This window comes from Scomber scombrus, chromosome 22 (assembly GCF_963691925.1).
Source record: "Scomber scombrus chromosome 22, fScoSco1.1, whole genome shotgun sequence".
NCBI classification, from domain to species: Eukaryota; Metazoa; Chordata; class Actinopteri; order Scombriformes; family Scombridae; genus Scomber; species Scomber scombrus.
In genome coordinates, this window is record NC_084991.1 from 17,108,317 (window position 1) to 17,252,495 (window position 144,179).

General features: G+C 39.0%; 6 protein-coding genes across 9 annotated transcripts; 2 read left to right on the forward strand and 4 right to left on the reverse strand.

Annotated features, from left to right (window-relative positions):
• Positions 1-2,093: 2,093 nt before the first annotated feature.
• fam3c (FAM3 metabolism regulating signaling molecule C) lies at positions 2,094-11,420 on the reverse strand. Of its 3 annotated transcripts, none has more exons than XM_062443812.1 (10): positions 11,341-11,420; positions 10,783-10,841; positions 10,199-10,303; positions 9,931-9,957; positions 9,455-9,575; positions 8,523-8,581; positions 8,169-8,219; positions 7,988-8,072; positions 7,765-7,891; positions 2,094-5,965 (listed from the first exon to the last, which is right to left on the reverse strand). In XM_062443812.1, the coding sequence occupies exons 2-10, from the start codon at positions 10,796-10,798 to the stop codon at positions 5,876-5,878; spliced, it is 681 nt and encodes a 226-aa protein (XP_062299796.1). In that variant the 5' UTR covers positions 10,799-10,841; positions 11,341-11,420; the 3' UTR covers positions 2,094-5,875. The 3 variants fall into 3 exon arrangements, with proteins under 3 accessions (XP_062299796.1, XP_062299793.1, XP_062299794.1); XM_062443809.1 differs by having other exon boundaries at positions 9,455-9,578; XM_062443810.1 differs by having other exon boundaries at positions 9,455-9,578; positions 10,783-10,836; positions 11,341-11,403.
• Positions 11,421-12,621: 1,201 nt separating this feature from the next.
• On the reverse strand, positions 12,622-23,295 carry si:dkey-159a18.1 (sortilin). The gene is made up of 21 exons (XM_062443655.1): positions 22,979-23,295; positions 22,599-22,661; positions 22,161-22,237; positions 21,954-22,050; positions 21,065-21,232; positions 20,737-20,810; positions 20,417-20,463; positions 19,200-19,336; positions 18,832-18,915; positions 17,985-18,045; positions 16,232-16,384; positions 15,679-15,776; positions 15,476-15,575; positions 15,198-15,372; positions 14,846-15,039; positions 13,995-14,187; positions 13,692-13,808; positions 13,470-13,611; positions 13,267-13,373; positions 13,067-13,184; positions 12,622-12,947 (listed from the first exon to the last, which is right to left on the reverse strand). Exons 1-21 carry the CDS (start codon positions 23,249-23,251, stop codon positions 12,933-12,935), a joined length of 2,493 nt encoding a protein of 830 aa, XP_062299639.1. The 5' UTR covers positions 23,252-23,295; the 3' UTR covers positions 12,622-12,932.
• Positions 23,296-37,365: 14,070 nt separating this feature from the next.
• Positions 37,366-51,826, forward strand: impdh1b (IMP (inosine 5'-monophosphate) dehydrogenase 1b). 2 transcript variants are annotated; one of them, XM_062443615.1, is made up of 16 exons: positions 37,366-37,482; positions 39,699-39,797; positions 39,971-40,048; positions 44,017-44,065; positions 45,707-45,808; positions 45,927-46,001; positions 46,129-46,335; positions 46,440-46,527; positions 46,629-46,828; positions 47,106-47,196; positions 47,399-47,494; positions 48,092-48,235; positions 48,416-48,560; positions 48,666-48,809; positions 48,924-49,007; positions 49,586-51,826. In XM_062443615.1, exons 2-16 carry the CDS (start codon positions 39,700-39,702, stop codon positions 49,605-49,607), a joined length of 1,623 nt encoding a protein of 540 aa, XP_062299599.1. In that variant the 5' UTR covers positions 37,366-37,482; position 39,699; the 3' UTR covers positions 49,608-51,826. The 2 variants fall into 2 exon arrangements, with proteins under 2 accessions (XP_062299599.1, XP_062299601.1); XM_062443617.1 differs by lacking the exon at positions 39,971-40,048 and having other exon boundaries at positions 37,471-37,594.
• Positions 51,827-51,855: 29 nt separating this feature from the next.
• Positions 51,856-66,716, reverse strand: prrt4b (proline rich transmembrane protein 4b). The gene is made up of 3 exons (XM_062443556.1): positions 65,594-66,716; positions 59,988-60,128; positions 51,856-54,703 (listed from the first exon to the last, which is right to left on the reverse strand). The coding sequence occupies exons 1-3, from the start codon at positions 66,639-66,641 to the stop codon at positions 52,632-52,634; spliced, it is 3,261 nt and encodes a 1,086-aa protein (XP_062299540.1). The 5' UTR covers positions 66,642-66,716; the 3' UTR covers positions 51,856-52,631.
• Positions 66,717-85,126: 18,410 nt separating this feature from the next.
• Positions 85,127-89,500, forward strand: LOC134004655 (uncharacterized). The gene is made up of 3 exons (XM_062444004.1): positions 85,127-85,255; positions 85,458-86,107; positions 88,779-89,500. Exons 1-3 carry the CDS (start codon positions 85,230-85,232, stop codon positions 89,138-89,140), a joined length of 1,038 nt encoding a protein of 345 aa, XP_062299988.1. The 5' UTR covers positions 85,127-85,229; the 3' UTR covers positions 89,141-89,500.
• Positions 89,501-92,234: 2,734 nt separating this feature from the next.
• On the reverse strand, positions 92,235-92,812 carry LOC134004697 (leptin-B-like). Its single transcript, XM_062444063.1, has 2 exons — positions 92,657-92,812; positions 92,235-92,555 (listed from the first exon to the last, which is right to left on the reverse strand). Exons 1-2 carry the CDS (start codon positions 92,810-92,812, stop codon positions 92,235-92,237), a joined length of 477 nt encoding a protein of 158 aa, XP_062300047.1.
• Between the last annotated feature and the right edge of the window lie 51,367 nt (positions 92,813-144,179).

A 144,179-nucleotide genomic window follows, 5' to 3' on the forward strand; every position in this document is an offset into this window, starting at 1 on the left:
TCCAGAAAGCCTTTATGTGCTTTGATGTACACTCCTTGCAAGCTGACGTAAGTAGGAATACTGAAAAATAGTGCAGAACCACTGCATATCAATATTGCAAAAGGCTTAAAGGGACATGACCCAAATGTTAACAAAAATAGTGAAAAGTAAAACACAAATATGTATTTTGTTTTCAAGAAAACAGCAACTAAGACTGAACAACGATTAAAGTTATAAAAAAAAAAAAAAAAAAAAAAAAGATATTAATTGACAAAACAATCTGACATCAAGGTTCATTCAGTTACTTTTCTGTTCTGAGTTTTTGATCATATAAGACATACATATATCCATAATGGTTTGACTGTTGAGCTTCAAAGTCTATTTCTGGTTTCTGGTGCTTCTAAACCATTCACTTTTGTAAACCACGATAAAGACAGGATTTTCTTTGGAAACTTTTTTTCATGGACGGTAGATGCTCATCTCATTGTAGTTTATTTTCATCCCAAGCACCATTTCTTTAATACTTTATATTTATATTTTAATCACAATATCATACAGCCTGAATGCATTATGCAGTCACATATATAGTTTGTTGCTTGAAAAGATAATATTCACATCCTTGGTTTTAGCTTTTACACAACATGACAATAGTGACTTTTTACAATGCTTCAAATGATCTGAATAATTACAACACAACTTTGCAAAGCACTGTTTTGGTTTGGTTGTGTCTATTTTTCACCAGTAGTAATTTGATCCACCTCAACTTCCTGAGCTCAACGTAGCAGAAAAAGTCAGAATGATGACTGAATGAGACCTTTGTTTCACAGACAAGACCAGAGGGACTGTGCGTGTTTTTGTCTATGAGCCATGTTAGCCATTAGTATGGGTGAAAAGATTAGTGCTCTTTCAGTGCTGAGCATGTCATTAGTGTAAAAACCTTATTAAGTTTTCAGAACTTAGGAAAAAGACTTTCATTGTCACAATAACAACAATAACAAGAAGTACAACTTAAAGTATACTTTAAACATGTTCTGCCATGCAAAAAATATTTTCTTGTCCTCTGTCTGATTCTCTTTAAATCATTCAGTCTGTCTCATTGTGTGTGACCAATGTGTAGAAATAAAGGGACGTGTGAAAAGATCCATATGATCGGCTATCGATCCAGCTGAGTGTCTGTGGCCAGCATTGTGTTTATCTGTCTGCTGAGGTCAGCAGGAAGTTCCCACAGATCCACAGAGTGTAAACACAGCTGTCTGGATCAGTGTGTGTGTGTGTGTGTGTGTGTGTGTGTGTGTGTGTGTGTGTGTGTGTGTGTGTGTGTGTGTGTGTGTGTGTGTGTGTGCGTGTGCGTGTGTGTGTTGGGGAGGCAATTATAGGATTGGAGCTGGGGCGGAAAGCAAGGGCAGTGAGGTCACTTCTGAAATTGAGGGGGAAGGGGGTTCAAGAATGGGGGTTGAGGAACCTGAAAGAAACAGTTCGGGTATAAAAGTTTGAAGGAGTCAGAGGGTTAATGTGCGAAGCTGGAAGTAAACAACAGGGCTGGGCTCTATTTGGGGTTCGGCATCAGATAAGGGACAGATGAGGGGAGTCGTTACAGCCTACAGACAATATAGGAACGCGCAAATAACAGTTTGTAAAGCAGCAGAGGCACTTATCAGACGAATGAAAATCACTGACATGTGGGTGTAAAGTGACCAAAAACGTAACTTTCTCCGGTGAAGGGAAATATTTACATTAAAGGAGCACTCCAGAGATTTAGTATAAAGTTGGGGGACTCACAAGAAACATGCTTAAACATGCAGTAACTCGGTGGCATTGTAAACAAGCCACATATAACCCTTGAAGTTTATATGGTTAACAGTTCCTTATTTACACATCCAGCAGATACAGAGCAACTTTAACATTCAGTTGTTTTTTGGGCTACTTGGTATACGTAAGTCCTATCTCCTTTTAGCTTTTTTTTTTTGTATCTCCACAAACTTTTACTTGCCCCATATGCGGCCCTATAGCTGTTAAATGCTCCACTATGTTCACCAACTACTTGCTGTCTTTGTCTTTCTGAAATTTTGTGCTATGCTGGTTGCTTTGTTTTTGTGTGGCTGAAAACAGCTGCAGGCTGTGGCTAAAAAACACCCGTAAAACCCAGACAATGAGTTAAAAGATGCTAGATACTATGGAGGGGAGTGGGACTACAGAGTCAGGTGATAATTCTCTGTGGATTCAAGTAAACCCCTTTCACACAAGTAGTTATGTGGAATATAAGAATATTGATCATCGCTGCTTAAAAAACAAAAAAAATCAATGCAGCAGAGAACAAGGTATCCTGACTTGCGGCCCCTATGGTGTGGGCAAAGCTCCAAAAATCCTGAATCCTATAATGCCAATAATGCAACTTGACAGCAATTTTTTAGACCCTACCTGCCTTGTACACATTTCAAACTACACATCATCAATCTAATGCCACAGCCTTTCTGTTATAAATATGTAGCCTCCAAGCCCAAACACTAAAGTTTATTTTGTCAGATTTAAGAGCCACAAAAGACATTATAAGACTTTTTGCACTGGCTGGTTCGTGTTCAGTATGATGAATAAACTGATGTTGCTGTATAAAGCTAGTGAAGTAGGAAGCAGCAATATGCTCAGTGCTGCCACTGCTGGCCATAAACTATATTGCAAAAATACTGCTATATGAGCATAGATTGTTGTAATACAGCTTCTGGACACCAGAGGTTGTGATGTGCATGATATATGATAGATTTCAGTTATCTGAATTATGTACATTACTTTGAGTTCAGAGACAGATAAAGTGCCTCTTTTGTATTAAACACTAAAGACATGGTCATTAATAAGTGTTTACATTCACTATGAGAGACACAGTCAGCTTGCTGTGTAATTAAAGCCGTGAAAGTGTGTTTTAGTTACAGAATTAGTAGAAAAAAGGTTGATAGAAAATGCATTTTCAACAAAGGCTTCATGATAAATAAGGGAGCGAAGAGTTGTTTTGAAGCTTGTTTCGGAGCAAACAGAAGCATGAGAATGATTTGGTCAGCAGGTCAAAGGCCTGAGTTCAGAGGTCAGGGGTCACAATGGGGCAATGAGAAAAGTTGAGCTCTTCAGAGTTTCTTTGAGAGGCATGCACCTTTGTTTGGTGGACAGATTTATTTTGGGAAGCATGCAGAGGGGGAGAAAGAAAAAACTCAGAAAGAAAAAAAAGAGACTTTGGATGTTGTTCTATGCAAAAAATCATTTCGTGAGAGCATGATATCCTCATAGTCCTGTGTTTATAGAGCTTTGCCCCAAGGCTCCCAGGAGATATCTCATCATTAGAGGTTTATACCATGGGATACATTCTATGTTCATACATAATGCATCATATAGCGTGTCTTATATAAGGCGAGCTGGAGACGGTTCACTCCTACACCTCATCACTCAGTGCAGAAACATGGGAGCTCAGAGGAGGCTCAGCCTACACGAACACCGACGAACATACACTTTTGAAGGTATCACGCACACAAGCACATACATCTTGAACTGCATGAAGATAAACAACAGCACATTGATATGCGAAGCTCACATAACAGGTCACATGGAGAAAAGAAAATATACCATAGATACTGGAGCTGCTGTCAAACAAATGCTCCCCCTTACATAAACACACATGGGATATAAAATGTCAAAGGGATGGCATGCATGGAACTCAGATAATATCAGACGAAGAGCACCACAGTGATTTTTTCATTTACTGAGAATAAGGAATAGCTCTGTGTTGAGGGGGTTGAGGGGAACTCAGAAGGTCACTGCACTGGCAGAGGGACAAACCTTGAGGAGTCATGTGCAAAACATAAAAGCTTGAGTCAGTGTATACACAAATGCGTGTGAGAGTGTTTACAAGAGTGACTAATAGAAGAAAATTATAGTGAAAGTACATGTCAGAATGGTTGAAATACCATGCTGTTTGAGAGCGCAGATAGAGAGAGGCTGAGGTGTCACAATGTCAATATACTATGAGTAGGAAGATGGAAAACTTAGGTCAAGGTAATCCTTTTACAGAATCTACAGCAGCACACCAGTGAAAAAACATACATACTGTATACACACAGAAACACAACAAAAGCCAAATGTTCAAACACAGTATTAAATACACACACAAGCCACAAATCTCACACATTGACTCTCTCTTCATGCCAGCAACCATTTTGAGAATTGTTCTTGAATCTCTTGTTTGTTTTGTGCAATGGGTAAAAATCAATTTTAACCTAATTCTTTTTTTCTTCAAAACAGGTCTCACTTATGCTAATTACTGCTGATAAAATCTCAGACAAAGCACAACAGGATGATTATGGTCAAAAGTAGAATGACACAGGCCACTTATAGTAATATATTACTAAAGCACAGCTATGAAGGCAACTTATACTGAAGATGCTACAAACCACAGGACACACAGGCCGACTTACATGAGGCAATACTGCCACCTGCCTGTCAGATCAAAAACAGTAATTCTGTAACAGCAGCGGTTGCCACAAATGATACTTTTCCTGCACAATAATGTTGCGCACCTAAAGAGACAATATAAATAGAGAATATAAAAACAACCAGAATGAGAAGGGTTAATATGATCCAGGGTGCAGATTGTGTTTGACATCTCTACGAAATACTCCTTGAAATGTGAATGATGATCTATGGTCTACAGCTATTTTTTCTGTTGCACAAATTGTGTTAGTTTATGATATGAAATATAAAGAAATAAGAAACTTACAACTTTAACTTCAACATATCAAAACACATAATATCTAATGATAATATTTAGAAGGCTATTTTATAATCAGACCATATTAATGACTTCACTGTTTAGATTTTCTGCCTCCCTTTTTAAGTAGAAGAGCAATATAGTTACTGCTATTTAAGGACTTCTACAGAAATTCACATGTGGTTAATATAAAATCTTAAATCTAGATGAGTGGATAACACAAGTGTGTACATATTAGTGGGTTTTCTTTCAGTTAATCAGCTACAACAGTCTGAAGTGAGGGAACAAACAGCCTATTCTTTGTTTTAAAGTGGTTGCTAGATGGCAAGGTTAACATAGTAATGATTAACATCGAGGTTGAGACTGATGCTGAATGCTGAGTGAACACAATGATGTTAATAAGTATCAGCAGTGAATAAACTTAAAATAAATAAGCGCTTTCCACTGCTACATGTAACAAGTCTTTTAATCCAGACACACGCACACATACACACACATTTCTAACAACACAATTTATTTTAAGAAATTATATTATCATTCATTAAATAGGATCTTTCAAATCTAGACCCTCATCTAAACAAGTATTTACACGTTTCACAGTGAATTTGGTTCATTTGGTTAAAGAATAATGCAAAGAAATATATTCAGACCCTGTTAATAATAATCTTCTCAAAATAAATGGAACTCTGAATGGAACAAACAGAAACACAAGGTCATGTTGATTAAAAAAAATTAAAAATAAAACAAAAGTGGGAAAAGGACAATGGGATTAAGGCAGGGTACAGGAGGCGATGCAGATCTGGTACAGGACCAAAAGTCTTGGCTATGACATGTATGTCCATCTACATAATCCATATCATATAACTATGTAACGGTATCCAAAAAGGAGGGGAAGTGCAATGTCCAAACTTCACTTTACTGCTCAGGGCAGACTAAAGAAACGGCGGTGACAATGTTATGCTGGTGGGCATATTTGAATAAAAGGCTTGGAGATGAGAACTGGACAAAGAACTTTCTCAGCCCAAACAAGTGCAACAGTAACAGTAACAAGTCTCATGAGGACAGGAATGTCAGGAGGACGAGGAGGATGAGGTGGACGGGCGGGACGAGAAGTGATGGGGGAGTCGACAATTACAGCAACAGCTCCGATCAGTCCTGTCTCTGGGGAACGCAGCCTTCCATCTCCAGCACCTCGGGCCATCCTTCAAATTTGTTGGTGTCTGCACTGTTCTTTATATGCTGAGGAAGTGAACACAACAAACACACACCCACATTTAATATGAAATCAGATAACATTCCTTTTTAATCTAAAACAATGGATACAGTATCCTGGTCGGACAAGCCCAAGAGGCAGGGCGCGACCTTTTTGTAAATTTTGCAGATGAAACGTTTATGATAGAAATAGATTATACTTCCCAAAAACTACCTTGAACAAAGTTGGGCTGTTTATTGCTATGACAAGATAGCACAGGTATACACAGAGGTTAAATTAGGTTATATCGTATTATGATATGAGACTAGATAGTGTCTTAGATTTATGATATTGTAAAATGGTAATTGGTTGTCTTCCTGTTTTTAAAGTCTGCACAAAAAGTTAAATAATATAATTTTCTGAACTCACCAGACTGTTCTAGCTGTTCTATTATTTGCTTTGCCTTAATCATGATATCCACACTACTGAGGATTATTTATCAAAAATCTCATTGTGTAATTAACATTTTAGAAAGTGTCAAAAGTCATCCCTACAATATTGTCGCAGTATCAATATTGAGCTATTTGGTCAAAAATATTGTGATATTAGATTCTGTCCATATCGCCCAGCCCTAGCTTAAAGATTACACAAAACACAAGGAAGTGATCACTGACTATGGGTAAGCAGAAAAGGGTGAACACACCGCACTCCTCATGAATAAAGATGCAGTGGAAAAGGTCACATGTTTGGAGATACAGAGGCGCTCACCTGGATCACCAACAACTCTGTGATAGTAGGGGAATCCCAGCAGCACGTCTACTATTGAGGATATTAAAGAGAACTACTCTCACCCAAAAACTGCTTGTGAACTTTTATCATGGTGCTATTGAGAGCATGCTGACATACGGCATGACAGTGTGGTATGCCAACTGTAATCAGGCCGACAGAAAATCTCTCCAGTAGATAGTGAACACGGCACAGGATATCATCGAGACCCAACTACCGGACTTGGACTAAATCTACACCTCACAATGCTGCAGTGGGCTCACAGTACCATTAAACATCCATCCCACCTTTTCAACCTTTTGCTGTCTGGAAGGAGATATAGAAACATGTCAGCTCTAACTTCTAGGAGGAAAAACAGTTTCTTTCCCAGAGCTGTGGCACCACTAAACAATGCTGTGTCAACCTTTATCCACTCACCCCCAAGGTGCAATAACTGGAGTGAGCCCAGTACTTTAATATACTTTTTAGTGCACTACACGTACCCCCAGTGTGTAATAACTGGAGCACAAGCCCAGTACTTTAATATACCTTGTACTTCATGTATTTTATGTACCAGTCTAATGTCTTGAATCAATGTTTATCTGCCCTTTTATTACTTTATTTTATTTTGTTACACGTGTACTTAGAGGGTTCTTCTTTTTCATTGTCTTAAACAATGACAATAAAGCTCTATCTATCTATCTATCTATCTATCTATCTATCTATCTATCTATCTATCTATCTATCTATCTATCTATCTATCTATCTTATTACAAATGAATCAAAAGGAAGAGAGTTGTTTTTGTGATTTGCTAAAATGGCATCAACTACACCATAATTCCTTTGAGTTGACCAAACAGATTAGATGTAAACGCTTTCAGGCAATTTTCTCAATTAATCAATTAGTTGTTTATTCTATAAAATGTCAGAAAACATTAAAATCTTATAATCAAGTATGAACTTTCAATTTAAATGTTCACATTTGTATAAAGACATGGAGACTGTTGTTGCTGATGTTTTCCTCATCACTTGGTAAATATGGTATAACAGATATAAACATGGGACTTTATGGTCATATTACCTGCTCAAATGGACTCTTGGTCTTGATGCCTTTGCCACCTACAAAGATCCAGTTATCCCGGAAACCCAGATTACTGATAGCTGTGCTACCCAAATCAGCAATTAGCTTCCTGGCTTCATCATTGAGTCTACAGAACAAAAAGATGATAAGATATCATTTTATGGCCACACCGACAACAACTGAAGCAAATTCAGAGATGACTCCACTGTGAGAATGTCCTTACTTTGTCGAGGGATCATCAAATGAGGCCATCATCACGACTGTCCCCTCTTCAATTTCATTCAGGAATTTAATTAAAGGAGCCACCTCTACAGGGTGATACAGTAAGTCATTACACATGGGTTACACATGGTTAACACTGTGTTTCTTAATTAAAAACAAAGAGGCTTCTGAAGTATACCCACCTCCTGCCCACATATCATAGAATTGTGTCCTGTTAAGTTCCCCTGTTCTCCCTGTGGGGGAAAAGATTGTTATTGTTGGTTTATTATAGATTTACCACTAGGAATGACTCATGTTGGTTTTGATTTATGATAGGAACAAACCTGTTTTACAGATAATGAAATAATATGATATAAAATGTCACTTTGGAGTAGAGCCAAAATGTGTCTGCTATGCAAAGCCTTATCCTTTTTCTAGACTGATCCATTCATTGTGACAGTAGTGTAACAATGCTGCAGTATTGTGTTACTATCAGCAGCTGCTCCATTGTGGATTTATTTCAATTTAAAGTGTTGAACCCTAATGGATGAAGTTACCATTAACCAGGGCGATGTTGATTCCTCTCCCAACATTGTTCTTCACACCGCTCATTAGTCTAAAAGGAAGCAAAGGTAACAATGAGAGTGGAGCCTGTATGGATACTTTGATATGTAAAAGCACAAGGATTAGAGAGAAGGACACTCCCTCCCAATGATGTAAAACAGCTGGCAAATAATAGACATCAAAGTCAAAAGTTCCTGGACTTGGATGGAGGTGTTCCGTCATTTTCCCACTTTTATCAAATGTTTCTACAGCCAAGAGTACTGACACAGGAGATTACTGTTTAAACAATTAGGAAATGTGTCATAATGTCGAACAAATAAGCTAGTTTTGCAACTACTGATTATTCTCATTAGAGATACGACTTTCAATAGTAAAACTAACTGAGATTATTTTTCTAATGAAACAATTTAAAAAACAGAGCTGCAGTGATGAATAAATTAGTCCATCAACAGAAAATTATGCAGCAATTATGTCGATAAACTAATCATTTTAGTCACTTTTAAAGGAAAAACACTAAAAAGTTGCTGGTTGCAGCTTCTCAAATGTGAGGAAGTTTCATTTTTTATGCGTCATACATGACATTAAACTGAATTTCTTTGGGTTTTGAACTGTTGATCGGTTAAAACGAAACCTTTCAAGACCTCACCATGGACTGAAGGAAATAATTTAACAACACTTTTCTTATTTTCAGACATTTTATAGAGACAGATGAATCACTAAAAGGAAATAATCAATAGTTACAGCCCTAGTCAAAAATTGTCTATAATAAACATGTTTACATGACAGGTGGGTGTAGTAACATCATGTTTTGCTAAATTGTGTCCCCTTTACTGGATACAGTTAGGTCTACTGTAAAACAGTGAGCCCAAAACATTAAACAGTATAAGAAGTGTTTCTTTAGGTTTGAAGATGTCACTTTTCTTACAGTTTGTCCTCCAAGCAGATTCTGGGTCCCACCACACTGGCTGCTCCACTCGTCATCTTGAAGGCAAAGTGTCCAACAGGACATGCCTTGGAAAGGCCACACTTGTGCCTGACTGGCTTAGCTGCTGTGAAGAGAAAACTCAATTTACACATCAAGGCAAAGGTAGCACGATCTGGTAAAATCTAGCCTAACCACATACGCCAAAACACACACAGACAGGTGCAGACACAAAACAAAAAGCTACTGTTTAATTTAAACTCAAACATCAAATTCCAGGCTAGTTTAGATTAACACACACCACTTGCTGTCCACTGCTTTTCTATTACTCTAGCTGCATATTACTAAAAACAAGCTTGTTATTACCATTCAAGTGTTATCTTGTATTGACAGATAAAAAAAAAGGGAGCGGCATCAAAATAGATCAGTCATTGAGAAAACACAATGAGATTAAATATTAGTAAATTGACCGTACTTACAGTCTTCATTCTCTGGCACTGATTTAGCTACAAAGAAAAACAAAAAACAGGGTGTTAAGTTTCTGTAATGTGAACGCAACCTTCAGGCCCCAAAAAGGCAAGTGTATGTGTCATTACCACAAAATACCCTTTAACTTATAAAATACTCAATACAAAGAGATGTCTTGTTTCCTCCTTTACAAGCCATATTGTTTCATTTCCTTTTTACAGCTGCTAAAAAGTATCCTCTGAGGCTGTAATGTATGAGTTTCATCTTGATAGTACTCACCAATCACATTGCTAAGTTTAAAATCCATGTTTATCTCCAGCAGCTGGAAAGCCAAAAAGACAGCCAGGAGGAAGGCAAAGATGAGTGCAGCTAACTTCAAGATACCTGAAAAAGTAGAAAATGAAAGAAATAAATTTATGAAAGTGAACAGGCCAGTTCAACCATATGAAATAATGCAGTCATTAATACCCTTTGAATTACAAACCCAACCAACACTGCATTTCTGGGGCCATTACGATACCAATATATCAACCTATAATGTTATATATACAAAAAATGACACTGTAAACTGTAAACTTCAATGGGAATTTAGTATGTGTATGTTAAACTTGAATTAGGAAAAAATGATTAAATATACATAAAATGCGTGTGTGTGTGAGTGAGTGTGAGTTCAGGAGGAGTTGATATAGGACGGCATAAACACCGATACATCTGTGATAGGCCAATATCAGCCGATAATATCGCTTGACGATATCGTCAGGCACTAATTTGGATTATATTAAACAACACATAAAGATTCCTCATGATCTTACAAATTATTAACACTTAACCTAAATGCAACACTATAGCAATGACACACTTACCACCAGCCCTGACCATCTTGGCGAGCCCCCTGCCACTTCTCCACTGCTAACAACCTGCACTGATCAAACACACGACACATTTTTATGAGTTTACAATTGATGTATATGTGTGTGTCTGCAGATAGTAGAGGTATGGTGCACAGTGGCTAAGGCGGCGTAAGTGAGGATGAGCTTAGTTAACTTGAGCTTTAACTTTGTCACAGCTACTTGCCCACTAGCTACCAGCTGAGAGTTTGTCGGATGTTTTAAAAAATTAACGTCACTGTAGCTTAATTGAATGAGTTATTACACGGCATTACGCCACATGATGCATTTGCACAACGTAAGATGAGTGTATGCGGTGCACAGCTTGGAAGCTACACTTTCTATATTTAGAGTTTAATGTAATAAAATTAACGCTATGTTGTTTTGTCTGCTGCGTTAACACCCTCTTCTCTGCCAAAGGCTTTGCTAACTGACACCGACATAACAACTCAAGCAAAAGCAAAGCGATAAATGCTAATATTTGTGTGTAGCATTAAAATAAATCCCCCGGATACATTTTCATACCTTGCTTACCTGTTAAACGATATCTACAAATCCTTGTGGTGGCGTAAAGTGGCTTAAAATGTTAGTGACACGAGTAATGACAGAAGAACTGATTAATGGAGGAACACACAGCGAGAGGTGCCACTCTGTCGAAGAAACCCAGGACGGACTAGCGGGCAGGCCTTTGGTTTAGTTTAGTCTAATTTAGTTTAGCTTAGTTATTTATACAAATGTAATTATTTTGTGAGCCTGTCTATTAGAGATGGGAAAAACACTTATGCTACAGGTTCAAATGGTTTTATTATAACAGGTCGAATGTACTTTGGATAGTTCTGTCATTATTATTGTTTTTCCCTCAGGGTTCATTAACTATATTTACCATTATTATCATACATTATGGTAGACCACTCTACTATGTATTAATATTTCCTGTTGTAATTTACGTTATCCACTGAAATGTGTAAGTTAGCAGGGGGTTTGAACACTTGCAGGGCATTGTATCTCAAATTCTCATTAGGAGCTGAGCCCCCCTAAAGGTCTGGTCCTGTTGTAAGGGAAAAGATGAGTTGTTCATGAATGTATGGTCACATTTCCTGGATTATTTACCAGCGGACTTGAAAAACTTCTAACTGGAAGGCTCCTGTCTGAGTGGAAGACCTCTCATAATTTATGAGAGGTCATGAGTCATAACCCCAATCATGGGACACACATGACATGGACGTGGACCATGGACGTGGACCTTTCATTTTTTTCTTTATTATTGTTATTTAATATTACTCAAGTATTGTCAAAATGTATTATTATGATTATAAGTTTTATTATTTGTATTTTTTATTTTTTATTGTTTATTTTTATTATGTATTTATTTTCCTTTGATGTGCTGTACAGCTGTCTGGGGCGGGGGCATTGTATGTTGTTCTGTTTGTTTAAACTCAATAAAGAAGAATCTTAAAAAAAAAAAAAAAAAAGACAGCAAAATGTTTTTTTTTAATAAACAACAACATTTTGAAACGTAATAACAGGAGATGGTTGTGTAATCAAAGTACTGTGCAGATTTTCTTTTGAGAGTGAGATATCTGTCAACTCTATCTATCTTTGTCCCTGACATTCTGCTTCCTACTCTTTCTTCTTCTGCTGCTCAATTTGAAGCAGATGAGAGACGTTACAGCGCCACCAGTGACATCTGATGGACAAAAGCTTCAAAGCAAAGGTTTATTGTTGTTTAATCTGTCAGGGAATATTTTAAAAACTGAACGTGCATAAATAATAGGCGACAGTATTTGTTTATTTATTTATTTTACAAATGCACATTTTCAGGATGGTCATGTTTTTTTTCACATTAAACAGAAGTAAAAATGTGATGCGAAACAATAAAATCAAGGAAGAATTCACTGCCTTACTCTATTAAAATAAAAATAAAAAACTGTACAAATCAAAAACTGAACAAATTAATGCAATCAAATGAAGTTAGTTCAATAAATAAAGACATTTAACCATTTCATGCATGTCATTCAAAACCACATAACCTGACATGGAGGGTCCTCCCATTAAAATATAAGGTCCAAAAAACATGACTGGCAGCCTTTTCAGCACAGTTCTGGTTTCAATCTAAAGTGTGTGGGTCATCCAATAAGATCCTGTCAAAAAAAGACACAAAAGTGTCATGCGTACATGTGGAAATCACACCATGTGAAAGATTTTATAAACTACAATACAAAAGAAGTTATAATATGATCTGAATACAAATTACTCTTACATCGTCTGAGTCCTGCAGACAGGCCGTGCCATTGCTGCTGGTGCCGCTTTCGAGATCAGCTGTCATGCAGTTGTCATCATCCTGAATCTGGAGGTTGGAGAAACGATACACCGGTGTCCTGCAGAGGGCAACATGAAACAATGGTCAGCTCATATGGTGCAAAAAGTTGTACATTTATTACAGGTGTGTGTCTAGCTCACCTGTCTCTATAAACTGTTCTTCTGACAGCAAAGACAGCAGAAACGATAGCTATCAGGACGATGACTCCAGCTCCTGCACATACCAGTATCAACACCAGCCTCTCTCGCTGGAAAATACATACAGCAGCTATTACATTCCTAAGACCTTGAGCATGAACAATTGAAGGTAAAGACACACAGATTAGACTGGCAAACTAATTTACCGGTGTGTCAAAGTGGACTGGAGACTTAGATCTGGCAGGTGGACCAGGACTGGGTTTAACACCACAGGGTCTGATGACTGTCTGTTCTGCCAGCTGTGGAGTGAATCCCCCCTCACACCTATCACTTGGGACTTTACGGTATCTACAAGAGAGTGAGAAGTGTGAGAGCATGTACAGGATGTACGGTATGTCTGTTCATTTTAAAAAAGAAGTGACCATTACCCTGTTGTCAGAAGCTCATCCTCCTCTCCGTTCAGACAGATCTCCAAGGTTTTATTTGCAGTGCTGGGTTGTCTCACACACTCTGAAGTGTTCACGTGACGATAATAACCATAGTCACTGTTGAGAAGGACAGAAAAGGGAATCTTATCGATGCTATCTTAGTTGCAAAGACAAAAACATGTCTCCATGCAAGTTTGTGCTCTGAATAATCTGATGTTAAGAGGCCAGGTTTTACAGTTTCAGATGGTATCTGTGCAGTTCACAAACAAAAGCATGTCACAAACAACTAACCATAACACTAACCATATATAATCCTCTCTGGTGCACAGACAGGGGCTTTGTTTCTTCCTCACCACATAGCCGCGACCATTTCTGCATACAGATTGTTTCTTTAGCCTCCTGTAAGTCTCCTTGACACCCAGGACACAGTCGTCTGTCTCCGAGTCTCTTCCATCTGTTGAGTGGGCCAACCACTCTTCATAGTCCTGGTCATTACCTGAGGAATCACATGATGACGGATCAGAGTATTCTTTACCTGTCTTTGAACATTTTTATGTAACTCGCTTGTTTAAATTTGATTAAAGCTTAAAGTTATGCATAATTAAGGGCATGGCTGCTAACAGTTTCTGTTCTTCACACAATCTTTCAAGAAGTACCTGACACTAACTCTTCAGCCCTGCTAGGAGGTGATACTAAATCCATGTTCTTAACACTTAACACTGTCAAATTTGTCATTTCACAAAAAGGATCCCTACAACAAACACAAAACAATATCACTTGTAAACCTGCAACATGTACTATCATCAGATTCTGAAGGCAGGTCCCATAACTGATGATAAGAAGCTGGTTAAGAAATTAGTTTTAGGCAAATGAAAGAAGAAAAGTCAAGTAATATATGCAGAGGAGCAAAGAGTCCAAATATGACGTAGTTTGATGAAAGGGATGCCTTTTTGTTGGCTGTCTTATATTTCCAAAGCATGCCATTTTGTAAAAATACAGTAGAAATGAAAAAAGAGGAACATTGCAACAATGTGTTACAAGTTCTTTAGTCATGGGTTGTTAAGATTGTGTAAACCTGTAAATCTGCTGTAAGACTCAACCTCTCTGGAGAAAACTCGCAAGTTAGTAGACAGCATTATAGCATCTTGACTCACACTCTCTGGTAATGAGGCTCTGGAAGTCAATGGTGATGGCCACCCACATGGGCTGGCCATCTTCCTCAGGCCTGAAGCCCCACACACTGACATTCATAGCCTTTGTGGCCGGCTCAGATGCCAGACCTGCGAAGAATAAGGGCTGCTCAGTAAAGTTGTAGGACTTCCAGCAACGGCCCTCATCTGTGGAGAACCTGGTGACAAGAAATGACAGGATATATCAAGTAGTGGATAGCACAGAACAATTTATTTAAAGAACAGTACTGCTCTTAATACTAATCACAGAATTGTCCATATTGCCAATTAATGTAACTGTTTTATTCTGTATGAAGTAAAAATATCTGTTCAGTACTTGATAGTCTTGACTTGTCCTTCACGCTGTGCCTCAACAGCCACAATGAGACCCCCAGAGTCCAAAATGCTGTAGTGGTGAGGACCTCTCAGAGTTCCCCTCCAGTTATAACCCCCATCTGAGGAAACAAACACATCTGGGTTCTGCGACGATGACAGAGAGTCACCCACAGTACCTGGAGGAGAAGAGAGGAGTGGAGAATATGCCATGTGTTTAAATTTTGACCTAATTTGTCCTGTGCAATAAGAGGTCTTGCACTATAAAATGTATATAATTACCATGGGCGATAACCAGACCGATAGCAGTTGGCTCAGATAGAGGAAGCATGGGAATGATGTGGTTGTTGCGACTGTGTTCCCCATGAATATGAAGGTTGCACTGATGAAAAACGCACACATAAAAATGATTTAGTGAACACTGACTAACTTGAAGAATGTAATACTAATGACCAATGCCAATTTTGTCTCTAAATGTGACACACATTTTTTACTTTCTCTCCACATTCTACATTCTCAGGTTTGTTCAGTTGCCTCCACGTCCCTCCTCTATTAAAGGAAATCACAGATCTTATTCGTCCATCTGCAAAAAAAAACAATGTTAAAGCCATGATTCATGTTATCCTTATCCTGTAACTTTAATTAAGTAAAGGGCAAGGTGTCTATTTAGACACATATTATACATATGTTTTTCCTATTGTTAACAAAAATCAATCAATTAGTCCTACTAAGTGTTGTCTATGTAAGTTAAGTCTTACACTATATAGCTATTTCTCTGTGCTACATAGCTCCATTGATGTCCAAAAACATTTAAAAACACATCAGTGAAATGATAAGAAACATTTATAAAGGAGCACCTGGGATTCTTGTCAAAGACCACTTTGGCATGTGCCAGTCCCAATTGTATAGAAAATAAAATAAATAAAATAAAAACGTCAAATACGTCAAATGCATCTGATAAAAATGTGCCAAAACATGTTCAATGTGTGAAAATATTCAAATATATGAATGGCAGAACACACCAGTGGAAAGCCCTACCCTCGTCTAGTTTGTTAGTGAGGTAGACTCCTCTCAGTGAAGTGATGTTGGTGAAATCGCTCTTCCTATGCCCATCAAACAGGTGGCGCTCCAGTGATTTGGAGAACAAAATACCACGGTCATCTGATGTGTACATGGTTCCAAAGTAGGTGTCTGGAATAAAACAAGGTAACAGGAAGAAAGAGGGGAGAATGTTGGTCTCTCGCTGTGTTTTATCATCAATACATCAGTGCTACAATAACTGAAAACTTAGTATAATTTCTGAATTAGCTCACAGTCCAGATGATGATGTCATTTTAGGTTTTTCAAAACTGAGGTTTCATTTCTCTTGCTTTCTGATGCCAAGAGGATGTAGTTACTCATCCAGGTTCCTTTTAAAAAAAATGTTTTTGTTGTTTTCTTACTAAGTGTCAGAGGTTTTATTTGTGATTCGCGTAGAGCTGCAATGATCAGCCGATTCATTGATTTGTTGATCAAGAGAAAATTAATTGCCAACTATTCAAATAAAAAGCATAGTTTTGAGATTTGTTTTTTAATTTTTTTATGTCAAAATTCTCTGATTCAAACTTGTTTATTATTTTCTGCTTTATTAATGTGCTAAAGCACATTAGTAAGAAGTGGAGATGCAAACGTCCATATTCATTTATAGTCAATGGTTGGAATAAAAGAAGACATTTGAGGATGACACATACAGTGATTAAAATTTTTCACCATTCTCGGACATTCTAAAGAGCACTCTACCAATCGATTAATGGGGAAAATAACGCATTATTTGACAATGAAAATAATCATTAATTGCACCTCTACAACTCAAACAAATCAGGCCAATTCACTTGGACAAGTTGTAAAATTGTAGAGTAGAAGTTCTTGATAACCTTTTGTTCACTGTAGTTTTCTCAAATAGAAAGTAGTGATGAATTCTTGATTTTCTTGGTTTTACTGCTACAGCCCTGTATGTGTAGCACTTTAAACTATTTAACTTGGAACAGGCGATGATGCTGTGCTGACCTTTAAAAATCAACATAGCAGTCCATCTTATCCATCTGTTAACTGTATAAGGCTCACACATGTTTTAGGTAAAGTCATGAAGGACAAGCTCAGCTTAGGAAGGTGATGGTTTGAGTGTGTCTGTTTGTGTGTGCATGATTGTGTTACACCCTGATCTTAAAATATGTTTGTCAGCTTTTGCAGTGTAACCTAAATCTCCCTCCCTCTAGCCAACAAAAGATAAAGCCCCTCTACCCCATATCTCCCCTATTTATCTAAGCAGTACAAAAGTCCCATTGCCTTACTTTTACAGGACTAACTGGAGCACCAGTCAGAAAAAAGAAAAGACTATTATAACGTGAGAAGAAACAGAAAAGGACGTTAATGGGAAAGAGAATGGGAATGAGACCATAAAGTGGAGGGAGGAAGAGAAAAGTAGAGAAAGAAGAGAACAAAGAGAAGGCAGCTGTACTTACATGCACAAACACACACTGAGCATGATGGAATGATTTGTCAGCAACACAGAGAACTTGCGAAACCAGTCCAGCCTTTACCGTTGAGCTTTTCCATTACAACAAAGGGGCTGAGGGAGCTATAAATTCAGTCATGTTGTGCTCATAACATGTGGATATTTGTGAATGTGTGTCAAGCATGTTTTTTAAATTAGTTTTTTTGTGTATGTGCGTGCTTGTGTGTGTGTATCCCCTGAGGGGAAAATATAGACTAAGGGAGTGGGATAAACTATTTTTGTGTTTTGGTTTGTTACCTCCTGGATTGTCCACATGCATGAAGAGCATATCCTCATCTCCATCCAGGATGGAGTAAAACTGCAAACACACAAACATATATCAAGTGAGCACATGTGGGTGAGAAAATCTGAATTTGAGATAAAAGGAAAAACTTTGTGATGACTAATTTAATCTTTGCTATAAACCTTGTCTAATCATCGTGAGAGAGAGTACGTACTGTTTGTGCTGTCAGCAAGATGTTGTGGGTGTGAAAGTGTGTTTGTGTGGCTTTAAGTGCGTGGGTGGGTGTTTTGCCAGACCAAATGTGTGTTCAGTTGGTGTTGAAAAAGGAAATGTCGCCATTTAAGTGTCTTAACAAACACGAAATATGTGTTTCTGTAACTGAAGTACTTGGTTGAAGAGTTTAAAGCTTTCCAAACCCCTGAGTCTCACTCAAAATGTGAAATAACCATGTGACAAAGAAGATAATAACATTAACATCTGTATCTTTCCTGTCATAGGACTGAGTATCCTTTGAACATTTTCCATACATGTGTGGGGGTTTGTTTATTGAAGAAAAGTTCTCAACGGTTAAATGTCTAAACACAAATACCTGCAGAGAACTTTGCCAAGATAAAATCGTCTAAAATTGACAGAAATTTGAGTGAAAGAAGAAGCTTTCTCATCAAGAAGTAAGTAATTAAGACAAAGCTTTGTTGCCAGATTTCAGAACTTGACAGTTGTCAGTACTCTACACTAGGTACACATTTCAGTCGCTACCAAAAATGTCATATTATAGATTTCCTAGGCTTAATTTTGTTATTATAACCAATAGACATGATGTCCAAAACTAAAACTACTACAAAAATAATGTCTCTTCCTCACCTGCTCAGTGGAGGCAGAAGGTAGCAGTGCTTTACTGAAGGTGTCTCCTTGGTCCGATGAGAAGTACATGACTCGGGGGGCTCTCTGGGAGCAAAATAATACATCACCTCATGAATACTCAGTCACTAATTTATGAACAGTATAAGCATTGTGTTGCTATTGCATCAAGTTCTCATCTCAAAGTATGAGTGTCATTTTGGTGCAAAATGTCATTTTTATCTTGGGAGCTGTTTTATATGTGTATGTGTGTGTGTGTGTGGGTGTGTGTGTGTGTGTGTGTGTGTGTGTGTGTGGGTGTGTGTGTGTGTGTGTGTGTGTGTGTGTGTGTGTGTGTGTGTGCGAAGAGGACGCTTTGTGTGACATCTCACCATATCTTCCATCACAGAGAAGAAGAGAAAGGTTCCAATGTAGCCAAAACTGTAGATGTCCTCATGGATTGTGGTGAACGTCTTCCCCAAATCCTGCGTCCTCTTCAGCTGTAAATCTCCCCTCTCCTCTGCTTCAACTACAGCGACAACAAGCAAGACTCAGTGACATGAATATTACTGTGCTTCATAGAAAATATATGACACTTAAGTCAAAAAGTACATTGAAAGAACAAAAGATCTTATTTGTATGTTTTTTCTCTGATTTGATTTGATTTCAGCCCGACATCTCGTCTGAAACTAATCTTGATTTCCTGTCTAAGCATCACATTTCTCTTTGTAGCTCTTTGTAGGCTTGCTTGTTCCTGTCCCCACTACTGTTTAAATGGAGACACATTTTTAAAATCACAGGTAACAGCTGTTGGTAGTCTGCTTCATGAAAATGGGTCATCACATGAGCTTGTGGTTAACAAGCCTACTCAGGCTGATCCTTTCCAAAATCAAAGACATGGCTACTGACTTATAGATATTCCTTTTAATCTCACAAACCATTTTTAAAGGGCAAGAATTGGGCATTGGGATAACTATGTATAAAATGGCATGAGGAGCAGCAGCATTTTAAATCAACAAACTACATGGAAAACAAAATCCATTTAAGTAGATCCAGACCACCCTCTGCTCCCCTCTCAGACATACAGGTTTCTGAAAATTAGGAACAGCAATGTCTAATTATTGTTTATTCCATGTGCAATAACAAACTTTACAATTTCATCTCAGTTTCCTACACAGCCTGTCATTTCTCCTATCCTTTCGTTACTTTCCTTGCATTGTGTGTACTTTAATCACACTTTTTAGTGTCTCCTACTGTTTTTTTTATGTTTGTTTGTTAATTGTTTTAATGACGGCTTGCTATAAATAATGTTTCTTAAGAGGGACAAAAAGATACAAAATTAACTGCAAACAACCATGATCATTTTTAATGGTGTTTTGAATAAGATTAAAGTAGGTTAGATTTCATTTTAATGTAGGAGTTTTATGAGATGTGTCTTGCATAACATTCAACAAAGCATTTGACTAGGATTTGAAGAACTTGTTGTACAAAAGCTGTAAATAGCTCGACCAGATTTAAAAAAATAAAAAATAAAAAAAATTGCCTGGTGACAAGTGTCTACTTTTTTAAGGTCTTCTACCTTGAAAATGCATTTTGTGCGGCCTCTCACCTGTGTCTATTTTACTGCAGCTGAAGAACAAATTAATGCCACCCCCCCTAATGGAAAGAAGTTAAAGAGATTACAACAAACATTTCTACATATACAGTTCTCACTTCTTTCTTCTCCAGGAACACAATTTTCTGCATATCATACATTATATAATATTCAAAGAAATGGGCCTCACATTTCAGTAAAATTACGATATGGTGTCATGATGTATTTGCAGAGTCTACAGTTCATTTGTAAAAAAAACAAAAACAAAAAAAAACATCTGGTTTCCTTTAGGCACACTGGGTTTATGTTTGGTTTTGTTTCCTGTGTATTCTCACCATGAGAAAGAATGCACTCCATCATGAACTTTTGTCCACTTGGCGCCAAAGTCCAGAGAAAGCCACAGACTGCCCTGCAAAAAGGAACAGGGGACTGTTTACCTTTACTTTAAGGTGTGTGCTTGGCGTTTGTTTCAGCGCAGGCACATGTTAGGTACGTGCTGTCATGTAAATGCGTATCTGAGTACAATTTGTAGCCCAGAATATTACCCAAGGCAAGGGAGCCTGCTGTGAGAGTCCTTAAAAAGCAGAATAAACAGTCAAAAAGATGTGCAGGGAGTTGAATAATAAAAGAAAAAGAGAAGAAGCGGTCAGCTGTGTGACTCACATCAATGCTGAGGGCCACGAGGTAGTCAGGGTTGAGGAAGTGGTATGTGATTGGTTGAGCTAGGTGGAATGGCAGCTGGATGAATTTAAAGGTCGCGCCGGCATCTGTGGAGGTGAAAATGATCCCTCCTGGATGGTCTACCACTGGTGTGTCTGCTGTCAGAATTACCTGAAATCAATTAAAAATCAAGTTGAGAACACATTAAAATGAATTAAACTAAAAAAACATCAAAATCACAATCAAATTAAGGAATATTTAGATTAAAGAAATGCTGCTAATAAAGGAGCAACATGTGTTTTTGGAGGGAGATTTTGTTTGTATCCATGTGTAACACCTGGTGACAGAAATTAACCTGTATATTTCATATTTTGTAACACTGATTTTGCCCTAAACATTAGTGTCCAAAAGTTTGCAAATATGCATGTCTGAAAGTGGAAATTAAGTAGAAAAAGATTTAAACAGAAAAGAAGGAAGACAAATCTAAATGTTTGTAATTATCATCCTTACGTTCTGCTCAATCTGAGCTGAAATTGAAATGTGCAACAATTATACTAATGAGATAACTAATGAGATTTCATCTCTGCTATATAAGATTTCACTACATGATGCTGGTACTGGTGCGAAAGTATGTTTATATGTATGTCTATGAATAAATGACACTGCGAGGTCAAGCGAAAAAGTGGTTTGACTGCTGAACTGTTGAACAACTGAGCAATATGTACGATGTCTTCACACACTTTTGTGAGGCAACATCACACACTTCTCCTTGTGTAAGAACATGCTGCACAGTTCCCCAGCCATAACTGTAACCGTTCACTTATAACACACACTCATAAAAAAGAAAGCCTGGCGTCTCATCTCGTCTAAGGATGCCAAACCATAAACTTACAGAGCTCCCTGGTCCCACGCTGACTCCAAACTCCTCCTTTATGAAGGTGTTATTGATGCGGTGGGAGATGTCATGGAAGGACTTCCCATAATCCGTACTAATGAGAAAGGAAAGAAACGTTAGGCGTAGATTTTATGAGTCCTGCACAGAGTGGGCTGGATGTGCTGTTAATGTCACACTGCAGTTTCTTTTCAGATACTAACTCACCTTCTGTAAAGTCGTGAGGAGCCTCCATCAAAGAAAGAATCAATCGGAGCACTAATTGTGGACAGCACTAGGATTACCTAGGAAGTGCAACAATGTGGTTAAGCCACCATGTGTGGAATAAGGAACTAAAAGAGTTGTGATGTCAATTGAAGAAACACTTCAGTATTTTTCTGAACATGAAAGTATCTTCAGGAAGAATGTTTAGAAATGAATCTATTTTTTTTTAATCAAAAGCATACTTTAAAAAGCAAATTAAAATCATTTTATGTCTAAAATGTGAAATTGAAATAATGAAATTGCATGCTATGCCTCAAGTCTGAACTTTTCTTTTGGTGTGCATATTTCCGAGTCAGACATTAAATCAAAAGAAACTAGCAGAAACCATATTGTGTGGATGAGGATGATCTGATGGGTGCTGTACTGTACTATGATACTCACTCCTGTACCATCGCCCACCCATGTGAGAATTACATAGGAGCCATCATCACCATTAAAACCTGTCTTTAGTAGAGAGAAAGAGACACACATATGACCACATCAACTATCAAGTCATACGAAAATAATCCCCACCTGTTACCCTACTTTTCATTTCCTTATTATGGTTGAATGGTCTCATAATCAGGCCGAAAGCATGTTTGATGCTATAAATTCAACTTATTTCTAACACAATTACTTTATACTGTTTTATCCTGCATTAGAAAATAAATGTTTCATGTTAAAAGTCACGAATGCAAGATTCAAAAGGTCAGATTGATGTTGTTTGATGGACATTTTCCTGTTAATTCACTATACAATTCACATACTCAAACACACCTCACCTCATGTGTATTGTCATCCAGAACCTTGTGCTCGGATGGGGTCAGGGAGAGCCGGCAGGAGGTGAAGGGGGGACCGTGAGAAGGCTTAAAAGCGCCTGAGGAAGTGCTTGTGTCCCTCCTGGAGCGTGTGCGCACTTGGCCCTGGCTATCATCCTGCTGAGTCCGGCTAAAAGTCACCGTCCTTCTTTCGCTGCTTTTAACATCTCTTCCCAGCACTTCAGAACAGTGAAGAAGGACGCACACCCCACTGAGGACCACAAATCTCCAGATCATATCCAACGCCAAAAAAGTGGAACCACTCTGTAAATATGAGTATCAGTGACCGTGATGCTTGCCGATACTGACTTGGTTATTTGTGCTGCGCTCTAAAGGTAAGTGGGGGTGGGAAGTGCTTGAACGGGTCATTAACATAAAAAGTGCTGTGTGAAGTGGTGCGTCCTTTGCCAACAGGTGTTTCTGCCCGCATCCAGGTGACCGGGGCAGCTGGGAGATCTGCATTTCAAGTCTATTTGATGGAAACGCACCTGTGGCCACCTGCAACCAATGCAAGAGAGGAAAATGTGGTATTCAGGACGGCTTATTTTATTGTGATATAGGCTATTCATAGATGCATACGATGCGTTCAAGTGCAACAAGAATGTAGGATTTACGACCACGAAGAAAACATGCGTAGTGTCGGAAGTTCTCGTAATTTCTGAAAGTAGGAACAGACTTAAATGCAGCATAGCAGAACACTGTTTTTTTCTCTGATTTCATTTGTAGTAGGGGCCAATGAACACAAGAGGACGACATGTTTTACAGTGGTGCAAGCAGGGTGAAAATCCCATTCTCTGGTGCCACAGTGCCCAAGGATTATGCGCTTTTACGCACGAATACAAATACGGTTATTATCACTACAGTAGAGTTTCTGTTTCTTTCAAGGCAATGCCTTAAAGTAAATTGAACATGTATCACATCGTAGTGCTCAACAGATGGTGATATGGATTGTAACAGTGATCAAGCACAACATAAACAGAATTACTTTTACTTTACTTTATATTACTTTACTTTCACAGTTAGTTGGATATAAGTACCATAATAATATGTACTATGTTAGATTGTTTTTAAAGTCACACAAAACATTTTAATTATCTTCCTTACTGTGTAGAGGGGGTGAAGAGAATACCACTTCAAAAGAGACTTGCCTTAGATGTCTGTTTTTGTATTTTTAACTGGAAATAAAGTTTCTTTGTCCTTCATGTTGATACTTTACATTTCTATTTTAATTTTGTCCAGATGTTTAATTTCTGGAACAATACGTAGGATACATAAAAGTACAAAAGAAAAAGACTTAAGTATGCAATTCTATTCTACTGGTTATACGATGTATATAATGTTTAGAGAAAGAAGGAAAACCACAAACATAATAAGAAGATGTCAAATTAGCCAAGAAGTTGAAGTGGGTGAGCATGTCAAAACATTAAAAGGTTTGCCCGTGTGATGACTCAACTTTGATGATGACTATTGCTGTTTGGGAGTATATATGTACAGATCTTACCACTTTCATTTGAAACACCGCTAGTGAATAGGCTTTCAAGTAGCTGACACACTCCCTGGAACTGTTAATTGGGTTAATAATTCAACCAGATGTGTTATAGAATCATCACATCATGATTATTTATTGGTTTTCACAGTGACTCACTGTACTGTAAGAAAGCTGACCGTACAGTCATCATTGCTAAAAGTTACTGATTCAGTTACTGACAAGGATGATTCAGAGTAGATAGTTCAGCTGATTAGGCTGTGTTAAAGATGTGTTTTGCACATGTATTTAAATCATCTGACTGAGGCCCTGTAAGTGCACTTTCCGTTTGCTTTGTTTTAGTCCTGAAAAACTTGTGACCACACCATAAAAAATTAAAAAAAAAAAAAAAAAAAAAGCTAAATGAGACATAAATGTTCCTTATTGGTGAAATTCTGTGATAATTATCTATGGCGTCATTCTGTTGAGCAACCTCACATTAGCACATCCAGCAGTCATTTGATGCATTGTTAATGCTCATAGACCATCCTGTTACACAACCCTTTGACGAGAAAATGATCTCTCTCAAGTTTGAGCTGGAACCGGTGCTGTTGAGAGCTTGTAATACCACTGAGTGTGATATCGCTTGAATCAATACATGCTTGATAGGACTTGATAGGTCCTGCATACCTGCTTCTAAGTACACAGTAATGGTTGGTTTAAGGGATCATGTTTTCAATCCAACCAGACAGAAAAAATAAAACAAGTGACGACTTGGTTACTTGTTTGATGTGAATATTATGCAGTCATATCAGTTATTTTGAGAACATAGGGATTAACGTATCCTTAAATGTGTCTGTGGTTTTTTTTGTTTTGTATGGTGACAATAGAGCACTTTGAGAATAAAGCAAGCCTCTGGTGTACCACCCTTGAATTTGCTAATTCAGTAGTTCTCAAAGTGGGGACCAGGGACCCCCAGGGTCCTTGAGGGACTTCCAGGAAGTCACTCAGAAATATGGAGAATATTTGAATTCCACTATTATTCAATTGACAAGAAATTAGTCAAACGAGATGTATGAGAATGACTAGGTTTCACACTCTTCACTGTTATGACCCTACAGTATAGACCACTGGTTCTCAAAATAGAGTCTGGAGGCCCCCAAGGGTCCTTCAATGGGTTCCGGGGGATCCCAAGCAGAAACAGGAATAATATATTTTCACTAGAATTTCATCTATACACATCAGTTCCTCACAATGAAAGAATGTATGACTTTTTTGGTCACGGGTTTCATGCACTTTCAGTAAAATAACATCTAAAAACAGAACTCTTATCAGATCAAGGACCCTGGAATAAAATCTTATCAAATGAGAATCTGCAATCTAACACACTGAATATGTGGAAAACACAGATGATGGGGACTGTGACGTGCGAGAAAATGTTGGGTAGATTAAACTGTGAAAATGATATGATAAGAGAAAAATGGGAGTTTCGGTAGACAGATGTGTTAATTTGACTGCCTTGCCTACTCACCTGCCTGTCTTATTTTTAGTTAATTTATTTTCAGATTTTGTATTTATTTTTATGACCTCCATTCTGTCTGGTTTGTTAAATGTTCGTTTGTCTGTTGTAATAATGAAAATATAATACAAATTTAGAAAAAAAGAATCTGCAATCTAGGGTAGATTGTGTTATTTTAGGAGATGGAAAATGTTCACTGCAAAAGTTGTGAGTCAGGCAGGAATCCAATAATAACCTTACCAGTAAGCAGACAAACAGTATCTTAGACTTCTTTCAGTTTCCAAGAGGAGGCTGACGTATACTTGTACTCATTACAACACTTTAAAAATGGTTTCATTTATTTTATTAAAAACTCAAAATAAACATACTGACTTAACACAACATTCTCCTTTTTAGTGCAAACCATTGTTCAGTAGTGCCGTTACGTTTGTTGTCAGATTTGTAGTTGTTCTAATACAGGCTAGTTGCTACAGTGTTTAACAGCAGATGGCACACAGTAGAACAAACAGAAGTCTCTCTGCTGTGGGATTATCCGTCCATATCAACAAACTGGCTAGTGCAGAGCTTTTCCAAAAAGTGCAGAATGCATCCAATGAGTTCAACATTACAATGACGTAGATACCCAGCAATGGAATCAGTACAATCTTTACAAAGTCTCACTGTCTGTTGATCCATTGCAAACATACGTGGGATGTTCACCCAGCTGCCATTTTTTCCTCAGATTTGTGACCAAAATACCAAGATAGTTCCCTCAGGAGCCAATGTTTCTAGTCACAGAAGATCCTCTTTCGTGGCCGGGTGATGAGAGCTGCCTCTGTGTCTGGTGGTCCAGCTCCAGGACGTATTGATGATTCTGGACGTACATGAGGCCACCAAAGGAGTCCACTATCCCATAAAGGACTGCAAGGACAGTCAACGCCGTTCCAATCAAATACATCTTGAGCACAGATGTCACCATGGCTCCCGCAGAAAACAATCAACTGTGAAAAAATAAAAATATAGAGTTTTATGACCGTTTATGATCTAAGTCACAAAAGCAAACATACATTTTAGCCAATGAGGTTTGAACAATTATACAATTAACCACATCATTACAAGTTACAGGAATCATAATGTCAGTACAGAGTGCATTTCAATAGGGTAATTAGTAGATAATTAAGTAAAAGGAACTTGTATTTGGAGGGCTTTTATCTGCAGGGAAGCACGAGTTATAACAGGAAGAAGCAAGCATTAGTGGTGCATTTATAGGCTGTTGGAAATGTCCAATTTGCGGTGTTGAGCAATCCGAAGCAGACCCCACTTGGCGTAAGAAATTCAGATTGTCTCATGAGTTCCCATGAAAGTCTTAAAACGATTGTGTTAAAGTGATTCAGTCGGTCTTCATTTGAAGCAAAACATCACATAGCCTACTCTTCCACCGCCGTCGTGAGTAAGTGGGTTTTTTGTCGTTTTGGTATAATTTACGAGGTATTTGAGGTTAGCTGTGCTGGCAACTTCGATTTAAGACTCCTAAAAAACTTAGCTGATGTACCTGAAAGCAGCTGCTAAACAGCGACCGAGCACATGGCTTTAGAAAACGATAAATACCTCACAGAAAGCTTGAATCTCGGCTACACAAGCTGCCTACTTAAAAAAAACACAAGAACACACAAGGCATAAGTAAGTAACGTACCACCACCGGCTCGGCTGATCTTTTCACTTTTTCTCCCCTTTCTTTTTCGTTGCTGTAAAGTCGTTTCCAACAACAAACGCGACAGCTTCTTAGATCCGCTGATATTCTGTCAGAGCACAGTTACACACTGTTGTTTAACCAACTCATCAACCATTTGCAAGGAGCCGGAACAAACACAGCTACTGTCTCTCACTACTTCTTCTTCGTCTGCTGCTGCTGCTGCTGTGAGCGAGTCATACGAAGCGCTGCTGGATGTTTTGTGCGTAAGAGTGACATCACCAATTTCCTGATTCTTCACACTAGTCTAGATGACTTGAGGAAAGTTCAGGGATTTCCATGGGATTTTATCCTCATTTCACATTCAGCTAAAAAGGGGTCTTGTGTGTGTGGTCCTTATAAAACTGCATTAGCCTACTGTCATAATACATAGATGAGGATAATTAAGAAAAAAATGAATGGAAAGAGGTCACTAATACACAGAAACACTGAGGCCATGACTCCCCTAAATGATTTAAAAACTAAATCACAAACAAACAGCAAAGTCTCTCATATGTGTTGCCTAGACCCTATTTGAATTGCCTGCAATTTATTTATTATAAAGGGGGATTAGTTGAAGGAACTCAATGTTGGGATACAGATTTGAACCTTGGCTTACAGGTATATGACATAAAAAGGCCAGATTGAGGAACACACACCCTTTTATTTGTTTTCTCCATAAAGTTGATTTCTTGGAGCCCTTTTCCAAGCCAGGAATTATATTCTCTTGAGGAAATATTGAAACCTTTATTTGACTTTGATTTGGTTGGACTAAAGTCACTCATGCCTGTTGCTTTTAAATTTGTGGCATAAAAAATAAACCCCAGGTTGCTAAAAGAAGAACAAAATTCTCTGAAAATAATATAGAAGATTCACTTTCAGTGTCCTCACTGATAGTGTAGTGCTCACTTAGGTTGACTTTTCTTTTTCATTACAGTTATAGCTTTAGTTTGTATTCAGCTTTTAAAGACAGGAATATTTTCGTCTCACCTTGGACAAAGAGGATTAAGAGCTAGGTGGTAACCTGTGAAATACACGGTTTCACTTCCTTATTTTGGACCTGCCCATAAGACAAAGAGGTCTTTGTTTTTTTAATGATTAGATTAACGTTTGGACATGCCGGGGCAAATGTCACAGCAATCATTACAATTGATATTTGTCAATTTATCCCACTGAGTCACCAAAAAAGGGCACGTGAGCTTAAAGATAGAAATTCACATTCATGGTGCATAAACACCTCCACACACACTTATTTACTTATGTCACTTTTGGGAACATTACATAGACTTGCCATTCATTTTGCGAAAGACTTACCCTAACCATAACAATAACAGCTACATGCCTAAACCTAATTCTAACCCTAACCTTAACTTCTGACCCAAAAATCATAATTTTACCAATTGGAGACACAGCTTTTGTCCACATTTGCACAAGCTGTCCCTAATCAATTTGTCTTAAGTTTGCTGTGTGTCCTTGAAAGCCCCCCCGCCACACACACAGACATGTACATACCTTGATGGGCTCGCTCAGACCTGCTCCTGCCTCATGGGCACCCACACTGTATAAACTTGTCAGAAGACATGTAGACTTCTGTTCGAAAAGAAAGAAGAAAAAAAAAACTCTTGTGGGATTTCCAGTTTATTCTTGTGCCAGAGCGGAGATTCCAGGGGAAATTTCCCAGAGCAGGAGACTGAGTAAATCTAAATAGCAGCACTGTTTCATCTTTTTCATACAACAGTCACTTCCCCTACAGCTTGACATGGTATTTTGAGGAAACAGCCTGGCCCAGATAATCAAAAATACACTTCACTGAGATGATAAGCACTGACGTTTGACTCACTCTAAGATAAACCCATGGTGTGAGTTATGTGAGCATAGTGACACAATCAATACTTATAATAAGACCTGCAATGTCCCTACTTTATGTATCATAACTAGAATACTAAATAGATCACTCATGTTTCTTCCCTTCCAGAGAATTAAGCCTCATGATTTCCTGAACCAAGTTGCGTCAACAGCTTACTTGTCTGGGACTTGAAATAGATACTCTGCACTTTTCAATAACTGTGCTAGAAAGTTATTTTCCCTCGGCAGAAACTGGAGGGCAGCCAATAGTCCGAACTACACATCCAAAAGAACAAATTAAATCCTTTTGCTTTTCATTTCACTGCCAGGACTTATAAAGCTGACTCACCAAGAGAAACAACTGTCTAATTCATTAAGTATACTTAAAACAATACCATGAGCGAGACAGACTGTTTGGCAGAGAGCCCAGTAAAGACAGGCAAACCATAGGACAGAGAGAAAAAAGCACAAGAGAGGAATCAAAGGTAACTCTTTAAATCTTTAGACTAACTCTTTAGACTTTAATTTAGCTGCTGTAAAGAGAGAGACCACACAATTTAAGTTATAACATCTGTGATGAACAACATGAAAACTGAGCAGTCACATAAATCCCTTACTCAGGATGTTATAAAGTAATGACGTTTAATGTAATAAAATTTTGAAACCACTAGAGGGCAGTGCCTAACAGTTTGGAGGTCCTAAAACGGTCTGGCGAGTAGTCTTGCATGAACACAGTTTAGTAGGAGGTCAAATTCAACAGATTACAGAAACACATGAAATATTGATTATATGGTGTCTTAGGTCTGTAATAAAGTTAGATTTTTTTTTTTGCTCAGATAATAATACAGCAAAGCATTATACAGTAACAGAAGAAAAAAGATGATGCTGATCAAATAAATACCTTTTTAAAAATCACACAAGTAGGCTTAGAAATGGATCCCACTGAAAAAAAGAGTAAAACAGAAAAAAACATTTTGATCAATGGGAAAATGAAAAATGGAAACAGTGAAATACTTAATCAGAATATACTGGCATAACAAAGAAAAAATAGAATAACCAAAACTGGACTGTAATATAAGACCAATTTTATTAAGTCATGAACTGATAATGTTCATGTGCATACTTGTATTTATTTATTTTAATTATTATATGACTTGTGAATAAAAGATCAGAAAAAAGAAATATCATATGGTTCAAACCCCGCCTCCATTTTTTTTAAATTGGAAAAGGCTGATGAGTAAAATCAATGGAGTTTCACTTTAAAATTGTAATTCTGTTCTTCCATACTGTAATTCCTGTTCTGCTATGTCTGTCTATTCTGTACAGTACATACATTTTCTGTCGCTCTTTCTGAGTTTTCTTTTGTCCAAATGTTCCTCATCCACATTGAGCCTCTACAGATAGAGGGTCATTTATGTTGTACAGATTGTAAAGCTGTCCGTGATAAATTGTCTCTTGTGTATGAAGCACGTGTTGTCTATCTCCTTTCCAAGTCTTTGTAGCAGGGACCCAGGTCTGCTCCATAACACTTTTCCTCATAAGAAAACTATCTACCTTATATTGTCATTTTGATTTTCCAATAGTTAATTCTATATTCTGTACACACAATATTGATTGCATTTTTCCTCCTTCAGAAATGAGAGTCTAAAGATAGAACGTATTGTGTGACTTTGTGATTTTGAGCTTCATAAAATAATTTGACATGACTTGATTTCACAAATGTGGGATCTTATACTATTTTTCTTCACTTTGTCCCCTCTCTATCTGTACGAGAAGTACTGTAACTCCAAATGTCTAACTCAAAGTGAGATGAGTTGTAGTGCTTTGCTTGAAATGAAGGCCTGACTGTATCAAAGTAATCTAATGAATTAATTACAACTCTACTGTAGATTCACATCATCTGAGAGACGATATGTGCACACACATCCACACACACACTCACAATTTTGTTGGAAATGGCTACCCTTGTGTTAAAACTTATGACTCTGATTTGTTTCAGCCAGTCAATGACTATCCACACTGTGCACATGACGTTCATCATGTTGAACGTAATTGAATGAGGGCCATGCACAATCTGAGGTCATGCCTCCCATGGTCGTCTGCATATGACACCAACCCTTAGTGTCGCAGATTACATGATTTTATGGTATAACAGCAGAAATGATCTATACTCAGAGCAGACAGCAGCATCAACATGGCAATCCATTCATTATACATCAATGTACACCAATCAGCCACAACATTAAAACCACTGACTGGTTAAGTGAATAACACTGATTATGTCCTTACAATGGCACCTGGGTGGGATGTATTAGGCAGAAAGTAAACAGACGCATTGGAAGCAGGAAAGATGGTAAGCATAAGGATTTGAGCAACTTTGACATGGGTGACATTTTGATGGCTAGACAACAGGCCTAAATGGCAGGTCTTGTGGGGTGTTCCCAGTAAACAGTTGTCAGTACCTACCAAAAGTTATCCAAGAAAGGACCACCGATGAACCGGCAACAGGGTCATGGGTCACCAAAGCTTATTGATGCACATGGGGACTGAAGGCTAGCCCATCTAGTCCAATCCTACAGAGGAGCTACTGTGCCACAAATTGCAAAAAGTTAATGCTGATGGGATTCTATGATGGGAACATGAGTGTCAGAACTGGACCAGGGTCTGATGAATCATGTTTCTTTTATATCATGTGGACGGCCAGGTGTCATTTACCTTGGGGTAAGCAGGCAGAGGCAGTGTGATGCTCTGGGCAATATTCTGTTGGGAACTTTGGGTTTATGGCATTCATGTGGATGTTACTTTGACACGTACCACCTACTTAAACACTGTTGCAGACCAAGAACACCTCTTCATGGAAACAGTATTCCCTGATGGCAGTGGCCTCTTTCAGTAGGATAATGCACACTGCAAAAAATGTTCAGGAATGGTTTTAGGAACATGACAAAGACTTTAAGGTGTTGCCTATAGGCCAAATTCCCCAGATCTTAATCTGATCGAACATCTGTGAGATGTGCTGGAAAAACAAGTCCGATCCACCGAGGCCCCACAACTTAAAGGACTTAAAGGATCTGCTGCTAACATCCCTGTGCTAGATACCAGAGGACACCTTCAGAGGTCTCGTGGAGTCCATGCCTCAACCAGTCAGAGCGGTTTTAGCAGCACAAGGGGGACCTATAAAATATTAGGCTGGTTGCTTTAATGTTGTGGCTAATCTGACGTATATTACGTTTAGAATATATTCTTGGTACTAAAAGTCAGTTTCTTGATTTGTTATCTGCATTGTGTGGGTGAGGGGTTTCCGTTAGCATGTGTTTTATATGAGTGGTAAGTGGGGGAACTTACTCGAGCCTCAGAGGATGGGCTAAGAGGATTTTCCATCTTAACGTCTAACCAACTGTCACAAACAGTCAGTCACCTGGAGGTGATCCCTTTGAGAAGAGTGATGGTACAGTGTGTGTGTGTGTGTGTGTCTGTGTGTGTGTGTGTGTGTGTGTGTGTGTGTGTGTGTGTGTGTGTGTGTGTGTGTGTGTGTGTGTGTGTGTGTGTGTGTGTGTGTGTGTGTGTGTGTGTGTGTGTGTGTTTGTGTGTTTGTGTGTGTGTGTAAAAGAGAATCCTTTCCACTGGCTAATCTTTACAAATGTTTCGCACAAAACCAATAAAACAATAGCTGAGAAAAAAGGTACTGTACATTTAATACATTGCATTATACATGGCAGACCATAGGGGACATTCTTTTAAAAACAAAATATTTTTGACACCATTTAGTGTGATTATGTAACACTCCTGACACTTTGGTGCAAGCTTCACTCATCTGTCAAGTACAAGCACATGTTGTGCTAGGCTCTGGGTCTAACCTTGGCCTATGACTTTTTTTTAGGAATTCAAGTGGTTACACCAGAGCTGTTTTTATACAGACTGATTTATACAGCCTCAGGTTTAGTCAGCTACAGACTAGAAACTTAGAGGCCTTCACAAAGCATGAGAAGCGATAAAAAATCATGTGAGTCCTGGTGTGAGGAGCTAAATTTATAATTCAAAAGTAATGAAAAACATCATTCAGTGTGCCAAATACTTCTGAATATGTTATGTGTGCTGTATGTATTTTGTTTTAGTAGAGCCCAATGATGCAAATGAGTGATACGGTGATGATCTTGCTTTTTGTGCTCTAAAAATGCACTGCTCACTTTACAGCGTCTGTCTCTAGTCCTGTTTATTCTAATTCTAAAATCCTCTTTGTGAAACTGACGTGGTGCCACTGATAGAAAGCAGGATTAACCCATACATAGAGAGGGAACAAGACATAGAGAGAGCTTCATGGAGCACTCAACAGGACATCACCACTCACTCCATTCAACGTGTAGAGAAACGCTCAGGGCAATGAATGCTTTATTCCACAAAGAGGTATAGGGCATGTGCTGTGCTCTTCTTCTTTCCATTACCCTTCAACTTCATGACAGAAAATCTCCTCCAACATTTTGAAGACATCAGTACAACAGCCTCTCCACAACAACGACAACGCTCTGCTGCTGACATTATTTCCACGGCAACACCCTCTCAGTGGAAGAATCTCCTAGGTGACGCCCTCTATTGACACGCCTAGAGGTGGCTGGTGCCTTTTTGTGGGCAGGTGCATCCTGTGCAGGGACAGACGGAGTAGCCTAACACAGCTCTTTTTTTCTGTTTTTGCTCTGTGGGAACACCTATGCAGCTCCTAATCTAGTCTGGAAGGCAGCTGCAGAGTAATCGAACAGATGCTGGAAATCAGATAAGACTATTTAGAAACAAATGGAAAGTATGTATTTGTTTTGCAAACTTTAACTCCTTCACTTCAACTAAACTCAGGCTATGAAGTTCATTTAAATTTGGGGTTTCAAGAAATCAGGGTCTTCTGTTTTGGCCCAAATGTAACCTTCAGCTGGTGGATATCTCCACTGCCTCTGTACGTTCTGTTTAAGTGTAAGAAACTGCTGAAAAGCCGCACAGCAAGGCTAAAAGGCAACAACCTCACTGGATCAGAAACTGACCTTGGACCAACAATGGAGGGGCACGGGTATGAGCACTTTGGGGCTGAAGAAGCGAGGGAGAGCCAGCAAGAGGACTATCGAAGAATTGTAGGAGTCGCTCAGCCCCCACGTACCAGTGTTTCATCCCGGGAGGGTGAACATTATGTTCGGCAAACCTCACACGGCCATGGGCATGAAACTGCAGCCCAGCGATACAGCGCCACACGTATCCAGGCTGGTCTAGGCCCAGAAAGGTGAGTTACTGGGTCATCTTTGACAAAAATCAAATGATATTAAGGTGAAATACATTTGTGTGTTTAATTATGTTTACAAAATGTGTCAGAAAATATTTTTGTAGCTATTTCTTATTGCATTTTTTTCATCTTATTTCATATTGCATATCCCAATGCAAATTAATTTCTAGCCAGCAAGTACCAGAGCTCTGCAAGAAATGATGAGTAATGCTTAAAAAAAAAAGACAGATCTAACTTAAAAAGACAGACTAAATAATGCCACAATCATTTCAAATCTCACTCAACAAGGTATAATAATAAAAAAAAAGATGGAATATCAGTTCTCTATCTTTCATGCTGTGTTATTACTTTCACCAGCTGTGCCTTCATAAGACTGCACATGTAAATTAACTTCATGGCATCGGATCAGTTTACACAGTCCACACACACTTGCATTCAGATCAGTTTGCAAATGCTCCCGAGGTTAAATCCCTTGCCTTTGATTACACACTTCACTTTTGGAGTTGTCTGAAGGCCTTGTAGATAATACTTTTGGCTTACAAACAGATGCTAAAACAACAGAAATCTTACATTGACAGGTGCTATTTTTAACTTGGCTCTTTTGCCCCTTGCACCGATGAGTCTGTGATGCACCATCAAGGCAGGGGTGTGCAGCATGCTGCGGGGAGGATAAACAAGGCTGAATCAACTGCTCAGAATAGCTACAGCACATAAAGGAACCACTGACCCATATCTGCAATGACCCACATTTAATTTGACACAAAGTGGGAAATAGATCCCCTCGAGTCACCTTCCCAGACATTTCAAGCAACCCTCACCTAAGATTAATATAGAACAAGAGAGGACTGTAATGCATATTGGGTTACAGGGAAGACCACATGGTTGTTTGTACATGATGTATATACTGTAAAAGACTAAAAACCTCTCTGCAACACAGGATCAGCAAAGAACTCATGCAATACAGCAGCAATGCCTATTGTTTTTCTTGTCTCTTAATGTAGCACATATAATTTATATAATACAAAACATAAACGAAATATTCACAACACCCACACAACTGTAGATTCAGTTTACATATACACACTCCTATGTCACACATACTTGCCAAAGTTTCAAACTGTAAAAAGGTGACACCAAATTCAAAAGACCACTTCCCAAAGATAACTCCATAACCCCAAAACTGAATCATAATCCCTAATTTATGACAGATGAATGTACCGTTTTGTTTATCATGCCATCTTCAGCAGCAATTCAACCTAAAACAACCTATTGGCCATATATTTGTTTTAGGGTTGCCTGTAAAGAAAGTAAAAATTGCTCGTTGTTGTTAAAATCACAAATGTGTAACAAATAATGTACCAATACTTCATTCCATTAAGTAACAAAGCCATTAGTAGTGAAATGTTTTCTGATTCATGGAGCTGTAGATGAGATGATGACAGATACTTGGCATTTTATTGTTGTTATTTTTAGAAAGTAACAGTGATTTTCTATCAGGAGCTTATGCCAACCATTTATGCAGCTGACAGCTTTATGACACGTGTGGCATGCTGATGTTATATCAAGTAATGTCAGTGTACATGTGTGTGCACTGCATGCTGGAAAGACTGCATGTGCGGTTTATTTATACTGTATTCAGGGAGAGTAGGCTACTGCTCAATGAATAACTCTTTACTCATTAGATTTCACAGTAACTAATAAAACACACACTCTCCTCAATGGTGCATAGCCTGAAGATCCTTTCTCTCATACTGGTTGAACTTCTTTTTATTAACTCATGTACTTACACTTAGAAAGCAGCCATGAGGCAGTTTATTGTTAAATCCACTTTTGTAGTCTACAGTATGGTGCATGTATGTAAATAAATATAACCTAAAAGAGAAAGTGAATTTGATCTACATTAAGACTGTATGTTTTTCAACATGTCATCAGACAAGTACTACAGGAATAAGCAAGTTAGAAACGGAAGCAAGCCTACATGCAGCTATCAGTCTGCATGCTTTCTACAACTACTATCATGTGAGTAAAATGTGGTTTGGCGAGCTTTTCAATCCACTTAATCCATTTGAGATGATTTACATGTGACCAAAATTTCAGTCAGTGCCGTCCAAATTCAACATGACTTTTCTCTTAAGGAATATTAGAGCATGGCATTTCAGATTTCAGAAAGTACATCATTTTGCATAGTGAAGGTCAAACATCCAAAGCTGGGTATCAATAAGCAAAACACATTTTGAGATGGAGGAAGAATTATCAAATGAGATTTTTTTTTTAATCATTTACACTATGCTATAGTTTGCTTTTGTCATTAAACTAATAGTGACACTTAAAATAAAACCAAAAACAGTACTATTAGCTGGATACAAAGCAGCGTTTAACCGTCCCTCCTGACACTGACGGTGCAGCAGTAAAGACTTTCACGTGTACCTGTCAATTTCGTTGCACGCTGCAGTAGAGGTACTTCCCTTAATCCACATCAGCAGGATGCGGAGGGTTAAACCCGCCTCTGAGGGGAGAGGGGATGTGACGCTGCAGCTAGTACATAACACCAACACGCACTGTCTGCACACAGCGACAGGCAATCACTTCTGATTCACTTTACTGCCGACACCTACTTTCACATCTTTGGAGCCACGAACGACCGGTCTTTTCTTCTTGTTTGTTCTTCAAGGTAAAAGGGGATTGCTGCATCTATCACCCGCTTTTTTTATAGCCCGACTCCTCTAGACCTACAGCTGGAAAGTTGCTTCTCTTTTGGTCAACGTGGGCATCAGCTCAACAAGGTAGCTAGCTAACGTGACATCATGGAGCAGGAAAATAGGTTGGAGTTATCGCTAGCGAGGAACCTACATAGCTTAAAGCTCCTGCTTAGCCATTTGAGGGAGAACATGCTTTGCCTTAACGTCTCAGACAAACTAATAAAATAATAATTTAAGCTACATTAATCAAGCTGCTAATACAAAATGCTAACGGTTGTCGACATTTCTTTATTCCTAGGATGGCGAAGTCATGACCCGCCCTACTCTGCGTCTGATTGGTTTACCCTGATAATCTTACCCAATCCGAGCCAACCTAACCAACGGTGGAAACGAGTACTAGCCAATCAGAGGCAGAGTAGGGCGGGCTATGACTTCGCCATCATAGGTTAAAAAAAATGTGGCTTAAGGGTTGCTCCCACATGTAGTCTATATGTGTGGTCTTGCCAAAAGTTCATCTGCACCTACCTTTGCTTCACTTAAGTGCGTTATTAATACATTTGCGCCAGCTGTGACAGTTGTATAGTAGCGTTAATTGAGTGTGGTTTAGCTGTCTCTTGATGCCGATGTAAAATTTTAACGACGTAACGTCAAAAATTGTGATGAATTGTTAGCCACGTTTCATACATTGGGTTAACCAGCAAGTTCACGTTATTTGAACGTTAGTATAACTTAGACTTAGCAATGAAGACAACGTGTTCACGTTAAAAGCCTTTTAAAGCAAGTTGCATTGTGCATGGAAAAACGCAATTAGTTGTGTTAAGCAATGCCAAATAACTGTGTAATGTTTAGCGTGGTTTGCATTATATTATAAACCTAAAATGCCGTTAACTACACTCCGGAGGATTTTCTATCTAATTTAACTTGAACGTTATTATTATTAATTTATGCTGCATGCACACACACACACACACATGGTGTTGGCATGACGCCAAACACATTAACACCAAACTCGCTTGGAAACTTTGCTAAATTAGTGTTGTCTCTATTGCCAGTACGGCATTGTATTAAGTAGAAGAATATTTTTACACAATTCATCATATAAAAAGAGTTAATCTTCAATTCGGCATGCATTCAACACTAAAAAAATATCCCTTATTGTCATAAAACGTTTTGGCTTTTTGGTATCGTTATCCCCCCTTAAAATACACGTAGATTTGTTAGACCGTACTGCGCGGTGTAAAAGAAATGGTAGCGTTAAAAAATTTATACATTTAATTTTGGCTTTTGTCGGTCTCCCAAAAAACCCAGTGATGCTCCTAACCAGACGTGGCTCCATCTTTCCCTCTCTCTCCCTGAAGTGTGAGAGATGCGAGGGGCTAACAGATATGACCAGCGTGGATGCTGCGTTGGTGTTTTTTGCTGTCAAAACAGGACAGACAGGTCTGAATAGCTAGTATTGTATTAACTAAAGCTTTGCATAGCTGCTAATGTTTGTTAGCTTACTGGTAATGTAATGTAGGTCACCGGGCCAGTAGACGTCACTGCTCAAATGGAGACAATACGAGATTTAGAGGATGTTATGCTCTTTTTTGTAATATCGTTTCTCGTTAATACGCTATAACGTCGTAAAATAGAAAACGTGTACTAATGATCGATGCAGTGGTTCACTTAGATGTTAGTGGGTCACCCGGCCACATTCAGCCTCTTACACGATCATGCCAGGATTTGCCTGGTTGGTTTTATGTGTTTTTAAATAATAATAAAAAATGCATGCATAGACAGAAAATCTGCTCTCAGTAGGATTTCTATGGTGATGTATTTGCTGTACATAATGTATAATCCTATGTTAATTAATGATCCACCCATGTTGTTGCCGTAGTCACAAAAATCAATGGTGCACAGCATGGTTGCATGTTTTCACAGGATTATTAATGGTTTGTTTTTGCAACGAGAGGAAGAGGTTGTATCTTGCACCTGCCACGCAGGCGCACTGACTTGAGGCAGGCTGGGGGATGTTGATGTTGCTATAGTTTTGTCTTCCTGTGAGAAGGTCACTGAATCGTTGCTTGCAAATAGGATGTTGAGTGTTCTTCCAAAGCATCATTTAACTTGCCGTAGAAACATATCTTCATCTGCATGTTGGGCTGCTCAGGTGATTCAAGTTTCTACTCTCTCTATCATTTGACAGCATGGCGGATTACTTAATCAGCGGTGGTACAGGCTACGTCCCTGAGGATGGACTCTCAGCTCAGCAGCTCTTCTCGATCGGAGACGGCCTAACGTACAAGTAAGTTTCCTACATTACTAACTGATTTTTTCCTTTTCTACACAGTCTCAGTAAAGACATTAAATTAATTCAAAGTGAGGTCTCCTGATTTAAAAACCTCACCTCACCGGGCACTGGTAGGTGACGTGTACGCTCCATTGCTTTGTAATGGCCAACACATTTTGAACCAGCAGATCTGACCAACAGTGCGTTGTCTCCGATGGTCATACGGCTGAAGAGCTATGCTCTAAAGGAGATGGGTTGACTTACAAGTGAGTAAAACAGTCGTCTTCAAACAATTTTGAAACTGTGCTGTTTAAAAATCTCTTTGTCTCTCCAAATAGTGAATTCATAAAGGGGAAGCAAATAATTGTCCTTCTAAAGCTTCTTGATTCATTTAAACAAACCATGCCAAAATCTTAATATGGTGTTACAAAAGTGCATGAGTGCAGATGGCATTAAATAGAGGGCTTGTTGCAATGCTCAACCTGATCTTGGTCATGGGGATGAAATTTGCTTCCAGTGGACATAACTGCATTATTAACTTTAACTAACCATCTGAAGTGCATGACCTGTCTTGTGTGTGCACCATATGTCACAAAACAGCCCATGCACTTTTCTTTCAAACTCTTTGGTCTGATAAAAGCGCTAATCAAGCACTAATAATTTCCCACCTCTTACTTAACTTCACTCACCTCTTGTAAGCATTCTGGTGACAAATGAGGAATGCTCGTCGATTAACTCACCCTGCATTTTGACTTGAATTATGCTTTTTAATTAATCCATTCGAAAACCCTTTCATCCCTCTAATCTTTTATGACTTAACAAAAATCAGAGAAAAATGCCATTTCCTCTCGTCTTGCATTTGTTCCCACATTTGAAAAAACCCATCACACTGCTTTATCTTTTGAATGTGTTTGCCATAGGGCCTAATATCCACTGCAGTCAATGCTTAGAATGCCCTCTCATTGTTCCCTGGTACACCATTAGTTAATGTATTATTGTATAAATATAGATAAATATAGATAATGGTCCATACTGCATGATTGTTTGCACAAGGCCAACAAACATTCAGATTTTAAGTTATTCAAACACAATGAGAAGGTTTTATTTATCAAGTGAAAATCCTCCAATCCCTCGGTCTAATCATCATCACTCCTCCTGCTTTACAGAAGCTAATTAAATAGAAAACGTAACAGTGTTTGACTGTGTCCGCGTGTAATTTAAATAACCTCTCCGCCCTGTAACGAAGCGCATCACGACCGAAGGAAAAGTTGCTCACATGACTGGCAGAATTGCCGTCATGTGAATCGCAGGAGGAATTGAACAATTGGGGGTGGGGGTAGGGGTGGTAGTGGGTGGGTTTAGTTTTAGGATGAAAGATTCAGCCTCAGTCTTTGCAGGCTTTTTGTCCTGTCTGAACCTTTACATCTCATGGCTTACAAATACAGATGACAGCAGCACGATTTGGCTTCTAGACCACCTCCAGTACAGTTTTGATGTTAATCTAAAAGTCACATTTTTACTATTTCTTGCCTGGTAGAAGATAAGAAGTGAAGTCACCAAGCGAAAGTGAAACCAACACACAGGAAGTCAAACAGCTTTGTGAAATGTGCGACTTCCTGAAGTATTGTGACGTTCAATCAGGAGAATGCGAAAATAACATCCTGAGCACGACTGTGAACATGTTATCGCAAACAAATCTACTTTTGAACTCTGTCAGTACTCCTGAAATTACCTCAAAAATAAGAATCCTTTTTTTATTAATGTAGGAAGACGTGAAAGAATTTAAGATTTACAGACCCCCAGGAACTGTATTTGAAGTGTGTAAACGCTGTGATATGCATCCACTTGTTCCCCTCTTGAAATTCCTCTCATGCTTCTTTCTCGGAAGAGCCCCAGGGTGTTGGTTTTTGGTAAATACTGAGTCATACATCATTGCCATTCACACAAAATGAGAACTTATAATTTAAACTACATACTACACAATTATATGCTTTGTAATTCATCTCTTGGCTCTTGGCTCTTGGCTCGTTGGACTTCGGCTCTTACTGTCAGCTGCAGTGGATAGAGAGCATCCAGACTGTCCAGATCTCCTCAACGTTCACAGTGACTTTTAACAACATAAAGTCTGTCTCATCTATTTAAAGTCTGAAGAGCACATTTTGTAGAAAACCCCACACCAACTCCCATTAAATCAAGATAGTAGTCGTGTAAACCACAGTCCATTACCTCTGACGTCAGGCGGGCGTATACTTCAACTTTTCCATTCAATTTTATTTATGTAGCTTTATATAAGGCACTTTTCACATAGAGCAGGTCTAGACTGTACTCTTTATTTACAGAGACTTAACATTCGCCCAATGAGCAAGCACTTGGCGACAGAGTCAACTCCCCTTCAATGGGAAGAAACCTCAAGCAGAACCAGGCTCTAGGTGGGCGGCCATCTGCCTGGGCTGGTTGGGTTGAGAGAAAGAAAGCAGGAGAGAAGAGAGTGAGAGAAAAGAGAGTGAGCCAGGAGCCACGTCTATAACTACGTCTTTCTAATTGTTGTTCCACGTAGGACAGAGCTACTGTACCAAATACATTCCTGCGGCTGCCAGTAGTGTAATATTATTTTGGCACCCAAGCCAAATAAAGTGATGTGACTAAGGCGTACACATGATACCCTCTTTATTAAACTTGCCTGCTTGCTTTCTTTTATTTGGGTGTGGGTATGCAACCGCCCTTGATTCCCTCTTACCCCGAGCCCAAGACAGAGACAGGCAGGCCTCTATACAAGCATGTGAAGACTGATTGTTGCTCTCTTTGTCGTTTGAAACACTGCCGCTTAGCATTAGGCATTTCATCTATATTTTGAAGTGAAATGAAAACCATAATAAGGCATCACCAAGCCAGTGTTTTCTTCAGTAGTCAGTGCTGACCCTGAGTCAGTAGATGCAAGTAGAGGTTTGTGGTTGCTGCTAAATGCTCCCATATGTGTGCAGGACTTCCTGCTTGTCCCCACGTTGATGTGTGTGGGTGTTTTAGACTCTATATTGACAAACAGGACTCCTGAGGCAGTGGAGACAAGCAATCTCTTATTACTTTGACACCCACTCTCATTTAGACTCAATTATATCCACCTGTACTGCTCACCATCTCTACCTGTTTAACTTATTCTGGCCTCGTGGTTTCCCCTCCAGTCCTTTCCGACATCCTCCAGCATACAAAGCTTTCTCTATTCAAATTCATCTTTCCATCTGTCTCATGCCTGTTTTCACACCCATCTGCAAAACGAGAAAATACACACACAGACTTTTGGTTGAAAAACAAACGCGTCATCCCTGTGTTTAGCTCTCGCTCCCCCTCATTTCTTTCTACTTCATTGTTTGTGTATAGACCAAGAGCTGAGCTGAGAGGTCAACTGTAGCTTTTTTATCAAGAACAGGATGCACCCAGCTGCACTCAATGTCTGGACTCAGCCAGTATGCCACTTTGCTATATTCTGGGAACCATGAAGAGACATAAAAGAGTATCAAACAATAGGTTGCAGGCCCTGAAGTGTGGTGGTGTCCTAGTTGAGGATGTTGCACACACAGAGAGAGAAAAAAATAAGTAGAAAATTATCCCAAAGACAATAACGTCATCACATTTGTTTTTGTTTTTGAAAATGTGGCCTCTACGGAGCACCCTGGTAGCCGACTGGTTGCAAGAAGGCATCCCATAATAACTGCAACGTCCCTGGTTTGCCTTCAGCTGGGGACGCTGGTTGCATGTCATCCCCCCACCCACCCCCCTCTCTCACTCTCTCTTCCCTTGTTTTGTGTCTGCTTCTTAACTATCAGCTGTCCATTAAAGACATAAATGCCCAAAAACACATCTTGAAAAAAGTAATCAAGTCATCAAGAGTGATTAAATGTATGACACATTTTTAATTACACACCCTAATAGAGGCATTTGACAGCTGATCACATTCACATCTCTGTTGTTTACCAGTCTTGTTCGATAGCACTCACACATGGTTTGTTTTTTAATTCATCCTGTTTGCCGTGAACCACTCATAACGTAGGAAAACAGTCTCTGCTTTGCTTGGAGATAATTTGCAGAAAGTACTATCATCATTATTGGTGATTCACATGCGCATTAACATGAGAAACTGGTTAGCTTCTGACATTTTTAATTTTTTTTAAGGCAGTGTGGATGCTTTAGAAGTTGCCAGCATTAGCAGCTTACTTTGCATTCTGCTTATGTCTTTCAGTGATTTCCTGATTTTACCTGGCTTCATCGACTTTACCTCAGACGAAGTGGTGAGTATGCATCTCTGTGTGAGGAGTACAAAAAGGGCACGCAAGGTCTGTTATTGTTAGAGGAATTGTCGCAAGTAGCTGTCGAGACTTTTCTTGATATTTCGAAGGACAATTCAACATTTCTTTTTCAGTTTCAGCTTATGGACAAACTCACAGTGACAAATGTGCTGAGTGGCTTTGTCAGCAGACACTTCTTGGCACACCCACTTCCTAAACCATCAGCCTTATTACAGTGGAGAGCTTTTTTGTAATTCTCTTTAAGCGAACCTCTCCACTCCAGACCTCAACTTCATTTTATAATCGCAGCGTATACAAAAGTAACCTTGTTTTTGCTCATTTAAAACCATCCACCTCGTTACTCCCGTCCTGCCGCCTTGCTATTTTTGCCCGACGTGGTCACCCACAGGCTGCTCCGTCACCCTCGTGTTTACATTTATGTCTGGCTCATCGAGCTCTCTCAGCAGATGACGGTAGAGTTAATCTCAGGGCTTTAGATGAAATCCCTCTCTTCTGCTTCATTCATCTCAGAGGGTTTTAATTTAATTGATATCTATAATCTCTCCTCCTTTCCTTTTAGAGTTAAACAGCTCTCATCGCTGTGTCAGATGTGTGTCTGCCTCGCCATGCTGTCATTGGTTATCCACAGAGTCTTGGTCTGCCCTAGATTCTCTCTGGATAGTGAGTCCATTCAAGCTTGAATAAAAATAATGCTTCCACTTTCGGTCTGAGTCACGACTTAGACTTGAGTTCATGTTCAGGCCGTCACTCTGGAGATCAGATATGTCCAATGTCATGTCTAGCTGGCATGCACTCAGTGAGGTGTTAAAAACATGAAGAGGGGCCCACGTGTGCTTTGGGCTCCTGTGGGAAATTCTCCCGGGTCGTGATGTTCCCGACATGCTTTCCAAACTCTCGGTTGAATTTAGCAGGTTAGTGCAGTTGTGCTAACTAAATGGAGAATGGGTGCCAGGGTGATTTGTCTTGACTTCACGGTGAACCCTTGAGAAAAGCAGCAGGTTGCCTCGATAGTTTACGTCTGTGTCAGATAAGTAGTAAAAGCTTGGATACCATAGAGCTCATTTGCTGTTTTTCCCATGTGCAGGGAATGCCATTATTTCACCCTCCCAGCTGCAGATAGCAAAAGTTTGGTGCTAGCTGTTGTGAGAACCCATAAGAAGTGAAAGTGAAATGTGGCTGTCAGAGATACAGTCATATGGCTCATTTCCATACTTCCAGACAGGGTCAGGTTTCTTGCCCTGCAAGATAAGGCACTGTTTTAGATGGATCATGCAATGAATTTAGATCACAGACACTTCAAACCATAGATGAATGCTTAATGATGTGCTTTAAATAAAATCATGAATATTTTAACTTTAAGGGAGGGATTAACAAAACGTATTTATTAATTATATGTATTCATTTATGTTTTTATGACTCTGCTCAAATTGCCCACATGTACCTCCTGTCATTTGGAGTTATGCCCTTTTGTGTAACTGAAACAGATTTAAAGGCATTAACCAATTGTGGACACGACTTTACACTGTATGTATCTTAAGTTTAGTCTGCCCCCTGGTGGATCCTTTTGAAAATGATGGAAGCACACACTCATTAAAATGTGATTCTTTTTTTTGTCTCCTAAAGGACTTGACATCAGCGCTGACCAGGAAGATCACATTGAAAACCCCTCTCATCTCCTCCCCGATGGACACTGTCACAGAGTCAGCCATGGCAATCGCAATGGCGGTAAATAGCTGCTTTGACAAACTCCTGAAATAATGCAAAAGAGCACTGAGTTTCCTTTTTATTGCATAATTCTGAATACAATTCCTTTTTATTTATTTATTTATTTTTTTACTTTTAGCTAATGGGCGGCATTGGCATCATCCACCACAACTGCACACCAGAATTCCAAGCCAATGAGGTCCGCAAGGTTAAGGTAAACTGATTATAGATCATACAAATACAAATAAACAGTTCAAGTAGTTCCTCAAGTAGTTTATGTGAAACTATCTCAGAATTTTACCTCAGTCGTCATGTTGGGGATATTTGTTTTTTGTTTCCAGAGGTTTGAGCAAGGTTTCATCACAGACCCAGTTGTGATGAGTCCACACCACACGGTTGGAGATGTGTTTGAGGCCAAAGTACGACACGGTTTCTCTGGCATTCCTGTCACCGAGACAGGCAAGATGGGCAGCAAGCTGGTGGGCATCGTCACCTCCAGAGACATTGACTTCCTCTCTGAGAAAGATCACGGCAAACCTCTGGAGGAGGTGTGTATTGTAATTTGAAGTTTTTTAAGAAACGGTGTGACTTAACATCAGTTCAGACATTTTGAAAATATTTAACATTTTAATTGTGCTTGTGATCTTTTTAGACTATGACAAAGAGGGAGGAGTTGGTAGTTGCTCCAGCTGGTGTTACTCTGAAAGAAGCCAACGATATTCTGCAGCGCAGCAAAAAAGGTGAAAGGAAGCTTTTTTTTTTTATGTAGCTCATGTACCTGATGTGATGTTTTCTTTTTTTTGCCATTTAATAACCTGACGTTCACTTTCTCTGTAAACAGGCAAGCTTCCTATCGTAAATGACAACGACGAGCTGGTAGCCATTATTGCCAGGACAGATCTGAAGAAGAACAGGGACTATCCTCTGGCCTCCAAAGACTCTCGCAAACAGCTGCTATGTGGCGCTGCCATCGGCACCAGGGAGGACGACAAATACAGACTGGACCTGCTCGTACAGGCTGGAGTGGATGTTGTCGTATTGGTGGGTGTTGATGCTTGAAAGCAGCTAATGTGCCTCTAATCATTAGTCCCAGTCTATTATGAATGTTAGATATTTGTGGGAGCACATGATGTTTAAAAACATATAAAACTTTCTGATTAGTTCCTCTGAGTAATTAGCGATGTCTGCGAGATCAACAGCGGGAATGTACTGTAAATTGAATGTAAACATTAGTGTGAAGAAAATAATATTTGAAAATAGTCCTCATAATAGTCAATCTTATTTTAACAATATGCATACTTACTTTTTGCATTTCTAGGACTCGTCACAAGGCAACTCGGTCTATCAAATCAACATGATAAATTATATTAAACAGAAGTATCAAGACTTGCAAGTGGCGGGAGGAAATGGTGAGTTTGCTGAAAAGAAAACACTTCTGCTATAAATACATGAGTAGAAAGAAAACTCTTGGTGAAAGCACTTTGATTTTGTACACAAACAGTAGCACTCCCATCTGTTTTGGCAGCTTTCCCTTTTAATACATTTTAAATCAAATATCTTAGTTTGCACACTTTTCCAGACTATTCTTTCATTCTCTTCCCGTATCTGCAGTGGTCACAGCAGCCCAGGCCAAGAATCTGATCGATGCTGGCGTGGATGCTCTGAGAGTCGGCATGGGCTGTGGCTCCATCTGCATCACACAAGAAGGTACTCACCCTTATTATTCAGTGCCATCTTCTCAGCACAGTAACACATTATCAGAGTCCTGGAGATGCATAATGTAATTTAATTTGACATAAATGGTTAAAGTATAGCATTATACTAATATAAAATAAAATGTTGTGATTATATATAACTGCTAGCTGTGGATTTAAATACATTGAAAAGAAAAGAATACAGCAAGAGACATACATAATCAGCTGTAGCACATCAATCCTTGCTGTACCTGTTCTTTATCTGGCTATGAGCTACAATAGAAAGAAAAGGCTATCTGTTGCCAACGGTAACAAGTACCCCGAGACCACTCCTAGTTGTCATGGTGATCTGCCAAGGCCCCGATCTGAGTTGCTATGGGGACCGGCCTTTCGTGCTCAGACTGGGTCACATTCACCAACAAGAATAGAAGAGACATGTTGCAACCAGAGGACATGAACCCAAAATGTCTCCGTCAGACAAGCCAGTGAATTCATGCAGCCTTGTATTTTGGCACGTAACTTCTGTACCTCTCAAGTTCTGATCTGTCTTACCTGATTTGTTTCCACCACAGTCATGCTAAATATGTTTGTTTTGGGTTTTTTTTTCTAGTTATGGCATGCGGGAGGCCTCAGGGGACCTCAGTGTACAAGGTAGCAGAGTACGCCAGACGTTTTGGTGTGCCAGTCATTGCTGACGGTGGCATTCAGACTGTAGGCCATGTGGTGAAAGCTCTGTCGCTCGGAGCATCGACTGGTGAGATTTCAAAGATTGTGAAACACAGAATGTTGCAACATTGTGAAAGGAAGGCCTCATCTAATTCCTCATATTTCACGAGGCTCATTCATTTCATACCAACAGTTTGTCTCAGCACTGATGAGGTCAAGTTGTGTAATCGAGAACACAAAGTTAATTCTCTCTCTTCTCCCACCCTAGTTATGATGGGCTCGTTGCTAGCGGCAACCACTGAGGCTCCAGGAGAGTACTTCTTCTCAGATGGTGTGCGGCTGAAAAAGTACCGTGGTATGGGCTCCCTGGACGCTATGGAGAAGAGCACCAGCAGCCAGAAACGCTATTTTAGGTGCGTGGGAAGTCAAAAGTAGTAAAAGCCAAATTCCAAGTGCCGCTATTACAAAACTGTGATATACCATTGGAGGAATAATGACTCGGTAATGATTTTCCACAGCGAGGGCGACAAGGTGAAGGTAGCCCAGGGCGTGTCCGGGTCAGTCCAGGACAAGGGCTCGATCCATAAGTTTGTACCTTACCTGATAGCTGGTATTCAACATGGCTGCCAGGACATTGGGGCAAAGAGTCTCTCTGTCCTCCGGTGAGTAGTTTAGGTTTGTTGTTTATAATGTGTAAATGACTCAATATTATACACATGCCAACAGTTATGTGTATTATATTTAACATGTTGTTTTTTAATGTATATCTCTCACAGTTCTATGATGTACTCTGGAGAGCTAAAGTTTGAGAAGCGCACCATGTCTGCACAGGTGGAGGGAGGAGTTCATGGACTCCACTCGTAAGTAGAAAAACAAACTTTGTCCCATTAAACAATAAATGTTCATATTTATCATAGCACGAGTGTATACATGCACACATCAGAGGAGTATCTACACTGATCATTAACACATTTATTAATGCAGCAGTTGTAAAATCTGAAGTTAGACTGAATATTTCCTCTACTGCAGGTAACATGAATAGGAACTCTGAATTGCTCATAGACTCATACGCAATTTTAACGTTGCGTTGCTAAGAAAAACAGCTTGACTCCAATATTACTTCTTGTCAGGTGTTGACATTAGCCAAGCACTGCAGTGGATAAAGCAGCGTCATTTTTATAAGTAGCTTGGCCAGCGGCAACAGTATGATCTTTTTCTAGCTTATACAAAGAGGATACATTTTCATTCTCGCCTGGTGTTACTCAAGTTTTGGCTCTTAAGTTCTTAAATGTTTCCTGCCAAGTAAACTCAGATAACGTAGTGTTAACTGGATGCAAGTATTGAATTAAAGTACTGCAGTTAGTGTAGTTACAGCAGCAATATTTGTTTATATTAAATCAAATGCTGAGGTGTCTTTTCATTTTATTCATTTCAACAGTTACGAGAAACGGCTCTACTGAACGGGTGACTTGAGTGTAAATCAGCGCAGCGCATGTGACATACCCAATCTACCAGTGACCAAATGGTAAATCGCCACTTCTGCTAAAAAAAACTGACCACCGACAACACCACCCTTGCCCTCCCCCCGCGTAGTATCCTCCGTTGCTCTCTCTCTCTGATCCCAACCAGTTGCTTTGGGGGAGGAAAGAGACATCGTAGCTAAGTGAGAATCTTCAAACTGACACCCCGCTCTCTGATCACCTGGGATTTTGTACTCAAGAAGTGGCGCATCAGGGTTTTCAGAATGACATACACACCTGTATCTTGAGTATGCAGCTGATCCCAATTTTTTATTTTTTTTTTGTGTGTGTGTGTATGTTGATAGTAGTGAGAGAATGGACTGCGTGCGTGTCTGATGAATTAAGGGTAGTGTGTGTCTGAGTGTGCGATATAGTTTAAAATATGTGTTGGGACAAACAAAGTGAAGGTGAACTGTCTTTTGTTTTGTTTTTTTGTCCTATAAATATTAGTGAGTCTAAAACAGTGATGGTGCAGATCCCATTAGTATCTTTTTTTTTTAAAGGCTTTTTTGGGATCCACGCATACCAGCAAGCTCCAGGTCAGAAGCCTCACACATCCCAGTTCTTAAACACACTAGTGTGTGTGTGCAGAAAACAAGACAAATAACTTGTCTCTATATGTGCAGTGCGTCAGTATATCATGGCAATCTTCCATTGTTAATTTGTTCTGTTATTTTCATTTGCATTTTGAAGTCATTACAGGTATAAACTACTTGATGAAGAGTAGCTGCTTATATTTCAGCACATATTGTTTACGTTGTGTATTTTGGATGCTGAGGTATGAGATATTGGCCATGGCAGTTACCCTGTTGACATTGTATCCTCCAGTTTCACCTTAACAAGTAGACAAAGCTCAGATCCACAGTCTTTGCATTGTGGACTTTCATTTTCCCCTCAAAGACATCTTGAGCCAAATAAACAGTGTCCCATCTCAGTACAGTGTTCATATGTTGAGCACAGAAGGGACCAAAAGCTGAAGACCAGGTATGTTTAAAAGTAGAAAGGAAAGCCCTAAAATATACCAATCAAAAATAATAAGGAAGAGAATAATGCATTCTCTGTCCATAATTTGAATACTTTTAGATTAAAAAAAAACCTTTATATTAAATCTGTATAGTCTTGGGGGGCTTTGAATTGAGCATGAAGGGTTTTTGATATGCATGTTTGCTTTTTCACTAAGCCAAACATGGCTGTATTTATATTCTGCTTTATTGTGATTGCATACATACTGCCAAGTGTATTTATACTTCCTCTGACACTCTTCTTTTGTAATGTCAAAACCAAAATTTGCGTAACAAGTTGCTTGTCACTTGTTCTTTTCCACGCTCTCACAGTGTGGCATATGTTCTCTGTGATAGGTTTATTTTATTTTTGATCAATTAGTTTTCTTTTTACCGGAGATATGCCTTGAAACACGGATGGATAAAGGCTGCACATAACAGCTCAGTGAAAATGCATTGAAGTGCATAACGCTATACACCCTTTCGCCTCCTTTTCTTACTTTAAAACAGCATAGCTGTGTTTGTTATCATTCAGCTGATGTAGGAGTAGGCTTTTCTAACATTTTCATACTGGATGTCCTTTTTGCCAGGTCTAATTTTTTTTTTTAAATAAATTGCCCCAGATTGTAAGAGTTGAGTTGCTTTCTCTAACGTGCTAATGTGCTCTACCCTGCACAAGGTTCACTTGACTAACAAAAGTCTTGCAGTTGGACTGTATTGCAAGAAAATGTACATGACAATATATGGAGAAATGTATACTTCTATTCAGATGTAAACTGACTGCTGCTTGTTTTCAGTCTCCCACCTAAAGAGAGAATTCAGGTTTTTAAAATGTCTTATTTGTCAAGTACTGGGTCCGGTTAGTCCATCTAAAAAGCATAAGTACAGTTATAAGGATGATATTAGGTTGACACTGTTTGTTTTCTCTTGTATTATGTTACAGCTACAGTTGTCAGAAGACACTGATAGCCTCTGCACCCATCAACCAAAACAAAAAGCATGGGCTTTGTAGATGGAAAGAAAAGACTCAGTATTCAACAAATCCAGTAGGGTTTTTGGAGGATTATCACGTCAGAATATGTTTACAGTAAAACACTCTACAGAGGAAAGTTGCTTTTGCTGTTCAATATGGTTTAAAAAAAATAATAAAGAAATCAAACTGTGTATGGACTATTGTCTTATTCATTATGAGAAAAATAAACCACATATGATCAAATATTATAAAACAAACTTTATTAAACAGTGTGTGTGGAGCAACTTTATGTTTGAACATAAATAGATTTAGTAAGCCGGTCAGAAGATTCTGCGAGTCAGTTTGTAGGAGCACAATTCATTGATGACACACGTAGAAAGAGAAGGTAACACAGTGTGCAGTTTACCAGTAGGGGGCACTGCTGCACCATTACTGCTAGTAAAATGTGTTGCTCATTGGTATGTAGAGTTTATAGATTGACAAACACAATTATAATCCCATTGGTTCAACATGAGATTAAATGACAATGTTTTGCTAGATTTGAAAGTGTGTGACTTCAGTAGTATTTAATAAGTGCTTAATTCAGTCACAGTACTGTATTGGAATGTTGGAATGCAATAAAAACATTTGTACAAATAAATTCATGTTACACCTTCATTCAGTAAAATGTTACTCTTCTTCTTTTCACTGTATCAAACTTCATCAGCCTTTATCAAACATGTAAAAGTTACAAATTACCTTTTGGCTCTTGACATTCTTGGCACTTAGACCCTCATAGACATTCACTAAAGACCACATAAGAAAGCTCTTCATACTTCCAAAAAAAAAAAGAAAGTTATTTTGGCAGCTATAGGTATTGTATCATGTATGTAAAAGCTACCATGCACTATCAAATAGGCTGTATAAATATTGACAGTCAACCTGCTGCACAAAATAGGCACCCTTCTTAACAAGTCCTCAATATAACCCTTATGAGACCAGACTGTCCTTTTATAAATCAATAGTTTCGCTGCAAATGCTCAAAGCATCAATTTGTCTGCAAGCACTGATGAACTCTTCCTGCACTGATCGATCAGCGTCAGATGACATGTCGAGGTCCAGGCTCTCCTGTGATGCCGCACCCAGTGTATGATAGTGTCTCTGTGGGTCAGAAGAACCCTGATGGCCAGAGGACACCACATGGCCCATTTCCTGTAGAAGCTGCCTGGCATTCCTCTCTGGGCTCGGGCAGAGGACCAGTGAGGAGCCCCCGAGAGAGGCTCGATAAAGGGAACAAGAGGAAGAACTGCCCCTCCAACGTTCAGGAGATGAACAGCTGGAGGAGGAGGACAGGGAGGGAGATGGTGGAGCGCCCACAACAGTTTCTCCTTGAGATGTAGCACAAGAGGGCTGGGGTTTAGGGGCCATCTCTACACAGGAAGAGGTCCGATAAAGTCCAGGGTCAGCTGAGAGAGGATCACAGAGGCCATTGCTGGGAAGCTCACAGTGGTTGTTTATAGATAGATCACTGCAGCGAAGAGGCCTCGTAGAGCTGAAGAGGCTCATGGGAAAGAGGGCCTCACTGAAGAGTGCCTCATCTATGCTGCGACGCAGGTTGATTGGTGAAGGTGGCCGCAGGTCTGTAGTGGAGTCACTTGTAAAGGAGGATCCACCTGATGGCTCTCCGCCTCCTCCATCAGGTTTTTCTGAACCCTGCATGTCCAAATCCAAGTCCAGGTCTCTGTAGGCCAAGGCCCGGTTGCTGTGGTACAGGAGATCCAGTCCATTCAGGCTGCGACCAAGCCTCTCATCCATCAGAGTGTAAAGAGGAAGGCTCTCTGTCTCTCCAAGCCCAACTGTATCAACAATGGCGAGCTTTTCCTGCTGGCTCAGGGTCCACTGGTAGCTCCCAGGTAGGATGGGTGATTTGGACGCCAACAGTTCAGTCCAGCAGCTTCCAGCAGCTGGGAGGTGGTCAGAACAGTAGACAGGTTGTGCCACCACCAAGGCTAAGGTGAGACAAACCCCTAACTCACACAGCCTGCAACTAAACTGAAAAGCCCACCAAGGCCAAGGGTGGAAGACTTCCTCTCCCCCAGCAACACCCATTGCATTGAGTATTGCATATAACTGCAGTCCAGCACACGCTAAACAAAACAGTGCTGAAACACAAACGGTTACAGCTGCACGGTCCCAGTCCCGGCTTTCAGCAAAGGGACAGCGGTTGTATCGCTCAGCAGGTGTTGGAGATGTGTTATTCAGGTGGTAGATGTGCTTCGAGTCTGCCCGCACGTAGATGTAGAACACAAAATAGGCAGTAGACAGAAATGTTGCCAGAATTACAAAGGCTCCACGGGAGATGAGTGAAAGAAAGAGGCAAAGGGGAGGCTTTTGCTCGTAGAATTTCAGTAATGTCACCGGTCCGAATGCAGCAGTAAAGTGCAGGGCAACCAGGCAGGCCAGGAAACAGGGTCTCTGGAAGGCTGAGTAGGAGAGCTGCATTCTTGAGCGCATGGAAAGGAGAAGGAAAACCAAGCCAAAAGCTGCAGTCAGGCAGGGGAACGGTGCCTCATAGAGCATGAGTGAAGCCTCAGGGGAGGATAAGCGGTCCTGGTGACCGTAGGCATCGTACAGGAGCAAGAAAGATCTGGTACTACCAGCAGCCAGTAGAAACAGGCTAACCAAAGCAAAGTACCCACAACCAGATGGACATCGCAGTGGCAGGCAGAGCAGGTTGAGTGCTGAGGCCAGTGTCAGCATTGCAAATACGCAACCGGCGCCATAAATATGAGCCTCCCAGGCCAGGCCCCAGGCTGCCATGGCGCTGTTCCAGTCAGTGTACAAGGGCACCAACATGGGTGGAGCTGGGATTAGAAAGGGGTTGCTCGAGTGGTTTGTGGTGGTGGTGTTTTGTGTGGGCTTGATGTTTGAGGAGGTTGTCCTGGAGTCCCAGGTGTCAGAGAGATTGCAGATCCCAGAACGTTCTTTATTGCAGTCTGGAAGGAAGGTGCCGTTGCTGTCCATCGGGTCTGACATCCAGTCTTCAGTGTACAAAGTAGTATGTTGGGTCTCCGGAGTGATGCCTGAAAAGAAAGCAGAATTTCAGTCCTATCATGATTGCAGATGATTATTTAATTAGTAATTGAAGAGGAAGACAACAAGAAAATCAAAGAGAACAAAATGGCTCATATCCAGCATGGTGAAAGCATGCTTTCCTCCTAATGTGCTAATCCTGTTTAAAAGCTTGTAAGAAGGCAACTTCAAACTGGGCTGGTGTGTGTGTGTGTGTGTGTGTGTGTGTGTGTGTGTGTGTGTGTGTGTGTGTGTGTGTGTGTGTGTGTGTGTGTGTGTGTGTGTGTGTGTGTGAGATCAGCCCACTCAGAACCACAAAGCAAGTTTCTCTTGGATTACGTAAGCCATCTTGAGTTTCCATGCAAGAGCAGTTAATTATGATTGAGTTAGACATGTTTTAGCACTGTGAAGGAAATTACTGTTTCTAGGGTGGTTTAGCTTTGGAAATTAAGAGGTAACCATGTATATATGTGCCTGCATGAACATTACTGGGATGCCTGCAAAGCTCATTTGCGCCGTACTTGTTTATGCAGTTCAATTATTGGGGATCGACTTGAATGGGACGAAGCGCGAGTCACTTCACATAGCATATTGTTTCACTGATGGGGAAAAAGACAAACATTTTTTTCAGTTTTCATATTTCCACATCAGTGCGCTTCACATCATGGAGCTTGTTCTTTTCCATAAAACATAACCATAACCACGTGCACGCTATCTTTGCAGCACAGACAAGAACATATTGAGACCTTGAGTCTAATAATGGCAGCTTCAAAACCTTGCCACAGAAAAGGTAGTGTGTGTGTGGGTGGGGTGTAGGTCTGGGTGGGGGGGGGCAGCCTCTAATTGCATCTCTGTCATTTGCACACACATAGGCTCATCACTCATTTTGCTGCAAGCTTATCAGAGACAATCACTCCTCCATAAAGAACCAGGCGCTTTAATAGACCACAGAGACAGGGACATATGACAACGCAGTAAATCTCACGGCAGGTAGGTTTAGTGTTGTGTGCGTGCATAAAAACATTTAGAGTTAATTTTGTGTTGTGTGAGGGTTTTTTATGTAAAATGTAGCTAAATACAGCCAAAAGCATTACTGGGACTTTAAATACCTCTAGCAAAGTCTGGGGAATACATTATATCTGATGGTAATGTTATGCGCCACTTAAGGAACTTTAATGTGCAGACGTCAGCACCACAAAACTCCTAAATCGTTGCATATGGATTGGAGATGTCATATTTGCTTCCTAATTAAAACTAAAAGCGGAATTCTTGTGGTTTAGCATTTTTGTTTTAAGTCCTTCTCATCTGTCCTTTTAATGCACTTTTATAGGCTGTATTCTTGCATTTCCTATCCCACCCTGCCCTGGTCCCATAATTTGCTCTTTTGTTTATGATTTCCCTCCAACACCCATTTCAACACCCACAAAAAGGGGATACTCCCATAGGTGGGTTTGTTATTTTTAAACTGAGACAGTTTTCTGTAGCAAACTATTCTCTTTGGCTGCTCTGAATTTTGCAAGCCTCTTCCCATGCTCTATGTTTTCTGCTTCAGTTGCTTTCTGCCTGTTTTTCCAGTTGTACAGATCCAACACATGGCAAGACAGGGTAGTGTCCATTATGTTTAACATGTGTAAGTCTGCAGCTCTGGGGGGGGGAGAGTGAAATGGTTGTCTTCTTTTAGTGCTCTAACATTACCGAGATGATGCTGAGATGCAAACAGCCTGAAGCCCTTTTCACTTGGATTCATGTTAACTGTGACATTTGTGTCAGTTTGTGTTCATACTGGGTTGTGTATAGGTGCATTTGCATGTGTTTGTACTGGTGTCACTTGCTGTACTGAAGTACCTCTTGTGAACAAAGCCATGCTCTCTCTCTCTCTCTCTCCGCTTCAGATCCTCATGAGTGGCAGAAGATTTATACAAGTGGTTAAGCATAAGCTTTAGGACTTCTCTGCTGTCTGCCTGCTGTTGACAAAGTCTTTATCATTTTTCCTCGTTCGTCTCCTAACCCCAGAGCTGAATCATAGTCCCAGGTTGTAATGAAATTGTCAAGCTTGAGGAAATATGACCCCACTGCCAGCTGCCAGTGCATCTCTCAGCACGACGCAGCAGTTTTATTTCATTAGAGTTGTCTTTTGATGCTTCACAGCATCCTCAATAGGAACAGGATGAAAAACACAGATCGATGAGTTTTTGAAACACTGTTTTTTGCGCTGATTCACTGTTTTTTTAATTAAGCCCCAATGTATCTTTTAAAGTATAGGAAATGCTGTTAAGATGACTCCCTTATGCATTCTTCTCATAATGACTTTTCAGGACAGCACTGACATATATCACAATATATATAATTAGGTATGTGAGCGTCAACCAGTGTATTCAGATATGTCACATATTCACACACTGCTGTTCTGACACGAAAGTACAAGCTGTGGGACCGGGCATTAAGTCAGTTAAGCAAATGGATTAAACATCATGTTCCATACTGATGTTTAATATGACAAGTGGGAGCTGCATTTCACATTCAGTGATTGATTTATCATCACAGCAATGTCAAAGGAGTCTGGAAATCTCATAACACATATTTTATTTGAAATATTTTGCAGAAAAAAATGACGTCAAATTAGTCAAGTAAAATTAAAAAGTCATTCATCAAGTTTGAATATTCTGGTAACTTGTGAAAGACATGTTTCAGTATTTGTTTTTACATTTTATGGACTAAACACTAATCTTATTTCCCAAAATTGTTTAAAAAAAATACTATATAGTTGGAATAATATGTATGTATGTATATGTAGTTGAATAATAATGACAGGACTTTGGTTATTAGTTCAGTACAGTATAAATTGCAGGAAGAATAAGGCAGAACTATGTTTAATCTTTAAAGCATTAAATGAGGGCATTAATTATGTCAGCGCTATGACAAACCTGCACTGTAGGAGTGCACTGACAATGTCACGCTATCATAACAGACTGTAACTGTGTGGGAAATGTGGCTGGAGCGTAAGACAAACCAGCAGCTGCAGGCATTTTGAATGTGGGGGCCACTGATAAAGTAGGTGGAGTCCAGTACAGTGTTATCCCAATGACTTGTCTGTCCGTTTGTTTGCTTTCCAGGGCGATGGCGATGATTTGGGTGCCACTAAGTCAGGCAGAGTGGAAAAATGTGACTGGAGGTTGAACTAGTGCCATGTTTTGTTGCCTCGCTCATGACGATTAATGTCACATCTGAGCTGCCGGGCCGGCCGAGCGGCCTGGACAGGGTTTGGTATGTGGTGGCTGCAGTACAAGGATGGATCAGAGCGTTATGTTCCACTGCATGCTGCTCGGTCATCTGACACATTCCTGTGGGAACAAGTCTCTCATGCTAGGGACAGTTAGACATTTACAACAGACGGATAAAGACTGAAAACAATGTCCTCTGTGGACACCAACTGAGAGGCCATTCAAACTAATTTAATCTTTTAAAGACTTGGAGACGGAGTTCCACACAAGTACTGTTGGGGCTGATGGAAATATCATTAGTTCTTCAGGTACAGGGTTAAAATTTTGACCTATTTATGGCTCTAAGTTAGAGTTGTAAAAATTCTGAAGGACACAAATGTCTGTACCAACTGATTTATATTTAGTCTGTACTGACCAAGTGGCAAATTGTATGTTAAGGCTCAAATTTTGATGAACACGACTATCTTTCACAATTTCTGCAGCATATGTAATGATTACTGTAATTATGACTGTAGATGTATGGTTAAGTCAGATGAATTTCAGATCCTAGAGCAGTCTTAAGACATTTAAATCAATTATTAATACAAAGCAATTGCACACATTCTAAAAGATAAATGAGCAGTAATCAGCTGAAAATTAGAAAACCTACATTAGACGCTGTGATTCACAGATGACTTCATGTGAGAAGTATTTTCATTTAGGTCTCAGTGGAAACACTATTAGTGCTTTGAGGCTATATATTTCTTAATTTATTTGGGTTTTGCTAGTAAATCTAGAAAGGCCTGACCTGAGGCACGATAAACCAGCTGAGGCAATAAAAGGTGAGGGATTTCTCAGTGCATAGACCACAACCCCAGACTCATCTTGAATTGGCTGCGAGTTGATTCTGCATCGTGAAACTGAGGACTTCATGTAGTTTTCCTCTGATTGCCTTCATTTTCAATTTGGCTCACCTCAGGAAAAAAAGCAATTTAGTGGGAGCTCACGGAGAAGTTAGATGGCACATACTGAGGAGGCGCTGGTCGTGTGTGTTGGAACCCGGGAGGCTGAGTTTAATCTGATTCCTAAACAGTTGCAGTTTGTGCAAAAAAAACACCTGCCCCAAGCAAATAAGAGAGCCTATATGATAACTGCAAATGTGTTTATGTGTAACTTCATATGGCAGACAGAGTAATAACACTTGTGTTTCACTCATTCGCTCGCTCACTCACTGACTCATTCCTGACAAACCAAACTAGGGAGCCCTTGGGCATCCCATCGTCAGCAAGTGGCACATTTGACAAATCTATTTTTGAAAATCACTTGACAACATCTGCTATTCTGGGCGAGGTAATGTGGGTTACATCTGCTCCTGTGAACTGGGCTACATGACAAATATGAAACCTTTTTTAATTTCATGTTGATGATGTAATATATTAATGAGGTTATGTCCATTGATATTCTACATAATATATTATACACAGATTTATATAGGGATTATATACATCTGATAATAATTATAATAATGACATTTATACATTCACTAATGTATAAAAGGAGTCAGTCGACATTTCTATTCTGTCCTCATGGACAAATCCCAAAACTGGAAAAAATAACACTTTTAAAACTAATTGAAAAAACCCTGTGCAGTAACTCTACTTTAAGTGCTTGGCTGTCATTGGCTAGCACTTCATCAATAGCTGTATGTCTTTTCAGTTTTTTAAAGGCAGGTATTATTATCAGATTAATGAATACTTATCTGAGAAGCAAAACAGTGAAATATTTGTATATCAGGTGGGCATTGTTCCCTGTCTCTTCGGTTCTTACACATTTTCCAAAATCACAGCGTGAATGAGCAGATTTCTTGTCCCTTTGGAAGCAATTAATGGCTTCAGGCTAAGGATGCAGGGTAATTGTTTCTCCTAGTCATCTGACAGATTTATTAACAGACATTGAAAAAGCTACAGGATGGCTTATCGAAGAACAGCATGCAGTCATTTTAGTTGCCTTCATAACAGCATTGCAGAGCAAAGCGATGGGATTTTTGAAGTAAGTTGCAGTGTTTATTTACATCTTAATGAACATGTTTGCTCACCTGTGCTCTGTGGCAGTGATGTTAGCAGTTTAGCGTATGGCGTGGAAATGCCTGCCAACTTCGTGTCACCATCCCCGTCTGTAGCTGTAGGAACCACACCTTCCTCAACCTCATCCTCCTTATCCTCTTTAGCTGGCAGCTCTGGGAAGACACAGGCAATTTAACTTCTGAGCAATCTCAAAGCCATCAGGAATACAGTTTAAATTACACAGTATTGCAGCTCTAAAGTAGTCTCAGAAAAATAGATTAACAAATCTGGAGCCTGCCAAAAAGAGAGTTTAACCCTCTCCGTCCTGTGCTGACATCTGAGACTTCACACTGAAGAAAAAGGAAGGACTCTATTTCTTAACCCAGTTCTGTCAAATGGATCGGCCTATCATCCACTTAGTTGTAGCCATTCATCCATAGCACAGTAGTCTGGCCCTCTGTAGTCTAATTACATTGACATCCCGATGTGTGTGTGCTTGTTTATGAATGTGTGTGCATGGGTGTGTCCGCCCTGGTCTATCATGAACCCAGACGTCTTGTTCCACTGTCCTTATGAAATCCCTGTTCTTGTTTACCTCCACAGTGGAAGTAAACAAGTAATGGCATTTCAGAACATAAAGAGAAAAAAGATAAAGAAAGCAAGAGGCAGAGAGAATGCAGAAGTAATGCCTGCATGATTGAATAGCACGACAGAGCTGCATCTTCTGTTTTCCCTTTGGTACACTCACAGAATAATGTTTTCACAGTCAGCCCTTATGGACAGAAAAACTGATGAGCTGACTGTGAGGAAGTGTGAGATACCAAGTACAGAGTAAGTTTTCAATATTGACAGAATTAATATTAATAAAAGATACCAAGGCATGGGGCTTCTGGGAGGAATAATGATTTACAAAAAAAATCATAACAGCTACGAGGCAATATAAACTACGATCTCATAATCTAGGTCATGCAAACGGGGCTTGCTTTAATCATACGTTTAAAAAGTCTCCAAAGCAAAATCTGTTCAAGACTTAATTGCACTGTTGACCTCCACGCAGCTGGAGATTTGTCCAAAGGGAGAGGGAGAGTAAAGACTGACAACTGTATGCACACCTGCACAAACACATGAAACTGTTATTGAAGCCAGTCTTCATAAACAGATTTCAAGGTGAGATTAAGTCAGAGACCAAAGAATTAACTATTGTCACTTTTAAGTTCCAAGTCAAGTGTGAGGCTAGAACTTGTGATCTGAAGTTGGATTTACAACCTTAAAAAATCTGAGTTTGTACAAATTGGTGATTTTGTTCAAAAAGAAGTGCTCTGTCTGTTCAAAAGATTACTAGTTGGTGAAACCTTTTGTAGTTGAAAACCTTGGATTTTACTGGACTTTTTTTTTTCAAATCATTTGCTTTTGAAGTTAGAAGTAGGTAGCTTTTACAAAAAGCTTTTCCCTTTTCACAAAAGGAAAAACGACTTTTTACTCCAAAACTCCATGTTCTGACAGCGTCTTACAAGAACTCGCAATAGTTTGGTTTTATAGTGTATTGAAATTAAATTGTTTGTTAACTTTATTGAGTGACTTATACAGAGAAACTGGACACTGCAGCCAGACCACCTCATTGCAGCATCATAGATCTACAGTTCAGACACACTGATGTGCCTTTAGTGTTAGATTTAACTACCACAACTAACAATATCTTCCACAAATGAGACATAAGGACTATTAACATATTCACTCACTCACTCACTCGCTCACTAACTCACTCACTCGATCGCTCACTCACTCACTCACTCACTCACTCACTCACTCACTCACTCACTCACTCACTCACTCACTCACTCACTCACTCACTCACTAACTCACTCACATCCAAACAGTGGAAGTCATCTCTTTAGCACTTCACAAGCAAAATTACTGATGACCAGCTATTTACACAGACTCTGCTGACAGAGCAAAATGAAAGCAGAAAGGGATGAGAGAAGAAGGCTTGTGTGGACTATCTGCATTTTACTTATTGAACAACTTCTACATTAGTGCTGAATTAACATTTTAGGTGTCTTCTTAATTAGTACATATATTAGCCATCCATGCGCCTTTCTTCACATGCACATAGGATGAAAATGTAGTTTTCACTGTGGGATTTAGCCTTAAAGTATCACCCAAACCGGTGTGGTAGGTGTAATTCAAATGTAGCACAATGTGAAGTGTTTCAGAAGCTCTTCATTATCTTCAGCTATTAGAAAAAATTGAAGATGATGTTGCTGTCCATTTCATCTACATAAGAACTGAGTGAATTTGTGAAAGGGGACATGTGTGGGTTTGTTGCAGAGACATTCAGCTAATAGTGATAAGAATGAATAGGAGTATGAATATCAGTGCACATAATCAGATGCATTAAAATGGGATATAATGACTGAGATACCTCATCTTTAGTTTTTTCCATAATGTACTTGCATAAAATTGCATCATGTCGCTGCTATTTTGGTTCATTTTCAAGATGGTTACTAAGGGATTTGTGGCATTTTCTAACCCCATTACATTCTTATGTCTTGCATTAACAGCAGTATGAATAAAGGGGAGGAATAATCCTGATTGTTCTATAATTATAGATTTGCATCACTCAGATCTTTTCCTGTGGTTGATTCGGCCTGAGCACTGTGGGTCATATCTTAAAAACAAATTGTCCTAATCCTTCCAGTTTTATAAAACTCACAGACTCAGTCTGGTTAAAGTCATTGTGAGAGGATTAACATAATATTTAAGTCATCACAGTGTTCTCTATTTGCATTTTGCCCATTTTTTTGTGTAAATTCTACTGTATACAACGACACATTTATTCATGTCACATACTGTGTGCATAAAAATTATTTCCATAATCAATTAATCTGTCAATGGCTATGCTTTAGCTGTTTAGTTCAGCGCTCAGATCACAGAGACAATATATCCTTGCAGGTATTAATGGAGTGTGTCATGGGTCTAGTGTCGCCACTGCCTATTAGTACAGCACACAGTAATGGAAAAGATGGGAGGAGGGGAAAGAAGGAGCAGGATAAAGGAAGAAAAAATACAGCAACAGCGATCTTGGATATATATATTTTCAACCCCCACACCACATCATCCTCAACCCCAGTTCTCTTTCCCCTTTTTTTCTGCTCTCTCCTCTCATAATTGCCCTTGCTTTTGGATGTCAGAGTGTCACTTCGTACAGAGTGTGACACAGATGCAGAGCATGGCTTTTTTCATTCCTCTCAGCCTTCTCAAGGGCAATCTCACATAGCAAATATTCTCTAGATCAATGACAACCCAGCTATTTCACATTGGTGAAGGTGTTTCACAGCTCCAGTAGTAAAATGGTTCACTCTGTGCAGCTTTAAAATACATTACAGCACACAGCTGCAATGTTCACATTGGGATAATGTATGATAATGCAGGGGTGCCGTGCTTTCATTTTCATATTAGTCTCCTCTTGTTTCCTTTGGCGAGGTGTCATTTAAACACTGCAAGTGAATACTACACTAGTCTGACTTCAAGGGTAAATAAATGTACATTTTTGTTAGCTTTGCATCCTTCTTGGACAACCAGAAGCTTCTAACATTCCTGTCAAGACATTTTATCGTTCAACGCAGCATGGCTGACATGTCCATGGAACAAAATGACAGGGATTTGTGTTTGTACAGCAGCAAATATGTTTCAAAAAGGAGGGAGGGATGGATGGAGGAGACTAAATGGCAAGAAGCATGTTCAGCATCCATGAGCAGCGACTGGCGGGCGCATGGTCCCACAGGAGAAGTGGTGGTTTCGCTGAGTGTGCGCTTAGAATACTGATACATGACCACAGCAGCCCTCCCCATCCAGGGCCAAGCCCCCTCCTCTTTATACCACCACACGGTGCACAACCGAAAACAAGTGTAGACACAACACCAGGCAACACAGACAAAACACAACACCAGTTTCTGTGCAAGCAGCGTAAAGTATAACATGGGAGATGTAAGGTCTGGAACATTGACTGTGCCCAATAGTGTCTGGATTCTGAGTGTGAAATGTATTTGTGACTGCAGATAAGAATAATATAATATAAGAGAAAGCTCATTTTGAGAGGATTTCAGTAATATAAAACAGAGATGATGACTCATGTAATAAAATATGTCAATTTATCAATCTGTTGCAGTAAGCAACTGAAAATATGCAACACAATTTTCAAGGTAAGTAAAAGCCTTACAATAATTGGATTAAGAAACATTTAACATATAATTTGCATTGGCATTAGTACAGTAAATATCATATTTGATGCTAAATGTATTGCAAAAAGGGTAATAATAATATATAACATTTTATACCATAATTAGGATTTATAATTAGTCAGGATTAATTGCCTTACAATAGTTTAAGTCTACTTGCTTGTGTATATATTCATTTACAAAATTAAATTTTGATTTCAAAATTTCATTTATGCTTTTGTTGGGTGAACAGCATCAAAATATGGAAACTAATACACAGAATATCATTGTGTTGTATTCATGCATAACTGTATGTATGCATCCGCCAAACCATCAAGGTTTTATCAGATGGCCGCTGTACCTCCCTGGCTCAGGATAATCAACTCATCATTTTCTGATCCAGCCTTTGACCCTAAATGATGAATGTGTCTGTACTCAGAGGAGGATCTTCTTCTGAAGGCTCATTAAGCATACAGAAGCCAGACTGCCACCAGTGTTGGGGGGATGGGCCGGGGAAGGAAGGAGGTATTGCCTCAATATCGTGTCAATGTCTCGAGAAACCTACTGGCTACTGGTAGCTGCTTTTTGATCATCAGTTTTCTTCTTTTCATGCACTGTGGAGAACAAAACCCTCACCAAGCAGCATTCAATCATATACTATTTCCTTCCATTGACTGAGGTAATGGCTTATGCAATATTGGAGTTGCAGCTTGAAAACTCATTACAGTCTATTAAAGGGATATTTCAGACTTTTAAAAAAAATATATCTGGTGTTATGAATGACTCACTGGAGATGATTGTGAAATTCAAAATTAATTTAGGGAAAGGATGGGGTCAGTAAACAATGTAGCACTCACAAAAGGTTGCACAACCGATCTGATGCTTTATTTTCCTATTCAACAAGTTTGTTGAGTAATGCAAAGTCTGTGAGAATCAAGTATTGGAAAGATGTTTCATTCTGTTGTTGTGAGATGTTTAAACATTTTTTGGCTGCTCTATCCTGTATTACTTTGGATTTCTGCAAGATGCCATGTTTCTGGGATTCATTCATCCAAAGGATCAGTAGCCAGAGCTAATGTCTGTGCATTAAAACCGCAACTAAGTAATCCCATTATATGAAAAACAATCTGAAATATACCAAGATACTTTCTCAAATATACATAAATTCCAACACATAATTTATTCATGTTAATGTTGATTCCAGACTTGTACTACCCCGAGTGTTGACAGGGTTTAAACATGATCTGGATTTTTGTAAATGTCCGACCTTTGACTTCTTACCATGTCAGAAATATCATTGATCAAGTTGAACTGTCAGTCTTTTGACAGCCATCTATTGAACACTTGAGACCTGCCTGCAGATGATTGATCACATCTATTGAGTCAATCCAGCCACTATTGATTGTTTAACTTTTGCTTACCTTCTGTTATTGGGAAGTTAACCTTTTGGTTCTGGGTTGTGGTTGTTATGGATACCAGCAGTAGTTTGTGATCCATCCCTGTGGTAGTGGTGATTACCCCCGTCTGTTCCTCCATGGACCCCGAACTGGACTCAGAGAAGCCCCAGTCAGTCTCACTTTGAGTGGGGTTCGTTGTTACCATTGTGGCCTCTTCAGCACTCAAACTAACAGTGGAGTCTTGTGGTGGTGTGACAAATGTAGTTTGTGTGGACATGGGAGTAACAGGTCCTAAAGGGTGTCTGGTCAGTGTGGTCTCCACCAGTCCTGGGTTGATTGTTGTGGTTTCAGCCACTTCCCATGTCAAGGCAGTGGGGACTGTAGTTTCTGGTGCTGTTGTTGAAGAGATCATTTCTGAAAAACCTTCAGCTTCCTCTTTATCAGTGTGTTCCTCAGGGAGGTGTTGTGAAGTAGCACCCATGGTGGGTCCGGCTGCTTGTGTAGAGCACTGTGTTGAGTGGGTATGTGTTGCATTTTGTTCAGGAGTGCTTTTGCTGGTGGGACTTTTGGTGAACACAGTGTTTCTGATAGAACTGCTTGTGGGAGAGTAGGAGTCTGAAACAAGAGTATCTTTGTCGCTCTGCGCTATGCTGCTGTGTGGAGAATCTGATGTCCCCGTGGGAAGTGGTTCTGTCCTTATCTTTGTTACACTGGTTAGGAGCCCCTGAGTCAAAGTGGTGGGTGGTTCAGAGGCTTCAAAAATGCTCCCTTCCCCTGAACCCAAGTTGTCTTGCAAGTGATCGATTGGTTCTATCAGCCCCTCTGTGGTTGTGGTCAATGCAGGAGCCTTGTCGTTACTGTCCGAAATGAAGGGGATATGGAATGGCAGTGAGGGAATGGATGGTAACTTTGGCAGAGATGGAGTCCACCAGTATGAGGTCTGCTTATTTTCAGGTGGGTTTTCTTTTGATGGCGTTGGTCCCCAGAGAGCCTCTTCGTCAGCCAGAGCCTGCCAGTGAAGTAGCAAAAGACACCAGAAGCAGAGCGCAAAGGTCTGGTGGAGACGAAGCATCCTGTCGACAGTGGTGTACGAATTGGTCACATGTTGTTCTCCATTCTTCGGCTCCCTGAGGCGGGTTTAGTTGGCTTTTCAGCAAAATGGCCTAGAAAACAAGAACACACAGGACACTGAGTGACACACTTTCAGTCCACCCTTGTATAGCTAAGTTTGAGTTCAAGAAGACTTGGTAGGATTCACATCTGTTTTCTGATCTGATTTTTCTTTTCATCAAACATTTTTGGAAGCCTCAGTTTCTCAGAGTGTGACCTCCTTTTCAGCAGTTTTTTTTTTCAGACTATAAAGTAAATCAAGTTTACCACCCATTACAAGCGACTGCTGAAGTTAGCAAGCTGAAAATATGTCACCCACCACAAATCACAACAAGAACTTAAATATTACGGACACCCCGCAATTAGTGGTGTCCTGTTAGATGTGGTGGTCAGTATTTATGTCATGCTGTTGCTCACATGCATACTGTGTCACAGTTGTTGGGCGGTGACACAGGCTGACCAATTAGGGTAAAAAAACCAAACTTCCATGCATATGTATTCAACTCAGTGAGGAGTGTTCAAGAAATAAAGTGTGTGTTTGTGTGTGTTTGTGTGTGTGTGTGTGTGTGTGTGTGTGTGTGTGTGTGTGTGTGTGTGTGTGTGTGTGTGTGTGTGTGTGTGTGTGTGAGTAGGGTAGGGGGAGGTTAGTAAAGAATTAGGGTCCAGCTTTCGAGCACAAGAATAGAGGGACCTCTTTTTCTTTTGTGGAGCACAGAGTGGTTCAAAGTCACTAGCCTGTTGCCTCAGTGAAAAGACTGAGGAACCAAAGGAATTTCCCCTGTGAGAACAACAACCTGTATGCTTTACTTGTACTTAACTCTCCCACTGGCTCCCCCTCCTTCTTTGGACTTACTCTCTTTCAATCTCAGATTTATTAGTTCTTTAAAGGGTATGGAGAAAGATCTGTTTATTTGGGAGTGATCAATAAAACATCAATATTCACAGAAAACTGCAATCACAGTGAAGTTCTCTCCAGCTTCTCTGTCACGCTGTCCTACTCTTCATGAATGTTATTTCCTAGTTTTCGTTTCACTGTTCACTTTTCACTGTCATCCTTTGTTCCTTTCTCTGACAAGTTTATATACGACTCACTTTCCTCTCGAATCCACGCCAGTTCTCTCCACTCTCTCAAGTTCTTTTCTTTCATGCGCACACACACGAGATCAATCAGTCACTACCATAAGAGTCTCAGGCTTGTTCTCACTGATCAGGACAGCAGGGGTTTCACCTGCTATCTCCCCCTCTTTTCCTGCCTGGAGGGATGGAGCCAGCCTGGATACACAGTCAGATGCTGAGATATGAAGACTCACTACCAGGAAGAGGGGGTCAAACATAGAGCTTCCCACACAGTCTCTCGTTTTAGCATTTAGACTGAGCAGCACAAAATCAGTTTCCAATGAAGTGAGGTTGTTTTTAGATGCCTGTTTGTTCAAGCTTGCACAAACCAACCCACATACAGTCACACTTCATGTGTGCAGAGATATGATTGTAGATTAATTGTAATCTGACTCTGCATGTCATTGCAATTCAGAGCTTGTTCGCCCACATGCACCGTTCGGGTACACACCCCCACGCACGTACACTTTGTTGATTTCTTCAAGACATTTTGCACAGCAATTTTTAAAGGTTTACAGAAAGGCCAATAAGCTATTTAATGCTCTAATGTATAAGATGGTTTGCTGTGGAATCAAATTAATTTTATTATGTGTAGAGACATCTTAATTAGTTGTGAAGCTTGGGGCAAATTATCTCTAATTCCTGATTGCCTTTTTGTAGGTTTGACGCATAACCAATTCATCAATTATTTAGACAGCAAGGATATGTATAATTTATTTTGGCTAAAATTCTCATATCTTACCTCAGTATCACATTTGTTCAGTATTACATGATGTGCTAAAAGGAAACTCATGTAGAGCTCCAAATGCTTACTTTACAGTATATTTCCTTTATCTTTTGACATGTTTTTTTTGTGATTTTATTGTAGAATCACCTAATCAGAATGATTTTGTGTACTGTACTGTAAGTATGGGCGAAGGCTTTCTTTCTAATATTTCCTTATTATGAAAACATCATATGTGCAGTTGTGGGCAGAATTGAGTGCACTCTAAGCAATTCCTTTGAATCACCTAGGCAAGTAGGAGACTTTCCATTTCTTCGTTTTTTGATTTGACTCAAGTAATATAGCAGATGGTATTTTGTTGATGGTTGACTCATCCTGGCATAGCACACATGCAAAAGTCTTTACTTAAAGATAGATGTTTTTATTTTTAAGTCCTCTCTCTTCCAGCTTTAGAAAGGGGAGGGTATAATTCACTGCAGCTCTGTCTTGGATATAAAATATACAACTGTCAACCATTTAAAAGCCCTGATGAAGGAACTATAAAAGTTTATTATGGATATTTTTTTCTTTACATATACTAAGTTAAGATAAGCTATATTTCTAAATCCCACAGTATCTCCCAATTAATAATCAAAACTATAATCTTGCTTCATTAATTAATTGATTTTTTTGGCCACTTGAGGGCAGCAGAATCAAGCTGTAAAGCAACACTGGAAAATGATCATGTTTTATGTTGACATGGATAACAGTTGCTTATTTACACAGAACAAAATTAACATTCATTTGCAATTGTGTTTTCTGGCCACCTGAAAAAGTCTAATATTGACTCTCCTTTTAGCTCTGTTTTGGTCTCCACTAACTCCAATATCTACCCTATTATGTTCACTAACTTAGTTGCTAACTTTGACTGAAATTCCGTGCTGGACAGCTAACGAACAGTCGGTTTTTAGAGCTTTTTTGTGGAAAACAGCTGCCTGCTGGGTTTGGAAAAAAACAAAACAAAACGCAGATTAGAGAGATTGAGACAATAACCCAAAACAGTTACGACCTGTAAAACCAAAACAAGGAACTAAAAGATTCTATAAAGATCCATAGAGCTGCAGAGTTGGTTTATATGGTTTTCTGTGGTTTTCATCTCTACAAACGACTCTTTTCACAAACAAGTAGTCATGTGATTCACTTGGTGATGTTGACTATAGGTGCTTTAAATACTTAAAATGTAAAGAAAAACAGCTGCAGTTTTCTCTAAGCAATGTAGAACCAGTGTTAAGCCAATACAAACTGTCAGAAACTCTGTCCAGAACTTCACCGATTTCATTATTAGAAAAGCAAAAAATTAACTACGTAATGGATTAGCGACCGCATAGCCACCAATCAATCTAAAAACCACACCACAGCTTGCGCTTTACTATAATTGGACATAGGGGCCTTTAACTTGTCACCACTTGTCACTGCATCAAATACGTGCCTGACAGTGTAGTGAAGGCATTGTCTGTTTGACAGGCAGCAGAGCAAGTGGAAAGGAACTATAAAAAGTGTCTGTGGGGAATTTACAAGTCCCCTCTATTATTTTGCTGGCGTTTTGTCTCACTGCTCCTGACAAAGACAAAGAAGAAGAGGCAGAACATAAAGGGCAGAGAGCAAAAGACAAGGGCAGTAAAGGAGAGAGAGAGAGAGAGAGAGAGAGAGAGAGAGAGAGAGAGAGAGAGAGAGAGAGAGAGAGAGAGAGAGAGAGAGAGAGAGAGAGAGAGAGAGAGAGAGAGAGAGAGAGAGAGAGAGAGAGAGACCATATTGATGTGCAATTGTGGCATTCTAAGTCAAGGAGAGTAAACTCTGAGGCAGTCTGCCTAATGCTCATCTTAGTTTGTTTCCAGAGCCTCTTTTATGACCTCTGTAAACACACTCCTATCTTTCAGATTGGTCTGTGTGTGTCCCCACTCTCTCCTTTCCTCTCCTCTCTTAGGACCGTCAGCCATCTTGATCCCAATCAGCCTTCCGCCTGCTGTACTGTATTTCTCTATGGACATTTCTCTATTCTAAATTAATCTGATATCAGTGTTATAGCTTTACAGGCCTGTCTGTGATCACTTTGGTGCTAATAATAAGACCACTGTAATAAAGCGCACAAGAGAGAAAGATGAAGAGAGAAGTACAGTATGCTGAAAATGAGCATAAGGAGAGGAGAAGAAAAAAGAAAGCTATAAAAGGAGAGATGACTGAATTTAAGGTGTATATCTTTCCTGACTGATTGAAATGGAGAGTCTCTACACCAAAGGGTGTCACAAATGGAGACAAATTGACTGTGGCCAATGTCATTACTTTTTAACAAACCTGCTATAAACACGGCAAGGCCTGAGGATCAATGACACAGTTCGGGATAATGGAGTAATTTACCTCCCTGCAAATGGCTACTGTTGAGGGTCACAGTTGTTGTTTTTTATGACTCTGCTGTGTGGGTGTGCATATTTATTTGCAAGAATTAGTTTTCAGTTTCACCCTGATGTATTTCCATGGTTATATGTAGGTGCACTTGCGTGTGAGTGCGTACTTACATGTGCATCCTCCTACGTGTTGCAAAAGTCTTGTATCTTGTATTTTCAATTGCAGCTCTTTAATATCATCGGCTCTATCTCCAATCTAAGGAGTCAATTTATGGCTTTTTCCTGTTGTCCTCCCCTGACTTTGATGCTACAAGGGGGATGTCAATACTGAACAGATTCAATCTGACTGGCCGCTTTAAGCCAGCAGGGATTTATTCTGTGTAAAGCAGCACATTCAAAGTGCTTCATAGAGTGTTCAAGCGCTTAATGACTGTCTATCAGTCAATGTAGTTGTAATTGATGGTCACAGCAAAATATTGTCACAATCTTGTTAAGAAGCACACTGAGAACAACACAAATTTGACTTTGATTATTCTTAGGTGGTCAGTGTTCTCATATTACTTTGACTGAACCAAAACAGGTGAGCTCAAATAAGCTATAAGGCTCCACAGAGCTGAGTGAAACTAGTTCTGGGGTTTCATCACAACAAGCAGCCTCTTTTAAAAACAAGTAGTCATGTGCTCTATTGTTGATAGAATTATTAATTAAAGACCCTCTAAAGTATAGGCATGCAGTGTTGCAATCCCCATAAATCAACTGTATAATTCCTCAGTTGGCACAACTTTCAAACTGATCCTTATAACAACTCACATCCCAGAACTACATTGTAAGCTGTAAGGTAGCTTGTACAAGTCTTTGAAACAGATAGAAATGGTATAGCCAGCAGCTGGTCGATAGTTCCTGGGCATTATTGACCATTGTGAGAGCAGCTCACATGGATGAGATTTACCAAACCCCTGGTCATGTGTCAACAAGAGCAGGACTCCAACAGGTTATGTACAGTACATCCTGCATTCATTACAACCCAGCAGCATTCAGCATGCTATCCACAAACAAGATTAATACCATGCTATCCTAATCTGTGGGGTTTCCTCCAGTGATGCATTCTTACAATTCTTATGTCTACAAGCAGCATTTCTCTCTGTTTTCTCACAACAATAGTAACAGCCTCTGGAATTGCATTTTCTCAAATTTGATTGGTTCTCCTAACATCTTCCATGCTTTTTTTCCCTTCACCTCTTTACTACCCCACTTTGACCACTCGTGGAACATATTCTACATCCTTGAGAGTGACATTAATTGTTCCAGGCTAATGCTTGTGTTAGCCACCGGAGCTGATGAATGCAGTGGACCTGACTATTATAAAGGACGCTCTCAAACACAGGCGTTCCACCGGCTGCCTTTGCCATGGTGACAGCTGAAGCCAAAGACGTCTCGCTAATCCCTCGGATTTGAGCACCTATTGGACTATGCTGTTCTGCTTTTAGGAGTGTGTTACACACACATACAAATGGCAAGTCACACACCCACATTCACAACCAAATCCATGCTTGCAAATGCATCAGCTAAAACAGGCATGCATGTATAATTCTGTACATCCTTCTGCAGTAGTCATGGTTAACATGGCTAATAAAGGCAGATATTCATAACATTCATACATGGTCATAGTTACTTAGCTGTACCCAGATAACACACAATCACACAAACACACCCACTAACATATACACATTGATGTTTGCCTATAGATTTAGCCTACCCCTGAATGATTCCCTCTGATCTCCTTAATCCTGATTTTAATTAGTATTACTGCAGCCAGATCAACCACAAGCCCTCTTACATGTGGTAGCAGGAAGGGAATATATAGTAATATAGTATATTTGTTTGTGTGTGAGTGCGTGTGTGTGTATGTGCGTGTGTGTGTGTTTACCTATAGCTACATCTAGAGTGTCTGTCTCAGCGAGTCACAGCATGCATATGGGAGTCAGACCCACACATCCCTATTCCAAGATACAGACCTGATGATTAACACACACATGCAGAGAGACAGAGAGAGAGGTACAGAAATGTGTAAAGACAGATGAGAACATGTCAGCTACTTACCTACAGATGCAAGCAATAAGATGGAGAATCCAAAGCCAGCGGCATTTAAGTGTGTGCTGCAGGAAATACCGTCTCTCTGAGCCAGTGGAGGTTGGTCTGTGTGGAATTGAGTTCCAGTCTCCCTCCCTTGCTCCTACGCTCTCTCTCTCTCTCTCTCTCTCTCTCTCTCTCTCTCTCTCTCTCTCTCTCTCTCTCTCTCTCACCTCTCTCTCTCTCTCATCTCTCTCTCTCTCTCTCTCTCTCTCTCTCTCTCTCTCTCTCTCTCTCTCCTCTCTCTCTCTCTCTCTCTCTCTCTCTCTCTCTCTCTCTCTCTCTTTCTCTGTTTTTCCCTATCCCTCTCGCTCACTGCATCAGTAGTCCACTGTGTGGCTCCCATCACAATGCCTGTGGTCACACCTCACTGAGCAAATTGTTCATTAGCAGAGATCACCCAGTGTCCCGGACACTGGGAAGCAGAGTTGGGCAGACTATGCAAACATACATGCTGAATATTACATGCACAGCTTTAATACACCTGTATGTGCAGACATACACAACGCTGTGAAGATTTGAATGGCGCTGTTTTCAAGTTCTATATTTAGACAGAGAATAACTAATGTTATGCTAATTTTGACTCACCCACTAACCAATACAGGCAAAACTTGTGTTCATATTATGTCAAGCTTTAAAAGATAATTTGGGTTCAATACAATTTAGGTCATTTTTCATTTTACAATCTTAGTCATCATTTCTATTGGTTATGATAACGTTGCACTCACCACAGTAATTCCTGAAATCTCGGTCCACCAAATTTAAAACCACATATAAGCATTATCTGATCTGACAACCTTACTGGCGGACATATTGCAAAGCTTGGTAGTTGCCAAGCAGCAACTACCATGGCTTGAGGCTGAAGCCATTGTGGAATTAGCTTAAAGCGCAATGCCAACTATGGCTACAAGATGCTTACTCCAAAACTCCCTGGCTCCAATTGACTCCAATTCAGGAAGAGTCCATTTCTGCTATAATAATTGTTTTCAACGAGTCATTATGGTCTTTATCTCTCAATTCAGGCCCTCTAATATGTGTGCTGGTGGTCATTTTGGAAATGATTGCTCCGTTAATAAGATTTGAAGCTTTGATGTCTGCAGTGTGGCTATTGATTGATAGCTGTGATTGACAGTTCGCTCCACACCTCCAGGACTCACACTGAGTCAGACAATTGTCGCAATATTTCAGTAAGTTTAATGTTACTTGATTACAACTCCTGCCTTGTTAGCACTATTTAGCTAAAGTCCAGCAAGCTTGTGTTCGCTTCGGTCTGTGGTAGCAGGGTGTGTTTCCACCCATAAGCAGCAACTCTGGGCTTCAAAGTGGTTCCAGTTCAAACCAATAGCTGACGTCAAACCTCGCCAAGTCCATCTTTATATACAGTCCATGGTTTAGAAACAAAAGTGATTTGGTTAGGGAATGTTTATGGTCATGGTTAAAGAAACCAAATAGTGAGTTTGTAGCTCTACAACAACATCACACTATTTCTGTGTTTGTTCTTGTCAGATGAGAATCATACTCCAACTGTCACTAAAAGGTTTTGCCACATGAATGTTAATGAATGCTGTTTTTGGGGTATTTGCTAATGACTAATAGCGTCACTTGGCAGGACAGTCTCATTTGATATCTCCACAACAAAATCTGACAAGCTAAAAACACAAGCAATAAGAGAAACAGACAGGTTGTAAAGAAGCCACATTTATTTTTTAACTTCAACCCAGTAGAATCCAGATGTTGGAAGAAAAACTGTGATGGATGTTTACAATGGACAGTTTTGGTCATAACTGTCCCTGTTAAACTTTGTTTTTGTAATGTTGCAGCTTTCCTAGATGCAACATATCATCATATCACATCACATATAGAAATGCTGCCCAAAATGACAAAACAAGATCCAAGTTCTAAGAAACTAGAATTACCCTTTAAACATGTGTGTAATTACTCTTCACCCCACCCATGTACACAATGACTTACGTCATCCCAGAGTGTACATGGAGTTGGAGAGTTTCACTTTTGACACAGTTTTGAACATTATTTTATCAAACAGCGTCACTCATTTATCTCTAATGACATCTACGGTGTCCAGTCACAGGATGTTGCTGTCATGAACCAACTTTAGCACAATATTCCCCAGATCCTTGCATTTATGAATCCTAGGAATTTCCTAAATATAGAAACAATCAGGTAACTTCCAGCCCACAGAAACGTAATTTCCTGAATGGCGCACTGAGCGTTCCTGCCTGTGATGAACCCCCCCCCCCGGCTCGGCTCAGTCCCACCGGCGCAGGCATGATAGCTTAATAACATATTTGACCTTGACTCTCCTTGCTATTCTTACCACCTTTACTTTTACCCTGGTGAGATAAGAATAGTTTCATCTCTAGTGTTGTGATAACAGGACGATTGGATATAGTGTCTAAAGATGTATATCCTCAACAGCAGAAATGCACACTCTGTTTTTCTAACCTCCAAAAGACATCCATATGCTAATACTGCAACGTCTAAGGGGTTGACACAGAATTATTCTCTCATACTAAAATGAGTTGGAGAAGGAACAAGCCCAATCTTTGATGGTTTTGGTTTCAGAATCTACAGTTATGGTCAAATAAGAGAAAGTAGATATTGTTTCAAGTTTGTTAAAAGCCTGGTTTCATGACATCCAATAAGTGTAGACACAAGCTCGTCTTTCCAGCATGTACGCTTTGCCTAAGAGCAATGAGTTATATGATACATAAAAAGTCCCCATTCTGATGCAACACAGATCTAAAATTTTCAGTCTTATGAAGTTATGAATATAAGAGTGTAGCTTGATCTTTAAAATGCGCCTGAGGAGACAGATTCAACAACAGACGGATGTGTGCCCTCTGATTGCAGATCTTCAGCCTTCTCTGAGCTCAGTTTTTTATTAAGCCTATTCATATTGTACTGTTCTTGTGCTCCTGTCGTTTCTCATTTTGTTTTTGCACTGATACAAACAAAAGGCAACTGAGGGCAGATCATTTGTCATGGCCTCATGTTTTTGGACCCTTTGTGTTCTATTGGTTTCCACTATGTGTGTTCAGTTATTTGGTTTTGCTTATTTATATTTGGGTTTTGTAAGTGTGTTTTCTCGGTTTTGATTTTCAGTTTTCCTTCTGTGCTCGTCTTCACACCTGCCCTGCATTTTCCTCATTAACCCTGCCCTGCTCGTTGTGACTTCCTTAGCCAATCAAGTTATGAATGCAAGTTATGAATATAAGACAGGGTAGGTTGATCTTTAAAATGCGCCTGAGGAGACAGATTCAACACCAGGCGGATGTGTGCCCTCTGATTACAGATCTTCAGCCTTCTCTGAGCTCAGTTTTTATTAAGGCTATTCATATCATTGTATTGTTCTTGTGCTCCTGTCATTTCTAATTTTGTTTTTGCACTGATACAAACAAAAGGCAACTGGGGGCAGGCAATTTGTCATGACCTCATGTTTTTGGACCCTTTGTGTTCTCTTGGTTTCAAGTGTGTGCTCAGTTATTTGGTTTTGCTTATTGATATTTGGGTTTTGTAAGTGGTTTTGGTTTTCAGTTCTCCGTGTGCACTTGTCTTCACACCTGCCCTGCATTTTCCTCATTAGCCCTGTCCTGCTCCTTGTGTCTTCCTTAGCCAATCAGTTCCCAGCCTGCCCATGTGTTGTGCCACCTGTTCCCTGTTGTTTGATTAGTTTGGTTTGTAATTAAGTCTTGATTTTCTGTTCGATCTCTGTTGGATTCTTTGTCAGATTTGTCTAGTTTTGTACTCAGCATTAATTTTGTTTTTTGTATCCATGTCAAGGAAATAAAACCCTTTTTCTGCAGCCCTGCCTTAAGTCTCTTGTATTTGGGTCCACCTTCTTTGCTTTCCATGACACAATTTAACAACATTTTACCCACAAATTGGTGGGTAATATTTTAAATATAAACTACCAAAATGATCATGATCTGTACCCCAGTGTGTCAGATATCCCCTTAAATGGATTCAGTGCCAAATATAATAGTATATGGTTTAAGGTAATAAGAGCTAAAACATAGCTCACATAACAATAAGTTGATTAAGTGATAAAATGATTGACAGAAAGTCAACAGTATCTGTTGACTGATACACTTTGTTAACTTATTGTTTGGATAACTTTTCAAGTAAAAGCCTTTGATCTGCATTATTTTATATCATATATGATATATGATAAATTTGACTGCTGGTTGGACAAAAGCCATTTGTTATCTTGGGCTCTAGGAAATTGAGATTATTCACTATTTTCTAACATTTTATAAACAAAACAATTACATAATTATAAATAAAAATAATTGTCAGTTAAAGAAAAAGAGTAAGTAGTTAGTAATAAGTTTGTTGCATCTCTAATGGTGATTAGGTGTTTGTTTCCACGGTGTCCAGCTCATTTAAACTGTCCAGTATCCTGCTAGAGTACTGAAAACAATTTCCCCTTCCAATTTCAGATGACCTTTTCGGACCATATTGTGCACTTTCACACATATTGTGTTCCTGTGTTATCAGTGTTACTGATGGCCGTGTACTTTAGTGTGTTAAAGGGACTTTTTGTGCTTTCTCAGGTCTGGCTTGTGTCTTGAGGACACGGTGAAGCAGATTGGCGTCCCCCAGAGAACATTAAGAATTCAGTGTATGTGTGTGTGTGTGTGTGTGTGTGTGTGTGTGTGTGTGTGTGTGGGGGCCTTCATACTGATGTCCTGTCCTTGTGATCTCTCCGCTGGCTCCAAAGGACTGTACAGACAATGGCAGATTGTGACGATCAAAGAAAGTTTCTTTGTCTAGAAAAAAAACAAAACAAAGGACACTATGAATAGTTTATTGACTCTGCCAACTCTATGGACCCTGCCAAGGCTTTTTATAGTGAGGTCAAGACCCCAAGCTACCAAAAACATTACCCAAAAAAGATGAACCCTGCTCTTACAACAGGAATAGTACTTAAGGTATCATTTTGCTTTGATTATGGGAAACATATTCACACAAGTATTAATCATGTGTTTGTGTGCCTTTCTGCATATGCCTTTATCTATGAATGTTTGCTAATGATGTTTTAAAAATGGAGCAGGGCGTGTCATTAGTCAAGGTCTTAATATATGGAACATCAGCAGTCATGATGTAAATATGACCTCTGAAAAAATCCATAAAGACAAACTGACTGGAGGAAGAATTCAATGCAGACTTAGTAGCTCATAACATGCAACACAACATGTCTATGTTGCTGGTCTTGTGTAACTGCTTCTGGTATGTGTAGTCAATGAAGGGTGTGTGTGTGTCCGGTGTGTGTGTCCTGTGTGTAATGCATGTGTTTTTGTGAATGTGGGCTCAGACAGCTTTCCCTGCAGATTCGATATGGCTGATTAAGGCTGTTAGATGAGGATCAGAGATGACCTTGGTTGACAAATCATCTGCATTTACTTGAGAGATACACAGAAAGAGAGAACTCTGGTATAAATAAACAGAGTAAACAAAGTACTACAGTATGTGCCTTTGATGAAGCCTTTGTGATGAGGTCACAGTTTAACGATTCATTAAGACTCAACAGGAAGAAAATTGCAAACTCACTTTATTTAAGTTTTCAGTCTGAACACGCTTTAAATCTATGTTTATTTATGTGTGTGAATTGTGTTGTGTTGACAGCACAACAAGGTGTTAACACAACACTGACATACTGTATTATCACCATTACAATGATTGATGAACACTTTAGTGAACATGTAAGCAAACAGTAGCCAATTTACAATATCCCTTCTCCCTTTAGCTCGCCTCCAACTCCTGTGGGAAGAATCTGGCTCTTTAGCTGCTAACTGCTGTAATTTCTTCACCACCTAGTCACTAACTTTGTCTGTGTGCAATCTGGTGGTGAGCAAGTAGCATAGAGTGGATTTATCAGAGTTTTTGCTGCCTACTGCATCTGGAAATGACAGGGTTGATAGCAATGAGTTTCAGTTTCAGGCTGTTAAATATGATAAAACAATGAGCATGAAAGAGCTGAAGGGAACTGCAGTTCGTCTTTACGAGCAACCTCTAAAAACATATGTATAGTCATAGTCTGAAAAATGTAGATTAGTGCAGCTTTGAGTAAGTGATAATACACAACAAGGTGTCCTGATATCCAAAACAGACAAGAAAGAATGCTACAGCATGAAGGATAAGGATGTAACTTCTACTCTGCACATTTAATCAATATCACTGTATAATTACATTCATGCTATGGCTACTTACTACAGTCCTAAAAAGCTTTGGTCATCATTTATTTCCTTTATATTCAGATTTACCCATGGTTAGCTTTGTTGTTATCTATGCAGATAACTGCATAAAGATTAATATATCATGCTGATTTACAACAGTGGATAAACTGTTGATCAGTACATTTTTTATCTGTTAACTCCCTGCCAATCCGAAACAAGTATTATCAGTGCGAGTGTAACAGCACCTAAATGAATATTGACAGCTGGTGGTTTCAAACAGTGATGGGATTTAACTGACATGTGTTTGGGTCCAGTGAGATGCAAGTGTGCCATCTGTAATCAATGACTGTATGTTTAATACATCAGCCTCCTACACCTACTGGGGATTTTAACGTGGTTTCCATACCAATGAGGGAAATTGATGGGATCGAGAGAAAAAAGGCTCCTCCCACAGACGACAGGTGTCACACATGAGCTACGACGGGCTCTAAGCACGTTATGAATGCAAATCACAGCCCTCACACAGGGAAGGGGGGAAGATGGAAGGAGATGGATGGATAAATTAAGGAGATTGATTAAAGAAGTGGTAGATGAACATGCCCAGTGTTGAGTCAACATTATATTGTTTCTGGGAAATGTTATATTGCAGTGCTTAAAGCTTATTAATATTTTTAGATCAACAATGAATCAGACAGTTGTGTGTAATGTGACAAACCCATTGACAATTATCACCCAACTTTGCAGTCATCTAGCTCTAAAGCACATTTTAACATCTTTTACCTCATTGTTGTGGTTTTATTGCCTACAACTCTGTTTTGGTTCAGTATTACTGCCATCTTTAACTTTGTTTCCACCTATAGTAAGAACCTCTTTTCACTGTCAAAGGGCTGGTAAATCTCAGTTTACTACCATCCTACCACCAAATAGTGGACAGACAAAGTCAACTGTTGAACATAGTGGATCATTAAGCTGCTAAATAACAAGTTATTGCCCTCAGGAGTTGTTGGAGACCCAACCACAACTAAAAGGAGTGTGAATACTGTGGTTAGTTTCACTAAGTGGCTGTAAAACATGACTCCAAATCAATACTGATTGCTTTGTGTTTGCTGTACATATGTGTGAATAAGCAACTTGTTGACATGTTTGTTATTTAAACTTTATAAAGTGGCGGTATGCCAGTGTTGAGTTTACAGCTTGTTGCGGTGTCCCCAAGTGACCAAAAAAAAAGAGTTAATGCACCACACTTAGAGTCTTATGTGCTCAGTTTTTATTTAGTTCATCTAGGTTCACACTGCAATTTTTTTAGTAAAGCAAAACTTTAACTCACACGGACTCATGAAACCAGCAAGCTCAAATATTTTAATTTGCAGGATGAGCCAAAACTAATTTGATTCCTCTATTTATAATTTAAGGTGAAGATGATGGAGGTTTGCTGGTTACCATTAATAACAGGTGTTCATACTATGAAGAACACATGAAAAAAACTGCTGGATAAATGCACCATTCAAGACTGTTTTGCTCTTGGTTCATTATAATTTGTTGCACCTTCCAAGCATGAATAGCCATAAAACTGCAAATCTCCATGTTTCCTGTAGTTGTATCTGGATAGATTTTCATCCATAACACAATCATTGGTGTTAAAAAGCATCAACACCTGCAGTTTAAATGGTTTAATTTGGGGTAATTTACCATCAAATGGCTTTGTTGAAACCTGCCCATACAAAGAAGTTAAAGTAAATCATTAAATCTTAGAGTTTTACAGCATTAGACATGCTTGGTGTAATTTCATCCTATGCATGAAGAGAGGCACATGATGCTAGCAGAAAGCATGACAGAGATGAGCGGAGTAAAAGTGAAATACTGGGAAAAAGAAAGCAGGAAGCTGCAACGGAATTTCCACACCCTGATGTGGGTGGACTCCACATACCCAGGGAACAGAGAGGGCACATTCTCCCTCTTTCCCCTCCTCCCTTCTTTTTCTTTTCCACCTCCCTTCCCTCCCATCTTACACTCTCTGCTCGGACAATAGGGGCCATGGAGAAACAATGCAAAAAGGAAAGGCTGGGGGTATGTGCAGGAGCAGTATGGGGGTGGTCTGAATTAAGTGCAGAGAGGGGAAGACGGGGAGATGGCCTTGCCGATTTGCAGGGGGGCGAGGGCAGGAAGAGTGATGGAGGCTTTCTTTTCCTGCGAGGAAAGAAAGGTTTTGATGAGGAGAATGTATGGAAAACCAGCAGGGACGAAAGGGGGTGATGAAGAGGATGACGTAAGATGTGGATAAGGGGTGGCGTCTAGTGTTGAGGGTACCAGAGGCACATGGCCTAGGGGGCGAGGGTTATGTTTTTGTGGGACTTAAACATTTTTCTGCCTGACTGAGCCTGAAAGTGATCATGCTGAGTCAGGCAAAGGCAATCTCAGGCTCTTTCTCTGTCACTCACACACACTCGTATGCACATAAAATAAAAACACTGACAAGAGCAAACCAGAGGAATAAACATACTTACAGTCTCAACACCAGGTGTTCAGCTCCCTGTTTGCATGGTTGCACAAGATACACAAATATAACACTAACTTGTGCATATAGTTTAATATAAAAAACGCATAACCAGGATGTGGGAAACAGGATCATAACTAGGATACTAGGGTTCATTTAAACTCAGTAACAAACCCAAAAATAAATGCTGATATTAAAGTAGGCACTTACTGCCATTTTCATATTGACGGTCACATTTTAAAACAGCAGCGCAGGATATATAAGGTAATGTGTGTATGTGTATACTTGTACATCTATCTTTGTGAGGACCAATTTGAGTAGTAGTGGGAGTGAGAACATTTTTGGGAAAGCAAGGACATTTTGGCATACCTTTTATTATCTGTTTGATCTGAGAGATTTAGTTAACTTTATTTATTTGTTTATTTGATAGGGACAGACCACATTATTGAACATCAGTATGAAATACAAGATGTTAACGTGTCGGAGTTAGCAAGAATGCTAATTTATGTCCGTAGTAAATGGCAGGTAACAACACACAGAAACAGTATAAGTGAGAATATACAAATGCTAATATACAAGTACATAAGTAGAAAAAGACAAAATACATTTTACACACATCTAGTTAAAAGTGATAGTTCTGATTTGCCTTGAACCAATGTTTGAACGTTTGAAAGTTAGAATAAGGTTTAGGTAAGGGTCTGGGCAATGCTTTATGTTAATATGGGTCCTCACAAGGACAGAAGTACAAAGTGTGTGTGTGTATGTTTGTTGGTGGGGGAGAGTGCAAATGACTGCAGAAAATAGATCCAGGAAAGAAGGGGGGAAAAAAAGAGAGAGAGAAATGTGATGACCTAAACCTGCCTCTCCTGTCTGTATGTGAAAGAATGGAAAGTGTGGCGATGGTCACCTACACCAAACACTGTCATGACAACTGCTGCTCATGTTTACAGCTTAGTCAAATTGATGAATGTGGTAGGAAAGATCATTATCAATTGGTCTTATAAATTGTTCATAAAGGAAGAATCCAGGCTACAACAATACAAAAGCACTCTTGAACATGTATCTTCCATTTCAATACTCGTTCACTGGTTTGGTTGAAGATATTTCTTGTTCCCACTGAGCTAAATGTAGACAGTGTGACACATTTCCAGTGCTGCTAAAATGGAGTTTCATGGTTGAACGTTTTATTCAGCCCTCTAAAACAACTGTGATCCTGATGTCAGCATCTCAGGATCACAAATTTAGACACTTAACTGGGCAGATTACCAAAGTTAGGAAAGGGTTATTGTAGCACCGTAGCCTAACACAAAACGAATCCTTGAATGTACCAAATGAAGCAAAATGATCACATGTAAAAGTAATTTATCTGAGGTTGAATTTAAATAAATTATAGGCTATATACCACTTTTCCCGTCTAATGATTAAAAGTCTTAAAAGTTCATCTACACACCACACGCAACTCTATGCAGTAATAAAGTAATCTTCTGCCTGTGGATTGGGTGACAGTGTGAATCTCTGGCTCCATCTTGTGGTACTGAAATATCTCGCAGCTATTTTAATGGGTCAAATCAAACAGACCCTCATGATGTTGCAATGTTTCCTTATTTAGATGGCGTTGGAGCTCACTGTGACATTATAACCACAGCTTGCTCATGGTCACGAGTTACTTTGAGCTATAAATAAACAGAGATAAGCTCCGTTTAAGCCGCAAAGGAATGTATCGATTGCATTATCGGTGCTGATTATAACTGTAAAATTAAGTTTGTGGCTCATTTATTGGTCTATTTATGTTCTCTTTCATGAGTTAAATGAGGGACACCTTCCATGATTTTTGCGACTCTTAAATAAAGGTTGAATGAAAGAAAAGTTTGGACGACGGGGGCGAGCAGCACATCAGTCGCAGAGGAAGAAGGCGCGTTCACGGGATGCGGAATTGGAGAGAGAGAGTGCCCGAGATGCTGTGCGCGCACCACTGAGGTGCTATGGAGAGTGATGTGGCCCAAAACTAATTTTAGTGGCGATTTTTATCTATGGCATGAAGAAAAGTCAATTAGTGGTTTGAATGTAGTTTGTCTATGGCTAAACTATTTTCTATAATTTTCAGCAGTGCTTTGTGAGAAGATATTTTTATTTTGAATGTGTTCTTTCTGATGTGTTTACACATTCACATAACCGTGATTTTATGGCCTAAATATATGATAATTTCCAAAAGGCATAATGTTTCATTGCATTGGTCATATATGTTTTTACTTTACTTTACTGTTGTATAATGTAGTTTTAAAAATGCAATTGCACACTGTATTGAAAAGTGTTTTGCCCACTAACATAAATGAGGGGAGTAAACTATCACTGCACACTTTGACCTCAATAATAAGCAAAGCAGAATTATTACCTAACTGAAAAATATATATAAACTTTATAAAAGTAGAACTGTTGCATTGGATTGCACAGGTGTACCTAAAGAAGTGCCCTGTTAGTATCTGATGGCCATCTATCCCAACACTTCACCCTGCTTTACTGAGAAAAGACATTTAGGAAAGAAAGCATAGATAGAAGATATCTCTGCACAAGTTTCATCTTCATCGTAAAAAACACCTTCATTATACAGCAGGGGAATGCATCCTGACAAACTGATTAGATTAATCACTGTCAGATACTGTTCCCTCTGTATTCAGTAATAGGAAATTAAGTTTACACCTCTATCAGTTGATGTGAATGCTTCTGGACACATTGAGTGACAGAAGACTGAAACTCAGAGAAGCTTCTTGTTGTGGGGAAACAAGCTGGCAGTATTTGCATGAGTGATGTGTCAACTTCCTTTCTCATGTGGTGCATGGCCTAATATCTGACAGAAAGATATACAGTAGTTTCCCTTTTACAGCTGAACTCAAATGGACAACAGAGACCCCTTGTGGCCAAATTGTACAATTGCATTTCTTACATACCAACATAGCACAGTTAAAAAAAGAAAGGAAAAAAAGGACTGTAAAAATGAAATATGATGACGCTGCTGATGATATCGCTCATTTGGGCTAATAAAATCATGGTAATGTTGTGTGAATAAGCACACATAAGTCAATACTGATAGTGGTTCACATGAATCAAAATTAAAATGCCCTGCATCCACTAAAATGTATAAAAATGATTTAATGATGAAAATAACAGTAGTTAGTTATGTTGACAAAGACACCGAAATACTGCAAAAAACACAGGTTTGTTACATCATTTTTCAACATATAATAGGCTGTAACTTTCCACAGATAATAATCGCTCCCTGTCGTTTTGGCCCACCTCAGCGGTACGTGCACGGCATCTCGGGGGCGAGCATTTTTCTGTGTGCTTGCTTTCCTTCCTCGTTTTCAAACGTGGGCGGGGCTAGGGGGAGTTTAGCGGTGAGGAAACAGTCCGACGCAAAGCAAAGGACAGGTTCCCAATTTATCCCTCTGCTGCGTCTCCTCGGAGGACCTGCGGCTGTCGGCACCGTGGAAATCTCATAAAGCCTCATAAAATGGGGAATCTGCCATTCTCCGCCAGGTAAAACATGAACATGTCTCTTTGATATTGCAGAACTGGCTATGAATACACGCAGTGCGATGCTATGCAGCCTCCAGGTTAGACCATATAGTGAAATTGTCATGTACAGAAGTACTCCTTCACAGTTTTAATGGTTATAACTAAATGTAAACCGTGCACTTTTTGTTTTTTAAACTCTTTTATTGTATTTCTTTTCTTCCAGTCTCTTCGGGACTGGTGTAACCAAGTCTGAAAAAGGAAGTGAAGGGAAGTTCATAACCAGGAAAATCAGCAAAGGCATAACCCATTATTACGCTCCATTTACACAGGCTGCCAACCAGACTGTGTGTCCTGCCAAAGACCTCTCCAATAGCCATTCCCTAGGCTCATCGTTTCTACACTCAGCACCCTCTGCTGCTACTGACCCTTCCTCCTCTCCCTTGCTGTCTGACACACTCCCACAGACACCCCTATCGTCCCAAAACACACACCAAACACATTCAGCCTCTTCCAACCGTCCAATTCTTCTTTTCTTCTCCTGGCTCGGTGCCCAGCCAGGAACGGTGGCCAAGTACACAGAAATGTACCTGGAGCGTGGCATGGATGTCCTCTTGGTCCAGAGCAGTGTGTTTCACTTCCTGTGGCCTTCATGGGGGCTTGATTATGGTTTGGAAGTTTTGAAGGTGCTGGAGGAGCCTCAGTTCTCAGGGAGACCCATGCTGGTCTATGCCTCCTCCATTGGTGGCTATACTTTCACCCAGGTAATCACCCACATCGCTCAGAGACCGAAAGAACATGCAGACGTGGCTCAGAGAGTGACAGGGCACATATATGACAGCTTGGTGGCTGGCAGTCTGGAGCACATGGCGATAGGTGAGTGAAAGTGATCTGCCACAGGCCCAGGTTACTTTTGTGTTGCCTATGTGTGTCAGATCTTTAAATAATTAATTCATCAGCTGGCTCACTGCTCCACTTTGTGAGAAGTCCAGGAATTCTTTGTGTCAGCTCATATTTAACTTACTTTAGGATAGTGCCTGTAAACAGCTGTTAAATGCAAAGAGACAGCTGTAATTAGGGCACTCCCTGGCACTGAAAGTGTGAGGCAACTATTATTTTGTAAATACTGTTATTATTCTAATCCACTGTGTGTTTGAGGGGCTTAGGATGCTTGAAAGCTCACACGTCAGAACTTGCAAAAACTGCATATTATAAAGTTCTTAAGTGATTTGGCTCGATCATGACCAGCAGGCTCCATAGTGACCCTTAACGCAGGGACATGTTGGGATAACGTTTCTTTGATGTTCATGAAATTCAGTGGGATCATTGCTCTCATCATTCTGAGACATGGTATACATATATCAGATTTTTTTTTTCTGGACAGGAAGTCAGCCATTTTTTTATTTTGTGCATCAATTTTCATTTTATGAAATGATTTGATATTGCAATTGGCGTTAGGCATCATGTGAGCTCTATAGTGCCCCTAATTACTTTGAGCATGTTTGAGGTGCTAGGGGAACTTGAAAACTAACAAAGCTTTGCACATGCATCAGAAGTGGCAAAACTAGATATCTGAAACAGGTCTTGGGCTTGGGTGCGGCAAAATGGCTCAACGGTGCCCCCTAGAACATTTAAAAGTCATTACCCCCACCTGTAAATTTGAAGTATTTGTACGAAGTATGGTAGGCAGATGTAACATCTCCAGACTTTTAAAAAAAGACCTCTTGGAGCCATAAGTCCAACCAGAATTCAGCCATTTGTTGAGTTTTCATGGGATGCCCTTGGCACAGCAAGCTGGTCAATTTTTTCCCAAAACATGAAACAGGAAGTTGTTGTAACTCCACTTTATATCCAATCTGCCCAAAATATATCATGCTTGATAAGAGTCCAGGCCTGAACACATCTACATGCCACTATTAAGTCATAGCATTACCTATTGACAACAGGAAGTCAGCCTCATTGAACAAACATCATCCAACTTACATGAAATTTACATGGTGCAATCTAAACATGATATATAGAAACATGATGTATAATTAGTAGGTAGTATAAAGTGCCACATAGTCCAATATCCATGTCAGTTGCCTTCTGCTAAATGTATTGCTGTATTTAATATTTCACTTATGTAGTTTTGCAACAGGAAGTGAAACCTAAATGACACATAGTTCATCAAATGTATACACAGTTTCACGATATACACAAAATATGTAATCTCCAGCACCTCATACTGCACATAATAAATCATATTTTACCCAGTCACACAGTGTTTGATAATCATGGAAATTCAGAGCTGTGTCAACCAGCCTGCAGTAGTGATACCACAGCTGCCACTCCATCCAATGACCACAAGGTGCAATGTTTTAGACCATACAACAGTCTTCAATTTGCTTGCTTTGCCCAATCAAAACTGTCCTAAAGCAGCAAATTTTGATATTTTCACGAAGTTGAACTGGCCATGTTTGTATTTTTTTTGTATTTAATTTTCCCAATTAAGTTCATGTCGATTGGCTAATTGTCAAACGTGGAGGTTTAAAAGTGCTGAGTTGGAGTTACCTTTTACACAGTTATACACAGTTACACATGGCCAGTCTTGTAGGGGTTATATTTTTAGAGTCTGCATTTTTCAAATTAGACAGTTTTTCTTCTTCAGTTTATTTTATAACTGTGTACTTTAGCTCAAATTAATGCACTTGGTCAAAGTGAAATGACTCACAGTCGTCTTCATAATCGTCCACAGCATTATCTTTTATTACACTTTTCCTTACAGTCTAACTGCAGTGAAAGACAGCCTCATACATTTTAACTAACCTGTGTGTGCAGATGAATATGCAGGGTGTTTTTTTTAGCCAGAAAGTTGCCCTAGATATAAATTTAGATCTCTGTGTAGTAAGCCAGAATAGCTTCTAAAGGGAGCAAGTTTCTGGGTTTACTTTTGTTCAGACACAAACTTTTGGAGAAATTCATGTAAGAATCATGTTTATTTGAGAAGATGTAGGAGTCACAGCAGCTCGCCCAAATGTTCATCACTGTGTGTGATATACGTATTTTTGTGAATCACCAAATCTCCAAGCTGGATAGAGCATTACACACAGAGCCTCAAAGGTCCTATTTATGGGAAATACATCAAGTTGAAATACACCAGAATTTTCCATTATCTTCTCTATTCTTTTTTCTTTTCTTTTTTTTAACACCACTTTTTCTATTTAACAAAATAAATTAACCTTTTTAATTGCATTAGTGTTTAATTTTAACACAAATCAGTTGAATAGGAACTGTGCCTTTATGAAATACAGTAAAAATGCCAAATTATTATTTGTTATTAATTTATATTTATTTACAGGAATTGAATGCATTCAGTGCCAATTTTGGGTACAGGTTTTAATGTTCAGTGCTAGAGACACATCTCTGTAAGCACATGTAAAGTAGTTGGATACTCAGCCTCACTGTTATATACTGTATATACATTATATGTATATAGTGGAGCTTAAAATATGAACCCTCGGTTTTATTATATTTACCTTTTCTGTTGTCTTTTGTTGTCTTTCAGGCCTTGGCAAGACTTTGTTGCCAAGTTTGGAGGGCTTGGTCAAAAACATGGCCATGTTTTACTTCTGGCTCTTCAAAACCCAAACAGTAGACTTCTACAACAGCGGCATCGAAGTTTTCAACAATAGCCCTATTACTGCGCCGGCCCTGTTCTTCTTCTGTGAGAACGATGCCCTGTGTGACCCGTACGCCGTCGAAAAGATTTTGGACATCTGGAGAAGGAGGGGTGTGACCGTGCAGAGCAGGAAGTGGAAGAAGTCGATACATGCAGCTCACATGCGATGCCACCCGGAAGAATATCTCTCTACGCTGGAACAATTCTTGAACTCACTGCCTGTTTCCTCCCTCAAAGCAAACATCTGAACTGTTGGAGGGAGGAAGGAAAAGTTTGGTTTGACTGCCATTTAAACATTTTAAAAGTTGTTTTATGTAAGTAAATGATTTTAAAGAGGAGGCACTTTAATGACTTGTGGCTTATTCATTATTTGTTGGAGTAAGTTAAAAGGAAATTTTTTTCTCCCTATAAGCTTTCTTAAATGTTTGAATTGTATTGTTTTCATTTTGACCAGGGTTACACTCTGAGTGATTTGCACTATCTTAACTTTAACTTTAACTGAATTTATTTGGTGCTTTATGTCAAATGACACGTATTTGTCAATGAACAGCTGTTACAACGATACCAGAGATCTGGTTTCTGCACAGAATGTCAAATAAAACATTCACACAAGACCTTTGCTTTGTTTATTTGAGTGGAAAAGTACTGCTATACATCTTATAGACAAGGTTTATAGTGTTCATGAACATGATGTAATAAAAATATGAGTTCAGCAAGAACTTTGAGGGGATCGAGTACTTAGATTAGACACATTTTTTTTCGCTGAATGAAGACAAATAAGGACAATGTGAGCTCAAATAAAGAGAGGTCAGAAGTGACACTAAAACATTAAATGACGCTAGAGATGTTTTAACTGAACTGATCATCTCACCAGTTTATTCTCTCAGCTCTTTACTGAATACAGGAGTGATGTGCAGAGCTTTACTTATAATATCTAATCTAATGGCTATAGGACTGTTTCTAGGTCTGATAAAGACTATCATTTTTACAATTATTTTTATTATATTTTATGCCTTGTACTGTGGGATTTTGCTTTCAAGGGAGTCATGCCTATACAATATATGTAGGCAGATGTCAGGCTAACATAAAACATATATCCAGTCATGCATGAGACATTCGGTATGTACGCTCACTCTTACTCACATGTACAGTAATACCACATTCCTTACGATCCCACTCATGTTTTTCTAACTACCATTTTCTATTACACACATATATACAAAGTACATATACATGCAATCTTGAGTTACTCACCGGAGCTCCCACTTTTTGTACAGCACCGTAAATGTACAGATAAAATACCTTTTATAAAATATATCTGAGAGTTTCAGATCCCTGAAACATACATAGTTTGAGTTTTTGTTTAACAACTAACTGATATATATATATATTCTCAGATTTCTATCATAGTTTTGTTCACATTTGTACACAACCAGAAGGAATGAATAAAGGATTCATGTAAGCCACAATTCACCCAAAACAGAAATTTAAAAAATCTAATTTTAATTATGAATTTAGTGTAATATATTTAGCAAAATACTATAATCAGTTTGTATTGTTTTATTGGTAATTATATTTATGACATAAACACTTCATCCATTTCATAATTACAATTAAGATCTTTAGTCCAATTATACTATACATTTCCCAGTGAATAGTAATCCAGTAATCCAGTTTTTCCCATAAATAATTAATCTCTATTTAGCTTCATTTATTTAGTAAAAAGCTGAAAACTGAAAAGTCATATAATAAGACTGTGTAGCTTAATTTCCACATTTCCACAGTAATTACTTGGTAGTGGAAATATGCCCCCCCCCCCCCCCCCCACCCCCCCCAACAATTATTTTCTATACAGCATGATTGTCTGTGCTGCCTTCTTTGTTTTCAGTGTTTTCAGTTTATTGAGTGCATGTTACCTATTTTGTCACCTCCCCAAATTCATCTTTTAATTCACATTTTTTCTTACTGTAATAATCAATTCATTTGTGTTTAATAATACAAACTAATGCTGGAATAATAACATAACATCTGATGTCTTTATCTAAAAATATAAAGAGCCAAATGCAACTTCCAGGACTTTCTGCTCACTATACTCACCTCTGTTTGCCGTCCATGTGGGAGATTAGGTCTTCGGTAATGCGTGATGATGTTACTATTAGTGTGTGTGGGGGGGTCATAGCTCAACCTTAGGCTCAAAGGTAGGCACTAATTACTCACTGAAGAAATAACTGAAAATGATCATGCAAAGCTTTATTGTCACACTCCAGTGATAGTTACAAAATCCTTATTTTACATCTGTTAAATGTAAAATTACATTTTTGCTATTTGGCGTTTGATGTAAGCCTGTGTTTAGTTTGCTTCCTATATTTTGTCTTGTGTTTCTATAACATTCACATTATGTTACTATAATGAGACACACATATTCAAATTTCATCATTCATATTTTAGTTTCCTCCATCCCTTTTGAAGTTGATTCATAATTCATTATTTTATCTAAGTGAACTGAAAAATGCCCCCATGAAACAAAGTTAAATCATCAATTTTATATTACTATTCTTTATTTATACAGCACATGAATTTTATCATTATATAGATATAGTCTCAATTTGCTATTTTTATTTCCCTCAGTGGTGTAATGTTGTGTAGCATGAGGACTGGCCAGACGTTTTTCATAAGAAACAGCCAACACATATTGACTAAAGCTTTATTGCAAAGTTTAATATATAAAAAAGTTTAGTTCAGTAAGTTCAGTTTTAAAATGTTTCTGCTCAAGACTTTTACAAAATATTATATCAAAGAATAAACAGTGTTCCTCAAATCAAATTCCATTAACATTACACATTTCATTACAAAATCGTTCATACTTTTAAAAAGCATTTAATAGCATATATACTATATTGAATTATAGCATATCCACACCCATAGTTAAAAAAAAAAAACGTTTTAATTGTAAACTGTGAGATATTTGTTTAAGTATTACTATAGTCACATTTAAAAATATCAAATAATATAAATACATCTAAAATCATGTAAAATTCATCATCTATCAAATCATCATTGGACAGACATTAAACACAAAGCTACTTGTATTAGATGCATTTTATAGCAACCAGAACCAGAACTAACCCTAACCCTAACCCTATTATTGCTTGAGTATTTCGGAGGAATTTGAAAACGTTTCTGCATGCTTTACAGAACTATGTGGCAAGAGTCAGAAAACAAAAAGATAAGGAAAAATAATGTGTGCAAAGACAAATTACACTGTATTGTATTTGTGCAAATAAGCCTGTATTTTTATATAATGGCAAGACATGGCATACCTGTGACATAGGTTTGAATTTGTCAACAGACCTTGAGTTTGTCCTTGTTGAGGAGAAACTTCTCCAGGTAGTTCTGCACCTTTGTCAGAGTCAGGGCGAGGTAGCTGTCCGGGAACGGATGATCACTGCTCTCTCCTATGGGTTTGGCTGCAATATGACAGTGTATTGTCTCAGCAAGGGAGCGCACACGTCCCTCCAAACTGGAGACATCAGCCTGGATCTGGCTGAGAAGCTCTGTGAAAGGGTTTTGTAGTTCATTATCCAAAAATCCAAGATCATGGCTGATACTAATCAGCCCCTCAATGGAAGGAGTGTTGACTTCTATCTGGGGAGACACTGGCAACTGAGGAAAAGAAGAGGAAGGTGTGAGCTGTGTGAACTGAGACAGACATACTGTAATGTGACACATCAGTACACTATGTTTATATGAAGCAATGTGAATACCGTTGTTCTGAGTTTCTTAATGTGGACCAGGGTTATTTGAGCAATGCTGGTGATGCTGTGTATGGTGTTTCTCACAGATGCTCCCTTTGCGGGGACACTCATGCACATTGGAGCTGCTGCAACAGAGATACAGAGGAGGGCCAGAAAGATGTGCATCCTGCTAGAATAAAAAAAAAAATTAAATGAAGAAAATAAATAAGAAAAAAAAAAAAAACAACAAAAATCTGCACATTTCATATTTTCACTTAAGCAAAATGTTAGGAATTTGTTTAGATTTTAAAACTACTTTAACATTCATCATTTCCTCATTTCCTTTTCTCATATAAAAAGGTTGATATATAATAACTTGAATTAATATTATAATTCTTTTCTGCACTATAATGGTCCCCTACACTGTAACATATATATTAGTCATATCATAGTCTTACCTGTGTTTTCCGTAGTTGCTCTCCTGTAACACTGAGTGACAAAGAGATGACAAATGCCTCCCTGCAGGTTTCCCCCATTTAAATAGTCTGCTCTGAATTTGAGTCTTGCCTGGGCCCATTCCCCTCCTCTCTCCTCCCCTAATTTAAACCTAAGCCTGACCCTTGCAGGTCAATTTATTATCACGCTCGGATTGTGTGGGAAATCCACAACAAAGACAGAACATATGACTGTGACTCAGTTACTTGGAACACACATATATTTGGTGTTCTTTATTTTCTTTTTCTCCTTACGCATGCTATCCAATGAATAATCCTTTTGATTTAATCTTAATTTTGAAATACTGGAAAATGTGCAGGTAGACGATAGTTTGCGCAGGCACCATGCAAACCCACTAAAACCCATGTATACAACCAAACAAATAAAGTAAAGCGTTAACATTTCAATAACTGGTGTGATCATCTTTCACAGGAATGACTTAAACAAAACATTTCAGGTTAACAGTTTCTCATCCCTGCACATCAGTTTGGAGGAATGTTATCCTGTTCTTCTTTACAGAACAGCCTCAACTCAGGGATGTTGCTTCAGGTCTTTCCACAGTATTTCTGTAGAATTAAGGTCAGGACTTTGTCTCAGCTATTCCAAATTATTAAGTTTCATTTACTCTAACAATTCTGTGGTACTTGCGTGTTTGTTGTCAGTGTCTTTTTTTCATGACCCCCTTCTTGTTAAGCTCCAGGTCATAGACGGATAACTTGACAATTTTCTGTTGAACTTGCTGGCATAACTCATAAATCAAAGCTAAAACTGACCCAAACCACGATACTACCACCGCCCTGTTTCACAGATGGGATGAGGTTCTTATGTTTGAATGCAGTGTTTGCTCTTCACCAAACAAAGCGCATCTCATTCAGACCGAAAAGCGTAATTTTCGTCCTCATCCGTCCACAGACCATTATTCAATTCACCTTCTGGCTTATTCATGTGGTCTTGAGCAAACTGTAGACGGTAGTAATATTCTTTTCGGGGGGAGTTGTGACTTTCTCTTTGCAACTCTGCCATGCACACCATTGATGTTCAATGTTCTCCTGATGGTCAACTCATGAACATTGACTGTAGCCACTGGAAAAAAGTGTTTTATTTTCCTAGACGTTGTCCTTGGGTCTCTGTGGCCTCCTGGACTATTACACACCTGCTCCTGGTGTGATCTTTGTTGTTAATGAATGTCTTCTTTTTCTACACAATCTGCCTGATAGTCGACTGATGTAGTCTAAACTCTTCTGAAATGGGTTTGTATCACTATCTCTTCTTCTAAGGTTGCAAAAAAACTCCTTTGTTGGAACCATGACACACTTCCATCAACCTGTGTTGTGAAGCTCAGATTTTGACAGTGAAGAACCAGATTACCCTTCTATACATAAATCAGAGCTTCCCACACTCACACTTGATTTGTCATCCCATTGATTGAAACACTCGACTCTAATTTCTCCTTCAAATGAATTGATAATCCTAGTTCCTAATCCTACTTTTGCCACAAATATGTAACATTGGATCATTTCACTCAATAAATAAACAAAGTGTACGATTTGACTCATTTGTTTTACTGATATCTCTTTATCTAGTTTTAGGACTATTTATGCAGAAATAGAGCAATTTCTCAAATGGTTCACAAACTTTCAAGCTTCACTGTATATAAATGCGTATTTACACATCGGTGAAATTCATTGCATTATGAATCTTACAACTCAGAATAAAGGCAGTGAGTCATCATCTTATTGCTCAAAATATTTAATAATTCTCTCTGCATTTTCTTTACATGTGATTTAAAAAAAAGAATACATACAAGAACTGTGAAATCCTCTTTGCTGAGATGTGGTGCCAATGTCGTTATATAACTGCTATTATCGCTGTTGTTATTGGCAACAGCAGAAACAATAAGTGAAAAATGGAAACATAATAACTGCATGCACATCTTGTTAATTGTGATGGTTTCCGGAGGTGTTTTTCAAGTTCAGTCTGAAGGCCTGATGCTCCTACAACCAAGCTTTCTGAGTGTGTGTGTGTGTGTGTGTGTGTGTGTGTGTGTGTGTGTGTGTGTGTGTGTGTGTGTGTGTGTGTGTGTGTGTGTGTGTGTGTGTGTGTGTGTGTGTGTGTGTGTGTGTGTGTGTGTGTAAATACAGTATTACCCACTGTTTGTTTGAATGAGATTTCAAACTCAATTTTACTGTATATGTCCGGAATGTTCTTCTTAGTTTATCTTAATTTGCAGTTTCCCCAAACTTTGTTGTGGAATCTCTGATAGCAACAGTGATAGCATGACAGCCGAGTCAAACTGTCACCTCTGGGTTAAATGAGGATTTACACTATGCTCCCTCAGCACTTCCACTGCAAAACCTGAGAAATGCTTCAATGTACATAGTGTCTTCTGTGTCTGTGAGTTCTTCTTTACAAAGTACTGTCTTGCAAAAAGGACTTCATACAGTTATTGCCCTTCTCTTAGACCTTCAAAAATAACTGTAGTCTATATTAGCTCTTAACTCATTTAAATCAGAATGGTGACTCACTTTGTTTAGCATTACTAGCTAGATTAGCTAGAGATCAAGATAAGCCATTTTGTTTAGTTTTCTTCTTCTTCTTGAGTAGCAACCTGTTAACTGAGCAAAATACTTTGAGTCTAGCTTCTGTTTGAATGCGTGTTTGCTAATGCTATAGCCTAACAGGCTAATGTGTTGTGATGAGTCAATTATTGGTTTTATCAAAGTTACGCTGATGGAAAGGTCAATTTGTGATTGAGATACTGGAAATTCAGGAATGAAGATCAAATAGGAAGAGCAAAAAATTGAGCTGTAGAGGATAAAATACAACAAGGGTGAAAGGCAAACAGGATACACAAACAGAAAGACACACACTGAAAATAAGCAGCCAGTCTTGTTTTCTATGTGACAACACAGTAAGCAACATGCATTGTTTGCATTCTCGCAGATATTCCAAATCATACTAAGCTAGACGTGTAATCCCCCAGTCAGAGGATATCCGGCCGTTTAACTGCTCTTGTCAAAAATGAAAGGTTTTGAGTCACAACTTTTTAGAGGATATGGCCTCCCACGTCTTATTGAGAGAATCCCTGCAATGGTAGCGTAGTAATAAAGTGCATGCAAAGTTTAAAGAATAGGTTCACAAATGTTCAAGTCTGTCTGATTACAGCAATGTTAACTTAACCACCCGATTGTTGTTTTAGGACAAACTTCAAAATTGTGAAGCTCTCTTTTAATCATATAACATCAAGAATGTATATTTCGGTGAGTATTTTTGATTGTTTTTTTCGCTTCTAAGGAAATTTTACATCTTATCTATCATTCATGTTCTAACTAATAACTTTACAAACTAAACATTTTTCCTCTGCAGGCAGGGTAGGTGATGAATCATATTTATCAGTCACTGAGGCCCCCCATAACGCTAATTGGGCCCCATTTCTGTAGTTGGAGACCCAGGGGGGAAGGATTCCCAGAACTTTAATTAAGGTCAATAGTTTTGTTGAGAGCGATAATAACATAATGATTACAATAAGGTTGCTAAATCAAACTTCTCGTCAGGTCTACTGCGAACAGCGTGACCATGCAGATGGAAATACTTTGCTTCTGAAGTACATGATAGGAGGAGACCAAAATGGGGGAGGGGTTATTTATTGGAATGCTTGCTTTGGTCATTTCCAGTAAGTCCACATGGCATGGGGCCAACTTAGTAACACACAGGGTTTTTTTTGTCTCTTTGAAAACGAAAACAGTTACCCATCCCCCTTCTGTTGAACATATTTTTCAGTGAAAACATACTGTAGGCGATGAGTCGTCTGAACAGGAGATGGTTCATGGCTCATGATTGAACACATGTGAGAATGAGAATAGAAAAAATTAGAATGTACAGTTGTGTGGTGTCACTTACCTATCAATCAAGTTTGACTACAACAAAGTAGTTCCATAATCCCAGAGATGTTTTTATAAATATACTGTGCATTGGATACTATCTGGGGCCTCCGTCATTGAAAAATACAGAATCTATGTCTATGCAAATGTTCTTAAATTCCAATGTTAAACAGCTGGACACAAAATGTCTCATACTTCACTGAAAAGCGCACTCAATGTAGCTTATGTGCGCTTGAGGTTTCAGGTTTCCACATTACACTTAGGTAAGTTGCATATTGGATCATGATTGGCTTCTACACTAGCTGCGATATCATGAGATCATGTTCGTACATGAATGTGAGATTTAAGATGAGCACAGAGAAACTTTCCCCTTCAGTAGATTAATGCGAAAACAGCCATCTAGTGTCCAACTCTGCACATACATCATCCTCCACAGTGAAGTTCAAATATCTAACCAAAGAGACAAGTAAAAGACATTTTGAGTGTAGGGGGACTTAAATTTGGCTGTCTAGTTCCTTAAATGGAAGAAAAGGTTGACTCTTTGCTTTGCTTACAGTGCACAATTTGAACCCAGTCGTATGTTGTGGTAGTTGTTGTAGATTATGGGGCTTATTCAGGTAAATCCAGTCATAATGCATGGCAATGAGTAATCATTTTCTCTTTTTAATGTGATCACATTCATGTAACTTTTATTGCCGCTTACCTAAGTCTGTCTGGATCATGTACCACTTTATTACATTTAACTTGTGTTAGTTAATTCAGGTGCAAATACAACTGCTCAAGATGTTTTTTTTAGTCATAGTTATAACGTCAGCAAGTGGTTGCTCTTGGAAGTAATGAAACACATCTACCAGAACTTCTGCCTGACTCCACTGATCCCTTTTTTCCGTCATCTCCAGTGGCCTGAATAAAAACAGCATAATGTTGCCAGTCCTACCAGCAGCATGACTGACTGGAACAAGATTTATTTTCTGCTGAGTCAACTCGAGTCGACTCAAATCAGTTTTATGAGTATGTTTCTGGCAATTAAATTTGATCTCCCTGCCTGAGTTGAAACAAAATACTTGGCAATGCTTAGCAAAAACACCAAGACTGAGAACCAAAACACAGAACTTTAGGAATCAAATGCCAAGAGTAACACACATTTCCTCACACAGCATACGTATTGGATTATTCATTTTAAATGTCTTTTACCGTAACTTTGGTGTAAATACGTCATAGGGAGGAGATTACCTGCTGCAAACCCATTGTCCTTCCAGCTGGGAATTGTGAAAACTTTACTGGAACACTTTCTGATTTTTTTCTGTGCTGTTTTGAACTGTCTTATGTTTGTTTCTGTGATGGAGCTATCCGGTGTGCTCTGGGTTGCAGTTCACAAAATATCCTCTGGAGGGCTTTACTCACCCAAAGATTTATTTGTGGAGCCGCTGACCAGTTTATGTTGAGTGTCTCTCAACAGTGTAAGCCATATCTCCTTATTCATTTCCTTTTAACCGAAGCCTTACAAAACCTCCTATGAAATGCGAACCTCTCATAGATTGTTTAATTATGTTCTTGAATTATTATGGATGTATTCTTCTTAATGTTTTTCATTTTATTTTCATTTCACTGCAACTTGCAAGTTCTGTTTTTCCTATCTCACTTCTAATGTTTGATTCAATTGTACAGTTTCTTATTTTATCAGTAATATTCTTAAGTGTATTTTGTCTTTTGGCATTTTCATTAAAATTCTTTATTAATAAAAAAAAATAGATATTATACAGTGATTCCTTCTGCCTGTGGTTACCAATTTTAATTTTCTCTATTACAAGTGGGAGAGGAGCAAAAGTGCATCCACCAACCCACATGCATATCTGACGGCATGGATGAGGCGCTGCCCTATTTCCCAGGGCGATGTGTGACACAAATTGTTGGCCACAGCGGTGATTTAACTGGGAATCTCTAGCTCTAATCTGAAGGTCAGCTGGAGATCTGTAAGGTCAATTAATGGATGCAGGGGCCCAGTCCACTGGAAAACGTGTCACTCATATTACTCTGTGTAATATTACAGCGACCCACAAGGTGGGAAGAGTTGGTGATTTAGTCTGCAGTTAGTTGGTGCTGTTGTGGAAATTTAACATCAGTTTACTTTAGATATAAATAATAAGTGCGTTATCCTTTTTGATTTTTTTTCAGTGGTATTTGTGGTGCATTTGTGCCTAAAATTGCAGAGGCTGATTTTAATTTAGACTTTTTTCCTGGCATAATACTTGTAACATTTGTATAAATATACCCTTGTAATATTATATGTATCTTCAGAAAGAGTTTTCTTTCCTTTAATGCAAATAATCCTGGGTTGAATATCAGTTTCTCATCAAGCACTGTGAGACAAGTCAAAGAAAGATTTACAACAAGACAGTACAATATTTCATCTTAAATTGATTTCTGCTTTATTTCATAACAATAAAGAAAGAAAAAGCCCTAGTAACGAGTCTGTAAATTGCAAGCTAAATGGGAATTCAAATAAAACAAAACTAGTAAAAGATGCTGAAATGAAAAGATTTAGTAGGTTTATGGTATTAGTCATTGTGGTTTAAGAGACATAATACATGTGGATAATCTGCATGTGTATTTGCTCATAATAAAGGTAAGGACTATCACATGTACAGTACATTTATGTACTGTATGTTCAGCACACACACACACACACACAAGTGTGCACACACACACAGACACAAATGCCTATGAACGCTCTCTGAGCAATATAGTCACATGATAACTGTGTGGTAAGTGAAGTGTCCTCGTCAGCGCACAGGAAGCAAAAACTGCCTCAGGTTTTGATGCACAAAACCCACATTGTGTGTGCTCATGGCTTTTGATAAATAATTACATTTACATAACATAGTACGTCAAAGGCTACAAGCTACATATTCATTTACCTCAAGCTCATTTGTTCACTGTGTACATCATATTTATCTTATTTGTAGTGGTAATTCCATAAATATCTGGCCTGGTGTTACACTGTACATCCCATTCAAAAGTTCTATTAAAAATAGAAATTAATAAAACAGATATCCAATTTAATGAAATATTTCCTTTCTTTGAAGTACAATTTCATGTCAAGTTTATGTATGTAGTATATTATAGAGTAATGAACTTCAAAGCAACAGACATATAAATCCTTCACATCCAGTTCATTTTACAACACAGTATGACAAACAATGTCTTGATCAGACATAGAGATAGAGATATAGTATATTTTGTGTAATCACAGTAAATACTATATATAGTATTAATGACACTCCCTATGCTGTGTACAATGAAGTAACTTAAACTGACATAAGTCTATATGAATATGTATATATAGTCTGGTCCTGTAATATGCCTCTCAAAAATTCCTATTAAAATCATATTCTCACACTCAGATTATCTTGAAGTACCTCAGAGGGCTGTGTGTGTGCCACAATTCATGAGTTGTGGCCTCAATCTGAAACACCCACAGAGACGAGAGATGAGACGAGATACTCACTGCTCCATCAGGGTGAAAGGCGATGTCTGGTGCAGATGCCAGAATCCAGCGCAGATACTTTTTGGGGTAAGGGCTTCCTGGCTACTGCCTTAGGAACAGCAAGCCCAGACCGCAAAAAGACCCACAAAGGACAAGGTTTTGATCCCACAATCTGGCGGTGATCTCCCCGGCATCTATAGAAAGAAAATGAGCCATCAGTGCGTTTTTAAGAAGGAGGTTTTCAATATGGGTGGCAACACCTGGAAACTTGAGAGTACAATTTGTTCATGGTGCAGTGTTTTACTGAAAATATGTGTTTCATTTAACCTTTGTAAATCACAAAATATTAAAAGACCATAATCAGTCTACCAAGAAGACAATGAAAAGATGAAATGTATACATGCTTCCTCCACCCCATAATGCTTAATTGATAAAACTGTTAAATACACCTATATGTCATGGAAATAAAGCCTGAAAATGACACAATACAACATTTTTGGGACAGAACCAAATGTTACTTCACCTCACCAACTAAGGAATGATGTTTCACGCTCTGTAAGTACAATTAAGTCTAGATAAATAAAGACAATGTCAATCATCACGCTAGGTCAGGATCCATACTTCAATAAACAGCTGCAGCTTATTTCTGCTAAGCTTCTTGAAAAAAGGTTTTAGTGACTGGTCCACTCAGATAACACATTTTTGTCTGAACGCTCACTTCTTGACTCACTTTATGAGTCCCCCTCAGTCCAGAATAGCTCAAACAAGCCATCCTGTTAACCACAAGTTTTTGGATGGTGAGTCATGACCTGAGAGGCTAATGGGCTCCATTCACAAATATCGTTCTGTTTTTTTATTTGTTTTTTAAAGAAAAGAGCTTACAATACACCAAAAGGGATTCATTAATTATGTTTTCCAGGTTTTATCTGGATGGGATCAATTTGTAAACTGTAAGTGGACGCATGAAGAGTGGCTGAGGGAGACACCCTGGCTGCAAACAGCCTGATTGAAGTAACAAAGACAAATACTGTAGCTGGATTTTCATAGATAATTAGCCCTCAGCAGAGTTGGACACTGGTTATATTCATCATAGCATCATCATCATTGGATGCTAAACTGAGACTCTGTGGTATAATATCATAATGCTGATTTTTACAGCTAGTATTGACAGGATCTTCCTGGTTCTAACTGATTTCCAGCACATATGGTACTGGAAATATTACACACATATTATATTACACATATGGTGTAAAATGAGTAAGAGCGTGACTTTATTGTTATTAAATGCTTTATCCTGAGAGGTCTACATTAGATACACTAACATGAGATTTTGGTTATGACAAAAGACCATCTAGTTAGTCCTAAAACTCTTATTAATTGAATCTCCATTAAGAGCACCAGCAGCAACAATGTACTGTGTTAGGATTTATTCCTGGTCAGCAGGAAACCCTATTCTGATCTACTGCAGAATAGAAGGATTTAATATATTATAAAGCACATTCTAAATGAGAGAGAAGAACAGGGTTTAGATTAATCTTAAATTATGAAAGACATTTTAGGTACACGACAAGATTATTTTTTTCCTCATTTTTGACATTCCCATATGTGAGAACCAACTGATCCAACTTTATCCAAATCAAGTAATGCATGCATGAGTTTTCTGCTTGAGGATTGAAACGTGACAATGTTTGACAAAAGAAACTACCACTTCCCTTATGAAAAACATAATGAATACAGCAAATTCAATATTTAGAGGTCTATTTCCAGAAAATGTTGAAGGATTTCCTGCCAATTGACCTGCAATAATCTAAAATGTATCCAGTCACATTAGAAGATGTTAAACTAACTTGTGAGATCCCAACCCATCTTGTAGGAAAAGTAGTCCCTACAGTGGAGTTCAGTTTGCACAAAGAGGAAAAGTTCAAGCTTCTAAAATGGTTGAAAAAATAAGATGTCATGTCATAGGATCGGTCAACGTGGAGTTGTCTTGTTCTTTGTTGTCCTCAGCACATTTCCAGAGGCCAGAGTTGCCACCTCTTTGTGATGAAACAGGTGTGCAACCATTTTGTACTCCTCTAAGACTTCAGCCATCAGGCCACAGAGATACACCTGACAGGTTGGCATGTTCACCTGGTCCTTTCACCTCTTGAAATGTGACTTCTGTGTTGGTCATGAGTGCCACATACTCCTTTTTGACCCTGGTCATCTCTGCACAGCAGCAAGCTGGTGTGGTCCAGTCCTTAAAGGGTATAGATGTTCTTTTTTCTCTGTGTGATAAATTCCTCAATGTGATATATTCTGGTTTTCACCATCAACATATTTGAAATCCTCATTTGTCATTTTCTGTGCACGGGACGTATCATTTAGAATACTACTATGGCATGAATTATCATGATTTAGAGAGGTTTAATTTTCATTTCCTTTCAATTTAATTTCTCAAGCTGAAAGTCAGTGCTAAAATGGCCACACACATACATCCCAATAACATGTGAAACCATATACTGTAACATAATACTGCTTAAATGTTACAGGACTCCACAATACAGTTACATAAATCAATTTCCTCAACTTATCTGACTGTTGTAGCTGAGTGTAAATTAGAGCCTCTACCTGATTGACAACCTGAAACACATGACTAATAATCTTCATTTCTCAAACTGTATCACCCACCTCCAGTTCAGATAGAATAGTAAGTTAAAATAATACCCCAAATATTGTCACATTACTGTAATTGAGGCATCATTTGAATCAGTGAAATATCAGAATTTTGACTTTGCTTTATCCACTAATATGGGTGACACAGGAACTGGAAGAACTGGAAGAACTGTTTTTTCAGTTACATCTGTTCATTATAATTACATTTGGAAAGATAAAGTTTAAAAACTGTTGTTTCCACATTTTAGCAACTCTCACTCAACCAGTTCAGAGTTCCTTTCAGAAATTAGCACCACCACCATCAGCAATAACTCTGTGACATTCAGTACAGATAATTTAAAACTCCACTTCATCAGTTTCAAACATGTCAGACCTCTAAGGTCATGTTTAAGCCACTTAATGACATTAAAGTTTACATAAGCCAATTGAACCACACACATATGACAAGAACACTCTAAATACACCCCATCAAATCAGCTGATTTATGTCAAGAGAAAATATCTTCTTATAGTACCTACTGATTATGGGGAAACCACAGAAAAGGCTGAAAATATGAAACATTTATTCACTGTACCAAATATGCCAGTGCATCATATGCAGAAGCAACAGAAAACACATCACATCTTTAATACACAGTGGATTCAGTGATACTGCTGGTTGCTCTAAACGTCATTGCATGCCACACCCTTATCATAACAAAATAATTGCCTGCAAAGCCATTACCTGCCAAATATCTAGGCCTACATCCTCTTTCATAGCAGGCTACAATTAATATGGTGTAACTGGGTATTTTACTCAGAAACTTTTTTCATCCTAACAGCTATGGTGTGTCTGATAATCTAGTTTTCAGTTTGACCCTCTGCTGTGCTTTTCATAAGGTTATTGTTATGATAACTTGTTTTTTTTAGATATTTTTTAATAACTTATAACAACTTATAACTGAGTCTTGATTGAGGGGGATTTATAATAAAGGAATATTCCATCTGTTGTTGTAAACCAGAGAAACAAATGAATTCCTGGTTTTTCATTGTCCTTTATTAAGTTATCAAGGCTATATTACACTATAATTAATGTTTTTAGAAAGTTTACATCACAAATTTTGTGTTTCCGGCTCGTATTTTGTCCTTTATCAGTTTTAGGAAACTTAAAAAGATGTGATGTAAATTAGGAACTTGTTTTGATTATTTGTCTTAGCAATTCATTTGGTGGCACACTATGACCTCTAATGCAAATTTAGGAAAGAAAAAAAAAAATTTGCAGTAATGTTTTTGCAGTGATGCCTTATATATGTCACGGAGCAGAAGGAGTGAAACTGGGGCAATATTAGAGAGACCAATGCAGATATAACCTTTAATTGTTACAATCTGCGGCAATCATTGTTACAACAAATATCCCTAGAGATTATTTGCAGCTGTGGTTTTCGTCATTAATCACATAGAAAAACTATATAAAAATCTTGCATCTAAATTCAGGATCCAGCTTAACTCTTTACTCAAATCTAGGAAATGGGAGGAGAAGGGAGCCTGCAACATAGGATTAAACACAAGCTAAACTGCAAGTGTAAATCCATTCAATGTGCAGGCCTACATCATGAAATTTCATGCTCCAGTAAAGAACAAGTTCATAAAAGGAGGGTTTAAAAGGGGGCTTTTGTGGATTGTATTGAGGAGGCGTGCACAGCACATGACCACATCTGGATAATGGGGCCTATGCCTGTATGGGTGTTACGTCAAGCCAGGAGCGGATAGGGACCAGCAGACTGGACCATCTGTACACGTAGGCATCTGCCACACTTACCTCACCACATGCGTCATATGTGGGGGGAAAAGTGTCACATCCCCTGCTGCTCTTTCTCTATATGTGTCCTACATTGTACCATATTCCGCTTACAATGGAATTCATCATACATCGATAAGAAATCTGTCTTTTGATTACTAAATATATAACATAGTGTATGTACGATTGCTTTAACAGCTTCCAATTGTTCTATTTTCGCAATGGCTGCTCTGCGGACCCTTAACTACTTCAAGCTCCTTGTCTTATAGAAGTTGCTGAGGTGGGTCCACTTTTACAGCAAAGGATGGTCAGTATTCAAAGAGGATTGCATGGCACTGGCTCATCGGCCTTAACACGATGGATGTGGGGGGGAGCGCTCTCCGTGGTCCTGAAATACACTGTGAGCTGTCCATGGTGGTGAAACCAGCTCTTGCTGCATGGTGAACGCCCTGCACTGGAGCCCAGTTTAAGAAAAGAAGAAAAAGTGGAGTTGGTATATCAAAAAAAAAAAAAAAGGGAAAAAGGTTGTAGAATAAAATGACAGAAAACACCATGAATCAAAACTAAAACACTGAAACGGAATAAAACTGCTAACACAACCGTATTATGTCTCTCTGTCCCTTTCCGTCTTCCTCTTTCTCAAAATATCGGGCTTTTGGGGCATCATGATGGGATGTGCAGGTTGAAGATGAACTGATCGTGCATGAATTGGCACTTGTTGCCTTAACGCATTGAAAGCCTGTCGAGTGGGCAATATATGTGCGTGTGCGTGTGCGCGCGCGTGAGAGTCAGAAGAACGGTCTAATCTTCGCTATTCAAAGGTAAAAGAAGTAACGTTACTTATTCTAGGTTACACGCGCACGACTGCCCCCCCCCCAACCACCACCACCACCACCACACACACACACACACACACACACACACGCACACACACACACACACACACACACACACACACACACAGCCCGTCTATGAAAAGTAGCCGATTGGTAAATGATGTATAACCAGCTCCATTTTTTAGGTTATGGATATCTCGATTCCAATTAAATTCACCGGAATTGTTTACATTTCACTAACCAAAAACATGTAAGATGTTGAATGACTGGCATTGAAATTAGACGACAGTGCTTGCAAGTATTGCCTTGATCCTCTCATGGTGTTTCTAATATTTCAGTGATCACGACTAATCTTCAAATTTGCAATTATTAACACTAAAATGCATTTCCCGTCAGTGCACACACTCTCTGTAAAAAGAAAAAAAAGCACAGCGGTGAATATATATCGATGGATGCAGAATTTGTATTGCATCGGAATAGCAGGGCTCTAGACGGAGCACGTCCACCGCTGCAGTTAATGATAAAGAATTGCAATCAACTCAGTGGAAGTCAGCACGAAGACACTTTTAGTTTTATATGCTTTTTCTTCTATCCCCACACATCAACACGTCTCTCCGGAGAAAACACTGGCCACTCACGCCTCACCGCCAAACTCGGGGATGAATTTCTCAATGGCTCTCTATATGGCAACACTGTCTATAACCACAAAACAGAATGGCAGGTTGCTGTTTTACTCACTTCAACAATAAGCACAGAGGAAATAATAAAAATAGAATGGGCTCACCCAGTCATCACCGATCCGAGGAAGCGTGCATCATTTTTCTCTTCCCCCCCTTTTTCCCTCCAATAATCCCTGGGAATTTGAACGGCACCCATTGATATGCAGCAATAGGGTCCCCCCCCACCCCCATCCCCCAACCAGCCCCCTCCACCCTCTTACCCTCCCTCCTTCCTCTCTCTTCCCAGACGTCAGTCGCATTACCTCCCATTCATTTCGGTCTATATTTATTTTATTGCTGTGCATTTCTTAATCTTAATCCATTTTGTCCTCCTCCCTCCTCTCTGGAAAATGCTGCAAAACCTCTAATGGAAGCCACTCAATTCCTCCAGTCTGCTTCTTGCTGGTGACCTGCATTGACGTCATTGCGTCATTAGGTTTCCCCTGGAAACACGGGAGAGCCAAAAATAGAAACACATTAATTCAAACCCCAGGCTGGGGGGTGGGGGTTGGGGTAGGGGGTAGTTTGGGGCTGTTTTTGGCGACTATTTCTTTCTATCTATCTATAATCTTCTGACCCCCCCACCGCCCATATTCACACACCCCTTTCTCTTAGGTCTCCTTTCAGTGCTTATACTGAGCTCCGACTCAACATACTGACAATGTCACTTTATCATATTTCTTATAATTCTTATAAGGTGTTTTAAATATTCCAGTTAGTAAATGAGTTAATGTTGACCTTATCATTATTTGACCCTTTTAGCATCACTCTATATTTATTATATGTATTGCACTATTATTTAGCCTATACTTTTTCTTGTGTTTCTTTGTTACTCTGAGGGCTTTAAGTGATTAGCTCCATTATAATGTTCTCCTAAAGAATAGCAGATCTTGGGTGTGTGGTTCCAAAAGTAAAATATCTATATATTAATATTACCTCTGTCTTACTGTACTTAAGGGCTGTTGTGATATTATCAAACTATAATATGATAATTAATTAATTATGGAACTCAGTAGCAAATCAAATCACTTCTTGGTTTTGCTCTAATATCATGTAATTATTAAGCTCTAATGGTAATGCAGCAGCACAATATCAATGATAATAAAGGACCATTGTGTTTATATATATATATATATATATATATATATATATATATATATATATATATATATATATATATATATATATATATATATACATGAATATATACAGCATATTTTTGACAACAATTTGAACCACAATGTGGTCAAATTGTAATCAGTGTGAACAAAAGTAGATTAAGTCACCAGGAGATAAATAAAAACGTGTCATATAAAGTAAATAGTAAGTCACGCCCCCCCACACCATGCTGTAAAAAGAACCATAGGAGACAAAGAGTATCTGCAACTTATCCTTTTATTACTCACAATGATTTAAAAATATGTAAGATTTCACATTTTAAAATGACAAAATTAGACAGTAGAGGGTAGCAGAAAAGCTCAAAGAAAGATATTTAAACATTTATAGAATATTATACATGTTGTATATATCTGTTATGTACTACTGAACTGTAGTGATTGTTGCAACATTTTGTTGCAAGTCATCTTTATACGGGAGGAGTCTGGTTAGTTTCCCAAAACCTTTTATAGTTTCACATTATTTTGGCTCTGAAAGCCTTTTGGGTTCAGCATATAGGCAGTGATGGAGTTGTAAAAGCTATGACCTGCACTCAGTGATCATGATCACAGTAATATCACCAGCATATGATGCTTTGTTCTCCTTAAAAAAACAATACTTAAATGATGAACACTACTCTTATACTGTGATCTAAAAGTTTGCTATAAATATCCCTCATCAGATTAAAAAGTAAGTAAATGACAGTAAAGTAAAGACCTCTGACCTTAAGCTAATTATTATAATAAAGCAAACAATCACAGACGATCAAAATGTAGAAAATAACACAATTTGTTTCTCTTTTTCCTCATAAGATTTATATTGTCTGGGGCTACTTTCTGTAATCAATAGTGTCCAATAACTTTGTGTTTAATAAGACGAGACTGTAAAAGGTGGACGAATTATAAGTAGGCATTACTTCTATAGTTTTCATTCATTGTTCTTTCATTCATGTAGTTTTCTTAATCCATTCACATATCCAGGACAGCCACCTTTCTAGTGACGCAAAGCCATCCTCTCATTTAATCGCTTTAGCTTTATCTATCTGCTCTGATGTTCGAGATCAAGTGACATGCGGCACAGCGCCCCCCCCCCCCCCACTCCTTTCCAATGCGCCCCCACCGTGCACCACCGCTCACATAAAGGCACATGTTCACGTGCACACGCTCCAGCCTCGTGACACCCGGCTGGAGGCACGCGCAATGGCACATGAGTGGCGATGCTGCATTCACGCCGTAGCCTTACAGAAAGAAAGAGAAAATAAGAAAGAAAGGAAACACTCCGGCAGCATCAGCATCGCGAGATGACAGTGGACCGCAATGGCAAACTGCCAGTTGTTGCCAAGGAGATTTCCCTAAACAAGTAACTCTAACGCCCACAATAGTTGTGTGTGGCTCTTCATTTGCAAGGTTTTATTATTAAAGAACACGTTTTCAATTATTCTGTCTTGAATCAATAGTCAGGTGTTCATATGGAAACAGTTTTTGCTTCATACTGGCCATCCTGAGATCCTTAACATTCTTCTAATGCTAGTGATGGAAGACCAAATCCACAGTCCTTGTTATCTGCAGGAATACATGAAAGTTTATGTGAGCTCAGTGTAAGACTTCGGTAGTCTGAGTTTGAAAAATAAAGAGAGTATTGTTAGTGTTACAGTCTTTTCTTTTCTTTTTTTAAATTCCCTTTTTGTGTTACAGCAGAGTGCATTTTACTAAAAAGGTTTTGTTAAAATATTTTAAATAATAAGAGTGATAATTCTTACTAACCAGTTAAGTATAAAATATATTCTACTCTTTGGATTAAGGAAAAGTAAACATAAAATAACATTGATAAATAATCAAATAAACTGTCTGTGGGTTTGGTGAAACATTGTGGATATATTTTAATATAATATTTTCATATTATATATGCTGTCCAAATTTCCATTTAAAATATAGGTAATACAGGCTTCTTAAATTCATATTTACCCTGAAAAAGTAGGTGCCTTTTCTCTAAATCATTCCTCTACAGAGAGTGGACAATGAGGAGAAATACTCATTAGTCTGTCTACCACCACTGGAAAGTGAGCCTTAGTGATTGTTGTGTGTGTTAATGTTATAGATTGCTTTCTGGCTTCATAACCTTTGACAAACTATTAGGAGTGGTGGCAGTGGTGCAAATGGGCAAACACACATTTGTCATGTTCAACAAACACTACTGCTAGTGCACTTACCATGGATCATGGTGCACTCTTCAGAATGATCCAGGAACTGTTGATCAAGGGGAAAATATGTAGTTCCTGTGGTCATGGGGCTAGCCATTGCCCTCCAGAGAGTAGGTGGCCACAAATACACTCTAATTTCTGTGGGTCTGTAATGTATATCATCTTTTCAGCACAATAGATCTGTAGATCTAATTGTGAAGCTAAGCTAAATTAACATCGTAGCCCATTGTACATTGTAGCCCATTGACATTGTAGCCCGTTGTAACAGTATATGTGTTATGAAATTAGAAAAACATGTTCATTTATCAGTAAATTTGATTCACATTCATTTATGTTCATTTTCAGTTACTCAAATGTGTATTTGCATGAATCCCATCCATATTGGTCTTGGGTCCAAACTGCCAAAGAGGAAGTGAGAGAATTCAAAGGGGGAGCCCAGACTGTGCCACATGGATTGGAATCCAGAGGGCTTTTTATTATTGGAGATAGTCTTTTTAAGTACCCTAAACAATTTATGTGTTGATATTAGATTAAAGTGTAGACATTGTTAATGTTATTCTTAATTAGAAATGTGGTTTAGATTGCTTAACTGATTAACCTTAATGATGGTTTGTCTGGTTGGAGGGACTTCTTGTATAAGAGGCAGGGAGTTTACTCAGTTTACATGCAGACCTATAGCATGTGTTCGCGGCCCACTAGTCATGGGCCTATCTTTCTATTAAACAAGATCGTACTAGTGGCTTCGGATTGTATGACAGTACTGTGGTTTGCAGCTGCACTCCACCTAGCAGTGCTGTTGCCATAGTCAGACTTCTAGTTTAAGGTAGTGATGGGCAATAACACAAATCTAGCTTTTTGTCCTATTACAAGTAACACCATGGTTGGTATTATTGCAGATAAAGATGCTACTGCCGGTGGCCTACCTCTGCATAAATAGCCTATTCTTCATTACTAAGAACCTGGCCTATGTACACCTAAAATGATACAAATCTAACATTACAGGCTATATGCTAATATAAGAAAATGTCAAAACTGCATAAGTTACTGAAAATAAGCATTACTATAAATAAGGATAAAGTAGTCTTTGTAAATGCTACTAAATCAACATGCATACAGAACATGGGATGTTAATTGCCTAATTGTGTAATTCAGAACACCTGTATGCACATCATATGGAATCATCTGTATTTGTTATGTTTCTCCAATCCTGTATTCAGGATTTTCATTTAACTTGTCACCCATCCATATTTACATTGCCTGACACCGCATCATCAGAGGCAAGTGGAGGAACAAACTCAGGTTGTGAGGATGAGTGGGTGAATGGTATGCTTAACTTGTCAGCAATATCCAAAACAGCACTGCAAATAATGCAAATGACAGTAAACAAGTAATAATTTAGTTACATTCAGATATATGATGAATAGGCCATCATACATTCATGGTAGTCATGAAACATAAAATATGGTCTACGAGAAAAAAGAGACGTCTATAAATCTCATCAAACTGCAAATAAGTTCAATTATGACTCTTTCGATGATGAATTTTTGATCCATGGAGGTTTTATATTTGTAAAACTTTCCTCGAGCCGAGAAAAGATATTTAAAAATCTGTGACGTCATCACAATGTAAAGTCTATACATACATGAAGGGAGTATTTAAAGAGTAAAGCATCAAGGTACGTTTTTTGACATTACTGTGCAGTGGAATAACACAGAGGCAAACCCAGAAGCTAGAAACTTTTATTTGCCTCATGTGAGCAATTCTTATAGGACTGAATGGCAGTGTTTTTGCTCCCCAAAAGTGAAGCTAAAATAGTGGCTGGCTGCAGTATAATTCATTAATCCTGCCCCCCCATGTTGGTCAATGGGACATGAGTCAAACTATTAAAAAACATACATACACACACACACACACAAGTACACATTAAATAAATCTTATCCAGATGGTTTCTGTCATCTAAGGCCAGTCTTATCACGCTGATGTTTGTCCAAGTGTTTATTTTTCTCATAAATTAGCTAATTAATTAGCTATTTGATAAGCTATAATGGGGGCGTGGCTTCATGATTGACAGCTGTGACAGCCACTCAAACCTCCGTCAGGTGGTGGGACGGCTGAGGGGGCGTGTCCCACGTCTCGTCATCACGCAGACTTAAATTAGTGAAGCTAAAAGGTGACTGTAAGCGTCCAGGTAATTGTTAGCTAAAAGGTACCACATGGCAGGGGTAACTTAACCTGCGTAGAGGAGCATTGTAAGTTAGAAAAATATGATATTTTTATGCTTACACGATTTTCAAGGTGCTTTGTTTCCTATGTTGTGACACACTAGCAGTGGGAGGCCATGTTCTATATGCAAAGTGGCTCTTAATTTGTTTATTTTTTACTTTTTAGGTAATAGCATGTGCCATTTGACTTCTTCAAGACAAACTGCTAAATGACTGCAGCCCCAGAGAAGAAAAGCGTCCTAAAGTTCCCATTAGAGGTCTGTGCCACTTTACAAACTGTTCATGCGTCAGGTATGTAGATTACGTTTTTCCCAGTTTCATTTGTTATTGCAGTTGCAGCAACACACTGATAATGTAAGGGAGAAAAACAGCTCACTCCAGCCATGTGATAAATCCTACTTTTATGTGTTATGTGATTCATTTTGGTTGAGTAGTTTAAACTTCATGGGAGTTTTGAAGCTGAAATGTGTGATTATATGTTTTGTTAATAGACTACTCCACACACTCATGTTGCTTTTCATGTTACTGGGTTGGTCTTTGACATTTTCACAGCATGAGGCTGTAGTTGGGATGTGCTGGAAGTAACAGCTGTCAGATTTAAAATGTGCCCTTGCATAGTTATTGACATTTGCAGGGGTGCCTGTTTGGCAACCAGTTTAATGGTACAGCACCAGTTGTAAGTGCAGCTGCGTGATAATTTGATCATTAACATGATGGTGCAGTATGATGGAACATTTTACCACTACCATGGAGTTATTAGAATCTAAATGAAATACTTATGATACTTGGACAGTCCTCAACCTCCACCCAGCATGGTCAATTATACACAATATTACATAATATAATTGGTCCCATCTTTTAAATCAACCATAACACATTAAAGAATCAAAACGAACAATGTAATGAATTTTTAAAAAATATATAAGAAGTCAAGATTTGACCAAATGAGGCAACTTTGTGTCTGTATTGCCCAGTCTTCTCATGGACTTTTACACTTTTGTATGCTTTTGGTTGTCTAACTGTGTTAACAATTTGCAAATGATACCAACACATATCTGTATATGTGCTTTCTTTCATTGTTGCTGTTTTACCTCAAGTCCTGAATTTCGGCTGAAATTGGATCATTGTGCTTGTGACAGTGATGGTGATGATGGTGATGACCAGATGACTAGTTGTGTGTGTGTTCCCATGACTTCTCTTATACTAGAAACAGATTACTGCACACTAGGCTGCAAAGACAAAATCTGAGTTTTTTTTTTTTTTTTTAGCTCTTGAATTTACTTTTTTGGTGTTGCTCTCTACTGGCTCTTGGCCAGCAGGCAATTCGTATAGTTCCACCCAGCTTATAAAAGAAGTGAGAGCATATTGCTCTTGATCAAGGAGGGCATATGGGGCATTTAATGAAACACATGGTCACTTACATAAAAGGACATTAATTTATGAACTTAATGAATGAGTTGTCAAAGATGTAAAATAGTTTAGCCGTTGGATTTTTAAATGCATAACAATAGTTATATAACAACAATCAATCTGAAAGTCTAAAGCAAATATTTACTTTTTTCTATCTTTACATAGCACAGACTATACAGTGACATTATTTTACTAGTTCTTACACTTAATCTTCATGATGATACATGATGATATGATTCAGAGCATAAATACACACCCTTCACCGCCCATTTAGGCTGGCCATATTAGTACTGCTAGATGAAAACACTAGTTCGCTAAGTGCAATTTTTTCTCACCTCACCCCATTACCTCAGTCAATACCTAATCGTCCTCTTCCTCCTTCTGATGTTTCTATTGATTCCCCAGACAAGTTTTACCATGCTTGTTAGCATGTGTATTAATGATCTCTCCCTTTTTTCCCCTTCTCTTTCACACAGACACACAAGCAACTGCAGCTAGGTCAAAGATACTCTGACAGGGATGCGTGTGTGTGAGTGTAAGTGTGTGGGAGGGTGAGCTGTTGAAGGGATTGAAATATCAAGCAGAGAGTGACAGGGAGGGAGAGGAATGGATGCAGTTGGACAAAGTGCATGGATTTCTAATGTTCTCCCTGATATATGGACCCTAGGTTGTTTGGTTCAACTGAGAAAACCTCATCTTTGTCAAAAGCAGATTCCCAAAATGTTGTCGCCTTAACATAGACACTGACCTCAGGGAGCGGCAGCATCGGGTTGGTTGCACTGCACCACACCACTACACACTGCACTAACAACTGATGCCATCTGCTGGCAAAACTGTAAACTACAGACAGTGTGTTCATTCTGATCCACCAGATCAAATGCCTTTCTGCAGTTTTTTCAAGCATTCCTAATACTGTGATAATCCCTCCCCTGCCTTCTCTACTGCAATTTAGTTTTCATAAAGCAATGTACCATCGGTTTTCCTGCATCAAACCTATGCTTAAAAAAGTGTGTAGTGGTTTGAACAAGATGAAACAAACAGATGTCCCCATAAAGATAGGTTGAGAAAGGGAATCTAGTATGCTACTTGTTGGACTGACACATCTGCATGCTTCAAATTTGTGTTAAATTATGATTGCCATTGGCAAATAAACCATCTCTATGAAGTCAATATTCAAGGTCTGACATCAAGCGTTTGAAATATCTAGCAAATGAAAGACAATTTGCTCCAAGAGTATTATGAAATGATGCCTACTCTGTCTGTAATTCAAGATCTAAATCCCAGTCTCTGCATTTATGAATGAAGGAGCTTTACCACCCCTTGGTATTTTTGCCTCTTTGGAATTTAAATGTATGCAAAGATCAAAGGCATCCTTCAGGAGGCAGAGGTGGTGCAATAAGCAGAAACCCCAAGACTATTCATACAGAAGTCCCTGTACTACTATAATTCAGACGCAGCCTGCCTCCCATGTTCTTAGGTGCTACTGCAAACTACCACCAGGGGGCAGGAGTGCTTAGGAGTGTTTTTTTTTTTCTCCCTTTCTGTTTCCCTAGTGACGTTTTCTCTTCAACTGTTAGTGTGTCTGCTCAGAGACGCACACAAAACTTCCAGCATACATGGTAGCACATGTCAATATTGATTTCTTTGGGGGATAAAATGGATGTTTACACACAGTTGTACATATTAAGATTAATGCCTGTACAGACATCACATCACAGTTGCTTCTGAGCCTGGGATGACATTGCAGTTTCTCTCTGATCACAAGACCACATTACACTTGTATTTGGCCCCGAAGTGACTTCACAAGGTCACAACCTCCCCATTCCCCCACCACTTATAGCTCCATCGCTGCACTGCATGATCCAGGTTCAGCTGCATCGCACATCCCTTCACAGCTAAACATCTAACTTCCTGTTTATACCAGATTGGTAATGGCTACTCTTATTAATTTCACAGGGAGGCAATCAAACAAATCCTTACTCTGGGGGTGTACAGCAGATGTCTGGTATAACCTTCGAAATGTTTGCAAATGGACCCTTAGCAGGCGGGCCACAACCTTGGTGTTGGGAGGAAGAAAATTAAGGAAATTAAAGGGGGAGGGAGAGAGATAGAGAGAGGAAGGGAGAAACATTTCATGAGACTAGGTAAGCTGTATGAAAAGACAGTAAGGAAAACAGGAAAAGAAAAACGAAAGTGTGTATAAGATGTAGGGACAGAGTGAAATACAGAGGGGGGAGGGCAGGCTGATATCAAAGAGGCCTTTGTTCAAGCGTCCCCCAGTAGCTGTATGAGGATCAGAGCCAGAGAGCAGTGGACCTTGAGGACCTTGAGAGGGGGAATTGAATGCTTACGGTGCAGAACTCTATCTTCAAGGCTCTCTGCCCTCAACTTTTTCATTTTTTATCATTAATTATTTCTCGCTAATTGCCAGGATTAGAATAAGAGGGAGAGAGAAAGGGCGCTCTGGGTCTCTGGAGTCTTAGACCAATGTGTGTGTGTGTGTGTGGGTGGTGTGTGCATATGTAGTATGCCTACACTTCTGGCCTCTGTATAAGGAAAAGAACAAGGGGAAGAAACACAAATTGAACATTCTTGGTCAGCAAGGTTGTTAGCACTGTGTAGTTGATTGTGCTTGTTGAACCATAGAACTATTTCCATTAAATTTAAGAAGATGGTCATAGCCCAGCAACGTCCTTGTACAATGGTTAACACTAGAGGTGATTGGGTTTTATTTTTTTCCTTTCCTTTTCTGTTAGTATTACTACTTACTGAAAAGACATGGTGTTAAAGTTTGTACACTCTAGGTTTGATAGAAGCATTCATGTGACACTGTGTTAAGTTGTGAGGCCTTGTCTTTGTTCCTTTTTCATTTTCAAACATAAAATGTTAGCATTGCTAACAAATCCTACCATCTGACAACATCAAAATGTGAACGCAAAGCTCTGAATATACCTATTAATTGTTATACACAGTCCAAAGCTTTCAGTAGTAATCATAAGGAACATTGTGAACAGTGGTTTGAATTTTATTCATTGGGATGTTTGCAGATAGAAGGGGATGAATCTTATTACTTATTTTAAGTGAAGCATTTTAATCAAATATTAGTTGTTTTTGAATGTTTGAGTCCTACGATTTTATTTATTTTTTACAGTATTGTGAATCATTTTCCAAAGTGTGATGTTGTAGATCGTTGTGTTTTTCATATCCTATGAGGCAGCCATTTCCCTCCATTTGTTTCAGTTCAGATGGGCAATTTACTTATAGAGATTTGAAACTTGCTTCTGCTAATCTATTACAGTGATATCTTGTTTTATTTATAGCTATGAAGGGATACGCAATGCAGTTTTCCTTATCGGTAAAAGTGCCGAAAAGTGTGATGCTGACTCTTGCCTTCACATGCTGTTAAGGAGCTCTAAAATCTGTGTGAGTTTGTTGATGAACAATACTGCATCTACAATATGTTTGTCATGAATTTAAACACTGATGATTTGAGCAGAGTAAATCAGTCACTGTAGTGGTAAATATAGTTTCTCAGTAAATAAATGCTATAGTTCTTCAATATCCAAGCTATGTCCCTGTGTTTTGCTTACCAACTGCTGAGTAAGGTGAAGGGGGTTAACCCTGAAATTAGCTACAACATCAGCCCTGGGGCAGAAATCAAAGTTTCCACTGTGCTGCCTGACCACAGTCTGGGAGCTGAGGCATGAACATTGCTATGTCAAAATCATCACATGAGAAAATATCCTCACCTTTTATTTAACATGTATGCTATTATTTTTCAATTTTTTTCGTCTGTCTGTAATCAACTTGACTACAGAATGTTTTATCGTTGGCACAGTAGGTGAAACATGACTTTCAGTAATTTCTATAACTTGGTTATTTTTTAATTAGCTTCTATGACTTTTAGTTAGTTAGTTAGTAGGACATCATTATCAGGCAATATTTATATATATCATACTGCTGTCTGCCATTGTCTCTATCAGAATCTGGTTTGATTGACCAAATTCACTCTTTCATGCAGCTTATACTTTTCATCTAGTACTCTGTGTTACATACATGATTCAAAGGGTGCAACCTCTCTTCCTTCTTGTCTGCTCTTTTTTTTGGAGAGGACAGAATATATTTTGCTGAATCATCCTTACCTAATGAGTTTTTAATGTTCTTGGGCAGGAAGGACATATTTTGGTGTATTTTGATGGACTGGTGTCTCCTCAGGATGCCCTTGGCCCGAAATGGCACACAGATCACACACTCTTTGCCAAGATCAAAACACAGCAGTGCTTTCTCCTGAAAATAATTATTTTCAGCTCCCTATAAAACATTTCAGTGGAGGGTTTTTGAATGTCTGTCCAAGTACTGCATGATATGAGGAGATTGATGACACATATACCTGGACACTGTATGCTAGAGTATCAATACTCTGTGAATGATACTTTGTGATAGAGGATGGAACCAATGAGCAACCTCGTTCCTTTCCAAAACCACTTATGGAAACCTAACATGAAATGATGGATTGCACCCATGCATCTTTGATAATCTGCACATCTACTGACAGTCCCAGACCCATTACTCTGTCCTTCTGAGTAGCCAGACCTTGAGAACCTGGACCAGACTGGGCATTGTGCCTGTAGCTTTAATTGCCAACGACAGTGTTCACCAGCACAGAAGAAGTTTTCTGAGCTGTGCTGCAGAAGTATTCATCATTTCTACATAACACAATGCTGTCATTGCATATCACTCTGGCCGCCTGTGAAGCAATACAATAGAGGACAGAGAAAGTCTACATCATGGCTACAGCCATATAGTAGCTGCATATGGTGCCACCCACAATGGCATTTTATCTTCAAAACGTGAACCGCAGCTTTCCTTTTTAAATGTTCAGACCAGACTCTCAGTGGCAGAGCACAGTCTTCAGTCATCTGCCAGAGCATGACCCCCAACATGAAGTTTAGCTTGTGTTGTCCAGGTCTGTGCAGAACGTGAGAAGAAATAGTTTCATCTTCTTTTAAGGCAGGTCGTTAATCTATCTAATCTCATCTAACGCTCAGCCAAAAAGTATACTTATCAAAATGTCAAACTGTTGGTGGTTGTTTGGTGGTGTTGTAGCCAAAGGTACTTCTGGATGACTTAAGTACCTGTCTAGCTGTCCTGCTGCTCTGTTGAAATCACATAATTTGTCTATTTGGGCACCAAAGCAACTAGACAAGTTGCCTCAATCTAACGTCATAATAGGACAAACCTTGTGTGAAATGGAACCTTCTTTTTCATTAATGTATAGCTTGCTCTGAGGGTATCCACATTTATCATATTTGGGGTCAAATCACCCTGCATATTATCCACCTTAGAATGGACCAGGCTTTATTTCTCATCAGTTGATAATAAAAGCTCTTGTTGACAGCACAGCACATCCATCTGGCTCCTGTTCGAGTCCCATGGCTTGTGTTATTTAAAAAAAAAAATCACCTTGTTGTGATGGATGAACCTGCCTGGCTGCTTCTTGTCGTGTTTTACAGTTCATCTGATGCCTTCCTCTTATGTTCAAGTTCAGAGTGGTCGTTAAAAGTGCAGCTCCAGCAACAGGAATGCTAATGTGTTTTGATCGGCACCCACTAGCTGACACTAATGTCACTGTTTCCAACTTTAATGTCGCCACAGCTAATTGGTTAGATTGACTTTGGACACTGAAGTACATTTGCCTAAAAAATGCTTCACACTTTAAGACTGAGTCACTAAGACTGATAACGTGTTCCCTGCAGCATAACAATACTTGAGGCACTTCATGAAGCATACTGAGGTGCCACGAAGGGAGACATATTGAAAAAGAGAAGACAAAGATATTCAGTATTAATATCTGACATTTGCAGGTCAGAACCTTTATGTATAGTTGCTTTACTACCATTGTGTGTAGGGCACTGAAGCACAGCTGTAACATTAACCTCAACCTGTGGTCAGAGTTTAGACTTTCAGTTAGCATGTTAGCCCTGATCCTCATCTCTCTCTCTCTCTCTCTCTCTCTCTCTCTCTCTCTCTCTCTCTCTCTCTCTCTCTCTCTCTCTCTCTCTCTCTCTCTCTCTCTCTCTCTCTCTCTCTCTCTCTCTCTTTGACCTCTCTTCAGACCCTTTTCTGCTTCAGTCCCTCAACAATGTGCTGACATTTTAGTATTAGAGGTTCTGTCAGAGTGTGAAAGAATGAACTGTCCCCCTTTTCAGCCCCTCCGGGATAGCAGAATGTCTGATTGGTATGTGTGTTTTGTGCATTCTCTGCACCAAATGATATTTTTCAGTCAATACTGAAGCCGGCTGTGTATCATTGGGATTGAAAGCACTTCATAGCCTTTCAGCTTCTCTAAATCCACCCAAGATGATTCTATAGCAGTGTGTCAAAGTTCAAAACGCACAATATTCTCACTCAATCCCTCCATAGGACCACTGTCCTGTCCAATTGCATCACTTTACAAGCATTCATACTCTGTCACTCAGCCTTGTCTATATCTAAATTCATGTGCCAGCCTGTGGACCAAGACCTTGTGGGTATGTAGAACACAGGCAGCTGGCTGTGCTCATACTATTTCTTGAAGCCTTCATTATGTGGTGCCTATATGGAACAAACCAAATTCAAACTCTGAGTACCCAGATGGCCTACCACAGGGCATGAAGGGACACATTTGCGTGATCTCACAGCACAGTGCAGCAGCTAAAGGTGTGCGCGCGTGCACACTTTTTTTGTTAGATTATTAAAGGATATTGTGTTTATGTCAGGCATGATAAAAATTAATGTGTTTTTGTTTGAGTGTTAGATAGGGAAGAGTATAATGTGTTTGGGCGCATTGGCCTGGCCTGCCTGTTGTGCTTAGTGTCAGGATAAAATGTGACTGCGCAGACTAGGCTGGCATGGCTGGGCATGCCCCTTGCACCCCCACAGGGCTTTTGGAAAGTGCACATCTCACCAAAATGTCACTTTCACTACAGTGAGTCACCCTAAACACAACCAAGTGCTCTTCCTCTTTCTCCCTTTCTTCTCCTTTCCTCTTTCACTCATTCTCACTTACTCATTTACACACACACCTGAATAATCCTTTTTGAAGAGGCAAATATAAATGCCAAGCACTGTCACATGTACTGTAATTAACTGCCTGCTGTACAGTACATCCAGACTGTGTGTGTGAGTCAGAACATGTATGCTGATGTATTAGTTACAACTGTTACAGAAAATGTGTCCACTTTAGATGATGATTTTTGTGCAGTTGAGTGGAGTTCAGTAATCTTCTTGTATGTTAATGATGAGAAGAGGCATATATTGCCTCAATTCAACATCTCAAATGCTATATGCGTAGTTATGCAATTATGATAATAAGCATTTTACAAGCTGCAAAAGAGGCGCCAGGGGCCAAATGGGGAGATGAGGGAAAAGTTACTTAGGCCCTGAAAATAATTTGACGGTAGTTATTACAGGCTTATTGCTGTGGATGACATCTATTTCTCTGGCTCCTGACAGCACATCATCCGGACTTTTCTATAATAGCTTTGGTTGGCAGATCAGGACTGGTGAGAATAAATTAGAAATGATTCCTAGAGCGCAGTATTAGGAGCTTTTTTTAAATAGTGGCACTTTTATGAAAAAAAGGCCATGTAATCACTCAGGCTAGACTTTGATTAAGCGGTAAAGTGAGCTGGTGAAAGTGTGGATTTCATGGTGACAGAGCTTATGTGGTTTTGACAGTTCATCCTCCGTGTCTTTTCCTAATTCCAACCTTCCTTCATCCTTCCTGTTACGCCGGACCCCTTTCATGTTAGTACCTATTCTTAATTTCTGTGCTTGTGTCACTCCTTAATGTCCTGCTGATATCACACTGATTTGTACGAATCCTTTTTGCTCTCTTTAAAAAAAAAAATTGAATGTAACAATAGCTGTTGTAGGGAGATGAACACAGGAACAGGACAAAAGTTTAATTCTGTCAAAACATTATGATTCCTTTTGGCTTAACCATCAGTCTGTGTAGGTTAGGGCTGAGCAGTTAATTTAATTTTATGTTCTATTTCGATTTTTGCTTCAAATAATTATGAAAGTAAGATAATTGGGATAAATTGATTATTGTGCAGACAGACAAACAGCAGAGCTCTTCATCACAGCATGAATGTGTATGAATTAAACCTTCAGTGGTACAAAACCAACTTATTTTGATGTCTATAGGCTACCTTGCTATAGTTTGAGTCAGACTTTGGGTTCTATTATTTTAAAATACAAGGATGCTTTGCTCGCAATAATGATCTCTCCTTTCATCAAGCCGCTTGGCGCTGTGATTTCTCTGTCTGCTGTCTGTTATTGTGCACATGCTTACTTGTAAAAAGCAGATTAGGAACCTGGTTACACGTATACATGGCAGAGAAATCTGTGTTCTCCATGGAGTAAAATCTACCCGTAGAAACCAGGTTTCTCTAATCCAATACTCCCATTACAGAAAGCAGGTTTCTCGTTCACGTGACAGTTAAGAAATCCGCTTTCTGGAGAAAACCAACTATAATCTGGTTACTCGGGTGCATGTAAACACTGCATAATAATGCGAGTCAATAATCTCTGTCAAACCTCTCAAAGTATCATGATGAATGATCATTTTAGTATTGATCACTCTCCTAACATATTCATATACATATACATCTTCACAAAATCACTACAATAACAAGATCTAAATTATTTATTTTCATTTATTATTTTTACTTATTGAGTATATGTTTAGTAGTTTACAGTAGGTTGTCCATTTTTATATTATTTATTTATATTTACATTTATATATTATACATTTTTTTTATCTTATTTTTTAACATTCATTTTTTAAAAGTTGTTTTTCAGTTGAATTATTCAAGTTCAAGGAAATCCAATCCTAAAGAAAAGTTGAATAAATGCATTATGTTTCCAAAGTCACTGAATAATTGTGTTAAATAATCATGATCTCAGTATTGACCAAAAAAATAGTGATTATGATTTTTGCCATAATCAAGCAGCCCTAGTGTGGGTGCAGAAGTACAGACACACAGGCTGAAAGACCTCTCACCTAAAGGCAGAAGGATGTCAAGGAGACACAAAAAGGACTAAAAACCTGTGCCTTCTTCCACCAGCCACAGGAGGAAAATGTTTGTTTTAAGTTTCAGATACAAACAGACTACACCGACTTGAGCCTTCTCCCTCACCCCACAAACTACCTGGATGAACGATACCTCTTCAATCCCCTCTCTAGTTTGAGAGAGGCCACATTCCTGCACAGTAAGTGTCTGAATTACAATACAGTATACCATGCACCCTATGAAATGCATCTCCTCCTGAATCTTTACATTACTCTTAGATTTCAGATTCCAGTTTAACAGTTTAATGCATTCAAACAACAAGTGATTGAAAATAATCAATTGCAGTTTTCTCAACCAATTTGGTGGAAATCATTTGACAGAGTGCATTTCAATAAATACCACCTTCAGTTAAGATTAAACTGCGAGCGAGTTATAAACTTTTAATGAACACATGAGGTGATGTAGAGATAATCGTATACAGCTGTATGAAGTCTGAGTCTGATGAGAAAATATCTATCTGTTAAAGACCAAAGTTCTTCAGTTCGTTATTGAAGAGCTGAGGCGTGCAATGGCGAGATGGTGCAGCTGCAGCTTGCTGTAACTGTTCCCAGTAGGTTTACTGAACTGTGGGATAGTGTGAAGTGTGTTCAAGGACATATTGGCTGCTGTCAGAGTGCTTAACATTTTCTACCAGGCCTGGTTCAAAGCGCGTGTGTGAAATGATAATGTTTGCTTGGAAGTGATTGATCTCTTGTTTTTTAATTCAACCCCCCCCCCAGTGTTGCCTTTAAGTGTTACTATCTCCCTTTTCCATGTGTGTGTCTGTGTGTTTGTGTACAGTTTAAAAAAATAAATAAAAAAAAAAAAAGTAGCAAATGCATCACTTATCCAAAGGGTGCAAAAGTTTGTATAGATTTGTCCCGTGTCGGTATGCATGTGTCAGCTCTAACTTAGTGATTGTGATGCTCATCTGAGTGGATAACTGTGTGTGGGTGCATGTGACCTCCAAGCGTAAATCCCCGTACTTGACTGTGTTTGATCTTTTATCTCCAAAACACAAAGATTGAATAGTACTGTACGTGCGGACTATGAAGAGATTAGCTCAGAGCCCAGAACATATTGATCAAGATTATATTTGGAGAGCAGGCCTGCGAGAACTTGGCAAAGCACATTCATCAGTTATGGGGGGTGGGGGACGACGCATTTAAATTGTAATTACTCAACGTCAACTCCTATTCCACCACTCAACTCTTCTCCCTTCCCTCCACACCTGCTTTTTACACACTGCTCTCCATATTCATGAATCAAGATAGAGATCCACTCACTCTGCTTTTGGATGTTCTTTTACAGGGGAAAATTACACAGGTGGTTAAGAGTGATGGAACAGAGAAACATGCAAAATTAAACACATTTACTGTATGAAGCCATCCAACTACCCGCCCAACTACCACGTGAGCAGCACTTAAAATAAAGGTAGGCCCACCTACTTCCTGCAGAAACACACTGACTAAGTGCAGTAGCATTTCTAAATGGCTCATACGTTATATGAAACATATATTAAAACACACTTACAATTACTACCAAATAATGTGACTCCACACATTTGCCACCCCATGGATTAAATCCCATTTATGCATATTTAACTGCTGTAGGATTAGAATTATCATTCTTGTCCAATTACTCATATCCCAGTTCCATTTGCATTATTGCTCTCTCCCCTTTCGCCGTCCTCTTTTTATCCTTTCTATATTTCTCTATTTTTTATTTCCTTTTTTCCATCTCCCCTTCATTTGCAAGGTTACAGAGTGGTAATTAAATGAACTGTAGGATAGAGAGTAATCATATCTTTCTCTGAGCTGTGTGATCAACATTTCCTCCCCATGTCACTGCAGCCAAAATCAAAAAGATGTCTTCTACTTCTATCTCCTGTTTGTCCTTCTTTGTCTCACTCCCTCACTAACGATCAATAGGTCCCCATTGTTTCACACTTGCCTAAGTCTCTCTCAACTCTCTTCTATTAAAATGCAAAAAAAGAAATTATACACAGAAGTAGTAAGAGAGGAGACAGTTAATTTTCCACTAGCCACAGGCAAGCATTTTGAAACAGCATTTTGAAACATGTAGCGAGAAAGAGGGGGGAAAAAAGACAGAGAAAACGAGAGGAAGTTCGAAGGGGTAGAGATGGTGAGAGAAAACAGCTGGTGAGGTCTAGCAGTGCTGTGTTTGCAGAAAACGTAGGCAGCTGGTGACCCAGAAACATCCTCTCCTCTTCCCAACACCCAAGCATTGCTGCAATCACTGCAGTGAGAGAGGGAGCGAGTCACTACAGATTCAGCCTCGGCTCATAAGACAGTGGTTAATTACCATAATGAAACACAGATAACAAACAAAAAAGCATCCAAAGAATACAGTTAAACTTGCGTTGTGCTTATGCAACCTCTTGCCTCTGTTTCAGCATCCATAACATTATATATATATACACCATGTGAGACAGGAAAAAAAACTGCAGTCAACTCTGAAGTCAATGCACGTGTCAAGTGTAGCCCCTTGAGTTGTTTATCTATTGTAGTACTTTATTTATGCATGTGTTTTCATATAAAAATATGCAAGTGTTTTTCTTTTTAATATGCTGCTTAATTGCAAAATCAGAGGGATAAATGGTATGTCTGAGCCTGTGAGGGATTTACGTTGCAGCATCTCAGCATTAGAAGATTGTATGCCAGTATTATTTACTTTGCTAATTCTGCTTTATCTCATTTAAACATAACCTAAGGTAAACTAAGGAAGCCCACAGGGGACTATATTAAAATGATAATGTAAACTTGAAGATGAAAAGGTAATTTCACAACAGCGTTACAATTTTCCACATGTATGAGTGATTTGAGTAAATGAAAATGCAATAAATCCAGTTTGCATTATTCATTTTCACATAGTCGTATGAGTGTTCTATGTTCATATTAAAATGAAAATGGAAAAGCCGCTTGACATTTATTTATTTAAAGTCATATCCTGCTGTACAGTGGACAATATTCAAATTTGAAAATAAAAATACAATAAAAAAAAAAAAAATGTAACCTGATTTTCCATTTACGCAAAAATTGGTAAATTGTTTTTTACCAATATGAAAACGGCATTTGACATTTAATTTAGTTATCAGAGAAACAAGATGAGCAAACGTCAGCAGCTGCTTGGCTCACACAAAGACCCTCCTGTGACTCGAAGAAACACTGAATTTTACCATGAAACTGCTTTATTCAGTGTTTTTACTGGTTTTATCCTCTTCAGATAATACGCCTCCCAGTAAAAAGAAGAAGCTGACTGCAATGATGTCAACGGTAATTGTTTAACAATAAAGACGACTCCCATCATCCCAGGCTGCTTCACAACATCAAACTTTGTCTTTTGTCATTGTTTTGATATAGAGACCCCTAGTGGCAGAAATTATATATTGTGCGTTTAACCTGCTGCGCAGTGGACAATATTTAAATGCAATAATGAAACAGTGTCCCCAGTCTACTACATTTACATTCGCATCACCACACTTTATGCATCAAACTGAAAATGCAATCTGTCAGTCCTCTCATCAAATAAGGGTCTTCGGTTAGGACGTCAATCATACTCTGTCAGTGGGATATCATAGGCTACCTATATATTGAGTTCTGCCTGCCCACTAAGAACTGCATGAGCCTTGTGGGAGCATGCACAGTTAAATGGAAAACTAGCCTTCCACACATCGTAATTTGTTTTAAGCACTCAGTAGTAGCAGCATTTCTTAGATAAGAATGGTCTGATATTTAAAACGTTTCTTAGGGCAAACTTTTCTGTGTTGTTTGTTAACGTGTTAAGCATAGGATTTCAGATTAGGTTTTAATATGTGGGGAAATGAATGCAGAGTGTCAAAATCCCTCTGTCAAAGTTGATCAAATAAAGTATGTACTGATGATAATGTGTCATTAAGGTGTGCATGCATTATGCGGCAGAACTGATTGTTGCTGCCAAGTAATGCTGGTATTTGAGCAGGTCATTATTAAATGTATGAAATTCACACTGTCAAGCCTACACAGCCGAAAAATATGAGTGGGTCAAACCAAGATCTCCAGAAATAAAGTTACAGTATGGATGCTTTAGCTTTAGCTTTCAGAAGAAGTGTATTTTATGACCTGCATCTCTTCCTTTTTCAGACCAGGTGTGTGTTACATGTATGAAATTCACAACGTCACAATGGCCCACTATGTGTTCTGATAAAAGCACTTGATTCATATATGGGGCTTTTTTTTTACTATGTTTATTCAATTTGAGAGCGTGACTTATTGATTTCACGTTCAGATTTTGTAATTATTTCCTTCAACCCCTGCCCTCACCCTAAAAAATAGCTCCTCCTTGTGCTTAGATTTGCTCTGCTTCTGCTCAAACTGTACTTTGCCTTTTAAAACCATTACAATATCTGGTAGGCTAGTTTCAGCCTTTAGCTGTGTGTACTCCCGCAAGATGCGTGCAGTTCCCAGCATGCAGACAGAACTCTGCATATAGACATATGTCCCCCCTACAGAGGATGATTGATGTCCTAACTGAAGACGTGCCTTGACGAGAGAACTGACAGATTGCGTTTTCTATGTCATTTTGAAACCAAAGGAGCGTAGTGACATGCAAAATGTATGTAAATGCAGTAGATTGGGGTGCTGCTTCATTTATTGCATTTGAATATTGTCCACTGTAGGGCAGGTTGAGTCTTTGAAAATGAAATGCTAAAAGCCATTTTTTATTTTCAATTTCAAATTGTATTTTAATTTTAATGGTGACTTTAATATTGCTTGCATAATTGGAAACCATCTTACATTGTTCATATTTCATTTGAAATGATCAAATTTGATTTAAAATTTTAATATTGTCTGCTGGGTATGACTTTAAAAAAATTTCACAGCTTTTACATTTTAATGTGGTCATAAAACGCCCACATGTGTATGTCAAAATGAAAATCAGTTTGGCTTATTGCATTTTTATTTTTACTCAAATAACACATACATATGTGTAAAATTATCATGCTACTGTGTTGTGGAATCACCTTTTTCATTTTCAAGTTTACATCACAGCTGATTTGAAAATCACACTTTTAATGTGATAATGTGCAGGCATTTCATTTTTTTTTTCTTTTTTTTTGCTTGAATTCACTTATTAGTCTGTGTTTAGTGTAATTCTGCATTAGAGTGTGCACCGATTATGTTATTATTACACATTGGTTGATAATATTGGCCAGTGTACAGTGAACAATTACTTGCCTGATTGCCTGGCCCAAAACAGCATTAGCCGAAGCTTTTGATTTCTTAAATAATCAACACAAATGAAGAGGATACAAAGTTAATTTGAAGCTTTATTTCATGATTTAATAAGGGTTTCATAGATCCCCTATGGATTTGCTTACGGACTAGCTCTATAATGAATAATGTTTCCCCATCTTTCCCTGTTTAGTCACAGCCAGATATCATTGCAATTCACTTCGATGCGAGTATTATCTGTGGAGTGGTATTCCATTTTTTATTAATGAATGCTACCCAAACATTCTGTTCAGCTTCATGAATCTTAAGAGAAACTTTGACATGAATCATCTTCTGTGAAAGCACACATTTCATTTCAAAATTAGATTGACTTGATGTGATGCCGCTTGAGATGTCTTCACACATAATACACCTCATGAATTCGGCTGAAAGGTGAGGATCATGATGAGGAATCCTAGCATTAAGCTTACGTGCAATAAGTGAGAAAATTCTATTGAGATATTTATTTATAATAGATTCACATCAACAGTCACTCTTAGCCACTAGTGTATCTATTACCATGGAAACACACTGTTGCTCTCTGTGCTCTCTCCTGTAGCAATTTGCAAGTTTCCTCTATCTTTTCCCTTCCCTTCTCTTCTTCTCTTAATCCATTTCTTCTTCTGACACGGTTATCCTTTTGAATTTCTCCCCTCAGTCTCTCATTGCACTTCCATAGCCAGCAGTAAAGCAGTAGCTCAGCAGAAGGGCCTACTGTGATACGCTAGTTAATAATAAAAAGGCTGATAGGTGGGATGGGATCATTATGCGCAGAGAAGAAGGTGTGTATATTTTATATACCTGCCTGAGCCTTCAACTGCGCTACTGGCTCTTTTCTCCCACCTTTTCTGCCTAATTCTCTCACTCCTTTGTGCCATTCTTCTCTTTCTCTCTCCTTTGTCACTTCTTCCTAGAAGCCTTCATTTTGATTCCTTCTCCTGCAATGACCATGTGTCTTTGCTTTTCTCTTACAAACTTTTTCCACTATTATTTTTCTAAAACCCCCCTTACATCTTGCTCTCCCAGCATCTTTTTTCTAAAGGCGTTATCTCTCCCATACATAAAGAAGTATCTTTTTCTGCTATTCTTTTTTGTATGTTCTCTTTTTCTCACTCTCTCTGTGTGGGAGGAGCACACTCTTTTTCAGCTGAAGTCCTTATCAAGCGTGACTCACAATTCAACTATTTCTACAGTGGAGCTTGTCCTCTAGAGTCTCAATCTTTTTCTCTGTCTTCTTACATATTTTATCTCTTTTCAGCATTTCCTCCAATTTTCTTACCCTGGCTTTTTACTCTACCTAATCTTACCTCTCTTATTATTTCCTCATACTGCATAGTCTCTCTGTCTTCTTTTCTCTCTCCCTCACTCTCTCTCACACCACCGTCCCTTTCTACTCTCCCCTCGAGTTCTGTAAACATAAAAATTTTGGTGTCTGCCATCGGAGATATCGAGGGTGACTCTGTCACCGGAATCATTTCAATGCTAATTTCCCTTGCATCTGTGATAAATAAATTCACTATGACAAACACAATCATCATCTTCAGAGGATTGGACCGGTTTGTTTTTATCCTTTCCTCCCTGACTACCTCTCTCTCTTTTTCCCAGAGCTGGGCCATCAGGATCTGAAGCCAGCCGCATACAATAAACACACACAGACACATGTGCACACGCAGTTGCACACATTTATGCATATTTTCACACTCGCTATGATCTGTTTTGTTATACCCATGCAGATGCCACCTCTGTTTATATTCATTGTTTTTCCCTAACTCAGACAGACTGATTGCAAGATTCATTCAGACAAACGCAACCTTTTCTGTGTCCTCACCTGAATGCCCATGTGTCTATTCACACAGGACATGCATGTATGGAGTGAGAGGGAGTGCACACTAAGTCTAAAACAGACAGTGTTGGACAGAGAACAGTTACATCTTTAATGTCTCTATGCTTGGTACTGAGCAGAGGGATTCCAGGGGAATCCTCCGCAATGCAGTATTGTAGTGGGGGAGTGAGCCCTCATAGCCCTCAGATTCAAGCTCATATAGATATTATGTATTACATTATGTATTCCTACTGCAGCCGCAATACACTTCCTGTTTCACAAAGATACACGCACATTAAAATGATGCACTTAAATTAAGATTAAAAACACCCCCAGACATAAATAAAGAGGTCGTGAGACACTCGACAGTATAAAGTCCTACACACTGTTATTTTACATTCTAATAAATACTCCAGTATCTATCAGTATGCAAATCAAAATTTGTTGCCTGAATTTACCAGTTCGAGCAGTGACTGCACACACGCTCGCATGCCCATATAGAATCATACAAAAAATGGTTTATGCACAAGTTTGACAACCTATGCTTGATCATGGATCCTAATGCATCAATTCAGTTTTCATTCACTCATGAAATCTCAAGATAATATGATCAGAGCAGGGACTTTGCTATAATGACTGTTTGCACTATTGTTTTGATCATTTAATGCATGCAAATGTTATGCTGTTGTATACTAACAATGCTACAGGGATCAGGAATACCTGTGTGACTGTAACAGTATTGACCTTTTGATGCTTTTTTTGTAAGCACCACATTTAGAAGAAGCTGTAGCAACATATAAAGTGTCTTGTCATTCCAATAACATCAACATGAAATTAATTGGAATTGACATCTGAAGGGACAGTCTCACACACACACACACACACACACACACACACACACACACACACACACACACACACACACACACACACACACACACACACACACACACACTATTAAGTCGAAGAACATGGTGCAACTTTGCTTCAATTGTGCTCATACACTGGCACACACATATTTGTGCATGCACACAAACAGTCTCTCTCTTCCTTTTCCTTTCTCTCCCTGTCAGCTTTAGCAGACATAAACACACACACACACACACACATGTACACACGTACACAGAGCATCTCTCATACAGTACTGTTTATCTACCTTTCCCCCTCCTCTCAGCTGTCTCTCCCTCTTAAACTATGCCTCTAAGACCTTTCGTCTTCCCTGTCTCATTCTTTTCCCATCATTACTCTCCCTCCCTATACTTTTTGCCCTCCCTTTCTTCGAGCTCTCTTGTCTCTCTCTCTCTCCTTGCTTCCGCTTTCTCTCTCCTCCCGGAGGGTCTGTCTCCACCACTGGGATCAGGGGCCAGGCACTCAATATCTCCCACCTTGTCATGCCGTGAGGAGGCCACAACCCTGGCTTTGTTGTGTTGACACACTGATCCTTTCTACCATGCCATGTAGAAATGGGAGTGTGTGAGTAGAGCATGTGTGTGTTTTATGTGTCAGTATGTGTACGTATGTACACAAATCAATGATATTTGTTGTTTGATAAGCGTCTGTCTGTGTTCAATGTGTTGTACAATTTGTGTGTGTGTGTTTCTTTTTTGTCTCATGGTGAGCAATGGGTCGTTTTCTTCTTTAACTTCAAATGATTAAAGTTAGACATACTAATCCTTTTTACTTCATTTTAATCTACTGTCCTCCACTCCTCTGTCCTTAAGCTATGCAGATTTATCATTACTGCTGATTTTAACATTTCATGTTGATGATATTTCTGACAGTTTTGCCTCTAGTCTTATTCATATGACAGACCTTTTAATCTGGACCTTTGTTTTTACTCTTGGTTTGAATATTGATTCTTTATTTTCCGAGGATCTTTTTATTACTGAACACAACAGTATTTCATTTGACATGTCGTTTAATTAGATTCCTTACCCTGCTGGCGTATCATTAGCTCTCACATCCTTAACCACCTTTCTACTGCAAAGTTTTCTGACACTTTCCATTTTAACTCTATTACGCATAGTGATGTTGACTACTTGGTGCAATCTTTTAATGAACACTGCCTTTCAGCACTAGATAAAGTGGCCCCTATTAAAACTAGATCCGCGCCTTTGATCAAATCCTCCCCTTGGATAAATGACAATATTCTCTCTCTAAAGAGAGGCTGTAGGATAGTTGAATGCCTTTGGAAATCCACTCAAGTACACATCCACTATCGTTTTTTTTTTTTTAAAAACAAAACCCCCCCAAAACTTTTAATGTATTTCAATAATGTGGTAAAGGATGCCAGAGCTACCTACTTCTCTAATGTTGTGTCTTACAATCGGTGCCATGCCAATTATTATATTTGACACTATTAGTAGTATTTACTCATGCAGTACCTGCTGTTGTAGTTTTTTCAAGTGAAAGATGTATCAAATATCTTTCTTTCTTTGTGGGTAAGATTATTGACATCAGATCGAATATCTTCACCTCACCTTCCCCCTCATCTCGCCGTCCTCTGTGTGCAATCCTCAAGAGTTTTTTTTCTAGATCTTACTAACTTCGTTAACCACATCAAAACTCCCTCTTGCCCCTTGACATCTTACAAACATCTCTGTTTAAAAATGTCTTTGACTCTAATGGTCCTGCTGTGCTCTCCATTATTTACCAAACCTTGATTCACAATTACAGGCTCCCTTTTGTAACCAAAAGTTTAGGAACAATGGTTGCTAAGCAGCTAACAACTGCAATAAATTAACATAATATCTTTGATAAGTTTCTGTCTGGCTTCTGCTAGTTGTGCTCAACAGAAACAGCTTTTCTCAGAGTCTCGAATGATACCTTGATGTTTTGTGCTGTTGAATCTCAGTGCAGCTTCTGACACTATGAATTCCCTCATATTTATTTGGCAGCTTCGCATCCTCATCTGAAACTCTGTATTGTGGTGTGCCCCAAGCTTCAGTCCTTGGTCCTATTCCCACTGCACAGCTAATAAAGCATTTTAAAGGTATCTCCTCCTAACACTGCTATGCAGATGATATTCGATTGTATGTCTCATTTAAACCTCAAAACATAGCTTAATTGTCAGTTTTAAATAACTGCCTAAACGCTATAAAAAACTGGATGGCAGATAATATCTTACAACTCAGTGCATACAAAACAGAAATCCTTATTTCAGCCCCTCCTAGTCTTGTCCCTAAGATAAGGGATGGTCTTGGATCTCTTACCTTGTTGGTTAAATCCCCAATAAGAAATCTAGGTGTCCTGTGGACCAGGCTCTGACCCGCAGCCAACACGTCAAGTGATTCACTCTTGCTTTTTTCCAGCAGAGAAACATTGCAAAGCTCAGGCGCATTGTGTCTTAAAAAGAGATGGAAATGTTAATTTGCACCCAACAGATCGTCCCGTCTTGACTACTGTAAGTCTCTTTACGCTTTACTCAGCAATACATTCCTGGATTGTTTTCACAAGTCTAAGGTACTCTGATCAAGGTTTGCTGGTTGTTACGAGATTTAAGCTTAAAACTTAAAACCATCTAGGAGACTGTGCTTTTGAGGTGTGGCTCTTAAATATTGGAGCTCTCCCCTTTTGGATTCTGTGGATGAAAAGCAGCTCAAGATCCGTTTGTTTAGACTTTGCTTTATGTGCTTTTTTATTTTCTATTTATGTCTTGTTCTTATTTTGTTTTATATCTGTATGTATGTTTATGTTTTATATTCTCTGTGAAGCACAGTCTCTACTCTTGAAAGTTGCTATATAAATAAATGTACTTGTTTGCTTGATTGATTCCGTTGCCATCCTTGTGGGAACCAGTTTGAACTTTCTTATGTCTGTGGCTATTTTTCCAGGATAATTAGGGCTTGTCTGTCTTGTCACCATTATTTATTCTCGTATGATCGAGTAAATGGGGCATGAGGCTAGAGACACTTTCCATACTCTGATATTGAAAATGTTATTTAGGTTTGTTGGGTTGCATCTCCCTGATTAACAGTGTCAGTTCATTCGACTTCATCACTTTGTCACCATCACTTGGTGGGTCAGTGATATTGTCACTGCAAATTAATGCCGCTAAAGTGAAGTAACATCATTTATTTCTAAGTTTAAGTTCAATATTAAAATCTGAATTATGTCTAGTATGGGTTAAACTGTTAAGTAAGGGTTAAGGATAGAGTGGTGAAGTTTAGAATTTATGACTGCAAGTGTATCACCGAAGTACAAGAGTGCATCCCAGGTGTGACAGCGGGACTCAAGTAGCAACAATAAATTATTGCACTCTGGGAGGCTCGTGTCAGTATTCTTTAAAAGTTCATACTGTATTTATTTAATCACGACTGCAACTGTGCGAATTACGCACTCCATCATGTTCGCTTGTCAGTGGAAGTGTACTCACAAATATAGTGAGACTGCAGCGTGTGTCTGTATGTTCTATTTCTGTGGCTTTGAACAGTGTCTCTTTTTTTTTTTTTTTTTTGCTGCCACTGTCTGCAGTTCCAGACTGTTAATTTAGGATACTGTCTGTGCAAGAGTGAGGGGAGTTCCACTGGGGAAAGTGAGCTACTTGGAAAAGAGGAGAGTGTGTCTGGACTCATATAACAGGGCAACTACACCCCCACCCCATGCGACCCCATCCGCCATCAGCCACCCCCTCAACCGTCCTCTTGCCCCTTAGAGAAATCCAGGGTCCGGTCAGTGTTGCTGCAGCCACACTCCCAGCTGGGATCATTCCTCAGATGTCAGCCACCTGAACTGGAGTGGGTAGATTAAGGGTGCAAGGGGTATAGTTGTCCCCTCCCCTTCTTTCACCAAGTGTCTCTTTTCAAAGAGTTGAATGAGAGTACAAACAGGCAAAATATTTTTACAAAATGGGTGAAGGCAAGTAGGAAGAATATATAGAGAATCCTTATTTTTAAAATATTTTTTTGTATATCTGATGCAGTGTATTATCATTATATTATTTTCAGAGGGACACACACACACACACACACACACACACACACACACACACACACACACACACACACACACACACACACACACACACACACACACACAGATGTCCACCCACTAATGAACACCTGCCCTGTCCTTTTCCAAGGTCATTTCAAATCAGCGCTTTCTCTCCCCTCCCCCCCTTTTGCCTCTCCATTTTTCTCACCTTAATTTCTTAATCAACAGAAATTTAATTACATATCACTTTGAATTACTTCTCTTAGGAAAGCATTTAAGACATTCTGACGTTTACTTTGCTCTAACCAGGACATTTTTGTTGATGCTGTTTTTTTGTGGTGTGATTGGCCTTAAAATAGATCTTTAGTGGCACAGCCTGAAGGTTGAAGTTGATGTTTGTACTCTGGATTCTGCTACCTGATTTATTTGCCATTAGCTGTCCAGTTTGTCTATCTTTCCTGTTCCCCTCTCCGTCACTCTCCCTCTGACTGTAGTGTTAGGCGTGTCCTTCGATGCTTTTAGCTTTGCTCTACTCTCACCAGCTGAGTGTGCATCTGTCCTCTACACTTTTAACACAACTTCCTGTGACAGTGTTTGTACAGTGTGCGTATCTCTGTGTGTGTGTGTGTGTGTGTGTGTGTGTGTGTGTGTGTTTGGTTGTGTCCTCTAACTGTGCTCTCCACATAGGAAGTAGTGATGCAGGATGCTGCTCTAGCTGGGATGTGGCTTCAGGCTTTCAGTGCCATACACTGTCATTGTCAAGACGCCTGAGTGGGTGTATACACAAACAAACTGCTGTGACACACACGTACACAAAAGTGTGACTTGTGGCGGATGAGGCTGACTTTTCCTTTCTCCTGCAGCCAGTATTCTAACCATTTCACCCCTCTTGCTCTCTCACTTACACATTCATGCAGTAAGAGTACCCAAGACAGGATATGAGAGAGAGTTGGGATCAAAATCTGACAAGATACATCTGGATACACCATGACTCTCTCTGGAGGACCCTCATTTCATCAGGATGTTGCATCAAAATATTCCCCCTCCTGCAGACTTTGGTAATCAGACCTAAGGACTCAGACATGTTTTAAATCCAAAAATCTGTGCAGGTCCTTGTTCCAAAGTCCCATAAAACTTAATAGTGGCATGAAGAGAATAAGCCATTAATGTCCAGCCAAGCATAAATTGTGTCAGTTTTGGGACACTACTCTCAAATCTTGTAAGAAATACCCAATACTGCATGTCTCAATATAATTGTAAGAGATCTCTGATAATAGAGTAGGGATACATTGATTAGCCAAAACCAATTCTCCAGATTCAGTATTGGCCAATATTGAGTGGCAGTCGATCAAATATCAGTGATCTTTTTCCCCAATTGTAAACGTCTCTGTGGAACAGTTTAATATCATTCCTCTATGTGTGAGGTAACGTTGGACTGTAACTACACATCAATCCACAGCTAAAAGTGGAAATGTTGATACACCACCATCATTTTTAGGCTTGTACCACTTTTAAAGAGTAACTTAACATTAAATCCACTGATGTGGAAACATTTAATTTTAAACAGACACTAAAAAGAACTGTATTTAATGTGATACGGGTATGTTTGACCGATAACAATTATAGGGTGGTACAAAAGGCAAGGGTCATCACAGCCCTGTCAATGCAAAAGCAGATGTAACAAAAGAAGTTCAAAATGGTGAGTTTTTCTCTTACTACCTCTTTCCTTGCTGCGATTGTACCAGAAATCTGCTAAACAAGCAACCATGTCCAACCAGTGCTGGACCACTGAAGCAGATTCCTCTACATTATATGCAACATGGTTTCAGAAAAAGCTGTTTCTGCCAATCCTGCTTCACATAGAGATACAAATTTTCCTGTCTGGACCCAAAAGAATTAGTTGTGTGGAAAGCCTGTTGAGAACTCCTACTGATGCTCTGTGCTGTTTATAAATCCAGCTGAAATGCCCTAATTGACCCCTGAGTGCTCTGGCAGGGTGCCAGGAAACCACACTGCCCACTGAAGACTGACAGTAGGGCGGCAGTACAATCTATTCATCACAGGTTATTATGCTAATGGTTTGTTCCAAGGATTTCTTCCCATACATAACATCATTTGGGCCTCTTTAGATGGTGGAATCCTTGGGCCGTCATAGTTTATCGCTATATGATGTTATTTCCTTCAAATATAGCTAAGTTGGTGGATCACTCATTTACTCACCCACTTTTATACTCTCCATGAGTCTACAAGTTGTAAGTTGTGTGGAACTCTAAAAGACAATAGAGTTATAAAAAAAAAAAAAAGCATCATTATTACATTGTAAACCTATACCTATAGACATGGTTCATGCTGACATTTGATAGCACATTGTAGTTCCATATATGTATGCCTGTGATACATGTACATTTTGCAAATATGTCTCCAACTTAGTAGTTTGCCTATGTTTTGTCTGGAAATACATTTCTTTGGGAATTTCCATCCTTCATTTGGAGCTATCATAACACAGCCAATAGGCCATGACACAAACAGGAGTGGCCATCACACTACGATGCATTAACTTGAACAAATTTGATTTGACATGATTTATAGTTTCATTTATATTCCATCAAAAGACACTTTTAGAAGGCACCTCATCTCAATGTACCATGCTGAAACACAGCAGTCCTGTTTTCTCTCCCTGTAAAACTTAACTCTTTTTTCCTATTGACTTTCTTCAACCCTTCTCACTTTCTTACAGCAAAAGAGGCAAGATAGGTGAAATAAAGAGCAATAAAAGTTGACTTTCACCCATGCTCTGACACAGAAAAAACACTTTAAAGGACAGCAGTGAGGGAACTTCACTGCTCAAAAGATCAATATAGTCCCTCGAGGACCTGAGATAAGAAGAGTAATATAAAGCAGTAATGTGCCATCATCACTTACCATCTGATTACAACCTCTGCTGTTATCAATAAACATCATCTCTTTTTCAATTATTTATGATACTGTTGTATTGTTTTCATCATGCTCTGTAAAAGTGAGAGGAAAATGATTTTTCTTTCCAGCAAGGTCTAGAGGTGCCTTCAATAAGTTAATGTTATTTCAAAATGCGATAATGTAATTTATTAAGATTATGATTTGTGTCCCTAGTCCATTCAGTGTTACCCTCAAAAAACATCTAAATCTTGCAGCATTTCGTCGACAGAATGGATGCATTTCTTTTTTAATCAATACAGTTGTCTGCATAGGCCACGTAAAAGCTTGCATTTCACTTATGCTTTATGCTTTAACTATATAAGATTCAAATCTATTTTATTTCATTTTACATGCAATAACTGTGCATTTGGCTCACACAAAAAGCCAACTTAGAAGAACTAACACTTGCAAAGACTGTCCTGTGCATTAAGTGTAGGTACACAAAACAATATTGGCCACTTTCCACACTAGCCGACCAATTTTGCTGTAAATCTCATTAAATAGCCAGTCTGCTCAGAATACTTCAGTCAGATACACTTTTGCCAAGGAATTAACCTTATATCAAATCAAACATACCAACAACTTAGTGCAAAGGGAGTAATGGTTCGAAGTGTATTGGCCGTGATTAAATCCTGCATGAGTATGATTGGATGTTATTAGTCAGCTGTTGCCAAGCTGTGAATGAGTCATTGATAGCGAAGAATGGATGAAACGTCTGACGCAATTCAGCTAATGCAACTCAAGTGCTCTGCCTGAAATGACGTCATACTCTAACAACATGTCTGAAAAATAAAAAAAAAACAACTGGCAGTTTAGCTTTGCTTTAATTTGCACTGGTATTGTCAGCCTCTGGTTTGATGCTTGCGGAGGAAGAAAGAGTGGAAGAATGAAAAGGAAAAAGGGCACAAAGTGATTCGAACAGCATCTAATAAGGATTGACTAGAACAATCAATATCAGACACTTGCAGGTTTTGATGTTTTGGGGCCTTAGAATTGTAAACACCAATTGAATTGACCAGTCACTCACACTTGACTGCTGTGCAACATGTGAAACTAATGCCTGGAATAGCCACATTATATTTATACTTCTTTTATTTTGCTCAATAAATAAATCCCTCTACATTAATGTATTTATTAGTAGGTTATTTAACCTGTTTCATTTACTGTTGTACCTTCTGGCCATTACATTGTTTACTGCACCAAAAATACTGTATGACTCATATTGAGACTAATGCACGGTAATCTTCCACCGAGACTTACTTTCAAGAATCTGTTCATTTTTTCACATCATTAAATTGATAACAAATATTTCAATAGTTGAATATAATATAATAATAGTGTATACTAGATACGATTAGATTAATATTTACAGACAGATACAGCCATGCAGCACACTGTCAATCTTGGCTGTTTATCATCAATAAGAATTTTTCATTGATATTTTATTAGTTGTTAAAACATTTAGACTGTTTGATCAAGACCGAGCTGATATGGCTGTGGGGAAAGTGGTTCTCGCAGTGTATATGTTTTTTATATATAACACTGTGCTGATGTAAACACAAGCACAATCAAATCAATACTGAAGATTTTCTGTCTGTGACTTTCTCATGCACACACACACATACACTCCTCCTCACTCCTTTTATGCGCTTTTTTCTTGTGTACCCTGCCTCAACACTTCATTTTAATTTACTTTACACAGTCGTGTGTCAGCCTCAATCCTTCCTGACCTTGGTATGTCCCACTCCGCTGTGTGAACGCCTACAATGTCTTTAGGCCCTCAAGGATGGCAAACAGTCAAAACCTTGCCCATCATTATATTATACAACTAATGCAATAACAGTTAGGTGGAGGAAGTATGCCAGTAAGCTCACTGCAGGCGACAAGGGTTCTGTCTATGTGTGTACATCTTTGTGCTTGTGTATACTTTTGTACTGTGTGTGTGTTTGTGCACCTGCACATTTATGGGGGCTGAAGGAGGGGGAATGTTTATGTGTGTGTGTGTGTGCGTGTGTGTGCGTGTGCGTGTGCGTGCGTGAGAGAGAGAGAGAGAGAGAGAGAGAGAGAGAGAGAGAGAGAGAGAGAGTTTAATGAAGCACTCTTAACTCAGCACATTTCCCCAGGCATGGGCGACTCAGGGGCAAGGCTGTCAGAGTTTGCATGGGTACACTGCCAAAAGATTGCCTTGTAATGTTAAAGCAAAGAGAGCAGCCATCACTTCACTTGCCAATCTTAGTCCTATAATCCAAATTTTATTAGATAGCCTGATACTGTGTGTGGTGGTCTGCAGTTCACATCCCTTCCTACACATGCGGACACACCTGGACATGTTCACACACTCACACACTCACACAGACTCACGCGCGCTCTTCATGACTTGCCAAAGTTCGATCGCCAGGTTCAGCCAAGTGTGGCTGGATGCACAGTTGATATTTCACAAAGCCAGATCAATGCTCTTCCCGTCTAACTTCAGATTGCCTTTTTATTGTTATAGATCAAAGGGAAAGAACCCAGAGTTGAGCACATATTGATGAGAAGCACTCTGCAATGTCTCTGTTATCTTTACCTTCACTTTCATCAGGTTTACAGTATATGCATGTCTGTAAATGCTTTATAACACACAACAGTCTCTTGAGAGTACATTTGATCCTGTTGCTTGACAAGTTATGTAATAAGTGACACTTGCACTCAAAGTGGGTTTTAAATAGGAGCTCCAGGGGTCCTTTAGGAGGCTGCTATAATCTGGTATTCTTCTGCTTTAACATGAATATAACCACATGTTTTTTCAAGACCAGCATCCACTGGTGGGCAGTTTTCTTATGATTCCAGATGGTGAAGGTGGTGATAAGGAGGATGCATTGCTTTCTCGTTTGTGCTGTTTGTGCTGGGGTGAAGCCAAAATAACTTGTAAAAGACTTGTACGCTATATGTACTTTTCAGTGAAATATTCCCATTAAGAAGTAGTTCACTAAGCACATTAGTAGACAGACTAAGTGCACTACATAAATCTGTAAAAGGATATTTTAGTGGGTAATCCGCAGTTTCACTTCTTGTTATGTAAGCATATGAGAGTCACAGAGCTATTTACTGTTGAAAGTTGTAAAATCTGCCAAGAACATCTATGAATACCAGATTGATATGAGTTTGAGTATTTGTCACTAACTTTACAAAGTTATTGATTTTTGTTAGCCTCATCCAGTTTGCATTCATATGAACAAGCTGTCAAACAGTCTCATTTCCACCTTGACTTAGAGGACAGCTTAACCAAGGCTGTCATGCAAATCAGACTAAAATATGGACAATCTGTCTTTGAGGTGGATAGAGTGATAGGAGCCAGAGTGCAGCAGAGGAGCGAACAGGGAGAACACGAGTGGGACAAAGATCAAAGCAAGGCTGCCCTGCCAGTTGAATACCAATAGATGGATATTATACCAAATACTGTGTGTGTGTGTGGGTGGGTGGCCTGTCATAGGCTTTTTTTGGAGACAAATTTCAGACTCAGGACCAGTTAATTGCAGACAGCTTGTCCAATAGGTGACAAAAGCTGTGTTCCCAATTTGCAAAAAGCTGTGTTTTGGGTCAGTAGTTAAGGACGGGGTTAGGAAAGTAGTGGTTATAGTTAGGGTTAGGAAAAGTCTCCAAAAAATGAATGTAAGTCTATGTAATGTCCCCAGAAGGGACCATGGCCTGATATGTGTGTGTGTGCTCTTGCTTATGTCATATTGTGAGGAACAAAACCTGGTAGTGCAGCTAATATCTTTTGCAAAAAAGTGGTTTCCAGAACTTTACCAGATTATTTGTGTTTGTGTAAAGTTAAGGTAAGGATTAAAAAGTGTTTAGTTATGCAAGTGGTAAGAAATTAGTGTACTTAATGGAGAGTCCTGGCAAATGTAGACAGTTTGTGTATGCTAGTCTCTATGTGTTTGAATCTCTGGCTGAATGCAAGTGCATGTATCCACTCATTATGTAGAAAAATCCTAATCAAACACCACTGAGCTCTGACCACCTGCACCCAGTTGTCAGCCGGCCAACGTCAATTGTGTGTCTGCCAGCGTCTCTTAAAGAGAAATAATTTCATCACAAGGGCAATTCTGGTGTATGCGTAATCTATAATTTAACATCCGCTTTTATCCAAAGTAATTTACAAAACAGAGAGTGCTCTGAAAAGCGGCCTTACAAACATGGCAAGTGCTGCTTGGCAACAGTACGAATCAAATCTTTTTTTACCAGCACAGCCGCAGAGAGCCAATGCTCAAAGTATCCTTATTAATGTGTTTATTTTTCTGTCATCTTGGGAGGTGAATTGGCAAAATAAAAATAGTCATGAAATAAAAATCACACAAACTTATGTTCTATTTGTGCTAGTAAGTCAGAAATGTCTAGAAGAATTTAACTTACAGACTGGCTTTAAGGAGTAACATTGAAGGTATTGTAAAAGGACATTGTCACCATTCCACTCCCTCAACAATGACATTTTTGTCACTATTTTGGCTCTGTGGTGTGTTTACTTTTGCCGCTGGCAGCTAGAACCCCACTTTAACTTTGCTCTCAGTTTAGCCAAGTGAATGACAGCCATGTTGCAACCGGCAGCACAGTCCTGGCAATGGATAGTTAGCTTGGTAAACATCAATGGCAAAGCAGCTATTCTGTCAGATATAATTAGACTCTTCAGGGGGACAGAATGATTTGTCAATGTCAAAAAGAGGAAAAAGATCCATTCTGGGATGGGTGAAAGAACAGTGGAAGAGTGTCTCTCCTGCTCACATGTGTTGTGAGCAATAATGGTGAGACAGGGGGTTTTGGATGAAGAGAAAAGAGGAGGGAGAAAATGGAGAGCAGGGAAAATTGCACAAAATGAAAAACTGTGAATGATAAATGGAGAGAGGCCGAGTTCCTGAGAGGAAGGGATGGGGTAGGTGTTGTGTAACATTTATTTGTGTGTGTGTGTGTGTCAGTGTATGTATGGGAATGTGCATGAACACACGTACCAACCAGGAAGAGTCTGGGGGCCCTTGTGTGTATGTATGTGTGTCCTAATCGATTCTCTCTATGCCATCTTCAAGTCCTCCCTCCACTCCAGCCTTAGGGATATTTGTGTTTGCCTGCAGTGTGCCACTTAAAAGAAGCTCTAAAAAAAAAAATCACCAAAATTTGCAGGGGACATGTGCACTCAGGCACGGTCCACACACAGAATAGAAAATCAGTAGCATTTCTCACATCTATCATCCTCTCTCTGTTTCCCTCTTCAAGGGATGTTCTTTCAGCAGCCAAAGCACAGGGAGTACCAACCGACTTAGGAGGAGCCTCAGCGCCAGTTTGGCAGTATTGTGGCCCTGAGGCAACTCTGTATCACTCCATTGTCCACTTTTCAACTCACTTTGAGAGAGCCAGTTAAAATCATAGGCCTCTACTTGTGACAGCGGAGAAATGAGTGAAATATTTGATTTTAACTGACTTTGACAATTGTAGCCTTCACAAAGTACATACTTTACCTGTAACCTAAGACTGTTGGTTGGGTCTCAAGAACGATCTAAAGGATCACTCGATGATTAAATGGATACAAAAATAAAAGCAGTTACATCCGGGTCTACACTCCCTTCCGCTCGCTATGCTCTGCCAATGAAAGGCACCTGGTAATACCATGACAGGAGGGCCCTAATTACCTAGCTCTTCTCTTAGATTAGATTAAGATTAGATTAGATTTTTATTAAAAAATATATAATAAAAACATGTACGATAAAACAAGAATAATGAATAAAATTAACAGCAGACATATACATCAAACTCTCAATTAACAACATAAATAAATATCTTGTGTTCAAAAAGGAGTAGAAATAAGTGAATATTTATTTTTGTATATTTTATCAATATTCTTAATACTGTACCTGGTACTGGTACCTATTCTCCAGGTAGCTGCTCAACCAAGAGAGTGCTACCCCTTTCCTCTTTTAATCCATATCTTGTAATACAGAACATTTCATATACAGACCCTCTTAATCTTTAAGAAAAAAAATAAAACAAACAAATATATTAACTGCTTATATGCTAGTGTTTTATTAACTCCAATGTGTACATTGCTTTGGATTAAAGCGTCTGCTAAATGAAATTGTAACATTGTAACATACAATTGTGTCGTTTTTTTTTTACCTATCTAAAATGTTTGCATTTTTTCTTGTGAAATACTTCTAACTCTTTGAGCCTCTAAAAATCCTTATGAAAATTTCAGAAGAAAAAAACAATCGTTATGAATTTGTTAAAATGCTCGAAACATCATAATATACTTTATAACATCACTACAACATGACAGCAACTACCGTGATGACTCATCCTTTTTACAAAGTCACTCAAAGCAAGCCAGTGGAACTCAATTTCCCAAAAGTATGTTGAACCAGTCATTTTAATTACCCCATCATGGGACATCCTGTTTAGAAGTGAGTGGAACATTTACAGGACATATTTCTTATTTTCATGTCCTCCTTATGACTGAAACATAATACAAATTATGGTATACTTAATCAGTATATACTGTTGCTCATAGAAATAATCCTGTAAGTAAGACTATGTAAAACTGGTTGTTGATTACGTCTCCTTTATGTGTACGTGAAGATGTCAGATACACCATAAACCCACAGCGGTT

What these genes read in the sequence shown, in the direction of transcription:
- fam3c (XM_062443809.1), bottom strand. An exon ending in TAAACTTAGCAATGTGATTG is followed by an intron (nt 9,958 to 10,198) that starts GTGAGTACTATC and finishes TTTTCTTTGTAG; the next exon opens with CTAAATCAGTGCCAGAGAAT. An exon ending in ATCTGCTTGGAGGACAAACT is followed by an intron (nt 8,582 to 9,454) that starts GTAAGAAAAGTG and finishes GCTTCCTTTTAG; the next exon opens with ACTAATGAGCGGTGTGAAGA.
- si:dkey-159a18.1 (XM_062443655.1), bottom strand. Translation starts at nt 23,251, where the DNA reads ATGATCTGGAGATTTGTGGTCCTCAGTGGGGTGTGCGTCCTTCTTCAC. An exon ending in GCGTGGGACCAGGGAGCTCT is followed by an intron (nt 21,233 to 21,953) that starts GTAAGTTTATGG and finishes AATTGATTTCAG; the next exon opens with GTAATTCTGACAGCAGACAC. An exon ending in CTGCAGTAAAATAGACACAG is followed by an intron (nt 19,337 to 20,416) that starts GTGAGAGGCCGC and finishes TTGTCGCTGTAG; the next exon opens with TTGAAGCAGAGGAGAGGGGA.
- impdh1b (XM_062443615.1), top strand. Translation starts at nt 39,700, where the DNA reads ATGGCGGATTACTTAATCAGCGGTGGTACAGGCTACGTCCCTGAGGAT. An exon ending in CCATGGCAATCGCAATGGCG is followed by an intron (nt 45,809 to 45,926) that starts GTAAATAGCTGC and finishes TTTTACTTTTAG; the next exon opens with CTAATGGGCGGCATTGGCAT. An exon ending in GTCGCTCGGAGCATCGACTG is followed by an intron (nt 48,236 to 48,415) that starts GTGAGATTTCAA and finishes CTCCCACCCTAG; the next exon opens with TTATGATGGGCTCGTTGCTA.
- prrt4b (XM_062443556.1), bottom strand. Translation starts at nt 66,641, where the DNA reads ATGCTTCGTCTCCACCAGACCTTTGCGCTCTGCTTCTGGTGTCTTTTG. An exon ending in TAACTTCCCAATAACAGAAG is followed by an intron (nt 60,129 to 65,593) that starts GTAAGCAAAAGT and finishes GTGTCTTCCCAG; the next exon opens with AGCTGCCAGCTAAAGAGGAT. An exon ending in ATCACTGCCACAGAGCACAG is followed by an intron (nt 54,704 to 59,987) that starts GTGAGCAAACAT and finishes CTTTCTTTTCAG; the next exon opens with GCATCACTCCGGAGACCCAA.
- LOC134004655 (XM_062444004.1), top strand. Translation starts at nt 85,230, where the DNA reads ATGGGGAATCTGCCATTCTCCGCCAG. An exon ending in AATCTGCCATTCTCCGCCAG is followed by an intron (nt 85,256 to 85,457) that starts GTAAAACATGAA and finishes CTTTTCTTCCAG; the next exon opens with TCTCTTCGGGACTGGTGTAA. An exon ending in TCTGGAGCACATGGCGATAG is followed by an intron (nt 86,108 to 88,778) that starts GTGAGTGAAAGT and finishes GTTGTCTTTCAG; the next exon opens with GCCTTGGCAAGACTTTGTTG.
- LOC134004697 (XM_062444063.1), bottom strand. Translation starts at nt 92,812, where the DNA reads ATGCACATCTTTCTGGCCCTCCTCTGTATCTCTGTTGCAGCAGCTCCA. An exon ending in TTAAGAAACTCAGAACAACG is followed by an intron (nt 92,556 to 92,656) that starts GTATTCACATTG and finishes TCTTTTCCTCAG; the next exon opens with TTGCCAGTGTCTCCCCAGAT.